The 144179-nt window shown below is 34.0% G+C and overlaps 10 protein-coding genes, 2 long non-coding RNA genes and 1 pseudogene across 22 annotated transcripts; 4 read left to right on the plus strand and 9 right to left on the minus strand.

The window, feature by feature from the left end:
* Positions 1–9184: 9184 nt before the first annotated feature.
* On the minus strand, positions 9185–11962 carry LOC114184009 (receptor-like protein EIX2; annotated as a pseudogene).
* Positions 11963–25395: 13433 nt separating this feature from the next.
* Positions 25396–28025, minus strand: LOC114184315 (receptor-like protein EIX1). Its single transcript, XM_028071616.2, has one exon. It carries the CDS (start codon positions 28023–28025, stop codon positions 25413–25415), a length of 2613 nt encoding a protein of 870 aa, XP_027927417.2. The 3' UTR covers positions 25396–25412.
* Positions 28026–34593: 6568 nt separating this feature from the next.
* LOC114183998 (receptor-like protein EIX2) lies at positions 34594–39398 on the minus strand. The gene is made up of 2 exons (XM_028071226.2): positions 37517–39398; positions 34594–35426 (listed from the first exon to the last, which is right to left on the minus strand). The coding sequence occupies exons 1-2, from the start codon at positions 39396–39398 to the stop codon at positions 34699–34701; spliced, it is 2610 nt and encodes an 869-aa protein (XP_027927027.2). The 3' UTR covers positions 34594–34698.
* On the plus strand, positions 35272–41407 carry LOC146886026 (uncharacterized). 3 transcript variants are annotated; one of them, XR_014995238.1, is made up of 5 exons: positions 35272–35409; positions 35546–35643; positions 35738–35829; positions 37233–39384; positions 40683–41407. It is a non-coding gene; the product is annotated as an uncharacterized LOC146886026 (long non-coding RNA). The 3 variants fall into 3 exon arrangements; XR_014995236.1 differs by lacking the exon at positions 35272–35409 and having other exon boundaries at positions 35410–35643; XR_014995237.1 differs by lacking the exons at positions 35272–35409; positions 37233–39384 and having other exon boundaries at positions 35410–35643.
* LOC114185434 (Leucine-rich repeat protein kinase family protein) lies at positions 40450–48238 on the minus strand. Of its 5 annotated transcripts, none has more exons than XM_028073150.2 (22): positions 48035–48238; positions 47822–47939; positions 47466–47570; positions 47017–47167; positions 46790–46861; positions 46617–46688; positions 46243–46386; positions 46079–46150; positions 45876–45947; positions 45348–45422; positions 45161–45229; positions 44990–45058; positions 44783–44851; positions 44549–44635; positions 44361–44429; positions 43629–44137; positions 42994–43146; positions 42613–42899; positions 42424–42475; positions 41647–41906; positions 41251–41385; positions 40450–41082 (listed from the first exon to the last, which is right to left on the minus strand). In XM_028073150.2, exons 3-22 carry the CDS (start codon positions 47557–47559, stop codon positions 40714–40716), a joined length of 2880 nt encoding a protein of 959 aa, XP_027928951.1. In that variant the 5' UTR covers positions 47560–47570; positions 47822–47939; positions 48035–48238; the 3' UTR covers positions 40450–40713. The 5 variants fall into 5 exon arrangements, with proteins under 5 accessions (XP_027928951.1, XP_027928952.1, XP_027928949.1 ...); XM_028073151.2 differs by having other exon boundaries at positions 47466–47581; XM_028073148.2 differs by lacking the exon at positions 47822–47939 and having other exon boundaries at positions 47466–47581.
* An 8426-nt stretch (positions 48239–56664) lies between these two features.
* NSI (nuclear shuttle interacting) lies at positions 56665–60063 on the minus strand. Its single transcript, XM_028070999.2, has 8 exons — positions 59898–60063; positions 59707–59801; positions 59557–59617; positions 59109–59292; positions 58680–58779; positions 58442–58542; positions 57645–57738; positions 56665–56995 (listed from the first exon to the last, which is right to left on the minus strand). The coding sequence occupies exons 1-8, from the start codon at positions 59930–59932 to the stop codon at positions 56916–56918; spliced, it is 750 nt and encodes a 249-aa protein (XP_027926800.1). The 5' UTR covers positions 59933–60063; the 3' UTR covers positions 56665–56915.
* Positions 60064–63637: 3574 nt separating this feature from the next.
* LOC114185852 (putative LRR receptor-like serine/threonine-protein kinase At1g06840) lies at positions 63638–77401 on the minus strand. 4 transcript variants are annotated; one of them, XM_028073792.2, is made up of 21 exons: positions 77264–77401; positions 73475–73576; positions 73089–73239; positions 72875–72946; positions 72695–72766; positions 72187–72330; positions 72022–72093; positions 71851–71922; positions 69392–69466; positions 69138–69206; positions 68954–69022; positions 68746–68814; positions 68458–68544; positions 68231–68299; positions 67309–67823; positions 66718–66870; positions 66355–66638; positions 65970–66021; positions 65144–65391; positions 64650–64784; positions 63638–64243 (listed from the first exon to the last, which is right to left on the minus strand). In XM_028073792.2, the coding sequence occupies exons 2-21, from the start codon at positions 73563–73565 to the stop codon at positions 63890–63892; spliced, it is 2853 nt and encodes a 950-aa protein (XP_027929593.1). In that variant the 5' UTR covers positions 73566–73576; positions 77264–77401; the 3' UTR covers positions 63638–63889. The 4 variants fall into 4 exon arrangements, with proteins under 4 accessions (XP_027929593.1, XP_027929591.1, XP_027929594.1 ...); XM_028073790.2 differs by having other exon boundaries at positions 77247–77392; XM_028073793.2 differs by lacking the exon at positions 68954–69022 and having other exon boundaries at positions 77247–77392.
* A 1475-nt stretch (positions 77402–78876) lies between these two features.
* On the minus strand, positions 78877–83201 carry LOC146886027 (uncharacterized). The gene is made up of 4 exons (XM_085672937.1): positions 81663–83201; positions 80231–80663; positions 79415–80138; positions 78877–79357 (listed from the first exon to the last, which is right to left on the minus strand). The coding sequence occupies exons 1-4, from the start codon at positions 83199–83201 to the stop codon at positions 78877–78879; spliced, it is 3177 nt and encodes a 1058-aa protein (XP_085529063.1).
* A 9678-nt stretch (positions 83202–92879) lies between these two features.
* Positions 92880–96841, plus strand: LOC114185642 (Phototropic-responsive NPH3 family protein). Of its 2 annotated transcripts, XM_028073498.2 has the most exons (5): positions 92881–93328; positions 93874–93940; positions 94330–95487; positions 95725–96187; positions 96301–96841. In XM_028073498.2, the coding sequence occupies exons 1-5, from the start codon at positions 93252–93254 to the stop codon at positions 96318–96320; spliced, it is 1785 nt and encodes a 594-aa protein (XP_027929299.1). In that variant the 5' UTR covers positions 92881–93251; the 3' UTR covers positions 96321–96841. The 2 variants fall into 2 exon arrangements, with proteins under 2 accessions (XP_027929296.1, XP_027929299.1); XM_028073495.2 differs by having other exon boundaries at positions 92880–93328; positions 95725–96841.
* Positions 96842–97577: 736 nt separating this feature from the next.
* PPT1 (polyprenyltransferase 1) lies at positions 97578–102948 on the minus strand. Its single transcript, XM_028070432.2, has 8 exons — positions 102372–102948; positions 101191–101326; positions 99733–99854; positions 99237–99306; positions 98978–99127; positions 98485–98620; positions 98293–98389; positions 97578–97889 (listed from the first exon to the last, which is right to left on the minus strand). The coding sequence occupies exons 1-8, from the start codon at positions 102779–102781 to the stop codon at positions 97820–97822; spliced, it is 1191 nt and encodes a 396-aa protein (XP_027926233.1). The 5' UTR covers positions 102782–102948; the 3' UTR covers positions 97578–97819.
* An 11017-nt stretch (positions 102949–113965) lies between these two features.
* LOC114185341 (serine/arginine repetitive matrix-like protein) lies at positions 113966–118376 on the plus strand. Its single transcript, XM_028073008.2, has 5 exons — positions 113966–114570; positions 114876–114981; positions 115371–115485; positions 115744–116700; positions 117565–118376. The coding sequence occupies exons 1-5, from the start codon at positions 114399–114401 to the stop codon at positions 117949–117951; spliced, it is 1737 nt and encodes a 578-aa protein (XP_027928809.1). The 5' UTR covers positions 113966–114398; the 3' UTR covers positions 117952–118376.
* Positions 118377–126059: 7683 nt separating this feature from the next.
* On the plus strand, positions 126060–132324 carry LOC114184081 (uncharacterized). Its single transcript, XR_003604545.2, has 3 exons — positions 126060–126558; positions 126623–126772; positions 131939–132324. It is a non-coding gene; the product is annotated as an uncharacterized LOC114184081 (long non-coding RNA).
* Positions 132325–134868: 2544 nt separating this feature from the next.
* On the minus strand, positions 134869–136677 carry LOC114186096 (protein RICE FLOWERING LOCUS T 1-like). The gene is made up of 4 exons (XM_028074116.2): positions 136454–136677; positions 136306–136367; positions 136107–136147; positions 134869–135537 (listed from the first exon to the last, which is right to left on the minus strand). The coding sequence occupies exons 1-4, from the start codon at positions 136646–136648 to the stop codon at positions 135317–135319; spliced, it is 519 nt and encodes a 172-aa protein (XP_027929917.1). The 5' UTR covers positions 136649–136677; the 3' UTR covers positions 134869–135316.
* Positions 136678–144179: the final 7502 nt, after the last annotated feature.

A 144179-nucleotide genomic window follows, 5' to 3' on the forward strand; every position in this document is an offset into this window, starting at 1 on the left:
ATCATCAAAACTGTTCTTCATTTATGGATGAAAGGCTCCCCTTCCAACATAAATGTCGCAACCGGAATCGCGACGGGACGACAAACCAAAAAAAGAAAAACGGGTTTAAAAAGAGATTTGGAGTCGCCACCATAGTTATTCTGGAAAACTATGGAAAACCATAAAAATAAGACAAGTATGCGAAAAACCAGATTTTGGATTCGGGAGTCGATTACGCGTAGGGAAGGTGTTAGCATCCTACAGCGCCCGCCCAAGGGCGGTACCTTTAATTAAAAATGCAAAGTTGATGTGATTTTCAAAATGTTAATTTCCCCCAAAAATAATGAAGCAATAATATTAAAAAGAAACAAAAATATTTTTACGTTTTTGGGCCCGACAAGGATTGACCTTGGTCCTACGTATTCTCATTCAAATGAGAAATCAGGGTTACGTAGTTCTTTAAAAGATAATTTTTTTAAAAAAGAGCTATTTGGAAAATGATTGAGAAAACGATTAGATTTTTTGAAGGTGAACCTGACAAGGACTGACCTTGCTCCTACGTATCTCACATGGGAGAATCAAGGATCACGTAGTTCTAAAAAAAGTTGGAAAATGTTGATATTTTGTATTTTTAAAATTTTATATATTTTTTGGTGTTTTTGAATTATTTGAAAACAAGTGTCATACGATGCGAGCGATCGGACAGACACTAAAAGGGAAAGAAAACTATTTTTGGTATTTTTGAAAATGAGCATCACACGGTGCGAGCGACCGGACAAACACAATAAAGCAAAAAGAACATTTTTCATTTTTTTGGATTTTTTTATTTTTTGTAATTTTTAATAATTTTCAAATATTTGATTTTCTAAAAAAAAATAATAATGATAAATAAATAACGAAAATAAATAAATAGTAATAATAAAAGTAAATAAACAAATAAACAAATAAATAAATAAAAGGAAATAATTTATTTAAGAAGGGTGAAAGTGGAAAACAAAGTATGAGGGTGTATGAGTGATTAGTGGGAGGTACATGAAGTAAATGAGGTTTATTTATTAAAGATGTTGGTGCGGCTAGTAAAAGCTGAAAATAGAGTAAAAAAAAAAAAAAAGAAATGCGTAAATTGTGAAAATTGGGGTGCAGACAGCGAATATAATCAGACCCAAAATCAGACCAATAAAAACATGGGGTGCGAGATCAGCAATTATGGAGGTGCACAAAGAAGTTTCCAAAACAAAGGAGGGTGAGAAAGAAAAGTTACAGGCGCGGGAAGTAAAGAAAACAAAACAAGCCCAAAAAAGACAATGAAACATGAGGAGTAAGATCAGTAAAACAGGAGGTTGCACAAAGAAGAAAACACAGCAGGCCACATAGAAAATGGAGGTGCGGAGATTGAAAATAGGGGTACGCGTGGCGGAAATGTTCAACCTAACTCCCACTCAAGCTAAACCCTTCTTGAAAATTAAAGCTTCTCCTTCTCTTACGATGGCAGCAGTCTCTTCTTCCCATCACCGCACACCACAACGTCCAGGCCGCCGCTGCACGTCCCACCGCCGTCGACGCCAGTCACCATCGGCAGTGTCGCCGACGAGAACCCAGCTGCCTGAGTTGCTTCCTCGTTTCTTTCTCCTGCGCGCGAGGCTCCTTCGTCGCACCTCCGTAGCCAACCAAGACTTGCCGCCACCGTACCGGCCACCACGATCGGAACACGCGAGCACCATGGAAGCTCAACCTCCGGCCTTCGCGACCCAGATCGTCACCGCTGCGCCCCAAGTCTTTCATTCTTCTTCTTGCGCGAGACAGATGCTCAAGCTTTGCTCCCTCTCTTCTCAGGCGTGGCTCGAACGGCCTCCGCTTCGTTCTCTCAGACCACCGCGACCGAGGCCGCCGTCGTAGCATCATCGCCGTGATCTGGAACACTAACTGGAGATACGATTTCAGCTCTCTCTTTCCTCACATCAAAGCGACCTAACCCAAGGACTAGTTTGCACACGACTCGCAGCGACGCGGTGAAGCTCCGACTCGCCGGCGGCGCTGCCGCCGGCGATGATTTTATCTCCTTCTCACTTCTCTGTTTTGGTTGAAAGTCTGTGATCAGGGAAGATTAAAACGGGGGTCTTTGGTGCTATTACGGATTTTGGTATGGTGTGATGTTGAGTCGCAGAGATGGGGTTGTAACAAAGGTAATGGGTGGTGTATATTGATGGTGAAGAATGAGTGTTAAAGAGCCCCTGGTGACATGAGAGAGAGTGCGAGAAGCATGAAAGAGAAAGCGTGAGGGAAAAGCTTTTCTTCTCCCTTGAACGAAGCAACCCTAGCAGCAGAATTTGGGGAAAATGGTTGAAAGATAAAGATGGATCAGCGTGGAAGAAAGGAAGAGAGCATAGACTGAAGGTGAGAGAAAACACTCTTTTATTCCAGTAAATCTATTTTTCATATGTATGGAATACAAACGGGATTCTATCTTATATAGATCCCGATACATAAAGCGTATAACAGAAAGGGAAAAGAAAACAACTTAACGTAATAGAATAACGGAAACCCTCAGTTGTAGGGTTTTAATATCCTCCCCTCAAGCCGGATGGTGTATATTCATCATACCGAGCTTGGGAAGAAGAGTTTTGAACGTGCGGTGAAGCGCTTTGGTGAAAATGTCAGCTGGTTGCTCGGAGGAACGAATCGGAAGCAAGTGGAACAGTTTGCTCTGAAGTTTTTCACGAACAATATGACAGTCTAGATCGATGTGTTTCGTGCGCTCGTGGAAGGTTGGATTATGGGCAATCTGTCGTGCTGATTGGCTATCGCAGTAGAGGGTGGATTGATCAGTGGTTTGAACTTGTAAATCACGAAGGAGGTAACTTAGCCATTGTAGTTCACAGGTGGTAGTGGCGAGGGCCCTATATTCGGCTTCTGAGGAAGATCTAGAGACTGTGTTTTGCTTCTTTGGTTTCCAGGAAATCAAAGATGTGCCTAGGAACACACAGCAGCCCAGTCAGAGTCACTAAAAGCCTTGATCTGGAGTTTGTTGGATGCAGCAAAGAAAAGTCCATTAGCAGGACTTGTTTTAATATATCTTAGAATATGTTGAGCTGCTTGATGATGATGGATAGTAGGGGCCTGCAAAAATTGACTAAGTGTACAGAACAACAAATGTCAGGTCTAGAATTGGTTAGGTATAGCAACTTCCCAATTAGTCTTCGGTACGAATTTGGATCCTTGATGGGATCAGCTTTCTCAAAGAGAACTTTTGTGTTGGTCATGAGAGGACTTTGGCTGGGCTTACAGTCCAGCATCCCCGTTTTGGATAAAATGTCTAGAGCATATTTTCGTTGACATAAATGTATTCCTTTGCTAGATCTAGCCACCTCGAATCCCAAGAAGTATTTCAAGGATCCTAAATCTTTAATTCTGAAAGCTTTGTGTAAGGAATTCTTCACTTTCTCAATCTCTGTTATAGAATTTCCTGCTAAAATCACATCATCCACATAGACAAGAAGAATTGTAAAGGAACTTAAGTTATTTTTAGTAAACAGAGAGTGGTCAGATTGGGACTGTATGAAACCAATAGAAGTAAGAAAAGAAGACAGTTTAGCAAACCATTGTCGACTGGCCTGTTTCAGCCCATAGAGAGATTTGGTTAACTTGCATACTTGACCTGATTTAGGGATTTGTAGCCCTGGAGGGGGATCCATGTATACCTCTTCATCAAGGCTTCCATGTAGGAAAGCATTATCGACATCAAGCTGGTGCAAATACCAATTCTTTGTGGCTGCAATGGCCAACAAAAGTCTAACAGTTGTGAGTTTAGCAACAGGGGAAAAAGTATCAATAAAGTCGATCCCTTCTAATTGAGTGTAGCCTTTGGCTACAAGTCTAGCTTTGTGTCTCTCAATGGTGCCATCAGAATTGTATTTTATCTTAAAAATCCATTTACATCCTATAGGCTTCTTTCCTTTAGGGAGATCAGTAAACTGCCAAGTCTCATTACTTTCAAGAGCTTTTATTTCTTTGTTAATAGCATCAATCCATTTGCTGTCTTTGCAAGCTTCAGTATAAGATTGTGGTTCGTGATAAGTAGAAACAGCAAGAGTGTACTTTAACTGCTCTTTAGACAGAGAATTATATGAAAGAACAGAACTAATGGGATAATTGGACTTATAAGCAGATTTGTTATTCATAAAACGTTTAGGGTTTCATGGAATTGTTCACCTGGTGTATATAATCCTTTAGATATAAAGGAGCCTTTCTCTGCCTTTCAGATCTTCGTAGATTAGTATCTCTAGATCCTTGACTATTATCACTAGGCTGGTCATTGTCTTCATTGGTGCTAGAAATATCACTAACAGAATCAGGAATAGATTCTGTTTCAATATTATCCTCAATATTTTTTCTGAGAAAAGTCTGCTGCAGATCCTTACTATTATTAGGGGAATGATCCCCTTCCTTTAATAAGAAGTCTGAGTCATGATGATCACCATTGGTCTGAATGCACTGCTCCACAGCCTTGAAAGGAAAGATATTTTCATAGAATATAACATTCCTAGTGATAAAAATTTCTCTACTTAAGGTATCAAGGAGGACATAACCTTTAATCCCAGTTTTAAAACCTAAAAACACACATTTTCTAGCTCTTGGGTCCAGTTTGGTTCGATTATTATCAAGAGTACTGGCAAAACATAAAGTTCCAAAGACTTTAAGATTGAGAAAAGTAGGAGGCTTCTTATATAAAATCTCATAAGGACATTTGTTATTTAGGACAGCAGTAGGTAATCTATTAATGATGTGAATGGCATGGGTAGCAGCATAACACCAATAAGCTTTAGGCATGTTAGATTGAAAAAGCAAGCTGCGAGTGACATTTAGAATGTGTTGATGTTTCCTCTCCACAACAGAGTTCTGTTGTGGAGTTTCTACACAACTTTTTTGATAAGTTATCCCATAGGTATCATATATATCAACACAATTGAACTCAGGTCCATTATCAGATCTAAAACACTTAATGGTTTTGTCAAACTGATTTTTAATATGGATTATGAAGTTTTGAATAAGTTTTCTGGTTTCGGACTTGGCTTGCATAAGAAAAATCCAAGTGTGCCTAGAATGATCATCTACCACAGTAAGGAAGTATTTATGGCCATGAATGGAAGGGATGCTAATGGGTCCCCATATATCAAGATGAACAAGATCAAAACAAGAATCAGAAACTGTATCACTTTTGCAGAAAGGCAATTTATGTTGTTTAGACAGATGGCAAACATCACAAACATCAGAACATTTAGATTGAACATAAGGAAAGGCTTTACAAATATGTTCTGTAATTCTACGGGCAGGGTGCCCAAGCCTATAATGCCAAGTATCAATGTCACTTTTAGCACAATTCAGCATATTACATGGAGAGAAATCAGAATTCTTAGTAATAGGGAAGCCATTAAGGTAGTATAAACCCTGGTTGAAGTCAACTTGCCCAATCATCTGAGATGTAGTATTGTCCTATATCTGACAGCACTTAGAAGAAAAAATTAGATTACAGTTCAAATCCTTGATCAAGGTTTGAACTGAAATTAGATTAAAGGAAAATTCTGGAACATATAATACGTTGAAAAGAATGAGTTGTTTAGAAAATTGTACAGTCCCTGCAAAGTTAGCAGTGACACTGCTGTTATTAGGCAATTTAATATATACAGGTTTTATTCTGTAATAGGTGGTGAAATTTTCTTTATTTTGGGCAACATGATCAGTTGCACCAGTGTCCAAAATCCAGAGATTTTTACCTTGAGGAATCTTGTCAGTGGGGTTTGTGTGTTTGTGTATTTGGTTGACGCTGTGTCCGGACTCGTCAGAGTCATTTATGAGTTTTAACAATTTCTGCATCTGCTCTGATGTCAGCCCTTTCAGAACATCATCCTTCATGTTCTGTTTGTCAACATGCTCCTCCCTCGTATTTAGATTGCAAACTTCTTGCTCTCTTTTATCTTGATTCTTGTTTTCTTGGAGAGTGTTGCTGTATTCATTTTTCTGCTTGAACCAAGGGGGATAACCATGTTTAGAATAACATTCTTCTACCGTGTGATTCATTTTATGGCAATAAGAGCACTGTTTGCCATAGTTTGGATTTCGACCTCTCCCTCTTCCATGAGACCGAGGACCAGAACTCGAACCTCTACCTTGACCTTTCCAGCCATTCTGTTCTTGAGACTTGAAATGCCTTTCAGAGGTATTAAGGAGGATCTTGCTCTCAGAACTTGTGCCAGCTGCACCATTGTTTTGCCTTTCTTGTTGCATGTTGAGAGAGTAAACTTTATTCATGTTAGGCAGGGGTTCTAACAACAGAATTTGAGTCTTGAGAGTGGTATAACTATCGTTCAAACCTTTTAGGAAACATATCACATATTCCACTTCCCTCTTCCCTTTGTTTGATGAAAATTCTTGAAAGATTGCATTCGCAAGGCCTACCACAAGTACAATTGGGAACAGGCCTTAAAAACTCTAATTCTTCCCAAATGATCTTTAGATCAGTAAAGAACTGAGTAATACTTCTTTCTCCTTGTCTAGCAGAGTGCATTTCTTGAAGAAGGTCTGAAATGCGAAAATAATCCCCTTTTGTGAATCTCTCCTTCAGGTCATCCCAAAGGTCTTTGGCAGAATCAATGTAGATAACACTTTCTGCAATTTGAGGGGAAAGAGTCCTAATGATCCAAGACAAAATCATGACATTGGCCCTTTCCCAAGCTTCATAAATGGGTTCATCTCTGGCAGGAACTCTGATACTGCCATCCACAAACTTTAATTTGTTTTTGGACATGAGAGCTCTTCTCATATTTCTGCTCCATGAACTGTAGTTAGTTTCATTGAGAGAAGGTGATACCAGAACCTGTCCTGGGTTCTCTCCAGGGTGTATGTAGTATGGGCTGGTAGGGATGAGAGATTGATCAAGATCCATTCTTTGGAGATGCTGACTTGCACTGCTAACCTCTGTTTTAATTTCTTTGCTGTTGATGGTGTCTTCCATGGTGCAAGAACCTTTCTTGCAAGTTGTTGACTATTGGGCAGGGGATCAGAGTGGGCAAACGGAAAAAGAGCAGGCTATGAACCTGCTCTGATACCATAAAGAGCCCCTGGTGACATGAGAGAGAGTGCGAGAAGCATGAAAGAGAAAGCGTGAGGGAAAAGCTTTTCTTCTCCCTTGAACGAAGCAACCCTAGCAGCAGAATTTGGGGAAAATGGTTGAAAGATAAAGATGGATCAGCGTGGAAGAAAGGAAGAGAGCATAGACTGAAGGTGAGAGAAAACACTCTTTTATTCCAGTAAATCTATTTTTCATATGTATGGAATACAAACGGGATTCTATCTTATATAGATCCCGATACATAAAGCGTATAACAGAAAGGGAAAAGAAAACAACTTAACGTAATAGAATAACGGAAACCCTCAGTTGTAGGGTTTTAATAAGTGTGGTTCTGATTTTTGCGCAGGTGGGAGACAAAGATGATGGCGAGTGAGTAAGCGGGTGAAGACGCGTTCTACAAAACCGTTTGTGAAGTGTGTTTGGGGTTCTGGTTTGGACCTCCTGCAGGTGGATGAATGAAGCACGAGCTTCTTGGTGTGTTGATGATGGGCGAGGGAGATAGAGTTTGGGTTGCCGTTTTGGTTCGATTGGTTGCGAGAAGAGAAGGATGAATTAGGGGTTAGATGATGGGTTGAGGAGCTTGTTCGTTGGCTATGGCTGGCTATGAGCTGATGAGTGGTGAGGTGGTTCTATCTTTTCAGTTATTTCGTGCAGGTTGGATGAATAGTGATGAGCAAATAGTAACGAAACGAGGACGACAACATCTCAAACCAGTAAAACATAACAAATCCAGCAGAATACAAGATTATATTCATTCAAGCAACCAACATAACACAAGATCATATTCATCCAAAGGTTCACGTTCAATTGGTGCTTACCTCTTGTAGTCTCCTTGTGTTTGTAGGGGTGTGATCAATGGAGGCTTCCCTGTTCTCGTTCTTCCTTTCAGATGATCCAAGGGTGCTCTCTTTTTTTTGTTATCTGTTATGAAATGCGAAACTGTGTATGTATTCCTCCCCGCTGCTCTTTGTGATATTGTGAAATTATATTCTTTCTCCAGGGAGTCTTTTTATTTTCAAATGGCTTTCCTCTCTTGTTATTACCATGCCAGTTTCCCCTTTCATCATACCCTGCACAACATTCTGAGATGACCAAAAGCATAAGCCAGGATGCCTCCCAGCCACCCTATCAGTGTAGCTACGTCTGCTGACCGCTGCCATGACTGTCATTGATGCAGCCGTGACACACATGCCCACAATTTCCTTTTGAGTGTCGAAACCTCAAGAGCAGAGTATCGTGTGAAGATATTTTCTTTGCATGAGAGTGGAAAGGTCAGCAGAGATGAAGCGGAGGTGGAACAACCAAAGTTGACTTCAAATTTTCACCCTTTTTTTTTAATTTAATGAATTTTTTAATACAATATTTACAAAAACACAAAAACGAAAATGATAAAAAGAAATAAAATAAGAAAAGATAAAATTAAAAAAATAAAATTAAAAATAAAAGAAAAGAAAGAAAAAGAATATAAAGTAAAATAAAAATCAATAAAATAAAAGAAAGTAAAAGGAGATAAAAGAAACGAAAACATGTGTAATAAAAATAAAAAATAAAGAGTAGAAGGAAAATGTGAATGATGTAGAAATTTAAAAAAAAAAAAAAGAAAAAAGAAGTATGACTAAAACAAAATGTAAAAGAGAAACGTTTTACAACCTTATTATTTATTATTATTATTATTTTAAATTTTGCAAATCAATTTTATGTATCCGGACAAAATTAGGTGTTGACAATAAACATGCAAAGGATTTTAAAAATATTAATTTTAAATATTTATTTAATCAAAATTGATAAAATTTATTTTTATTTTATTAAAATAATTTTATTACAATGGCCATAAACTATAAATATTATTATTAAATTTATAAAAATATAATATTATATTTTTATGAGATAATTTTACATCATATTTAAATAAAAAAGAGGTACGTATAGGTTACTAAAAGTGTATATTTTTTATTCTTTTTCTCTTAAAAATTTTTATTTAAAAATTAATTACACATTTTTTATAAATAATAAATATAATATCAGTTATATTATTTAAAAAAAAAAAACAAAAATAAAAAGACCCGTGTGTATGCACGGATTAGAGACTAGTTTTATTAAATAAAATCACTTACACGTATAATTCCAATTGCAACCAAATGTCAAACTACACTTATCATTCTAAAAGAGCATTTAACTAGATGTACATCCAAACACAAAAAATGAGTTACTTAAAAGTTGTTTTAGACATTACACCACTTTTCCAAAGGGTCTTCACTCCTCCACCCTCTGAACTCGCTCTTTAACTCATGGAACTTATTTAACTTGAGAGCTACGAACATAAAGAAAGTCTAGAATATCATCCAGGAACTGAAAATATTTGCGTCTCCATGGTCTATTGAGGAGCAAAGAATACCAAACTCCGCAAAAGCCAGCAACATATCCAACTCCAATCCCAATATAGAGCGAGTCCTTTAGAGAATCGTTTGATCCACCTTGCTGTGCCTCGTCACGATTTACTTCCTCTGAGCAGTTCTTTGGAAGAGGAGGTCCACAAAGTTTGGGATTCCCAACATAGCTCCATGAATAGAACGATTGAAGCTGCTCCCCTGATGGGATTTCTCCAGTGAAATCATTGTATGATAGGTTGAGCAGACCTAAGAAACTCACGTTAGAGATGGCTACTGGAATTTCCCCTGAAAGATGATTGTTCGAGAGATCAAGCGACTCCAAATATCCCATGCCACCAATATTGCTTGATATCTTTCCCACCAAATGATTTCTGGACAAGTTCAAAGCAATCAGGTGAGTGAGGTCAAAAAGTGCAGCTGGGATTTCTCCAGATAGGTTGTTTGCTGAAAGGTCAAGAGATCTCAACAGCCACCAAGAGATCTCAAAACTGATCTGACGATGATGTGATATTGTTCTTGGAACATCCAAGGGAGTATATTTGCATATACAAGAAGGAATAAATCCAGAAAGTGTATTTTGTGAAAGATCTAGTAGTTTTAGGGAAGGGAGAGTACATAGTTCTGCTGGAATATTGCCACTAAATTGATTGCCTCTCAATATCATCATTTGAATGCTCTTTGGAATCTTTGTTGGTATAACCCCAGAAAAATTGTTTTCTTCAAGGTCCAAGAGTTTCAATGACTCAATGTTTGCAATGTCCGGTGAATTACCAGACAAGTTGTTCTTATGTAAATCAATTACAATAAGTTCATTTAACAAACCAATTGATGGAGGAATTTCACCACCTAATTTATTGTTGCTCATCATAAGAAAAGCCAAACCTCTCCAATTCTCCCAACAATCAGGAATTGCTCCACTCAAAAGATTATTTGATACATCCAAGTAATACAATGTATTCATTTCCCTTCCCAATTTAGAGCACAGAAAATGGGAAATGGGTCCAGACAGGAAATTGTAAGATAGATCTAAACAGGAGACATTTGTAGATATAAGTGGTAGCCCTCCTGTGAAATTATTGTTGTTCATGATTATATATTCAGAATTTAGAGTGACATTTGATAAATCAGCACTAATTTTGTTGTTGGACAATGTTATTGATCTGACATTGGCTAAATGGCTCCAAAACCTGTCTGGGTTTATGGTTGAAATTCCCGAGGAAGAAACATCCAGAGTTTCTAGTGTCCTTTGTGTGTATATCCATTCTGGAAAAAATGGACCTAGAATTGTCTTTGCCAAGTCAATTTCTTTGAGCTGAAAAGGAGGAATCCAGTTGGGATCCAAATCAAACGCAAAATGTGAATTCAAGACAAGTAATTCTAAATTGGAGAGATTGCGAAAATGATTTTCAGATAGAACCCCTGAAAAGGATCCTCCGATGTATAAACTCCTCAAGTTGAATAGCTGGCCGATGCTCTTTGGAAGACTACCACTCAATGAATCAGAGCTAACACTGAATTCAGTTAAGGACGAGAGATTTCCCAGACTTGAAGGAAAGGATCCATAAAAATTGTTTCTAGAAAGATCTAGATGTTGCAGATGTTGATGCTTCCCTAACCAATCTGGAATAGGTCCCGTAAGTGCATTGTCATCCAATCTTAAAGATTTAAGCTTTCTAAGATTTAACAAAGTCTTGGGTATTTGGCCCCTCAAACCATTGGAGCTAAGGTCAATATGAGAGATGTCACTACTAACATTAAACAACCAATAAGGCAAATTGGAGTAGAAATTGTTCTGAGACAGGTCAAGAGTGAGCAGTGAAGTAAAATTCACGAACTTGACAGAAGGGTTGATATTGTTGAGATAACACATTGACAATCTCAACTCCAAAAGAGAAGGAAGCATGACCATTGTTTGAAGCCAATTTGTTTGACTTTCAAGATTAATTGCACTGAGATCGAGGCATTGCAATGAAGAAAGATGAGAAAGCCATTGAAGATTATCCAACTGGAAATCTTCATTAAAGGACAAGTCTAGGTACTTAAGACTAGAGATGTTAGCACGTGATTGGTTGAAGTTCTCTGAAAGACTAAAACCTGTAAAGCTATTGGCACTCAAGTTCAAGTAAGTCAAAAATTGAATTTGAAACAGAGATAGGTTGATTCCACCTTGCAAGTGTTGGTTGTTGAGATCAAGTCCTGTAACTCTGCCTGTCACATTATCACACTGGACTCCTTTCCATGCACAGCAATCTTCGTTGAACCAAGAGGAGAGGTAGCCGAAAGGGTCTATCACATGCTGTTTGAAGATTAACAAGGCAGATTCATCGTTTTCATTGCAACTATGCGTGCTGCAATTGCCTTTGGGCAATGCCATTGCAGATAGCATGAGTAGCAGAAGAACTGATATTTTTGATGTGAAGAGAACCATTCTTGATTGACTCTTACGTGGGTTTTTTCTAGCTATGGTGATGACCCTCACACTAGATGTGATAGTGAAGATATGTTTATCTTCATAAATAGACAATACTATACAACGACGTGTGTTGTCTTAACTGTTAATTATTCTACAATTTTTTTTTTTATTGTATTTATTCAATTTTTTTTATACCAGGTAGGTAGTGCGGAGGGAAATGTAAAATGAAAGATGGAGGTTTCAAATAAATGATAAAGAAAAATGTAACCTTTTACAGATTTTACATTTTTTATTTTTTATTTAATTATAAAAAAAATGAAAACTGTAAAATATGTAAAGAAGTGTCGTTTATAAAAACTATTTCTCTTATTTCTATCCATAATAAATATACAAGTAATTTGTAATAGCGTAATAACTTAATTTTAATTTATTTCTTTATTTATTATTTAAAGATAACAATTTTTTTTTTCTATTTTCATTAAATATGAATAAACACTTTCCATTCTATTTTAATTTATTTTTCTTTCGTCGCCGTTCCATTAATAACTTAACATAGGGGTTAAAGACCTGTCATATTCTTGGTCCGAGTTCTGTCCTTGTTAGCAATTTTCCAAGCGTAATTTACAATTCGATGTACGCGTTTTTCCAAGTCGTGACGTGAACTTTGTAATATCCCGTGAGGAATGCATAAATGGAAACAATTTCCCTCAATCATAAGCTATAAATTATTAAATACATTTTTTTTTTCTTTTTAAGAACAACGACAATCTCATTATTCAATACAATGAAATTATGTGTACGTGTTTTATTTTTTTATTTTAGTGAAAATTTATTAAATTATAAAAATAAATAATTTGTATTCATAAAATACTAAAATTTAGATTGTCGGCCATTTAAAAAGTAAAAATAGAAATGTAAAATGAAAATAAAATTATATAAAAAGAAGAATCATAATATAATATAATATATAAATATATATATATATATATATATATATATATATATATATATATATATATATATATATATTTTGGGTGTAAGGACAAAGGGTTTATCTAAATATTTTGACTTGTCTTTCTTTTTTTTCTTTGTCGCGTTCATTTTTTTTTCTTTTTCCCGTTTGGTCGTCCGAATGATCGAGTACCTGTCAATTAGGTTCCGATGCTGAAGTCAATTTGAGTTCGTTCGGAATTAACAATCAATGTTGTAATAAATGCAAAGTAAAAGTTCTTACCAACTTACCTTGAGGTCCTATTTATATTTTTTTATATGGGTCTAAGATGAATGATTAACGTCCAATTGTTTTTTAAACTTCATTATTGACCTGTATTACCTTAATTACAAATATCACTAATTCTTCTATTGCGAGCGCCCGATCGACATGGCCGTGCATGTGCAACTTGACCGGCCGTGACGTTGTGCTCTTAACAGCTGAATGAGAATGGCAAGTCATGGCCAGTGTTGCCATTAGCCACAGTGTGCAATCACGCTTGCAAGCATCCAAGAAGGGTCTCAATGTGATTTTCAGTTAGTTGTTGCCAAAGCAAATGTGACATGAGCTCACCTGGTCAACACTCGCGGCCTACGACCGCTCGGTTCTTGAGCTCTTATTATCACTCCGAAGAAATCGCCACATCAACTAATCACGACTTCATACCTTAATCATTGGATTGCTAGACAACCAACGATGTGGCTGGGGTACATAGTTTGGTGCCTATTAGCACTGTGTGAACTTCTTTGAACGCCGATAAACTATTGTAGAGAATCGAACCTATGATACAATATTTTATATATATATATATATATATATATATATATATATATATATATATATATATATATATATATATATATATATATATATATATATATATATATATATATATATATATATATATACGTAAATAAATGATGAATTAAAAAAATAGTTTAATTAAGTTCTAAATCTTTTTATAACTTCATGTTTGTTGACTTGAATTCATAATCAATTTTTATGGTTTTTATTATTCAAAAGTTATAAATTTTTAATTTTTTATTAGAAAATTTTTGAATCTTCTCTCCATATGCCTAAGTTTCTTCTATCTCTCTTTTACAATGTTTTTTTTTTAACATTCTGGTGAACTTCTCAACAAAATCTCAACTTTAGGTTATAAAACTTTCATGCAACAAGTTCAATACAGAAATACAAGGTTCCATCAAAAGATTACAAAATCCAAAGTATTTCTAGTCCAAATTTGATTGGTCCTGCTAAAATTTTATCTAATCAATTTTAATAGAAATTCAATCAAATTTCATTAAGTTGGTCATAATCAAATTTTAGTCAAATCACTTCTAATCAAAATTTGATTGAGTCAAAATTCAGTCAAATCAGTTTAAATCGAATCAATCCCGATTAAATTTTAACTAATTTGATTCTGGTCGAATTTGGTTAAATTAATCTGACCGAAAGTTGAATGACCAATTTAATTGAAAGTCGAGACAAACCGATTCAATACGAAACGAGCGAACCTAAAGTGAAAATTTAATAATATACTTGTTTCTGGTGTAGGGACCAAGAGCCTACTAAAGAACCTCTTCACGCTTACTCCATTCTTCTCTGCTATTGTAACTTCTCCAGGAAAATCCACTCCTTAGCTCGATCGGTTGGGACGACGATCGGGGTACCTGTCTAAAGGGCTCCGATGCTTAAGTCAGTAAAGGACCGATCGGAATATCAGTGTGACTGCCATAATAAATGCGAATTTAAGATCCTCACCAACCTACCTTTGGGCCCTATTTATAGTTTTCGGTGTGGGCCTGTGATTAGGGTTCCTTAATTATGGCCCAATGATCCTTTAATCAAGATTACTGACTCGTTTAACGTTAATTAACCCGATTGACTGATTGTTCGACCGTGCGACCGATGGCCACTTGACTGGATTAGTTGTGCCTTGTTTTTAACGTGAACGATTCGTGTATGGCTGATCGACCGACGGACTCATGTAAAGGACTACTCGAGTCTAAAGAGATTGGTCAACCGATGGTTGATTTACTGATTGTCCTTTGTTATGTTTAGGTGCTGCTCGTGCTTGTCCGATCGACCGATGTGCCCTTAGGGATCAGAGTAACTCGTTTAGGTGTTACCGATGGACCGATGGGCCTGAACGTGGTTGGCTTTTGACTTATTTATTTAACCGTTTAACCGATGGTCCTACAGTTTGTTCACCAGGCCGTTCGACCGATATTCTTTTAACGATGCTATATGGTTTGTTTGTAGAACCGATTGACCGATGGTCCTACGCAATTTATTTACCAGGCCGTTCGATCGATAGTCTTTTATGTACGAGTTTTTCCAACCTTGGCCGATGGGCCTGAGGATTGGCTTTGGCCGATTGACCGATGGGACATACAGTACACAAGCCCCCCCAGCCTCGAGCGATGGAAGTGAAGCGAGAAGGTTTACCAGGACCGTAGTGCCGATTGACCGCCGGCATCTCTCAACGGTTATCTTGCATCGTAGATCGTGCCTGACAGTTATGATTTGAAGCATCGCGAAGTATGGGCCGTTGATCTACGCGTGATCGTATGGTTCTGAGGCTGCCACGTGTCACTGGGTCCTCTTATAAATAGGTCTGTGTGGCTGTCGTTATTTTCACGTTTTCCTCTCTCTTTCTAGCCGAGCCTCTGATCGATTTCTTCTACTCGCAGGTAAAAAATGTCCTCCAGTGCATCGAGTTCAGATGGTTTGTCGGGTGGGACGGTCGGGGTGTCCGGGGGCGACGGGTCGATCTCCGCCTTGTTCAGCTCTTCTGATTCGGGGACTTCTTTCGGGGGAGTATCGAGCTCAACGGATTCTCCCATCCTTCTCAGCGGCAGCTCGGAAGCCGAGCAACCGGTCGCCGAGGCGGCGGATCAGGTCGTTGCTTCGGATGAGAGTGGGGACGTCATAAGCATCGACGTTCGCGATGAGGGGGAACACGCTAATCTGCCAGAGATACAGGGATATGATTGGGCCCCTTATGAGCCGCGTACGCATGCGACGAGGTTCCGATGGGGCAACGACCTTGGGGATCTGGTTGAGCGGACCAAAGTTTTTGGCGACGAGGTGGAGGATGGATTCCTTCGGGTCAAGGTGTGTGCCAGCAACGAGAGAGTCTGCCACGGAAAGGGAGCGGCGAAGCTAGAGTTCTTCTACGTCTACGCCTGTCTCTTCCATGACTTGGGTCTGACAGTGCCGTTTGCCGACTGACAGATGGCGGTCCTCCGTCAGATCCAATGTGCGCCGACCCAGATACACCCGAACGCCTGGGCGTCGATGCAGGCGTTCGACGTTCTATGCCGAGCGTCCGGTCTGACAACGACCATGCCCTTGTTTCTGCACTTCTACAAGACCTAGCCAACTGCTTCGAAAGGCTGGGTCTCTTTTCTTGGGGCGAACAAGAGCTTGTTTACCCTTTACCTCGCTTCCTACAAAGGTTTCAAGACCGGCTTTTTTAAGGTCACGATTCCCGGTCGAGGAAGGAAGTATATTTTCGATGAGGAAGGTCGGCTGAAGTTCCCCTTATACTGGACGGCTTTTCCCCCTCCTATCGATCCTTGGGCCGAAGACCGCTTGACTCCTGCCGAGCGGGCCGACCTGGCCGTCCTCAAGACCCTGCCCGACAAGATCCCCCGCGGTCGCTGATCCAATGCCTCCGCTCCCCGGATTTGCCGAGGGCGGTTTATGGTTAGTTGTTCTGATCTTCTCGGTCGTCTCAATGCTTGCAATTGATTTACTTGTTTTCTCTTGTTTCGCAAATATTATGGCTCGGACAACTGTCTCCAATGCTGAGTTTTTGGCTCGCGCCAAGACTCGTCGAAGAGAAGAGGATGCCGCTGAGGAGGTCGCCCCCCTCTAGAGCGTTCCCGCTGCCCCTTCGACAGCTCCTACTCCTGCTACCACTGCTCCGACCGGCACCTCAAACGTCGCCACCAGGCCCCGCTTCGTCGTGAAGGCCCCCGGTTCCGCCGCTGCTGGCGTTGCGGTGGACAAAGGCAAAAAGTCTAAACGTGATGACTCTCCCACCGGCCGGTCGTCCAAGAAGAGCAAGAAGGCCGAGGCTTCTGGATCACTGGCTACTGCCCTCCTCGACAATGAAGTTCGGCTCGACGAGGAGGTCTCCTTTCACTTGGGGCCTCGCGTCAAGGACATGCTAAAGGACGTGTTTGAGGAGGAGGCTCTCCGAACGGCTGGGAAACTGACCCTTAGGCTTGCTGCGATTTAGACCAAGTTTCCCCTTCCCGACCGGAGCAGGATGGAGAGCCTGGAGAAGGAGCTCGCAGCAGCGAAGGTGGAGCTCCGGGAGATGAAGGCCTCGGCGTCGGACTTAAAGGTTCAGTTCGACCGGCTGAACGACATCAAGGCTGAGCATGCCAAGTGCGCTGGTCTGCTCAAGGTCGCAAGCTTCAACGGCGCTTTGACGACTTGACGTTGGAGCATCTGGCTGCTGCCGGATCGACCACCAATTGGCAAAAGAAGGTCAAGGAGTATCAAGCGGAGCTGCGAGTCGTCGATGAGCAAGTTTTTGCTCAATATGAAGCGGGGTTTCAGAGTGTTGTTGATCAGGCTGCCTTCTACTACAACTGTTCCCCCGACCGGTTCGATGTGCACTTGTGGGTGGTAGATGGGAAGCTCGAGAAAGTCTTCGACCGGCTAGACGAGGTGAATGATACTCCCGCGGATAGTTAAATTTTAATCTTGATTGTATATTTTGACATAACCGATCGCGTTCGATTGGCCGCGTGGTCGATCGCGTTCGATCGGTTATTAGGCCATTTTTTGACAAACAATTATGTGTAAATATTAGGCGCCTTCTCCTTATTTTGTTTGTTCGCTTTTCTTTCGATCAACTGTTTTCTTTTGTTTATCGTTTCGCGCTGGCGATCGGCCATTTTTCTTTTATCGTTCCTCGCTGGCGGTCGACCATCTTTCTTTTATTGTTCCTCGTTGGCGATCGGCTGTTTTATGGTTTAACTTGTAAGTTATTTTCGTCAATTAGCTGCGCCTGATATCGGACCAGTCGGACCTTAGTTCAACTTGTTTCTGACAGTTCTCTTGATTATTTGATCCGAACGGTTGACCTTTGTTTGCGCGTTCAATTTTAATTGTTTAGATCGTAGGTGTCGTACCTCGATCGGTTTGGACAGCTCGTGTCACTTATGTACCCGTGGGGTTAATTAGATCGCTTGGATCGGTGCTAACCGAGCGGGACTTCCTCTTGAAAGTCTGCACCTTGACCGGTCAGGCTTTGTTCGGGTCCCGTAGGGAGCCCCGTCGGTCAGTCTGTTAGACGAAGTTACATGAAGCGCTCATTTTATTCACAATGTCAACTATAGTACATTTTTAGGTGTGACGCGTTCCATGTGTTCGGTATTTCTCTGCCACTCAAGTATTGTAGCCGATAGGCTCCGTTCTACAGGCTTTCGGTCACGCGGAACAGACCCTGCCAATTTGGCGCTAGCTTTCCTTGTGCTGACTTTTTGCGCGCTTCGTTAGTCTTCCTCCACACCAAGTCTCCTCGGATGAAACTTCTTGGCTTAACTTTCGCGTTATACCTCCTTGCCACCATCCTCTTGCACGCTTCAGCTCGCACGACCGCTCTCTCTCTACGCTCGGTCGTCTAGTCCAACTCCTCGCGCAGGCGTCCACAGTTTACCTCGAGATTTTGCATGTCCCGCCGAAGAGTCGGCTCCCCTACTTCAACTGGCAGCATAACATCCGTCCCGTAGGTCAGGTTGAAAGGTGACTCTCCTGTCGTCCTGTGCGGGGTGCACCGATAGGCCCAAAGGACCTGCGGAAGCTCGTCCACCCACACTCCTTTGGCTTCTACCAACCTTTTCTTCAACTCCGCCACTATGACCTTGTTCATGGCCTCAGCCTGGCTATTGGTCTGGGGATGCTCGACCGAGCTGGTCACGGGGCGTATCCCCACTTGCTTATAAAAGTCCTTCAACTTCTTGTCGATAAACTGACGGCCGTTGTCGGTAATGATTGTGTGGGGAAGGCCAAAGCGACAGATGATGTTTCGCCAGACGAAGGAATGGACCTATCGAGCGGTGATGTTGGTTAGGGCCTCTGCTTCGACCCATTTGGTGAAATAGTCCACTGCGACGAGTATGAACTTCTTCTGCGCTCGGCCGACAGGGAAAGGCCCGACAATGTCCATACCCCACTGTGCGAACGGCCAAGGGGCTGTCAGGCTATGTAGCTCGGTCGGAGCCCTCTTGACGTCGTTTCCATGGGCTTGGCAACCCTCACACTTGCGTATCATGACTTCGCAGTCTTGCTCCATGGTCGGCCAATAATAACCCGCCCGGAGTATCCTCGCTTTCATCGTCCTCTGACCTGTGTGCATACCACAAATTCCATTGTGGACTTCATTCATGACATACTCGACTTCTTCTCCCGATAGGCACTTGAGGAGCAGCAGTGCAAAGCCCCTCTTATAGAGGTCTTCTCCGATGACCACAAACCAGAGTGCTCGTCGTCTCTCCATCGGTTTCATTTCTTCTCCCGCGTCGCACCTCCTTAGGAGTTCTCGGACCTCCCCCATCCAATCTGCTGACCGATCTGCCGCCGCACATTCTCCTGCTGAGGGTCTCATCAGGGTTTGCCTGATGATTGTTTTCAGCTGACCCTTCTCTTTTCCTTCCGCCAGCTTAGATAGCCTATTGGCTCTGGTATTTTCCGCTCAGGGAATGTGGTGGATGGTAATTTCTTCGAACTCCTTCATGGCTTCGACCACTTTGTGATAATACTAAAGCAGCAGGTCGTCCTTAACCTGGTATTCCCCTTGTACATGCCCGACAACCAGCTTCGAATCGGTGTTGCACTTTAATCTTGTTGCTCCCAAGTCTTTTGCCAGCCTTAGCCCGACAATCAGCGCTTCGTATTCTTCTTGGTTGTTCGAGGCTTTAAACTTGAACTGTAAGGAATGCTCAACCGTGAAACCGCTCGGTCCTTCAATGACGATTCCTGCTTCAGCATTGCGTTTGTTCGATGATCCGTCGACGAAGAGAACCCACGTTTGCTCCGACAGGGGGATTGGTCCGTGGAGTTCGACCGCAAAGTCTGCTAAATGCTGTCCTTTGACAGATCCTTTAGGTTCGTATTTCAATCTGAACTCGGATAACTCGACTGACCAGGCGATCATCCGTCCGGCCAAGTCGGGTTTCCGGAGTATCTTGGCTATGGGGTGATTGGTTCGGACGATCACCTGATGACTCTGGAAGTATTGGCGCAATCGGCGCGCGACTGTCAATAGCGCCAAGGCTATCTTCTCAATTAACTGATACCTCAATTTTGCGCTCTGCAACACTCGACTGATGAAATATACGGGTCGTTGCTCTGGACTCTCCTATATCAAGGCCGCGCTGATCGTGTCGTCCGATACCGATAAGTACAACTGCAGAGGCAAACCCTCTATCGGTCGGCTCATGATGGGGGGACGGCTGATCATCTCCTTTATCTGCTGAAATACTGCTTCGCACCGATCATCCCACTTATCCGCGGTCTGCTTCTTCATGATCTTCAAAATCGGTTGGACCTTCTCCGTGAGTTTGGGCAAGAACCGCGCGAGAGAGGTCAATCGTCCGACCAATCGCTGGATTTCCTTTAGATTCCTGGGACTCCTCATTTCGGTGATGGCGGCGCACTTGTCAGGGTTGGCCTCGATGCCTCGGGCGGTCAGCATAAATCCCAGAAATTTTCCGGTCGGCACCCCGAAAACACACTTCTCCGGGTTGAGACGCATGTCGTACTTGCGCACTTGGTGAAAGACTTCCTTGAGGTCGCACGCGTGGTCCACGACCGTTTGCGACTTCACAACCATGTCGTCGACGTACACCTCCATGGGCCGACCGATCGGCCTCCTAAAGACCCGGTCCATCAGCCTCTGATAGGTGGCCCCTGCGTTCTTCAGCCCGAACGACATGACCTCGTAGCAGAAATTTGCCCGATCTGTGATGAACGCCGTTTTGGATCTGTCTGGACCATACATAGGGATTTGATTGTACCCTGAGTATGCATCCAGAAAGCTCAGGAAGTTGTGCCCCAAAGCTCCATCCACCAGTCGATCGATGCTGGGTAGGGGGTATGCGTCCTTCGGGAAAGCTTTGTTGAGATCGGTGAAGTTTGTACACATCCACCACTTTTCGCTCGTCTTCTTCACCATGACTACGTTAGCCAGCCACGTAGTATACTTGATTTCTCTGATGAAACCAGCTCCCTCCAGGTTCCTCACCTCCTCCTTGACCGCTCTCCTGAGCTCCTCTCCCATTTTCCTTTTCTTCTGAGCAACCGGGCGGGCTTCCCGGAAGATGGCCAACTTATGAGACATGACGTCTGGATGGACGCTTGGCATGTCGGCGATCGACCATGCGAACAGATCTTTGTTTTCTAAGATCACCGCCCCTAGGAGTTCTTCTTCTTCCGATTTCAAGGCTCCCCCAATCTTGGTGACTTGTTCTGGGTGCTTCCCGATCGGGATCTCCTTCGTTTCTCCTTCTGGCTGAATCCGATCCTCCGTGTTCGTTCGGGGGTCTAAGTCTGTCATGGCTACCTCCGAACGGTGCTGCTTTCGTGGACGGCTATAAGGAGCGATCTTCAAACCTGCAGCGTAGCATTGTCTGGCGATTTGCTGATCTGCATGCACGGTGCATATTGTCCCCTTATCCGACGGGAATTTCATGGCTAAGTGTAGAGTGGAGACGATCGCTCCGAAGGCGTTCAGACAAGGTCTTCCTAACAACACATTGTAGGAGGTGTTAGCTTCAACTAAAAGGAATCTAACCCTTACCTCTTGGCCGTCCTTCCGCGAGCCGATCATGGTACGAAGATCCAGGTAGTCCCTCGTGTCAACTCGCTCGCCCGAGAATCCGACGATCTGCTCGTTATAGGGGACGATCAGGTCCTCGGAGAGGTTCATCTTCTGGAAAGTCTTCTAGTACAAGATGTTGATGGAGCTTCCCTGGTCTACTAGCACCTTCCCGATCCCGTACTCGACCACCTCGATTGAGATGACCATCGGGTCATCATGATCAGGGTCGGGTGCCTTGAAGTCCTCGTCCGTAAACGTGATGGGGGGCATCGACCGGACCTTCTTCTCCACCAGATGAACCGATTTTAGTGCCCGAACATGCCTCTTCCGAGCAGCTGAGCTCGATCCTCCTTCGGCGAAGCCTCCGGAGATAGTATTGATATAACCCCTCAAGGGTTTATCCCGGCTCCGACTGCGGCTCCTCTTTGGGCTTCGATGAGTTCGTGACGGTCCTCTCCTTCGCCTCTCGGGCTTCGGCTCTCTCCGCTTCTCCCACCGGGCCGGGGGGCTCTTCGTGCGGGACTTTTGTTCCGCTCCGGGTTTCGCGGAGGGCGATCCTGCCGAACATACTTCTTCAAATGCCCCTGTCGGATGAGCTCCTTGATCTTGTCACGGAGCGTGTGGCACTCTTCGGTGGTGTGGCCGATCGTCCGATGGTACTGGTAGTGCTTGCTCCCATCGGCATCGAGGGGTGGGGGCTTCTTCCTGGCCGCGGGAAGTGAGTCGGCACTAAAGGCTTCTTGCAGGATCCTAGCCCGAGGGACGGCCAAGGGAGTATACGTCGTGAACCTAGGTGCTTTTCTCTCGCTGGGCCGGGTCGAGGGTTTATTCGGCCGAGGGGCGATCTTCGGGACTACGACATCCTCCTTCTCCCTCTTCTTCACCCGGAATTCCTGCATATCTTCCATCTGTATGAACTTGGCCGCTCGTTCCCTCATCTCCTCCATCGTTTTCGGCTTCTTGCGGCTTATCTTGTCCGCAAAAACACCCGGTTGGAGCCCATACGAGAAATGATGTCGGGCGATCTCGTCGCTAAGATCCTTTATCTTGACCGACATCCGGTTGTACCGATCAAGATAACTCCTCAGCGATTCCCCATCTTCCTGCCTGATGTTCACCAGGTTGTCGACCGTCAAGATGGCTGGCTTTAGGGGTGCGAACTGCGTGCTAAACCTTGCCTTCAGGGTGGCAAAAGAATCAATACTACCGGCCGGCAGTTCGGAAAACCACTCCAACGCCTCCCCAGTGAGAGAAGTCGAGAAAACACGACACCAGATAGGGTCGCTGACTGCGTGGAACATCATCTGGTGCATGAATACCCGCATGTGATTGTCAGGATTCGTCGTGCCGTCGTACTTGTCGAATATCGGCATTTTCCACTTCTCCGACAATGGCGTCTCCAGAATGTTCGGGGTGAAGGGGGAGAGCCCCGACACAGGGATCGGTTGGCGTGAAGGGCGACCTCCCTCGTTTGCTCCCGAACTCTCGGCCATCGTGTGTGACAGATTTCCCCTCGACGCTTGCGTCTTCTCAACCCGAGCAGGCTGTGATTGCTCCTGTCCCGTTGGTGGGGGCCGACTCTCCACCCGTTCGGCATCTCGATGCTGTTGCACCCGACTCAGTCTGAGCGGGTCTAGTACGGTAGGCGTCGACGGGATTCCCTCTTCCTTCCGTCGGAGGGCGGCGTTCTCCTCCCGCAAGATCTGCATCTGCACTTCATAGTTTCTCTGCATCTCATCCATCCTCTGCTGCATTGCCCTTATCATCTCCCTAGTGTTTGCCTGATCATCTGCCATCCTTCCTCCGTCCATGTTGCTATTTCGATTTCTTGTGGTCACCATAAGGGTATACTGTCTTAAAGAAGACTGCTCGGCCCCACGGTGGGCGCCAAAATGTTCGGGTGTAGGGACCAAGAGCCTACTAAAGAACCTCTTCACGCTTACTCCACTCTTCTTTGCTACTGTAACTTCTCCAGGAAAATCCACTCCTTAACTCGATCGGTTGGGACGACGATCGGGGTACCTGTCTAAAGGGCTCCGATGCTTAAGTCAGTAAAGGACCGATCGGAATATCAGTGTGACTGCCATAATAAATGCGAATTTAAGATCCTCACCAACCTACCTTTGGGCCCTATTTATAGTTTTCGGTGTGGGCCTGTGATTAGGGTTCCTTAATTACGGCTCAATGATCCTTTAATCAAGATTACTGACTCCTTTAACGTTAATTAACCCGATTGACTGGTTGTTCGACCGTGCGACCGATGGCCGCTTGACTGGATTAGTTGTGCCTTGTTTTTAACGTGAACGATTCGTGTATGGCTGATCGACCGACGAACGCATGTAAAGGACTACTTGAGTCTAAAGAGATTGGTCAACCGATGGTTGATTTACTGATTGTCCTTTGTTATGTTTAGGTACTGCTCGTGCTTGTCCGATCGACCGATGTGCCCTTAGGGATCAGAGTAACTTGTTTAGGTGTTACCGATGGACCGATGGGCCTGAATGTGGTTGGCTTTTGACTTATTTATTTAACCTTTTGACCGATGGTCCTACAGTTTGTTCACCAGACCGTTCGACCGATATTCTTTAACGATGCTATGTGGTTTGTTTGTAGAACCGATTGACCGATAGTCTTTTATGTACGAATTTTTCCAACCTTGGCCGATGAACCTAAGAATTGGCTTTGACCGATTGACCAATAGAACATACAGTACAATACTCAAATAAATAACTTTTTTATATATGTAAAGAAAACCTGTGTGTATGAAGAAAGCCATGAACCGCCTCTGATCCATAGGGTTTTCTCTGACATTTTGGATCCTGTGAATTTTTTAATGGAAGGTTTTTTGACCCGTGGATTTTTTGAGCCAAACCATCGGCGCAAGCCGTGGACCAAATTCCCAGCAAAGCAGTAAAAGGTTTTTATTTCTCTGCCAAAAAGTATAGCCATGCCATTTTTTATTGGCTAAAATCATCATAATCAAATACCTTTTATTGCTATTTGGGGATGGCTTAATTGGTTCACAACGGCATGAACGAGCAGCAGAATTTGTGATGCTCTTTAATAACTCTTCACTACAAATGAGTCTCAATGTCGGTTACCCACAGAACAATCTTTCCACAACTTCGAGGGGACATAAATAAAGGTAAGCCTTTCACCATTTTCTTTGTTGCAGAATTTTTAAGCCTTTCAAGCTTAAATGCCTAAACCTGCAATGTGGAAAGTCTAAGAGAAGAAGAAATTGCAGGAAATGAGTTCCAGTAATCAATTCATTTGTCCCTTGTTATCATCAATAAGCTCAGTATTTTGCATGTCAACTCAATATCACATAAATGTTTACCTTATGCTATAGTATGTTTAATCATTAAGCAGGTTCATTTAGAACATATCATTTTATCATGGTTCTGGACACTCATAATCTCAAATAAAACTTGTTCCAAGATCATATAGAAAAGATAACTATGTCACAATCTTCGATCAGTGAGACAAGATTTTGATGGTTTAACCTTGGTAAAAGTTCAATCTGAGTCAAAAACCAATTTTTGTTCTTACAAGGGACAACACTCATCATTTTAAAAAAGCACTTAACTAGATGTACATCCAAAAACCAAAATGAGTAATTTAGAAGTAGTTTTTTGACATTACCACTTTTCCAAAAGGTCTTCACTTCACCTTGAACTTGCTCGTAACTCACAGAACTTATTCAACTTAAGAGCTACAAACACATAAAGCCAGTCTATAATATTATCCAGGAACTGAAAATAAATGCGTCTCCATGCTCTACTGAGGAGCAAAGAATGCCAAAATCCGCAAAAGCCAGCAACATATCCAACTCCAATCCCAATATAGAACGACTCGTTTAGGGAATCGTTTGATCCATCTTGCTGTGCCTCTTCATGATTTACTTCCTCAGAGCAATTCTTTGTTAGAAGAGGAGGTCCACAAAGTTCAGGATTTCCAACATAGCTCCATGAATCGAACGATTGAAGCTGTCCCCCTAATGGGATTTCTCCAGTGAAATGGTTGTATGATAGATTGAACGAACTTAAGAAACTCAAGTTGGAGATGGATGAAGGAATTTCCCCTGAAAGATGATTGTTGGAGAGATCAAGCCACTCCAAATTTGTCATGCCACCGATATTGCTTGATATCTTTCCCACCAAATGATTTCTGGACAAGTTCAAAGCGGACAACTGAGTGAGGTTAAAAAGTTGTGGTGGGATTTCTCCAGACAAGTTGTTTGTTGAAAGGTCAAGCATTCCAAGTACCCAACCACCTTGAAACACCACCTCTCTACCTCTCAAAAATAATTCAAAACTAAATTCAAGATGATATTCTATTGTTCCAGCACCATCCAAGAGACTGTTATTGAGTATACAAGAAGGAATAGACCCAGAAAGTTTATTTTGTGAAAGATCTAGTAGTCTTAGGGAAGGTAAACTGCATAATTCTGCTGGAATATTGCCGCTAAATTCATTGCCTCTCAATATCAACCCTTGAATGCTCTTTGGAATCTTTGATGGTACAACCCCAGAAAATTTGTTTTCTGCAAGGTTCAAGTATTCCAAGGACTTAAAGTTTGAAATTTCCAGTGAATTACCAGACAAGTTGTTATTGTTTAAATCCATTCCAATACCTTCATTTAACAAATCCATTGATGAAGGAGTTTCATCACCTAATTTATTGTTGTTAATCTTTAGTAAAGCCAAAGCTCTACAATTTTCCCCACAGTCAGGAATTCCTCCAGTCAAAAGATTATGTGATACATCCAGGTAATATAATGCATTCATTTCCCTTCCCAATTTGGAGCACAATAAATGGGAAATGGGTCCAGACAGGAAATTGTAAGATAGATCTAAGTAGAAGACATTTGTAGATACGAGTGGTAGCCCTCCTGTGAAATTATTGTTGTTCATGATTATGTATTCAGAATTTAGAGTGACATTTGATAAATCAGCACTAATTTTGTTCTTGGACAATCTGATTGATCTGACATTGGCTAAAAGGACCCAAAACCTGTCTGCGTTTATGGATGATATTCCTGAGGATGAAACATCCAGAGTTTCTAGTGTTCTCTGTGTGTATAGCCATTCTGGAAAAGTTGGACCTAGAATTGTGTTTCTCAGGTCAATTTCACGGAGCTGAAAAGGAGGAATCCAGTTGGGATCCAAATCAAATGAAAAAGCTGAAAGCAAGACAAGTGATTCTAAATTGAAGAGTTTGGAAAAATGCTTTTCGGATAGAACTCCTGACAGAGATCCTCCGATGTATAAACTCCTTAAGTTAAAGAGCTGGCCGATGCTGTTTGGAAGATTACCACTCAATGAATCAGAGCTAACTCCAAATTGTGTCAAGGATGAGAGATTTCCAAGACTTGAAGGAAAGGAACCATTAAACAGATTCTCAGTTAGATTAAGATTCTGCAGATGTTGATGCTTCCCTAACCAATCTGGAATAGGTCCCGTTAGTGCATTGTCATCTAATCTTAAAGATTTAAGCTTTCTAAGATTTAACAAAGCCTTGGGTATTTGGCCCCTCAAACCATTGGAGCTAAGGTCAATATGAGAGATATCACTACTAACATTAAACAACCAATAAGGCAAATCGGAGTAGAAATTGTTCTGAGACAGGTCAAGAGTGGCTAGTGAAGTAAAATTCACGAACATGACAGAAGGGTTGATATTTTTTAGACGACACATTGACAATCTCAACTCCAAAAGAAAAGGAAGCATGGCCATGGTTTGAAGCCAGTTTGTTTGACTTTGAAGATTAATTGCACTAAGATTGAGGCATTTCAATGAAGAAAGATGAGAAAGCCATTGAAGATTATCCAACTGAAGATCTTCATTAAAGGACAAGTCCAGGTACTTGAGACTAGAGAAGTTAGCATAAGCATTAGAAGGTATGGCTAGTGATTGGTATTCTGAGTTTCTAAGACTTATAGCTGAAAACCTATTGCAACTCAAGTTCAAGTAAGTCAAGAATTCAATTTGAAGCAGAGATAGGTTGATTTCACCTTCCAAATATTGGTTGCTGAGATCAAGTGTTGTAACTCTGCCAGTCACATTACTACACCAGACTCCTTTCCATGCACAACAATGTTTTTCATCAGACCAAGAGGAGAAGTAGTTGAAAGGGTCTATCACATGATGTTTGAAGATTAACAGGGCAGATTGATCTTTTCCATTGCAACTGTGCGTGCTACACTTGCCTTTGTGCAGTACCATTGCAGATAGCAAGAGTAGCAGAAGAACTGAAATTTTCGAGGTGTAGCAATCCATTGTTGATTCATTCATTTGGGAAATGAGAACTCTAATGTGGGTTTTTTCTTTCTATGGTGATAATGACTTAACTACATACACCTATATATATATTTCAGCCCTCACAGTAAATGTTTTAGTAAGGATATGTTCAGCTTCACTATTCAATGACGTCTGTTTGTGTATTTATTCAAGCTTTTTACGTCTGGTAGTTTGAAGGGAAAATGTAAAAAGAAAGATGAAAGATGTCACGTTTTATAAAGTTTACATGTTTTATTTTCTTTTTAATTATAAAAAAATGAAAAGTGTGTGATTATGGTTCCAATTTTCTTGTACCACTACTTTGATTATGGAAATAATGAGAGTCTTTCAAGAATACAATCAACTATATGTAGTTGAGGAGTTGTAAAGCTCAGTACAGAGACAAAAACCACTATGAAGTCTAAACTCTTTCTTTTTATGATCATGTTTTTCAATTACATATAAGTCGATAAAAGAAGATCACTGGTTTATTGTATAAAAGTCAGAATTCGGTAATGAAAATTTAATTTTGATGTAGTTTTTCTTATAACAAAACCTGTTTAATAGTTATAAGTCAAGAGGACGTCATGATTTCATTTTTTGGGAATTGAAATTTACCATTTGCATAATAAAGTATGTTATTAGTTGAGAAAAAAAAAATCTTATTTTTAGGTCTCAGTTCATAGGTGACTATATATGAAACCTGGAAAGTAGTGTGAACAGAGAACATTGAGTTGTGACCAATTTCGTTAACTTCCCTTTTTGATAATAATAGACTATGTTTATGAATATGTTATTATTATTTTGTTTATTTATGACAATGTTTATAATAATTATATTATGGATTGAATATATTTTTGGTCCTTTGTCTATTTCGAAATTTTGGACTGATTTAGTCCTTCATTTTTCGAAATACGTGAATTTAATCATTTTAATCAAATTTTGTTAGGTTTATTTAATGTTTCGAACGCATTTCAGGATTGTATTTAAGTTGTTTATATTGTTTGACACGTTTTTGCTCTAATGTTAAGTCAAATACTGATATGAAACACGCTTCAAATGTCAAATAAACTTAACAAAATTTGATTAAAAGGATTAAATAGCATATTTCGAAAGATGAAGAACTAAATTGATTCAAAGTTTCGAGATGAGCTAATTCCAAAATTCAGGGACAAAAACATATTTAATCCTTATATTATTAATGTTTTATTAATATATTAATATATTATATATTAAATTAAAAAGCAATAGCTTTTCCTAACATAAAAAAATAAAAAATAAAATAAAATGATTTTTTATAAAATTATTTTTTATGATACATTATTATTTTGAAATATTTATTTATTAGAATTTGACAATAATTTTTCAATTCAAAATTTATTTTAACTCTTATTTATATTTAATATATATATATATATATATATATATATATATCAAACTAATTTTTAAACATATATAAAAATGTATTTTATTATAGTAATTACATGTATTACAAATTTAACCTTATAGTCATTATCTTTCCTTTCCTTTTTTTTTTTCTTTTTTTTTTCTGTCTCTCTTTTGATTCAAACAAATGTTAACAGGATATAATTGGATAATTATTTTTCAAATATTTATAAAAAAATTCCTAATTAATAACATGAGGTATCATTTCTTAAGTGATTTTGAAATATTGAAAAAGAAAAAGTAGAAAAATGGAAATCAATTAAAAAATAACACTAAAATTATAAGATAAAGTTGTCAAAATTTAGTAGTAAAAAAATCACTTTCCTTAATAAAAAAATAACTTACACATGAATTTTGTCTCTAGATATAAAATTTGAGATCGTGGGAACAAGTTTACATGTGTAGATTCTGAAAGAAACATGTGAAAGTTAATAAGATTATATGTTTGATTTATTGAAACAATCTTGAAAATGATCACTAACATGAAATTTTGAAAATATGACAAGTAAACATTGAGGGGACAGTTATAAGACACGTTGTTGGAATCTGTAGGAAATAATCTGAGACGTGTAGTTAATTTCAGTCTTGAGGTCACAAAAGTTGACATTGCACTTGAAATTATGTGATTGTGATGTAATCCTGAGAGAATTACGTACTAATGAAAAATAAAAAAGGTTTTATTTCTCTTGTCACCGATTTTGGATCAACTTGTTCAAATTCTTTGTATATCCTTGATAATTTACATTCTATTATTACTTGTTCTTCCATTATTGGAATCATCAAATCTTCTTAATTCAGTAGGGTTTGATTATTATTATTTTTTAACTGTTTACATATGTTGAAGTACTTAAATAGAGTATTTTGTTCTCTTTATTTTTCGAAGTTCATTGTAATTCATTTAATTTCCAATAAACTCCATTTTAGCTTTCAATTACATTATATACTTCCCTTCCCTCTAACATTAAATCAATATAATTATTCTCATAATATATATATATATATATATATATATATATATATATATATATATATAATTCTTATAATAAATTCAAATTGATATGCATATAATATGTGTAAGGTCCATTAAAAATTGTGTTGTTCCCTCTACCCTAAATTAAAGGGGTTGCTCTTGTAAGTGGGTCTAAGGCTGACCCAACAGATAAAACCCCTAAGTCTGCCCTAAACCTAATACTCATTCTCATTTTCAGAAAAGTTGTTCCTGGTCCTAAGAGTTGCAGTCGTCCTTCTATCTCTGCTAGGGTTTGGCACCACCGTGAGCACACAAGTTCGAACCAGCTCTCTTCGTCTACGTAAGTATCCTTTCATTCGTGCTCATAGTTCTGCTACTGCTACGCTGGGTAATTCACTTCCCGTTGTCTCTCATTTCATTCAGCACCTTAAGTCGCTACTTGAGTTGCCGCTTTCCGCTGTTTAGGGTCGAGGTCTCGTGCTAGCAATTTCCAGGTAGGGAAGCTATGACTTAGTCATATATTCCGTTTTCCATGTTGTTTGACTGTATTTAGAGATTATGTGGTTGGTGTGATGTTATGTTAGCTGTGAACGCATGAATCTGTTGTTTTGGACTGGTGTGGGTGGTTGTTGCAGGAAAACAGTGGCGAGACCTGATAATCTCGCCCAAGTGAGCCAGTCTCGCCTAGGCGAGATGGACAGGGACTCGCCCAGACCCTTTTTACGCGACAGGTCGCCCAGGCGACTCGCTCAATTTTCTGAGCGAGCGAACGTCTCGCCCAAGCGAGAGGGGTCTCGCCTAAGTGAGATCCCGTGTGAGCTCCTGCGTCCTTTTTTGAGCCCTCACCTAGGCGAAGGGGGCTCGCCTGAGCGAGACCCTTCAGCCTGAGCGAGGAGATGGGCGAGACAATGTGTTTGTGTGGTTGTTTCTGAAATTCTGAAATGGTTTATGCTTGCTTGGATGTTGATTATTGTGTTAAATGCATGAGACAAATAAATATGCATGAGTGATGTGATTCATGAATTGTAAATGATGGTTTTGGGCGTGAACCTTCGCATGTGAAATGAATGAGGTGGTTGGTATTAAATTGACACGACATCGACATGAGATGGAATTTCACTATGTTGGTTGAGAATGATGAACTGGTATGGATTTACTGGAAAAATGAAAGGGATGGATTATGAAGAACTAGTATGCGATATATATGTATAATTTGCATGATGAATCTTTCTTGATTGGTTGGGCATGTTTAGTCCGTGTCAGTGCATAATTTCTTGGAGTTTCTAGGTGAGACTTTCAGGGTCGCGCTTTAGTGGTCGGGACGTAATTCCATGACCCCTGTTAGTGGGTGTCTATGGTGGTGCCCCATCTGTATAACTAGGTAAGGATTCAAGGTAAGGTTGCATCTTGACACTCTAAGGAGTTAGTTAGTCTCACCTAGAGTGGACTGACTCATGTGGTGAGAGTAGCAGGAGGCCTGAAATTCATTAAGGACTAACCTTGTGGTGAGGGAAATTGATTCATTGTAACACTTGTGACACATAGCTCGGGGGTGAGCAGCTCGGGGATGAGTAGAGGTATCCACCACAAGTGCAAGCATCCGCTGAATCCGACCAAATTATATGTATCCGGATGAGTCGAGTCGTGTCTTAGTGTATTATTTGGAAATTCATAACATGCTTAGTTGATATGTGTATATGGAATTGTGAATATATATATTTGGTTGTATGGATGAAATCTTTTGTGCTCTAGCTTACCCTACTTTCGTTGTTGTGTGTTCTGCTGTGTGGTACTCTCTTTTGCGATGATCATCAACTTGTTGGTGTGAGCAGATGCGAGGAACACCCGTGGGCAACATGAAGGTGATAGTTCTGCTGCATAGCATAAACTGGACCTTATTTCTTGATAGGCTTTTCTTTAGGACTATGACCCATGTATTATTTTCTGCTTATTACTCTACTTCATCTGTTAGACTTTTCAACTGTTTTCTGTTGGCATTGTGGTGTGCCTAGTTTTATAGGGGTGACGTTAAGGACCCCAAGACTGCGTTGTTATACTATTTATGTGTAGCATTTCTTTAATTACGCTTATTAATTAAATGGGACGTTACAATATCTCAAATAATAATATTATTATCAATTAATTATATTAACTATTTACACATGCCTATAAATAAGAGGCACCCAATATACTTTGAATTTCTTATATACTCTTCGACACTTATTTTCTTATGTTCTTATTGATTAAAGTACCGGATAATATTCTACAGCGGATCTTCCTTCAATTTTATTCACAAACCAGCAATCTAATCTCTTCATGTCATCTTGGAAGACCTATTCTCTTTTTCGATAAGAATATTAGACGCTATCATGGGACCATAACTCACTTTATAACTTCTATAAATTATATTCCAAACTTTAATAATTTTAATTTGACCCATCCTCAAAAATCAAAATATTATTTATGGTATATATATATATATATATATATATATATATATATATATATATATATATATATATATGATCCAAAATACTAATAATTTAACCTATGATACTTCAAAATTGTTAAGCTTTTTATAACCACAATTCATTTACCTTTTTCAATAAAATCAATGATAAATAAAATCATTTGACAAAAACAATTATAACATCTAGAAACAAGTTGAGACTTTGAATAGCGTGTGAGAGCGTGTGGATGCTCTGATGATGGTAATATTGGTAGTATGGTGGTCGCCTGATGCGGACGATCCGATTGGTTGGGTCTCTCAATTAACCGGTGGCTCCAACAGTGAAAAAAAAAATATATGAATTATATGGAAACTTTAGCTTTGATATCATATTAAGATGTGAACTTTAAGCATAATTCAACTGTATAAAATCAGTTTGTAAGTTGAGGTTTACACTTTTTATATATTATGAATTAGATTATCTTTAGTTCATGCGAGACTTCCAACACTCCTCCTTAAGTTAATGTATATCCAACTTGGGTATAAAACTAAATATTATTGGGTGGTCCAATAGTGACCCGATAACGGGTGGAACAATAAATCCAACAAAAAACAAATTTCGCTAAAATAGACTATAGTTCATGACTCTTATACCTTTTGAATGTAATAAAAATTAGATATAGAAGTAATTTTCCTTGTGTTGAAAATACATATATTACAATACAATATACTTATAATGAAAAATATTAAAAAAATATAGACTAAGCCAAAATATTTTAACTAAGAGCAATATCTTAATAATATCAAACAATATTAACATAATTAATAAAGTTGTAGCAATCAATTCATTTGTCTCTTAATATTAATAATAAGTTCATTAATTAATTTACATCAATTCAATACTTATACGCCAAAGTTAATCAACAGACAAAACTAACATATAAGATAATGTTAAAACAAGATAGAGGACAATCATGTTTACCTATGTTGTATGTTTAATCGAACATTAGTTTTTTATTGGTGCATATTTTTAACGTCAAATAAAACTTGTTGCAAGATGATATAGAAAACCTAGGTTTCAGGTTCTCTTTATAATAATTTTCAATTAGTGAAACTAAGATTTTGTTAGTTTAACCTTGCTGTAATCTCAGTCAACAATAATTATATTCAAAGTATTATTTCCTTTAGAATTTGGAATATAGTTACAATTTTGTTTTTAAAAGACACTTTGAAAGATAAAAAAAATAAAAAGTATTCATACTGCATTTGATCATAACTCTTAAGCAATATAAAATAAAATTATTGAATGTAACTCAACTCCTACGTCAATGTTCCGAACTCAAATTCATCAACATTGATAGAGTCGATTATCATATTGCTTACTCCTACAACTTTTTGATATGTCTTCTAAAAATAAAATTATGATGAAATTTCAGTTTACATAGCAAACAATATCTTAAAAACGATAATTAATCATAGCAATATCTTGACGGAATTAGAATCGAAACAAACCTTGATAAAACTTTGATTTGAGTCAAAAACTATTTTTATTCTAGTAAGGGATCTTCTGTTAATGACCACGGATTTAATAAGATAAAATGAAACTATAGACGTTCGCGTAACCTCCTTGACCATCTTAGTTGAGATATTGTTAATATTCAAATAAAAAGCCTTACACGTATACTTTCAATTGCAAACAAATGTCGAGCAACACTTACCATTTTAAAAAATCACCTAACATTCAAAGACAAAAATGAGTAATTTAAATGTATTCTTTGACATTACCACTTTTCCAAAAGCTCTTCACTTCATCTTGAACTTGCTCTTAACTCACGAAACTTATTTAACTTGAGAGCCACAAACACATAAAGCCAGTCGAGGATATTATCCAGGAACTGAAAATATTTGTGTCTCCATGCTCTATGGAAGAGCAAAGAATACCAAACTCCGCATAAGCCAGCAAAATACCCAACTCCAATCCCAATGTAGAGTGACTCATTTAGAGAATCGTTTGATCCTTCTTCATGGTTTACCTTCTCTTCATTTACTTTCTCAGAACAGTTCTTTAGAAGAGGAGCTCCACAAAGTTTGGGATTCCCAATATAGCTCCATAAAGTTAACGTATCAAGTTGCCCCCCTGATGGGATTTCTCCACTTAAATCATTGTATGATAGATTCAGCAAACCTAGGAACATCAACTTAGATATGGCTGCCGGAATTTCCCCTGAAAGATGATTGTTGGAGAGATCAAGCCACTCCAAATTTGTCATGCCACCAATATTGCTTGGTATCTTTCCCACCAAATGATTTCTGGACAAGTTCAAACCAGCCAACCGAGTGAGGTTAAAAAGTTGTGGTGGGATTTCTCCAGACAAGTTGTTTGTTGAAAGGTCTAGAGTTCCGAGTACCCAACCACCTTCATACTCCACCCCTCTACCTCCCAAATAATACAAAAAACTGAACTTAAGATGAGATTCTATTGTTCCAGCACCATCCGAGAGACTATAATTGAGTATACTGTAAGGCCCATTAAAATCTGTTTACGTAACTCTGTCCTTAATTCTAAGGGCTGCCATGCAACAATGGACCTAAAGGCTGGCCCATGATATAAGAATCCTTAGTGTTGCCCTAATTCCACATTTCATTCACTTTCAGAAAAGAACCAGCCGTCATCCCCTTGCTCTCACGTAACGCTCTGCTAGGGTTAGGGTTCTGCCGTCTTCGAGCTAGTTCGAGGTTGTTTCCTACTCCATGTAAGTGTTGTGGCAAACCCATACTGTTTCTTTTGCTCATTCCGTTTTTTTTTCCAGCTAGGGTTCCTAGTGACCATATCGTGCTTCTGTTCAGCCATCTTTTCAGCCCTTACGTTCGCTCTTTTAGTCGCTGTGATCGTGTGTTCGGTAAAGGGTGCGTCGGGTCATTTTGCTAGCTATTCCCAGGTAAGGGAAGCTAGAACCCTCTTGTTCAGTATAAAAATGCTTGCTTGAATGTTGTTTCGTGGTTGTTTCGTGCTTATATGTGACTGTGAATGTATGGTGTGAGTTGATTTGTTGTCTGGAAATGGAACTGTGTTTATGGCAGAGTCTGATAGACTCGCCCAGGCGAACCTGTCTCGCCCAGGCGAACCTGTCTCGCCCAGGCGAGAGTTACAGGGACTCGCCTAAGTGTTTCTTCGCGAAGGGTCGCCCAGGCGACCCACTGTACGTTTTGGGCGAGCGAACGTCTCGCTTAAGCGAAGAGAGTCTCGCCTAAGCGAGAACGCGCGCAGGGTTCCCAGGCTGGAAGTCGAGCTCTCGCCTAGGCGAAGGGAGCTCGCCTGAGCGAGGGTCCTCCTCGCCTGGGCGAGACCTCTCTGCCTGAGCAAGATGCTGGGCGAGAAATGGTTTGGTCTCAATGATTCTTGGTTTTTAAAAAGTGAACAACATGCTTGTATGGGTTTTATCTTCAAATTTATGAACTGGATTGCCTATATAAGTGGTGTGGCGGGCGAGTGGTGAGTTGTGAGTTTTGATGTGACGGGCACATGATAATGGTATGAGATGTTTCATGAAATTGGAGTGACAAGTTTGGTATGAGTAACAATAAATCTTGATGGTTGGTAAATCAGGGGCATGGTTATGTTATGAGGAGAAACACTTTACTCATGATTGGGAATAACGAGTTGGTAGCGATTCAACATATGAGAATGGAATCTTGTTATGGGTGTTGGGTTGAAATCTTGTGTGCAACATATGTATAAATTATTGGTTGTTTATGTATGTTGGTCCGCGTCAGTGCATAATTCCTTGGGGTCTCTAGGTGGGACTTTCAGGATTGCGCTTCAGTGGTCGGGACGTAATTCCATGGCCCCTATTAGTGGGTGTCCATGGTGGTGCCCCATCTGTATAACTAGATAAGGATCCAAGGTAAGGTTGCATCCTGACACTCTGAGGAGCCAGTTAGTCTCACCTAGAGCGGACTGACTCCTGTGGTGAGAGTAGCAAGAGGCCTGAAATCCAGTAAGGGCTAACCTTGTGGTGAGGAAAATTTGATTCATCATAATACTTGTAACACATAGCTCGGAGATGAGCAGCTCAGGGTCGAGCAGAGGTATCCACCACAAGTGCAAGCATCCGCTGAATCCGACCAAGTTATATGTATCCGGATGAGTCGAGTCGAGTCGTAGTGTATTGATTGGGAGTCATAACATGTTTGGTTGATTATATGGATGTGAAATGATGGAAATACTTTTGACTATATGATGAATATGTTGTTGGCTCTAGCTTACCCGTTTCGTTGCATGGTTGTGTTGTATGTGGCTGTTCTTTCTTGCGATGATCATCGACTTGGTTGATGGTAGCAGATGGGCGAAGTTCTCGTGGTCAACAGGGGAATGGTGATTCCACCGCTTAGCCGTCTGGGCTGGATCTTACACTTCTCTTCGTGATGTCTTCTTTAGGGCTATGGCCCCTGTATTCGTTGTCTTTAGATTGTAAACTCTTAGTTAAACTGTTATCCTGCTTTTGTTGGCATCGTGGTGTGCCTGGTTTTGTAAGGGTGATGTTGGGAACCCCAGGACTGCGTGATTTTACTATCTTATGTGCGACGTTTCCTTTAATTGTGTTTATAAATTAAATGGGACGTTACATATACAAGAAGGAATAGATCCGGAAAGTTTATTTTGTGAAAGATCAAGTATTCTTAGGGAAGGGAGACTACATAGTTCTGCTGGAATATTGCCGCTAAATTCATTGCCTCTCAATATCAGCCCTTGAATGCTCTTTGGAATCTTTGTTGGTACAACCCCAGAAAAATTGTTTTCTGCAAGGTTCAAGTATGCCAATGACTTAAAGCTTGAAATGTCCAGTGGATTTCCAGAAAAGTTGTTCTTGTGCAAATCCATTGGTGGAGGAATTTCACCACCTAGTTTATTGTTGTTAATCTTAAGTAAAGTCAAACCTCTACAATTCTCCCCACAATCGGGAATTCCTCCCGTCAAAAGATTATGAGATATATCCAGGTAATATAATGTATTCATTTTCCTTCCCAATCTAGAGCACAACATATTGGAAATGGTTCCAGACAGGAAATTGTAAGATAGATCTAAATACAAGACATTTGATGATATAAGTGGTAGCCCTCCTGTGAAATTATTCTGATCCATAATTATATATGCAGAATTTAGAGTGACATTTGATAAATCAGCACTAATGTTGTTATTGGACAATCTAATTGATCTGACATTGGCTAAAAAGCTCCAAAACCTGTCTGCGTTTGTGGGTGATATTCCTGAGGAAGAAACATCTAGAGTTTCTAGCGTCCTCTGTGTGTATAGCCATTCTGGAAAAGTTGGACCAAGAATTGTGTTTCTCAGGTCAACTTCATGGAGCTGAAAAGGAGGAATCCAGTTGGGATCCAAATCAAATGAAAAAGCTGAAAGCAAGACAAGTGATTCTAAATTGAAGAGTTTGTAAAAATGCTTTTCAGATAGAACTCCTGACAGGGATCCTCCGATGTATAAACTCCTCAAGTTAAAGAGCTGGCCGATGCTGTTTGGAAGACTACCACTCAATGAATCAGAGCTAACTCCAAATTGTGTCAAGGATGAGAGATTTCCTAGACTTGAAGGAAAGGAACCATTAAACAGATTCTCAGTTAGATTAAGATGCTGCAGATGTTGATGTTCCCCTAACCAATCTGGAATAGGTCCTGTAAGTCCATTGTCATCCAATCTTAATGATTTAAGCTTTCTAAGATTTAACAAAGTCTTGGGTATTTGGCCCCTCAAACCATTGGAGCTAAGGTCAATATGAGAGATGTCACTACTAATATTAAACAGCCAATAAGGCAAATCGGAGTAGAAACTGTTCTGAGACAGGTCAAGAGTGAGTAGTGAAGTAAAATTCACGAACTTGACAGAAGGGCTGATGCTTTTTAGACGACACATTGACAATCTCAACTCCAAAAGAGAAGGAAGCATGGCCATGGTTTGAAGCCAATTTGTTTGACTTTCAAGATAAATCGCACTGAGATTGAGGCATTGCAATGAAGAAAGATGAGAAAGCCATTGAAGATTATCCAACTGAAGATCTTCATTAAAGGACAAGTCCAGGTACTTGAGGCTAGAGAAGTTAGCATAAGCATTAGAAGGTTTGACTAGTGATTGGTAGTTTGAGTTTGTAAGACTTAGAGCTGTAAAACTATTGCAACTCAAGTTCAAGTAAGTCAAAAATTGAATTTGAAGAAGAGATAGGTTGATTTCACCTTGCAAGTATTGGTTGTTGAGATCAAGTGTTGTAACTCTTCCTGTCACATTATCACACTGCACTCCTTTCCATGCACAACAATGTTTTTCATCAGACCAAGAGGAGAGGTAGTCTAAAGGGTCTACAACATGATGTTTGAAGATTAACAAGGCCGATTGATCGTTTTCATTGCAACTATGCGTTCTACAGTTGCCTTTGGGCAATACCACTGCAGATAGCAAGAGTAGGAGAAGAACTGAAACTTTTGAGGTGAAGCAATCCATTGTTGATTCATTCATTTGGGAAATGGGAACTCTAATGTGGGTTTTTTTTTTTTCTTTCTTTCTATAGTGATGACTTATTTACATATATTACTGTACTATATTTTATATATATATATATATATATATATATATATATATATATATATATATATATATATATATATATATATATATATATAGTTCAGCCCTCATGTTTAGTTTCATAAGTAGATAAGACTTAACTATGCAAATATTTATTTTATTAAGCTTATTAATTTAATATATGAGCTGATTTTGTTGAATTGATTTACTCTTTAATAGAGATATTATAAATATTTATTGTTATTTCTGTGTAGTAGTTAAGGATGTTATATGAAAACAATAAGAAAATAAAAGAAGATGCTAAATACTTTAGTTAAGATGTAATTTATGTTATATTAATCATGAAATCCCTTATCCCATAACTTCACCCCGAAAAAGTTATATAATAAATATAATTGAAAAAAAATAAAATCTTATAAAAATAATATAATTCCTTGGATGTGTTGTTTATTATGATTTAATTTTTTTCCAGCCGTTAATTGGAGAGTGGAATGATCAGAGCCTTTGATGGATAAAGTAAACCATATTTGTAAATCACTTCAATGTTGGTGGCTGTGAAGTCTTAAAGTCTTGATGTTACGATTTTTTCTTTTTCAAGGTGCCTAGTTTGACTTTTTATGATTTTGGAGAAATATAAAGTCTTTCTCTACTTTTATAAGTGGTTCACCTTTTGACATTCTTTTTTAAGTTTTCTCAACCTTTGTTTTTCTTTCTTTAATCATCCATTAATATTATCTCATATTCTTGTTTTTATTTTAGTTTTTATGTTGTTCTAATTGTGATATTAATTTGTTATTAGAATCTTTGACTCCAAAATACCATGAAGGTATTTTATGATTTAATCACTTTTTGAATAGATTGTAATGTTCACCAATAAGATGTGTAGAAGCATCTTGATCTGCAGTTAAGGATTATTGATAAAAAGTGTTCTCAATAAAACAAATCTGTAACAGGCCTAGGAAGAACAATATGATAAACTGGATATGTACTTGGATTTTGATTGGGTGAAATGAAACATATACATTTTTAAAAAAATAAAAAAACTGTAGTAGTTGTATCATTCTCTTCTTCTTTTCACCACCAATTGTATAGTATTCGGTTACAGTTACAAGTATGAAATTTACAAGATCCCAAATGGGAACTTCCTAGCTTTACCATCTATCAAAATCTTGGTACAAAAAATATTATAATTACATTTTTCAGAATATGAGAAAGAGGATGGCAAAGGACAGCATCAGCGAGGAACAATGGTGGGAATGACATCACTGACAAGATCACTTCCTGACACATAGGAGGACATGTGTTGCTCCTCCCTTGTTACATGCGATGCTGATGTTGATGCTGATGCTGATGATGAGGGTGGTGCTATGTTGCCAGAACTGTCTAAGCTAACATCTGAGAAAACTGTTTCAGCTTCAGGCAACATTGCAATGATATCTTCCAGTGTCCTCACCACATCTATCATTGATGGTCTCTCCTCTGGATGGTCTTGGCAGCAACTGAGGGCCAGAGTTAAGAATTTTTCCAAGCATTCAGATGTATACAACCCAATTCTGCTGTCTATGATGGAGTATACTGTGCCAGATTGACGAGCCATGTTAACCTGACATCAAATTGTGCACCATTATTCATAACTTTCTGTATGGTTTCTGAATAAATCAGATATAAGAGAATTCAAATGTGCAGGCCGTAGAATAAAATTCTTATGATTAGTTTACTATTCAATGTTTTTGATGATTTGATGATCAGATAGAGACAGAAAGAAAGGTACCTCGCGAACAATGTTTTTCCCATGAGATATTGGTTGCATGCCTGTTAAAAGCTCTAGATACACAATTCCCAGGCTATAGACATCACATTTGTCTGTCAGCTTATGAGTCAATAAATATTCTGGGTCCAGGTAACCCTGCAGCCAAATTACCAAGTAATCATTATATTCTGACTGTATTGCTTTTCAGTATGGAAAATAATTTTTTAACAACTAAATTTTGACAACTTTATCATATAACTTGAGGTGACATCTTTTAAATGGCTTTTCATTTTCTCATTTCTTTATATTCCAAAACCATTCAGAAGATGTCACGTCAGGTTATGAGAGAAAGTTGTCAAAAATTAGTTCTCAAAATATCATTGTCCAATTATTCCCTAATTCTTTTAAGAAACTTACCGGAGTTCCTCTCACAACTGTTGACACATATTTAGGAGCAGTTCCTTCTTCATCTAAGTCTGGTACAAGCCGTGAGAGTCCAAAATCGGCCACTTTAGCAGTGAACTTGGAGTCCAGAAGAATGTTACTGGCTTTAATATCTCTGTGGAATATAGGAGGGTTAGCCTCTGTATGAAGATACAGTATGCCTTTGGCTGCTCCCATTGCAATTCTCAACCTCGTACTAAAATTTAGGCTCCCCTTTGTTTTTCTACTTCTACCTGCCTCACCACAGTATCCATTAACTTATAACATGTCTTTATTACATCATTGAGAACATCAACAGTCTCATATTAAATTACTGCATTAACATTGCTTTTCCTTTTTTTCATGAAATTTTCTTCCTTTTTAATTTCTAATTTGTTCTCTACTAAAAAGGATGAAATGACAAAACAGTGAAGATGAATTATATTAGTTGCTTCCATGGTGATCATGATTTCTTTTGTTTAAGACCACAGCCTCGACAATTAGAAGTAAAAGATGAAACTTTTGCAGTGTATTTATGGAGAATGAATTTATAACTTATTGAAAGGAGATTTTCCTCAATAATTCTGCAGAAGCGTATCAACTATAAAAAAATCTGACCAAAAGCTATTAAACTTGCTATACAGATCCAAGAAGTTTACCAAGTGATATTCTAAATTGCATGAGCATATAAAATACTTTTATAACTGAAGCCCAAAACTGGAAAGCAGAAAACATGTCAGAGGAAAAAAGTTATTATGCACAATTTCATACCAGAAATCCAGTCCCTTAAGGTGCCATTGGGCATGAATTCATAAACCAGCATCTGAATCAACAAAAAGAATATATATGTGAGAATACTATTGAAATCAGTGTCGAGTGCAAAGCTAATATGGCAAAAATTATCGTATTCAGATTCATGCAGAACAAATTATTTTCTCATTTACTCTATAAGCTAGATACCTGCTCCCCTTCTTCATTACAGTATCCAATCAGCGAGACAAGATTTCGATGGTGTAACCTTGATAAAAGCTCAATCTCAGTCAAGAACTCCCTTTGTCCTTGTAAGGAACCTGCTTCTGCTCGCTTAACCGCCACAAAACTTTCATCAGATAAAATGCCTTTATAGACATTCCCATAACCTCCTTGACCAACTTTAGTTGAGATATTAAATTTGTTAGTAGCAAGAGCCAGTTCTTTGTAGGTAAATGATTTCATGCCATCTATTTTGATGGATAAATTAGTAGTAGCTGCAAAAGAAATAAGTATTTTAGACCTCTTTCTTAAAAAAAAACAATCCAAAATGAGATAGTCAGCAGAAAGCTTTAGAAAACTTGCACATACATTTCCTGGAAATCTTCTTGTGGTATTTCATCCTTCTTCTAGTAATCAGGAGAATGATTATTGCAGATATTGCTAAAGCACAAGCAGCAGCTGCTATTGCAACAGCAACTTTTATGCCAACGCTAACTTTTCCCTTCTCCGAATGAATAATTACTATAACAATAAAATTAAAGTTAAATTAGAGAAACTCAGCAGAGGGAGTAAATTTATTAACCAAATTTGAGTTGCCAAAAATTGCCATAAATGCTAATGCTAGACAGAAGCAAAGGAAACCTATTTCTCTGTTACTCCTATTTTTCTAGGATCAAGATACTTACCTTTTTTTTTTCTTTTACCAATGAAAGGATTAATATCTCAGTTAAAGAATGGTACATAAAAGAATAGAAAATTTAAACTAATATGAATATGAGAATAATATAAATAGTAATACTGTATAATCTGTTTGCAGTCTGCATATTATATTGCCAATCACTACTACCAGCAGAAAATAGTATTTCTTGTAGAATTGTTGTGCTAAACAGTACACACATTTGGTGGGAAGATGCAACGATAATAATATGGTTAAGTGATCAAGAATTTATTATGCATTCGCTTACATGATAAAAAGTTATAACATGTTGAGTTAAGAAACTTACTATTTTCATAAGGTCCGAGAAGAGTGAAGTTCAGGAGTTCATATGGTCCAAAAAAATCAGTGCGAGGAAATCGCCATGATGTGAATAGGCTGCTAATCCGACGAACCTCACTTTCGTTGAACACATTAGAACGGGAATCATTATAGGAAGGGAAGAGTTTCAAATACATTCTAAGACGAGGTCCCTCTTCCCAAGCTACTGAATCTACTGATAGTTGGTAGAGGTGTAGTTTTAAGGAGTCTGTTATGTAGTGTTCAAAACTAGATCTATAGGGAGCAAAGTAAGAAAAACTTGGACTTTTCAGCCTGTATCCAATTCTCAGAGGTGCAGCACAATAGCAAGGAACTGGGGAGTTGGGGGCGTATTCATAAAAGTCATTAAATGGACAAGATTGAACGGGACAAACAGTAGAGTTTGTCGAGTCTTGAGCTGCCTTATCTTCTTCAGGTCCACAGTATTGACCAACACTTTGTGTGTTGGAGTTCTTGCATATAGGATTACCAGAAAGCCTTCAAGGAAAAGAGAAAGAACTAATATGAAATGTATGCCACAACAAAGGCAAATCATAGCTTCGACACTGTCTTTCATAGTAAAAACGAATCATAGAATAAAAATTAAGCAGAAATATATGTATATAATATCTAGAACATGGTATGAGCCAGAGCCATAGAGAGAGAGAAAATCAGATAATGTGTTACATTCCATGTAACGAAACAAAAGTAATAAGAATACCTTAAGGTAACATTTGCCGGGGGGTTAAGATTTCCCAAAACATCCTCAAATGAGTTGTTATGGAGATCTCTGCAAGGATAAGACAAACATATAAGCTTACATTGAAAAGAACGCAGTCAATATACTAGTTTAATGCAAAATGTCCACATTCCTTGAGACTGAAGTAGTAATCTAGATAAAGAAGTTACATTATAAGTTTATCTTTCACACCGAAGGACATATTCTGCCATATGCTAGCAGGGATGGACCCTGACATTAAATTGTTCGCAAGTGACCTGTGTTTGGCAATGAAAACAAAAATTCAACCCAATGTGCAAAGAATTGAACTTGTATGAAAGTCTATCTAGATTGTAGAAGAGTTCAATATGTTGTTATGTAACAATTGTATAAATATTATGTGAAATAAAGGTTGATATTCTCACAGTTTTTGAAGATGAGGATACGAGTAGTTTCGAGGAATAGATCCGTTGAAAAGATTATTGGAAAGATCACTGCAATTGAGTGAAAATAAGCTCATCTCTCAATTTGATTATGCCTTGCATTAAGTTAAATAAATATTGTGAAATAGAAAAGGAAACCAAGAGCATTATAAATAGAAAATACATAGAAAAGTTGGGCTATTTACATACATAGTTGTCATATTGTCTGCTAGCTTATTTGATGATAAGGGTCCAGTGAACTGATTCCAGCTAAGATCTCTAGAAAACATAAACCAGTCACAAATGAATTGGTAGAAAAAATAGGAATATGATTTCACACCATTCGGCACAACATAAAGCAATAGGTATCATCAAACATACAAATAGGTAAGTTTGGGTATTGAACTGAAATCAGGAATAGCTCCTTGCAGACTGCAGTTTCTTAGACTTCTGTTAAATCAAAGAGGAAATATTAGCTAAAATAATCAGTCATTTAATATGTGTAACATCCTACATTAAGTGAAAAAAATAAAATAAAAGGACAAGTAGTAATGTTAAAAATACTTACAATTTCACGAGCCTGGTTAAGTTTGCATAGGTAGAAGGAATTCCATTCCCGCTGAAGTTGTTGTTATCAAGCTGGCTGCAAGGGAAACAAGTAAATATGAAAATCAGAAACTGTATCTTAAACTCTTTTTCTGGCCAAGGTGAGGGCATATATATGCAAGGGTCATGAACTTGTTGCAACAATAAGGAAAATCCTTTCTCCTAAACTCTTAAATCAGCCTAAGTTTTCCAGAACAAAGGACACACAATGTTATACATTTTTTCTTTTTTCATTTAATCCTCCATGGATCATCCAGAACTCTACAGTCATATTCTTATTATAACCTCCCTAGTATGTATACCTATATGTTCATGAGCCATTTGTTTAAATATCATGCGAAATCTGGCTTATCATAGCAGAGCATGATTTTATCATTTCACTAATCCTCCTCCACAATTTAAGCACAGCGTCCAAATTGCAGTAATATACAAATGTATAAAATGAAGCTGATAAATGAAACAAATCTAAAAGTTGGGAAGGAGAACATACAGTATTGCCAATCCCTTTAACATGGAGTATTCTGGTGGAAGATTTCCAGATAAGTTATTGTTGTCCACAAGCCTATAAAGTCATTTCAACAAAAATAATCAGTACAAACTTGTAAAAAGGGTCAATCCGGAGATGCACCCCAAGATGCAATGGAGGATTTGAAACACTGTAAATGTAAGAAAATAAATGAGTTCAATACTCACAAATGCATCAGATTTGATAGCTTTGAAAGTGTAGATGGAAGTTGACCACTAAATGAGTTGTTGTTCAGGTGACTGAAAATATACAATATGAGAATGATAAATTACATGTAAGAAATCAACCTCCAAGCTGAATTGATAGTTTTTTGGCTAAGAGATCCACTCACAGGTGTTTAACACTAGTCATGTTGGCTAGTGAATCTGGTAGAGAACCAGACAATTGGTTTTCGTCTACTTGGAATCTATTTAAATTTGGAAGGTTGCCAAGCTCGTCTGGTAAACTCCCAGATAACATATTGCCATTCAAGAGCCTGCATAGAAAATGCATCAGAATAACTCTTCCTGTTATAGCAGAGAAGAAAAATCATACATATGTTGGAAACAGTATTTGCTCTGTTTGTATGGTTGCATCATAAACTTTCATTAATTACACCCCTTGAAAGAAATACACCATATCAAGCAGCACAGACAAGACCACCTTAAAATAAAAACTTGATGAGGATCAACACTAATAATTCATCTTCTATGTTAAAGTTCTTACAAGAGTTTCAATGTTTTAATGTTTCCAATCTCCTTGGGTATCGTGCCTGTCAGATTGTTCCACATGAAATCCCTTCAAGCATAAAACAATCAAAATATCAGCATGCCATAAATATTGTCACTGTTTCTTCTGATACATAATTTGTTTCTGAAGAACAAAATGACGCAACTCACATTATCTCAAGATGAGATAGCTGACCAAGCTGAGGTGATAGATTTCCCGAGAGATTCATTGTCATTAAGTAGCTTCAGTAAAATTAGATCACACAAAACAATCAAAATTTAGCAACCCCTGTAATATAAACTCTGTGCTATGTGTAAATAAATAACCCTTTACTGCATCTAAGTTAAAACATTGAAATTAAGAACAAAAAGAAAACAGAAAGAGAAAAAATCCATACATCTCACGAACATGGAGATACCCATCATCTCCCGTCTTATCAAAACACCAAACCCCAGTCCAGTTTCTTGTACACGGGTCTCCTTTATTCCAGTTCTTAAGATTGTGCTTACGATCAATCAAACTTTTCTTGATGTCAATCAGCGCATTAACTACAAATAGGAAAAAATACAGGTTAATCACTAAGGTTCAAATTTTTTAATACCAAAGCAAATTACAAGTATCAGATAAAGGAAAGTGAAATGGTATACACTCAGAACACTTTCTCCCTAACCTAATCATTACAAAAAAAAAACAAATTCATTTCTATCAGAAGGGAAAAAAGGGGTAACATATTCCTCCCTATTTGGACTGAAATTTCTACTTGAGCTCTCTTGTCTAGTGTCTAAAATCACAGGCCAGAAAGAACAAAGTGAAAAAATTTGAAGGTGTAAAGTAAAGCATATTGACCTTCTGAAGGGTCTGTTCGTTGTGATGCTGCTATGAAGGTGATAAGACAAAACGAAAGAGCCAAGGCATATCCATGAATTCTCAGAGCCGGCATCACAGTATATCCTGAAAAGCAACTAAATGGAAGGGATGATGAATAAAGGGGGTATTGAAATTGGAACATTGCAAGGAATAAGATTCATTCACAACACACATTCAGAAAATAAAATGAATACTTTATTGATCTAAAATCTCATAAAACAGGATAAAGTTAGAACTTCAAAAATACTGAAAGTAGAAACCCGGTCATGTGTATGTCATTTTCCCAAGAAACATCAATGAAACGTAAAAGTAGAAAACTAAAAAAAGCATCATACAATAGCTTTGGCTGATTTCTCTGGTTTGAAAGTGGGAGGAAGATCAAAGTTGCCAAACTTGTCAGACTTAACTTTCCCAGATAATTAAAACACAAAGTTACAACATTGAAGTTTTTGGCTGTAAGAGAATCATACACCACAACAGCCAATTATTGCAATGAAATCCTTATCCAAAAATTCAGAAATGACAGAGAGAGAAAGAAAGAATCTCACTTTCGAAGGTGGGGTGGGGTGATTGAAATGTCAAAACTTGCAAAAGTGAATAACCTTGAAATCTGAAAAGTGAAGTGAAAGGCCTTCAACAATGAACGAAAATCCGAAGTCAAAAAGAGAGAGCCCGTGGGGAACTTATTAGCTAGATCATTCTGTCACCATAATGAGATAATATTAATGATAATACTTAATCATTCATTGAAAACTTATTTTTGTGCTTTCCGGTTTCATTAATCTTCTGATTAAATTAAGATGAAAAAACATCTGCATCAGTTTCTGAGATGGCACTGTCGTTGTGGTTGGTGCATCCACTCTCCAATAGTCAAACACACCAAACCGGAACACGTTAATATCATATCATATTCATATATTCATATAATAATCAAACACTTTGCATCTTTTTTTTATACCAAAATATTACGCCCGCCAACTCCTCCACCTTCTTTTCAAAAATATCACAGTAATTGTTTATATCAACAATTACTCTTCTTACTATAACATGTTGCATATGTAATATCTTTCACTTCTTTTTTAGCAGGATTTGTTCCAAATAAATTCAGTCAATAAAGGGTTAACACTGGAACAATAATACATGGTCAAAGTAAGAGATTTTATATGTTAACTAATTAAAACTTATAAATTAAATGCTTTATATAAAGTATTTATTACTAAGATTAATGATAGTACATAACAATTTATAGTTGAATGTCATTATAAAAAAACACTTATATATTCAACATATATATTTTTTTCTATCAATAATCATAGGATTGTTTTATTGAATATAAAGTCAATATTATAAAATTTAATAACTAAATATATATATATATATATATATATATATATATATATATATATATATATCATTGGAATAAATAGAATATTTAACGGTATTATGGTAGCATATATTTATATAATACATATTCTACTTTTTCCATTCTATTGACTTTTATATCTATTATGTATAATGTATTTATTGAATTCAAACTAATTATTCATGATTTAAACTATATTTATATCACGAGTGTTATTATAGAATTTAAGGATACAAAATAAATATTCAAATAAAAATTGTATTTATTAAATATTTTGTTTATATATTTATCTATTGACGTATCAATACACAATTATAACAAAATAAATATTAGAAGAAATAATCATTCAATTAAATATACAATAATTAACATCAATTCACACATTAAGCTTATTAATGATTATACATCTCATTAAAAAGATGTAAAGTATTAATTATTTTTCAAAAATGACAATTAAGTTTAGACTTTAAGTCTACTATTTATTATGGTTTGTTACACTATATAGCTAACAACTTCTTATGACATTAGTAATTTCTTACATAAATAGATAAGTACCATTGATTTTAACCATTAATTTAATATTAAAAACCTTCATCATCTGTAATATGATATATTTGTTTATCTAATTCAAATTTACTTAAAATTCAAATATCTCTTTAAATTCCTTGGTTTAATACTTACACACACATTAACAATTCCCCAGTACCTTTCTCATTAATATCTACACTGTATGTTCATCACACTAATATCTTTCTAATTATTACTTACAACATCATCATTTGTTGAATAATAAATTAATTCACCACATTATGTGATTTCATAGTATCATTCTCGATAAACATACATCATATCAAACAAAACAATCAATATTCAATTAGAAATAACTAAATATGGATAAATAATTGCTAAGTTACTAAATAATACACAAATAGAAAAATGTCACCCTAATTATCATATTGTTATTTAAATGAAAACTTATGTAACTTTAGCTCAACATAAGGATTGAGTTGGACCAAAATAGACTAATGGATTAAAACTCGATCCGTCCGTCATTTTAATATATATATATATATATATATATATATATATATATATATATATATATATATATATATATATATATATATATATAAATAAAAGTTATATTTGAATTATATATATTTTGGTATTAAAATATACCTACCCAAAACTATTACATTCAATATTAGTTGCGATTTACTTTTTTTTTATGAAGCGGCTTCCTTAATTAAAAGGACAAATTTAATTCTCAATCAATTTTTTTGGTATTTAACATTTCTGGCATTATTTTAAGATTTAATTATCCTTTCACATTGCTATTCAAGAATTTGGAGTTATATTGACCTTTCTCTAAAGCCAAATGTTTGAAATAAGGACAATATTAATTAAGTGTAATTAAATCCAATTTAAAACAAGGCAAACATAAAAATATTTAAAAAGTACGAAATATTTTCTTTTACATGAAAGTGGAAACCTTTTTCTCTTAAAGTAACATTTTCTACCCCACTCGTTTCTGTGTGTACATTTCTACCACCGACTAATTAATCACTCACTATACACCCTCTAATAATACAAAATTGTTCCTATAATTGAAATTGAAAATAAATTATCATTAAAGTCCACCTTTTCTATCAAATCATGTGAACTTTAATCAGAGATTAAGAATGGTGTGTAAGATGCGAAACACCTCACCAAGTTGCAATATATTCGTTGTCAAAAAATAGTATCGATTTTTTTTTTATTTTACTTTTTTATTTTTTTAAAGTTTAAATAACGCTAATTTTCTGTACAATTATACTTTCATTTTCAACTTAATTTTAATTAATTTACATATATGTATTTATGACACAAAAATGTAAAATGAAAAGATCCTTTAATTATTTTATTAAATCTTTCAGATTTTTTTATAAAAACGAGGGTTACTTTTTTACTATTTAAGACGCGGAGACAGGTCCTGATCAAACACCAAACCCCACAAGTTCAACGTGATGTAAATATTAATCTAATTTTTCAAATTATCTTTGAAACTTTTATGGGTGTAACACACTTTCTCAAATGTTCCAACTTTGGATAGAAATTTTGACCATAGTTTTTTTCTTTACGTAAAAGATTACAGGTCAAGAAGAACAAAGTGTGACCAATCATATGGAAGAATGAATAGAAGAAGTTTATATTGAACACATTAAAGCTAATCAAGTTCCATTCATATGATAACATCGTCATTAGTATAATTAGTGTGAAAATCGAAAAAAAAAAACAAATGGGAGAAAGAGAGTACTTTTCACTTTAGAATCTTGGTTGGTTCAAATGTGGAAACTTTATAGATAGATGAAAATTTTATTAATTTTAAATAGATTACAAACAATTACACAAAAAATCACTTATCATTTTTTTTTTATTTTATGTGGGCTTGCAAGTCGGCTCGCGCGGGCCTGCGGGCTCACTACCTGATCCGCCCCGCATTTTTTTCGTGGGCCTGCAGGCCGGTCCGACAGGCCAAGCCCTAATTGCCAACCCTAATATTGACGTCCATCATGGGACCAACAACTCCCCTTGTTCTCGATCGGGGGGGCTTGTTCCGGTACATCTAATAATTTCTACATCGCTAGGAGTTGAGGTCAAACACAGATTAAATACTCTTACCTCCTTCTATCATCTAAAACATCTTTTAAGGACAAAATTATGATGGAGTTTCACGTTACTCTAAAGCGGACAATATCTCAGAAACACGATGATTGTTTTTAACGATGACTGCTGAACGGGATTGGGTCGGATCGAAACATTGGTGCGCACCGTAAAAATAAGTTAAAAGTTAAAGAATAACTCTCATACAATAAATACTTATTTACATAAATATGATTTAACATAGTGAAAAATATTGCAATGTTTCTCTATCCTATTTATACAAAGATTTTAAGACTCAAGACATAGTGAATGTTAGCGCGTAATTTTCTTATTAAGTATAAAATTGTAAGTATGATTTTTTTTTTCTGCATTTATCTTTGTTTTTTATTTATAGTTACTAAGAGAATATGACTATTACGGAGTAATCTTCATGATGATATTTTATAAGTAATTTTGATGTTGTTTTCCTTTAATTTTGATGTGCAAAAGATGTGCCACTTTGCTTGTATCTACTTATAAAAGTTTTTTTTCTTTCTTGTTTTCATTTTTTTTTTTTAGTTTCATTTTTTTATTTTAAATAATTAAATTTATTCTTAAAGTTGAATTTATGTATTTAATTAAATAAATAATTTAAAAAATAAATCACTATTCAAATTCAAATAGTTGACAAATGGTCACATAAAAAATATGAATCCAATGCTGATATTTTTTGGAACAAAAGTATGGCATGTGTTGAAAATCCAGATATACTTAGACGAGGTTTATTATTACTTGCACTAGTCAACTTTCTTTTATTTTATTTCAATATTATTATTATTGCTATTGTAAAACCTTTAGTCAACCTATGTTAATGTTTGTATTATAAAAATTCTACATGAAGGGCGTGATTCGATATTTTGGTTTAAAATTCATTTAAACTAAACATAAAAGAGTTATATATGATTTTGTTCGATTCAGTTTAAATATACAAAAAATATTTAACAAAATCAAACAAACTTTTTTTACTATTTGGTTTCAAAAACTTTTGTGGCTTATTTATATAATTTTAATTACTATATATATATATATATATATTGTTTTATTATAATAAATAATTTTATTATATATTTACTGTAATTAATAACTTTTTTTATTGGCAAATAAACTATAATAAATAAATTGGTTTTGATATATTTCATCGTTAAATTGATTTTGATGTAATTAGTTGCTAAATTAATTTTTATATAACTCGTCATTTAATTAGTTTTTTATATATTATTTTTTACTAAATTAATTTTTAGAACAATTAAGTTAATATTTAAATTATAATTTGTATCTAATATTAGTTATCATTATTTAGTTATTTATTATTATTAAATTTTAAATTAGTTTCTAATAATTTTATCATTTTAAAATCAATAAATTAATTTTTAAAATCAAGAAAATATGTTATTAGTAACCAATTTTAGTAACAAAAAATAATTAGTTGTAGTGACCAATTTAAATACCAATATATTAACTAAAAAATAGTGATAACTAAAATAATTTCTAAATTGGTTAGTACAGAGAATTGGTATCCAGATTAGATATTAATATTAGCTTAAAAAAAAGGTGGTCTACGAAGTTTATTTTTAAAGGAGACTTTTTAACATTTCTTTAACATTTGAGTATCACTTAACAAATTTTGAGTAATTTTAAAAACATATAAGACATAAATAAATTATTTTTAGATACCTAAATGAGTTTTAATTGAAATTATTCTTATACGTTTAACAACAAGTTGTTCTTTATTTTCAAACATGACTTTGCTCTCTCTTGTTTTTTTTTCTTGTACGTTTTGATTTGAGGCATGGTGGAATTTTTAGGCAAGAATATTCCTCCACAATTTCCCTTGAATCTAGACCTCTAGATAAGTTTGCATTTTTACCGCCCATAGATCATAATTTTCACTATCAAAGAGTGGAATAACGACTTCTTATGAGATATTTCCTTCCATCGTACAAGTAGCAAGAACAATTACTATGATACCACTGTTGAAAATTTTAGGACTTCTAGAAATATGAGAGGTATGAAATATAGTAGAGATATAAAAGATATATTGTATAGAAGAACTTATTTATTATATATATATATATATATATATATATATATATATATATATAAAAGAAAATATCAAATACAATAACTAATTTTAAAATTTTAAAGATATTTCTAAAACTGGAATATTTCTTAAATGTTAATTTAAATAAAAAAATATTAACTAAATATATTCTGTTATTTCTCTTTATCATAATGTATGATAAAATTATACATATTAAATTTTCTTATCACATGCATATTCTCTAAGTTGATATAATATATTAAATAATAATAATAATAAATAAATAAATAAATAATTTCGGTTGAATTAATTAGATTTTAAAGTATTAAATGGTAAATCAAATTCAACCACTAAATTTTGAAAACGTATATCCAAATCAATCAAAATATTTTTTTTTTCGTTTAATTCGTTGTTGAACTTTTCTATCCAATTTTTTATTATGCTTTTAATTTTATTTTATTCTAAATAATCATATATAGCGTCATACTTATGAATACACTAATAGAATTATGTGATTTTTTGTAAGCAAATAAATCAGCTAAATCTTACAAAAGGTATTGAAATATATATAGTCTAAAACAATAAAATTCTCAATCACACAAATTTAATTAAATTGTCAGAAAATAGTGACACTTACAAATATGAATACATATAGTCATTGACAAAATTAACAATGGACAGGGATGTTTATTCACTTAATTATTCAAACATAGCAAACATGGGAAACTAATTTATAGTGAAAGTTTACGTGATAATTTGTTTTATTTTATATTTCTTTTCAGTGTATTGAAGGTCCACGAGTTTCACATCAGAATCCTATTTAATCTTTATAATCAGATTAGGACCTACAATGAAGAGAGTTGACAAAATAATAATAATAATAATAATAATAATAATAATAATAATAATAATAATAATAATAATAATAAATTCTTTTATTTCAAATTGAAAGTATATGTATATCTTATAGAAGATGTCTACTACTTTTTATAATATGCATATCATAAATTATGAACACTATTATCAACTTCATTTCCTTTAATAGTTAAAAGCCAAATATGGTATATTTGTTATATTAGTGGAGTGTTTTATTGCCGACAATGATAAAGGGTGTCATAATTAACAAGAACAAATAACAAATATAACTGAATTTTGCATGTGATCGTTATAAGTGTACGATAACTAATTTGTACTTTTTTCCCACTTGCAAAGTATAATATTATTAGTGGGAGAAAGCATCTTCTTGTGTTCAAACTCATAATAGTTTCCGTGTCACATTACCACATTCTTAAAAGCACAATTGTCTTAATTATAATAAGTATAGTTGTCACATAAAATAATATGATTATAAAATATTATTGTTGTTGATATATGGTTAGGAAAACCATGAAATTAATGATGTTATGAAATGATTAAAATGTTTAACTATAATTATCACAAGGAAATAAAATAATCACATTTAGATAGATGATTGACCTAATTAGTTAGACGTACTGAAAATTGAAATTTTGTGATGTTGAAATGTGGGTACTCTTTAGGTAATTTATGGTTCAAAAGCTTTCATGTTTACATGAAAAGATAATGAAGAAAGATACGGATAGATTATTTATAGAATATTTGTATTCTAGAGTACTATATTGGTAAATATCACCAATTTCAACTGTAGTTTATAAATTACAAGTTATACATCAAAACTTTAGGAACATTATTTTACTTTCATTTTGTTCTGATTTTGATTCAAGTGCATCTGACAATCCTGTTAGAAATAATTATTGTGTTTTTAAGATATTGTTCGTTTTGAAGTGTTGAACTCCACTATAATTTTATCTTTAAAAAATATTTTAAAAAATAGAAGAAGATAAAAATATTTAAATTTCACTTTACCTCAACAAAATACGTAAAAGATAGGTCCTTTTATGTTGCCACCACATATTCTTTCTCTCCTTCCGCCGCCGCCCCTCTCATCATGTCTTTTTCCGGTGGTTCCTAAGTTTTATATTTTTTATGCTTTCTCTATTATTTAGAAAAGGTCAACATATCACATTACACTATGAAAGCTTTTCTCATTCTCAACAATGACTTTTAAGTTGTAGATTTTCGAAGTGAATTTTGAATTCCACAATTTATAATTTTTCTTTTATGTAAAAATTACTTGTGGATGCGCAATCCAAAAAGGAAATTCCGAATTACATACACCTCTCAAAGATTTTTTTACAAAAATAAAATTATTTATGAACCGCATTTTGATGTAAAAAAATTAAATAAAAACCCAAAAGATAAAAATAATTTTCAAATTGTGCAACTCAAAATATTTTTTTTCATACAAAAAATAACTTTCAAATTATAAATCTGAAAGTCGTTATTTGATGAACCCAAAGGACAAAAATGAGAATTTTCATATTTATGGAAGAGCAGAAAGAAATTATGAGGGTGAAAAAAGAAATTCCTACCCATCTATCATATCCAACTAATTTTGCCACCTTAGTAAGAGGTGAGCTTTAAAGGTCACACCATTAAAGAAAGATGTGAGTTACAAAAATGACAATATTCATATCTATTTTGTCATACATAACAAAATCATAATACACAACAGAAACTTGTTATAAAATTGAAAAAAAAAATGAAGAAAAATTAGTTTAAATTGTTTTACCAGAAAGGAGAAAAACATTGAAAGAAATAGTCAGAGGAGGTTAGATGTTCGTTTTTAACTATTTTAATAAACAGAGAAGACTTTGGAGAAAATCTTCATAATATTTCTAAAGCTTCGGTGTAACTCCACTGTTTCGTAATCCATTTAACTAACCTCTCTTAATGAGACAAGACAATCATGTTATCTGATTATTTCAAACCTTAATACGTGATAAATCTGTTACCTTTTATAAAAACTACTTTAAGATATGTCATAGTACTTATGATTTTTAGCTAATTAACAGATAATTAAAAAACTAGTTAACTGAGAGAAAAATGCCATTAACAGTACCCGTGTTTATAAACTCAACATCCAAACACCATAAGAAAACTATCTTTATATGATACAATTCATCCAGAATGAACAAATATTAAAAAAAGAAAACAAAATCACAATTACTAAGTAGTGAAGGTTTTCAGCTTTTGCAAATATAAAGCAGGATATTATAATCAAAAGTAGTGAAACTTAAAAAAAAAAGAAAAAGAATAACTTGTTAACACTATCGCAATAATCAATCACAGGGTTGCCATCCAATCTTTGTACCTTAATCTTACAAGTAATAGGTAAATTTGACACTGCTTCTCTGTTATATATACTTTGTTGTTGCAAATTGCAACGTTGACATCAGAAAAAGCAAGCTTTGTGGAATTTCAATTAGTGATTGGGGTACCAAAACATGCCTTTTATGCCCTCTGGGTCAGCTTCAAAGCCTAAATTGCGATAAAATTCCACAACTGCATTCAATGGACAAAAAAGCAAATATTGAGACTCCAAGCTGCCAAACAATACCAAACTACATCCCCAATTAGAAGGAAATTAGGTACTGAGTATAAGAATAGCATTGGTCAAGACTGGAGGCAATGACACAGTAAAAGAAGAATATTGTCAAGTTAAATGGGTAAGTATGTTCCTAAATGAAGGCTCCATAGTGTAGCCCTTAAAATTTATGACATTGCTTTGTAGGCAGCTTCTTCTTGCACCTCCCTAAACTTCTTACTGCACTTCCATAAATTTCTGTATTCCGGATTGTGCAATCTAGAGTGTAAGTTTTACATTTCAGAAAGTACAATCTAGAATATAAAAATTGCATTCCGAATTGTAAAATCCAGAATATATCTGTATTCTGAATTATACAATGTGGATTACATTTTTTATTTTGTATTTCGGAATACAAAAATATATGGGAGTATAGGTTGATATTATGGAGGTGCAGGAAGAAATGGCTTGCTTTGTATTCACTTGAAAGAAACCATGGAAAGCATGACACAAGTTCACAAAATAACAAAGCACTTTTGATAGACAGAACAGCTTTGAGACTTTGCACAATCCTGTGATTAACACGAGTGATGATACTATGCATAAAGGATAACAATATTGTTGTACCTTTACTATCTGCAAACAGAGTTATATTGCCAATGTCCCTTTGCAGAAGAGCTCTAATCAGTTTCTCTATAAGAGCTTTACCAAGACCTTGGCCCTATACAATAAAAACAGCATCAATAAGCAGTATAACTAGTTTGGACTTATAACATGAGTACTTGTGTTGTTTATAGCTTTAAAATAGCTTCTGATAAGTTCATAAGCTGATTTCAGCTGATTTCAACAAGCTCTCTAGGATAGCTTATGAAAACAGTTTACATAAAATAGATTAACCAGAATTGTCCTTTGATTATGAAAACAACTTACATAATATGCAGATGTTCAAAAGACCTTAACTAAGTTGTTTATTCAAATGGAACCTATAGCCATGGTTTAAGCTTAAATTGGATCAGACAAAATTCGTTTTGGCAGAAATGCAGAATGCTCGAATGCAGTACCATGTGATTTTACAATTCTTCCAATAAAATTAGAGATTCAAGCATTAACTATCTTCATTCTATGGCTGAATATTTTGGAAATTTAGCAGGAGATAAAGTAGAGAGTGGTTTTTACTGGAGTAGTTTGAAATAGAATGGAGGGGGAAAGTACAGAATACCACTAACTTTTTTGGGAATTTTGCATCGTTAAATAAAAATGGACACAGAGTGATGCCAATTCAATATTTACCATGATTTATGCATTAGACTAAAGTATATTATACATGAATTTGAGATTTTGCATATTCCACTTTTGGTAGCAAACTTTTCAAGCAACTACACCAGAGTTTTCATTCAAAATCCAAGTTCAGTGACAGAAAATACCTGGTAACTAGGATCAACTAGAACATCCCAAATTGTGGCATTGAAGGCATGGTCAGACGTAGCACGGGCCATGCCAATTAATCTCTTCTGTTCATCCCCCTCTGTTAAATAACTTCGCCAAGTACACTAAGATGTTCATCAAATAGGTTTAGATAGGTATAAGAATAAAGAAAAAGCTTAACCATTCAACTAATTGATTTAGACAGAAGACAAAAACAAGATGCCATAGTAATTTTACCTGACCCAGGCGACTTTCTTATAGAATGAAGTGAGGCCACTATATAGCTATTTTTCAAAGCCGCAGCTAATTTTGACAGTGGTCTACGTGGCCACCCTACCTGTCAAAGTCATAACCATTCATTTTGCCAGAGGGTGAGCATGATTAAATAACAAAGTCTAAGCACTCAACTTTATTGATAAAAGTTATACACTGAATTAGTAAATTATGATGTTAAAAAAAATACTCAGTAGATGTGTATTAAGGAACATATACTAAAGGAAACTACTGTGCTGATTAGCAAGAAAGTCCTAGTGTTGACAAACTTAGTAACTTCAAAACTAACATGATTTCAGTGTATTGAAGACTGTAGAGAAGTGACTTCAAAACTGCCTTACAATAGTAATTAGAAAAATCAACACACAACTTAAAGACACATTAGAATCACACCTTGTCACAGAGGGCTTCAAGATCATATACATCAATATCTCCACCTGAAGAGAATATTATTTGTTCAATTGTTCCATCAGGTTCTGTCTTTTCCACAAGGACAAACTCTTGAGGCATAGGTTCTTCATCTTCTTCATCTATAGAGGGTGGATCAATGACTTGCATTGAGTTATCTTTCATCAACCTTGACGAGGAAACAAGTCATTAGGTGAAGGGTATTTTCAAGATAAGAGATACACTAACCATCATATAACTCCCAAAAGCAACAGGGTACACATGTTTGATAATACTTTTATACTTAGATAATCAATAGCTTGCTTTCAAAATTAAGGCACAAAGTGCCAATTTCCTTGAATGTGTATAAGATTTTGCACAATACAAGTATAGGGGCTGGTGCCCTTTTGGTTTTCCTTTTATTACCAAAATGAAGAATGAAAATTGAAGGTACCCAGATTTAATTGATTCCCAAAATCCAGCCTTGAGCTGAAAAGACTTGAACTTTCTGGTTGCTGCAGCCAAAAGGGAAACCTTTACAGTGAATAAATTATGATAAGAAATTGAGAAAAGGGAAGAACAAAGACAGTGAGAGTGTGTCCACCTGTAGTAGCAATGGAGTAATTAAAATTGGAAGGAAATAACAATTGTGTTTGAGTAGACAGAGGATAATTGGCATGAAATGGAACAATTGAGAACCTGAAACAAAAGATATACAGAAATATATAATCATAACGACAAAAGTGAATAAAAAAAACAGGTGTACGAGGTGGGAGATAAAGAAAGAGAACCGACGAAGAAGAAATAGCATTGAGATTGAGGGTTAGCATTGTGAGCTGCTGCGTTCCTTGTCGTGTCAGTCTTGTCCACCCAATTCAACACAACACAACACAACACAACACAACACTCAGATGATGCATGTATGTAGATGATGATATGATGGTGATGATGGTGTGTGTATCTTCCTTGCCAACCACATTTTCGTGCACTTCTTCTTCCCCTCTCAAATTTGGGCCTTAACATTGGGTTTCAATTACTACCATTGGGTTGTAACTACTATTTACACTCTCCAATTAATAAACACACATACTCCCTTTTTGTAAATTAGCCTAGCCAGACTACGTTTTTGTATAACAGTAGAATAAACAGTTTCTTCATTCTTCCTCAATATATTTCTTCCTGCACTCCCATATAAAAAAAAAAGAAAAACCTTTCACTTTTTCTTTTTTTATTATACAATTCGAAAGTAATAAATGATTTCCAAAATCTAAAAGTCAATAATGAATTTTGAATTGTATTGTACATCGACAAAAAATGGTTAGAAAAAAAATTCAATTTCTAAATTTCAATTAGAAAGTCATTTGACTTCTGAATTGTACAGCTCAAAAAATATTTTTAAGAAAAATATAGTTTTCAAATCCAAATTCTACGGTCCAAAATGTTATTTTTTTTTTCTGGATCCCACAATCTAGAAAGATTTTAATATACGGAGGTGTAGGAAGACAAGGCCTAAGTGATTAGTATCTATTGAAACTTAATTGACCTTCATTGTAAAAGTTCAATTCTTAATCGTTTCTTTTGCCCTTTATCATATAATTTTTTTTACCCTTCATAGTATAATTCTCTTTTTAATGACCGAGAGTTATTTTTATATATTTTCTATAAAACTGTTTTAACAAATTTATTTTTTATTCATTAATAGTTTTTTTTTCTCTATTTATTTCATTTTTTTTCTTAATAAATATAAATTTATTTCATATCTTAACTTTTTTCCTTATTTATTAAATTTTTTTAATATTATATATATTCAGAAAAATCATATACACATATGCTTGTGTTTACACTAGTCTATACAAAAGAGGATACACATTTTTGTATTTTTTTTTTCAATTTTATCCTTTTAATTAATATTTTTTAAATTTAAATCTATATAAAGAGGATACACATTTATGTGTCTTGTTTTTGTTTTTCAATTTTATCCTTTTAATTAATATTTTTAAAATTTAAATAATTATTCATAATAATTTCTTTTTTTAGTTTTATCATTTTATTAACTATTTTTTAATTCAAATAACTATCCATTATAAAATAATTATTTGTTTTTTATCATTCAGTAACTAGTTTTTCAAATTTAAATAATTACTAATAATAAAAAATTATTTACACAATATTTTTTATTTCAATAATTAAATTTATTTTATTTATAGTTATATCTATAAATATATACAATTTTTATTTTTTCAATTTTACTCTTTTAATTATTATTTTTAAAATTTAAATAATTTAAAAATATTTAAAAAATGATACACGTGCACGAAGTGCTATCATACATGCATTTATCCTAGTGTAAAAAATGAAAATATGTAAGATAAAATAACACGATTTACACAAATTTCTTACATAACATTGGAGTAAAATTTTTAAATGATAAGTTGTACATCTGGACCTATAAAATATATGTTAAGAAAATATAAGCAAAATTGTTTATGCTCTTTCCTTGACAAACTACTTGAGTGACAAACATGTGAACATAAATTTTATAAACATTAGCGCTTTAAATTTGAAAAAAAGTCACCAGCACAATTAACTTTCTTCAATCTTAAACATCTAATGTTTGTTGACCCAAATTATATATATATATATATATAAAGTAACTCTTAGATAAAAATCCTCTTTCACTAAAAATCTAAGACACAAGCCACAATTACACATATTAGTTACTAGAAATATCAATTTGGCATGGACAAGCTCTGACCCACTTTTCATGGGCCCAAAATGAGGGAGTAAAAAAATAGTCTCCGTCCCGAAGTGGGTTAGAATTAGAGTTAACATGGGTTCGACAGGCGAGACAAGTCCGGTTGATGGGCGAGCCGTGCCAACTCAGGCCGATGGGCGAGATGGGTCGAGTTGATGTTGACGGTCGAGACATGTCAGATTGAGTCGGGTCTGGTCGACAGTCGATACGAGCCAATTTGTGCCGATGTTAGAGACGAGTTGTGCCTGATATGGGCTTGGCTCGCTTGACGACAAAGACTTCTCTTCTTCGTCGGCTCGAGTTGACCCATCTCGCCTTTCGGCCAAGCCCGACCTGTCTCTACTATCTCTCAAGGTCGGCTTGACCTGACCAGGAATGTCAAAAAAATCTGTACCCACAGGTATATGCGGATAAAACCCTCAACAAGTAGGAAATAGATATTGAAAATAGATATCCTCGGGTAATGGGTATTGGTATACCTTCATGTTAACGGGGTGGGTACGGGTATCATAGTATCTGTACCTGTGGATACCCGTACCTGCTATACTCTAATTTAAATTTTAAAAAATTATTAAAACATTAACACATTTATTTTGAATGGGTTATTTTTTATCAATTGGTTTTAAAAAATCTTCATTTATTTGTAAATGCAGGTACCTATGGATATTCGTGAATATCAAAAAAATATGTTGGTATCCGCATAACAAATGCATAACGGATACCTACAAGGATATGGGTACAGGTACGAAACATATATTTATCCAGCGAGTAGGATATAAAGGAGCTACTACCCGTACCCTACCTGCCTTGTTGACATCCCTAGACCCGACCCGTCTTGGTTGTTAGCCTGGCTCGACTCGACCCGACCCGTCTATATCGTTAGCCTGACTCGGTCATTGACCAAATCCGGCCTATCTCGATCATTGGTCCGACCTTGTTTGTCTCGACTGTCGAACCAGCCCAACCCCTTCTTAACTATTGGATCGGTTCAACTTGTCTTTGGTCTGGCACGTCTTCACTATGGAGATGGGTGAGCCAAGCTTGATTGTCTAGATAGAAAAACTTAAGTCAAAAGTTTAATAAAATAATATATTTTTCTTGTTTAAGAAGAAAATATGTTTAATCCTACTCCACTTTGATTTTGTTGGGTTTTTGATCTTGTGGGTTTTTTTAATAGAGTTTTTTTTGTCCCGTGTACATTTTTGGCCTCGGTCCACGTGGATCTTGGTCAAATATTCTGGGTTGCACCAAATTAACACGTCTACCCGTTACACATACATACGCAAGCATTTATTACAACTTTCCATCACTTTTGTATGGCGTTAAAATTATAGGGAGAAATGATCACGTGTCCCAATTTTGGTGGCATAATTAAGACTGTAATACACACCAAATTATTCAACTCTGCTGATGCTTTCTAAGATTCAGAACAATTTTTCTCTGATTTTGCAAGTTTACAAAAACGTAATGGAGACCAATTACAACATAAGCTCTAGTAGTGTGCATCCAAAATCGGAAAGCTTGGAACCTCCAACCTGGTTTTTACGGCGAAAGCTTCTTGATTTTACAGAGGAACTACATTGCTTTTAGCCACTACTTGTAGACAACAAATTTACTGTGTAAATAAACTGATTCACTTATTTTGTGTTATTCATTCAATCAACGAATACAGTTTATACACTCACATATTTTTTATTGTTTTACTCAAAACATACAAAAACGACTAACACATTAATTACTAATAAGACTCTAATGGTTAATGCATTGACTACTCATAAGATTTCAACTGCTAAGGCTCCAACGTTTAATACATTTAAGTTTATTTCAAACCCAACATTATCGGACAAAGTGTTCATGCCATGTCCAGAACAATTTTGTCATGGAAACTTATAATTATGAAAACAAGAAAAAGTGCTTTCACTGTTTGACAAAACACACAAAAATTTAATAGCTTACACCCAAACTTGCCAGCACTAAACAGTATATTTACATATTTGAAGTGTGTGAAAGGCACTGATGGCATAGCACATTATCAGCGAGGAACAATGGTGGGAATGACACCACTGACAAGATTACTTCCTGACACATACGCGTACTTGTGTTGATCCTCTCTTGCTGCATTAGATCCTAAAGATGATGAGGTTGCCATTTCACCTGAGTTATCTATGGCAACATCTGGGAAACTGGCTTCATCACTTTGTGATAGCATTGCAGCAATATCTTCTAGTTCCCTCACCACGTCTAGAATTGATGGCCTCTCCTCTGGTTTATCTTCGCAACATCTGAGGGCCAGAGTTAAAAACTTGTCCAAGCAATCAGAGGGATATAACCCCATTCTTCTCTCTATGACGGAATATATCATGCCAGATCGACAAGCCGCATTAACCTGACACCAAATTATGTACCATTAATGATATTGGTAAGTTTATCTAGTACTTCTTTTTACATGGATTGGAAATAAATCAGATATATCAGAATTCATGTGACATTTTTCTACACAATGTACTACCACAAAAGTCAATTTTGAGTTTAATTCGTATGCATTATCAATATACAAATATTTATACTGTCAATCAATCCAGAATCATTGTTGGTATGACTTCTGTGAAATTTATTGCAAAAAGAAAAATCTCATCATACGTATCCATGTGTAATTAGATATCAGTATATAAATCTGTTCTTCTGCCAATGCATACATGGTTTACTTCAACTTTTCATGATAAGTTTTATGCAATAGTTTTAGTGATTAGGTGATCACATATGACAGACAGAAAAAGTAATAGAAAGAGTACCTCGGTAACAATGTGTTTCCCACGTGAGATTGGCTGCATCCCTGTCAAAAGCTCCAGAAACACAACTCCTAGGCTATAGATATCACTTTTGTCAGTAAACATATGAGTCGATACATATTCTGGGTCAAGGTAACCCTGCAGGCAAATTACAACGTAATAGTCATATTTCAGATAGTATTGATATTCAGTGTCAGGTAAGAAAGGACAGAAATTGCAGCAGCCCAAAAGTATACGATTTAATGATAAGACAAGTTTTAACTACGCTACATCTAAAATTAAATGGTAAGTGGAATTTGACTAGTATGGAGTGGCTTGTACATGAGACTATTAAATAGAAGAGAAGGATATGCCAAGCCATGGAACTCTTATAATTAAATACTCAAAATTGAATTGTATCAATTGAAATATTTATTTAAATCAGAAATTTCTCAATGTAACTTCAGGTCTTCAATATTGAAACTGAAATCATTCCAAATTTTCTTTGACAAACTTACTGGTGTTCCTTTCACAACAGTTGAAATGTATTTAGTGCCAGATCCTTCTGATGCAAGCCGTGAAAGTCCAAAATCAGCTACTTTAGCTGTAAATTTGGAGTCTAGAAGTATGTTGCTGGCTTTAATATCTCGGTGGAATATAGGAGGGTTAGCCTCTGTATGAAGATATAGTACGCCTTTGGCTGCATCCAATGCAGTTTTCAACCTCATACCAAAATCTTGTCTTTCATTGGCTTTTTCACTTTTACCTGCCACAGTTTAGTATATTAACTTTGAATTATATCTTATTAGCATTACTGAAAACAGCACCAATTCAAAATCATGGAGCTGCATTATTATACTATCCTTTGTCCTTCCTTTATGACATGTTCACTTCTATCCTTTTGTTTTCTACTTATAAAGATAGAATGACAATAAAATTATGAACTTCAGCATTGACTTATCATGATTTCCTTTGTTCAACATGGCTTCGCCAAATATTAGGAGCAAAAGATAAGTATTTTAAAAAGCATATACATTTTATTTCTAGCTGTATTGAAATATTTATTTTTCCTCAATCAACTGTAGACACGTAACAGCCCTATAAAAGATCTCATCAGTTGTGTCAATACAACAGAGGTCAGATTAGAAAAGCTTTTAAACTTATTATACAAACCCTAACATTTACTAAGAAGATATTAAAATTGCTTTAGCATATATAGTTTCCATGCAGATTAAAACTGGTGAGCAGAAAACATAAAGAAAAAGAGATAATATGCACTAACAAAACAAGGTGGTACATATTTATTTTTACTTCCAAATACAGAAAATTCCAACAATTTCATACCAGAAATCCAGTCCCTTAGGGTGCCATTGGGCATGAATTCATAAACCAGCATCTGAACCACCAGAAAGAATATATGAGAACAATAATATTATTACTAATTCTAAACAGTTAGTGATGACTTCATCTCACCTGTGAGCTTAACAGAACAGACACACCAAACCAAACCAGATAAACATAAAGAACAAGCATGCGAAATGGTCTAAACAGACTAAAGGAGACAAACGGGACGCTAATAAAATAACTGCCTCAGTAGTTAGAGGAATGCATATTATGCTATGGCATTTGTGCACGGCGATTTCTTTCTCACATTTGAATTCTTCAACAACACTTAAATCAAAGATGATGCAGACAACAAAGGTGCAGTTACTAGCTATATGATATATACCTGCTCCTCTTCTTCATTACAGTATCCAATCAGTGAGACAAGATTTCGGTGGTGTAACCTTGATAAAAGTTCAATCTCAGTCAAAAACTCCTTTTGGCCTTGTAAGGAATCTTCTGCTGCTCGTTTAATGGCCACAAGTGTTTCCCCTGACAAAATGCCTTTATGGACATCCCCATAACCTCCTTTGCCAATTATACTTGAGCTGCTAAAATTGTTCGTAGCAATAGCCAGTTCTATGAAAGTAAATTCTTTCACACTGTCTATTTTAATGTGTACACTAGGGGCTGCAAAAAGAAATAGGCATGGAATCCCATTCTTCAAGGAAATCAAAATGACGCTAGCAGAAAGACTTACAATACTTACACTTAAGTTTCCTTGAACTCCTATTCAGATATTTTGCACGTCTTCTAAAAAGCAGGAAAATGATTAGAGCAGATGTTGCTATACTAGCAACAGCTGATATTATAGCAGCAACCAATATGAGTGAATTAGATCTACCCCTCTTTGAATCAGTAGCTATAAAAGGAAAGTTAAATTAGAGAAACTCGGCAAAGGCAAATCAATTCTAATAACAGATTAACTAAAAGGAGAGATCTGTAACCAAAGTACAAAGAGGGACGCATATGGTTTGGTAGCTTGTCTTTGTGTGTGCTCCAAACGTCACAAACATAAGGTATATACCATTAGAACCAATTGGCAGTGATACTTAAAATATATAAAATTTATAGCAACATCTTTGTTACAATGCTTTATAGAGAATTTATAGCGAAATCTTCCAGTATTATGCATGTTAAAATGCCAATAACTTCTACAAGTAGCAAAAGAAATTTGTTCCATAAAAATCATAAAAAAAATATTTGATGGATTGCAATGGTAATAGTGTAATCAACACATGGCATAAATTTGCTACGCATATAAGATTCAATAATAAAATGTTGAGATTACGAAACTTACTAGCTGTATAAGGTCCAACAAGAGTGAAGCTCAGGAGTTCATATGGTCCAAAGAAATGATTGGGAGGAAATCGCCATGATGTAAATGTGGTTTTAATACGATCGACCTCACTTTCGTTGAACATATTTAAGTGGGAATCATATGAAGGGAATAGTTTTAAATACATGGTTATACGGTTTCCATCTTCCCAAGCAGATATTGATAACTGATAGTGTTCTAAGCTTAAGGAATCAGTTACATATATTACAAACATTGCAAAATAGGGAGCAAAGTAAGAAAAACTTGGACTTTTCAGCCTGTATCCAATTATCAGAGGAGCTGCACAATAGCAAGGAATTGGGAAAGAGGGTACATATAATTCATATGAATTATCTGCTTGGCAATCTTGAATTAGACACACACTTGATGCATTATTTGGGTCTTTGACTACTTCATGTTCTTCATCTCCTCCAGGTCCACAATATTGACCAATATTTTCTATGTTAGAATTGTCGCAGACTGTATTGCCATAAAGCCTTCAAGGAAAAAAGAAAGAACTGACACGAGATATTTGGAAAACACATATCCGAGTAACACGGGGACACTAGGAAATGGCAACTTCAAAAGGACAGAAACAGATATAATATAACATCTAAACTGAATTATAACTAACGCGAGACTAAAACTATTCAAAGTGTCCATGTAGCATCTGGCATTGCTACAACAAGACAAGGCATATCATATAGAAGTACTTGTGCTTCTTATTATAATTTATGAACACCAAACAAAACATCATTTCAATTTCTTTCTTATTAAATGTATAGTGGCTATAAATAATTTTGACAATTATTTTCATACTTAAAGTGAAACACTTGAACTAAAAATTAAGCATAAATGTATGAGATATTTTGAACACGATATGAACAACAAAGACTGAGCAAACCTCAAGGTAACATTTGCTGGGGGGTTCAGATTTCCCAAAACGTTGACTAGTGAGTTATTTTCGAGATTGCTGCACACATATAAGAAGAAGAAAATGAATTTACTTTGAAAATGACATAATATAACATACACTCCATCAATAGTAAATTCTTTAGCAAAGTTATTTAACTTGATGAAAAAAATTAATATTCCTTTAGATTATAGCAGTAATCTGGATTCAGAAGTTACATTTTAAGTTTGTCTTCAGTATTGAAGGCCCTGTCCTGCCATATGCTAGCAGGGATTGATCCATTTAGCAAATTGTTCTCAAGTGACCTGTGTTTAACAATGAAACAAAAACATCAACCCAATGTGCAAAGACTTTCACTTGGACGGAAGTCTCACTAAATCCAAGAAGTGATGCCAACGATGGCTTCTTCAATAGAAAGTTTTATTTAAGATATTTCAAGATATTGATATGAAATAATTGAATGAATATAACGAGAAAAACAGATTGACAGGTATATATCTTCTCACAGTTTTTGAAGATTGGGGTATATGAAGCTTAGAGGAATTGGTCCTTCGAGAAGATTATTGGATAGATCACTGCAATAGTAAGAAAATTACTGCATCAAACTCAAATATGTCATCGCTAACTGACTAGGATTCAGCAAAATTAACATTGTGATGAAAGGAAACCAACATAGATACAAAATATACAAACAAAACTTGAGTATTTATATACATAGTTGTCATATTGTCTGCAAGTTTGTTTGATGGTATAGTTCCAGTAAACTGATTCCTGCTAAGGTCTCTAAAACATGAACCAATCACATTAGTTGGTAACTAAAACATGAGTAGTAGTAGATGATTTCTTTCTCATTAAATACTATAGAGAGAACAAATCCACAAGTGATATTTTAACTTACAAATAGCTAAGGTTGGTTATTGAACTGAAATCAGGAATAGTTCCTTGCAGATTGCAGTTTCTCAGACTTCTGTTCAGTCAGACAGAAAAAAAAAAAAAACTTAAATAACAAAAATAATCACAAGTATGTTGAATTAACAGTTGAAAATAAAAACTTAAGTACTTTGTTGATAACTAAAAAAGGGTCAGTAAGTATCTGTAACATGCTATATTAAATTTAAAACAAAAAGAAGTGTCTATCCTAAAAGTACTTACAATTTCACTAGACCGGAGAAGTTTCCATAGGTAAAAGGAATTTCATTCCCATTGAAATTATTGTTATCAAGTTGGCTGCATCGAAAAAAAAGTCAATACCAAAATCATAATTGTTGGTAAAATCCCTTTTCTAGCCAATTTTTAGTACACGTGAAAGCATTCAAAGTGCTGTCCTACAGTCACATCAATGTTTAATATATAGATAATTACATTATTGTAGATTTTGATATCCTTCTCTACTTCTGGACGCTTTATTTTTGGTAAGACACTTGTTTTAAGGAAATTTATGTTTCATTGAGATTGATTATATATTTAGTAAGGATGTATCTAGGATTGTTTTTTTATCTCCGTTATACAAAACTATTGATGTGAGATCTCCACAAAATAAATAAATAAATAAATATATATATATATATATATATATATATATATATATATATATATATAGTTGGAGGATGTATCTACGAATTTTGATACCAATAAATCATAAACAAATTTATAAAAGAGATTAAGACATTATCTTTAGATAATAGGTGTGTGAGTCTTCTCCCTATATATTACTCAATTCGATTCCTAACAAGATTATAGTTAAACATCAAATACTCACTAGTCCATAAAATTACCAACTGACGTCCAAGATGTGCTATTATACACTTAAAGTCCTTCGTAGAATACGTAAAAGACTACAAACTTTTGAATTTGCAGCTGAATACTAGAAGTAAGAACCACCTTTGCAAACTAAAAGTATTTCAACTGTTCATAGGTAGAGATATCAAAAAAATCCGTACTCGCGGATATTTGTAGATAAAACCCGTAACGAGTAAATAATGAATATTGTAAATGGATACCCGCTGGTAATGGCGGGTACGGGTATAATATCCGCATGTTAACGGGGTGGATACGGATATTATAGTATCCATACCCATAAATATTCGTACCCGTTATACTCTAGTTTAAATTAAAAAAAAAAAAAACATGATTAAAATATCAGCATATTGAGTTTGAATGAGTTATTTTTTTATCAATTAGTTTTAAAAAAAAAATCATTTTTTTGTAAACTGTCATTCAACACTATTTAAATGGGTTATTTGGACTTTATTTAAAATTTATGAATGTGATGTATTGTATTTTATTTGAATTTACGATTAAAATATGTAGTTAAATATTTATTTTTATTTTGTAAATACCCGTGGGTAACCGTAGATATCTGTGGATATTAAAAATTTATACGAGTACCCGCATAACGAATACCTGACGGATATGGGTACGGGATACGGGATACGGGACAGATATTTATCTGGCGGATAGGGTACGGAAGAGCTACTACCCGTACCCTACCCACCCCGTTGATATCTTATTCACACGAGTCCTGCAGTTGACTGTTGCATAAGTTACATTACATGATAAAACATCACTAAAAATGGAAAGGAAGAATCTACAGGCTACACCTGTGAGTATTAACTCACAATCATAAAAACCTGAAACTAAAATAAAGGCATCAATGGATGATCAAGTACAACATATGTAGAGGATTGATTTATGGGAAGCATGGATTGTAAAAGACTATTCATGCTGGGCATTTTAAAAAGAAAAGAAAAACTAAATACTTCTCAATATACATACCTTTTTTATCAGTTTGCTTCTTTTATACCTATTGATGGAACCTAAGGCTCTGCTAGTGATATGTATGCTATCATATTTCCCCATCTAAAATCTTTTTGTTATTATTTTATACCCAAGACTTCTACTGCCCTTTTTATCCCCACCTTTTGGCATGGACTGCACAAAATGAATCATAAATAGCTTAAAAAAGGGAAACTCTTATTAGTCATTGGATTGAGTTTACACACAACCAAATTACCTTGGGGATTGAAAAGAGTAAGAACATGAATTGATGATACATTACAAATCGCTTTAGTTTCAAACGTGTGACAGGGCTCCATAATTCCATAAAGTTGTTGTATAAAGTCGATTATACTAATAATTCAAATCATTTTATATAGAGTTGCTTGCCTTTTGAAGTAAGAAGCAAATGAAAAGAAGGATTTCATGCTGAACATTAAGGACATATGTACCTGCATGCGTCAGCAAGTCCATGCATGCAAGACATGACTATCATTTCTCCTAAATGCTAAAAATCAGTTTACAGAGTAGGGAGTCCTTGAGAAGAAAGAATGGAATTCTATTCAGAAATTTTATGTTGCCATTTAGTTCTGTCCTGTGATGTATACACCATCGCTCTTCTATCAGGCATATCTTCAATTGTCAGAACAACCTAGACAAGGTGTATGTACTTATATGGTCATTAATGTTCTTGTTTCATCATCCTGAGAACTTTGTGTATCAGAGAATGATTTTAAACATGTCTACTTATGCTACACTAGATATTAAGCAATGCATGTCAACAGTAATACAAGTAATAAATACTACAATCTAAACAAGGTGGAAGTAGAACATACAGTATTCTTAACCGTTGCAAGACAGAGAAACCTGGTGGAAGGTTACCAGATAGGTTATTGTTGTCCACAAGCCTGAAAAGTCATTTAAAAAGGAGACAACAAAAACTTGTAAAGGTCATGCCGACATGCTTCTGAAGATGCAATGGAAAAAATTGGCTTCAAAATACTCACAAATGCACGAGATTAGACAGATTTGAAAGTGTGGAAGGAAGTTGACAACAAAACGAGTTGTTATTCATGTGGCTGCGAAGATTCAAATGAAGCAGATAATGGAACACGTAAGAAATCTAGCTCCTATATGAGATGATGGTGCATTTGGTTTATAGACCCGCTTACAGATGTTTAACTTTGGCCATGTTGCCAAATGACTCCGGAATAGGACCTGACAATTGGTTTTCATCAACTTGGAGTCTATCCAAATTCCAAAGGTTGCCAAGCTCATCTGGTAAATTACCAGATAACTTATTCCCACTTAGGAGCCTGCGTAGAAAATATACCAAAAATAACTAAGGAGCACTAGCATGATCACTACTGTTCAGTCACTAACACTGGCATTCAGAAAGCAGAACATCAGAAATTTCCCCCACATAGAAGCTTTTATTTTACCAAAAGTTTTCCAATTATACTCAGTAAATTAATTTGACTCTGATGATCTGAACAACAATCTTGTCTCAGAGAAATACAATATGCGTATTCATAGCACATCAATATCAACAGAAGTATGAATTTTATTCTGCATACACACTAAAGCAAATAAGATCCTTCTTTTAAACAACTATGTTAGCAAATAAAAACTTGATGAGGAACTGTACTAATACTTTTACTGCTTTAGCAGTGTTCTTACAAGAGTTCCAATGGCAAGACATTTCCAATTTCCTTCGGTATTGTGCCTGTCAAATTGTTCCACATGAAAGACCTTCAAGCATAAAACAATGAGGATATTAGTATGTCATATGATAATACCTTTTCTCTGATACCGTTATTCGCCTTTCCATGCAACAATTTATAGCATTACACAACTCACAGTATCTGAAGATGAGATAGCTGACCAAGCTGTGGGGCTAAACTTCCCGACAGATTCATAGTCATTAAGTAGCTTCATAAAAGTGAAATAACAGAAAATAATTAGAATGTATTAATTCCATGCACATTAACTCTTCCTTATATAATATCTAAATAAAATAAATTGAAATTGGGAAGAGTTAAAGAAAGGAGAAGGATAAATAATGTATACATACAGCTTTTGGACATGGAAGTAACCATCAGCCTCCGCCCTATCAAAACAATGAACCCCAGTCCAGTTTGCCATACATGGGTCACCCGAATTCCAGTTCCTCAGATTGTTCTTAGGATCAATCAAACTTTTCTTGATGTCAATCAGTGCATTTACTACAAATACATATCAACCACTAAGGTTAAAAGTTCTATATGCCATATGTTTGTGGCAATGCAGAATATTACACTAAAACATATCATTATCATGATTACAAATTCCTCCCGCATTTTGCAGCTTGGACAGAAATTTTAATCCAAGTTCACTAGTACAGAATCTAAAGTGACAAGCCAGAAAGGAAAAAGTGAAACGGAAAGTTTCAAAGTTTTGTAGGGCTTAACAAATTCACACCTTCTGAAGGGGCTGTTTGAGAAGCTTCTGTAAGGATGATAAAACAACACAAAATAGCAAAGGCATGTCCATGAATTCTTAGAGCCGGCATCAGAGAATATCCTGCAAAGAAAAAAAATGTAAAGGGTGAATGAAAGAAGTACTGAAGCATTGTAAGGAACGAGTTTCATTCTGGTTCTTCATTCAAAACAAAACCCTGACATTGGCATAAAATTTCTTGAAACAAAGCAGACTTAACCCCTACCAGAAAAAAAATGCATGGAAACCGTGACATCTTGTCATTTGGCCTTGTATAAAAGTATAATTTCTATAAATTATTTATGCATGGAAACTGAAATTTGAGAATAGAAAAACCAGCTGAAAGCAAGCTTCCTACAGCAACAGGTTGAAGTTTGAAACTTTAAAGTTGGCTAATTTGTATAACTTTTTGGACGTCCCACGTGGCAAAATTATAACATATAATAGTGAAATATAATAGTGAAGTAGTATGATTCTTATTTTATTTTTATTTTATAAGTTGATTTTGTAAAATGAGGTTAAATATAAATTTATTTAATAAAATTCAAGGTAAGTTAATCATAATTTTAAGAGTATTTTTCAATATTTTTCATCATAAATGTTTAAGATTTTGGCTTCCTTTAATATTATAATGTTTTTGAATAATTTGAATATTTAACTTATTTGTTTATATATATATATATATATATATATATATATATATATATATATATATATATATATATATATATATTTTTAATTTTTTTTTTCATTTTTACAATATCATTTATCATTTTATATTTATTTAGTGTAATGTTGGGTAAAATAATTATTTTATGTAACGTTGGGTGAAATAAATGAATACTTATTTCCAAAAATAGGTAGGTTAAATCAATTCATTCAATTATTTATAACATACTAAAAAGTGAGTGAAATTGACTTAAGTTTTTTTTATTTTGAGTCGTTTGTATAATTGATTTTAACACTTGTAATAAATATTAATTCTTAAAATAATTCAATAATAATGAATAATATTTAGATTTAAAATTTAGAAATAATGTTAACCTCTCTCTCTTCTCTCTATACATATATATTTATTGTTCTTATAATTTATTCCGGAGTAAAATAGAAATGAAATAATTAATACTAAAACTCGTTGCATCGTTTACTATGAAATCGTTTTAAAGATTTGAAATTATAATATTATGGAAAGGAAGAAATAAGTATGATCATACACTCTAAGTGAAAAAGATTCTGTTGATAGAACTCACAAGAAAATGGATTACAACATAAAAAAATTAAAAAAAAAAAGAAGCTTAAAACAAGATATTTGTACACAAATTTCAAATCATATTCTCCAATAATATTTGTTAGTAAATATGTTGTTTAACTTAAAACAACATTCATAGACAACCTAATATATTGCATATCTATTATAAAGTTATATGCATAGGTGGTATGGAAAGTTACCAAGTGAGAACTTTCAAATTTAGAAAAATCTTAGAATTCACAATAGGCTTAGATCTGATTAATGTAATTGTATGGCATAAACATTCAATATACATCATATTTTAATATATTTGAATTCCTATGAACTTTAGCACATGAAGCACACAAGTGTCAACACTCACCAAGAGTAGTCCTAAACCATTTATATTGTAATATTGATGTTTTTTTTTGTTTTTTGTTTGTTTTGAGTTTGCATGTAATTAATACTGATATTTTTTTAGATACATGTACATATACGAGCATCTTTATAAAATAAAAAATAAAAAATAATTTGAATATATATATATATATATATATATATATATATATATATATAAAGATAATATATTAAAACAGATATACAATTAATAATATTTAATATATAAATTAACACATATGATAAATAAAAAAAGGCTATATTCATTTTATTTTAATACTTTGTTTGAATTAGAAATTTCAAGGTGATTATCATTTTAGAGAATATAGAACCCATTGTAAAGAATAGGTTTACAAATAGAAAAAAAAAACTGAAAATAAATCTAGAAATATAAGAAAATATTTTCAAAAATTCATACAATAACTCTTTGCTCTTTTTTTTCTTTTTTTTATCTTGTCTTACCTTCGTTTCACTTTTTCTCTATCTTATCTATGTTAAGATTAATATATAAAAAGTGTCAACATTTGTATTTTTTACGACTCAATTGTTGTTTTATATATTTCAAAGTTAAATATATTTTTAATTTTTAAATTTTGATGCGAAATTGAAATTCGTCCATTTCTAAAATTTTGATATATTTTAGTTTACAAATTTTAGAAATGAATGAATATAGTTCTTTTAGTAAAAAAATATTAAATTTTTTTATTTATCAAATGCATTTGAGGTTAGCATTTGAGTTATTTACCTTTTTTAATATATTCTATTTGTAATGTAAGTTAGGAAACGCATTTGACATATTAAAAACATTGAATGAAATTGAGTTTAAAAAATTATATCCATTCATTTTTAAAATTTGATAACCAAAATGTATCAAAATTTGAAACGGTAATAAATTATAATTTTATGTGCAAGTTGAAAAACTAAAAATATATTAACAATTAAATATTTAAAATGATTTAATAAATATATTTTAAATCTAAACATTAAAATTTTAATTTCAAACAGGCTTTAATGTTCTGCATAGAGTAACTACGAGTCGTATCATCTATTCCCATAAGACTTCTAAATTTACTCATTCACTTTTAATATTTTAAAATTTGGATAATATTTCATATTTAACATTTGGTAACCTCAACTTTAATATAATATATTTTATTAAAAATTTTATATTTATTAGAGATAAGACCAGTTTAAAATATACATGTAAATGAAATCTAACCTTATAAGTTGATTATATGGAGTTGAACTAGAAAAAAAAAATCACTTCTAAATATTATATTGGAGTCATAAGTTAACTCTTATCCTAGCAAAATTTTGTGTTTATTGAGTTTATTCCATTTGTTATTGGGTCGTTATCAAATCATCTATTAATATATAGTCTTACACTTAAAATATATATGTCACAATGTAAAAATAGTGTGTTCAAAATTTCACATTGACTAAAACTAAGATTGGTTTACGTTATATATATATTATTTAAAATTGATGATGTAAAATTGAGTTAGACCTAAAATTATTTTTTATCGTATTTACGTATTGTTTTAATATATATATATATATATATATATATATATATATATATATATATATATATATATATATATATATATATATATATATCTAATTGCGAAGTTCGTTCTCGATTAGTCATGTGCGGAGGGAGAGAACGGTGCAATTGCCCCAGACCAAGTCTCATCCCCCTACCCCTACTCCAAGGGGCTTCACACTCTGGGAGTTCCTTCTACTTGACTAGCTTATTCGGATTTCAATTACCAGCCCCCTATAGGTATTGTCTTCCAATCAGTGGGTTCATGCCGCACAGAAAGCGAGACCTACTTCTTTCTATCTCAGATAACTATGAAATTTGGCCTAGTAATAAGCTTAGAGTGGAAGAGTCGGTGAGGAGGAGGGCATCTGCTCTTAGATGACATTTCGTTAACTGCCAAGAGCCTGAAAAAAGCTTATATATATATATATATATATATATATATATATATATATATATATATATTGTTTAACCTTTTTATTCATACACAATATTAACTTTTAACTTATATTATAATTTTTAATATTAAAATATGTTTAAAATAAGAGAAAAGAGATCATTAGAACTAAAGTGAAGAAAGATACCTTAGCAGAGGATTTACCTTCACTTTTGTTGTTTTGGTTTTGCTGTCTCTGTCTCTCAATCGCTTCTGTTTATCTTCTTCCAATTTCACTCACTCCATTGCCATGCCCTCACTACTCTTCTGTTTATTTTCATTTTGCAACCCCTTCTCTTTTTATATTGCATTATGCATCCTTTCAACACTTGCATTTCTCTTTCACATTCTTTCAATCCCTTATCTTGTGGAATCATCAACAACCAATAATTAAGCATCTTTCTTTCCACATGTCTTTTCATAATAAATATAATAATAATAATATTATTATTATTATTATTATGGTAATATTATAGTTTTGTGTTTTTATCTTCAGTACATGTAATGCATTTTTTTCTTTATATTGTCTGTTTAATAAATTGAAAATTTTGATGTGAGTCTTTAAAATTGGAGCATCAATCCCTATATTGTGATTAAAGGATGAAGAAACAAGGAAAATTTGTGGACCTTTGTTTGAATATGCTATTAACTTGAGTATAAAATCTTAATTCTTTTGAGTTAGTCTAGGAAAATGATCTCATACGAAAACGAGGTTGTTTTTATTTCCACACATAAAATGTTTACACGAAAAGTTAAATATCAATCATCAATCTAACAGAAAATAATGATAGGGCATCAGATAAAAACTTCTAATCTATTTATTACTCATGATAAAAAAGAAGTATTAGATCTCAAATAAGAAAATATCAATATATTAAAGACCAAAATTTTTATTACAAAATATTTCGAATCAAATAATGATTCTATAATCCATTTATAAATATAATTACGAACATAGCTACTCATAAACAAAAGCTATTCATAGTTGATTTCATTTGTCACATCACTGACTTTTGATATTTATTTATTATCGTGAACTTATATCAATTTTTGGCAGTTACATTGTTTTTTCTTTGACACAGTCGTGTGAGAAAATTTCCTAAGACCTTTTTTCCACATTGATTACTTCTCGTACACGTTTTGTGAACTTATTAATTAATTAAAGAAAAGTTTTCAACATCGAAATAGAATTTTCTTTTGTAAAGCCACTTTTATTTTTAAAGGTTGTCCCAAATTATTGGATCTAAGGACTGGCCCAAAGGGGCAATAGACCCTAAGTTTGTCTTAATGTTCCATCCCCTTTCATTTTGCAGGAACAGTCCCTCCATTCCTTCGTAGAGCAGTCGCAAAACCTCTACTAGGGTTCTGAAGTTCAGTCAGATCTGAGTTGGTTTGGCCTCGTTTTACCACGTAAGTCGTCCATGAACCCTTAACCTTCATCCCTGGTTTAGTTCTTCGTGTTTCCTATTAGGGCTCTGTGTAATTAATCTCGTGCCTCATATATGTTAGGGTTCCTCAGATCTTAAATCTGCTTTGGGAGTACTCGTACTCTTTCGCTTCAGTGTCGGAGTTGTTTGGCTAACCCTTTTGTTAGTTTATTAAAGATAACAGAGGGTAATGAGCATGGAAAGGACGTATAGCTTTCATTGATCAACTCACTCTTACAAAAGCAGAAACTTAGTTAATATAGAACTAAGTTCTGAAGAAAACGAAACAGAAAAGAAACGGTTTTAACAACCCATAACAAAAAGTCATAGACTGTACTCTAATACCCCCTCTCAAGTTGGGTGGTGAACATTGAACAACCCTAACTTGGAAATAAAGGAAGAAAAAGGTGCAGGATACAAAGATTTTGTAAAAACATCAGCAAATTGATGTTTGGAGGAGACGTGAGAAAGAACAATCAGCCCATCAACAATTTTAGCACGAATGAAATGGCAATCCACTTCAATGTGTTTGGTCCGCTCATGAAAGGATGGATTCTTTGCAAGCTGTATAGTGGATTGATTATCACAGTAGGTGGAAAAAGGCAGAGGTATGTCTAGAAATAAGGCATCAGAGACGTATTTTAACCATTGAAGTTCACAAGCAATAGTAGCAAGAGCCCTATATTCAGCTTCTGTGGAACTACGGGAAATTGTGGATTGCTTTTTGGACTTCCAGGATATTAAGCAGCTGCCATAGAATATGCAGTATCCTGTAACAGATTTTCGTGTAGTGTTGCAGGAGGCCCAATCAGAATCAGAGAAAGCTTGGAGTCTGTGAGAGTTGTGAACAGGATAAAAAAGACCCAGGCCAGGAGCATTCTTGAGTTACTTGAGAATATGAATGGCAGCTTGAAGATGAGAGGTTCTGGGTGCTGTCATGAATTGGCTGACTTGCTGCACAGCGTAGCTAATGTCAAGTTGTGTGTGAGTGAGATACAAGAATTTGCCAATGAGCCTGCGAAAGTTTGTAGGATCAGAAATAAGATCTCCATCAATATTATTCAACTTGATAGAGGGGTTGGCAGGAGAAGAAACAGGTTTACAGCCTGTTAAGCCAAATTCAGAAAGAATGTCAAGACAATACTTTCGTTGATTGAGAATTAAGCCTCTATGAGAGCGGGCAACCTCAAGCCCTAAGAAGTATTTTAAATGACCAAGTTCTTTGATGTGGAATTGATCATTGAGATAAGACTTAATGTGATGAATAGTTTGAAGATTATTCCCAGCTATGACTATGTCATCCACATAAATCAAAATAATAATAAAGGCAGTGCGGGTTTTCTGAACAAATAAGGAGTAATCAGTTGTGCTTTGAGTGAAGCCAAATTGGATTAAGGCAGAAGTGAGTTTGGCATTCCACTGACGACTGGCCTGTTTTAAACCATACAAATATTTATTAAGCTTGCAGACTAGTTGTGGAGAAGGCAGAAGCATGCCAGGAGGGGGTTTCATATATACTTCTTCATCAAGGTCACCATTGAGAAATGCATTATCAACATCTAGTTGATGCAAAAACCAGCCAAAGGAAATGGCAATGGAGAGAAGGAACCGAACTGTGGTGAGTTTGACAACAGGAGAAAAGGTTTCAAAGAAATCTACCCCCTCTGTTTGTGTGAAACCTTTAGCGACCAAACGTGCTTTATACCGTTCGATGGAACCATCAACCCTGAATTTGGTGCGGTAAACCCATCGACACCCCACAGCTTTCTTTCCTGGAGGAAGAACAACGAGAGACAAGTTTTGTTTCGATCAAGGGCTTCCAATTCAGCTTTCATAGCTCTTTTCCCACAATCAACTTGATTTGCCTCCTTGAAAGAGGTGCGCTCATATGTACCAGAAATGGACAAACAAAAAGCAGTGTGAGATGGTGAACAATTAGAATAGGAAAGATAAGATTGCAAAGGATAAGGAGTGTTATGTGTGAGATGAGATGAGGCAAGAGTGGGACAATGATAGTCAGCTAAGTAGTTTGGTGGCTTCTTTGGACGAGTAGAAACTCGTGATATACATTTAGTGGTTTGTTGTGACTCATGTGATGCAGATTCTAGACTGACAATATCATTAACAGTGGCAGATTGCTGTAATGAGAAATTAGAATTGTTATGCAGAGATGGAAAAAGATTTTCTAAGGAACTAAAGCAATCAGACTGTTCATTAGTTATGCTACTGGTATGTTGTGGTTTGTGATATGGAAAATGTGATTCATAAAAAATGACATTGCATGATATAAAGATAGATTTGTGTGTGATATCATAAAGAATATAACCTTTGGTGCCAGGTTTAAAGCCAAGAAAAATGCTTTTGATAGCACGTTTGTCAAACTTTGTCCTGCCACTAAGTATAGTAGAAGCAAAAGCTAAACAACCAAAAATACGTAAGTTTGTGAAATCTGGAGGATTGCCATGAAGTAATTCATATGGAGATTTGAGTTTTAAAAAGGGAGTGGGGAGCCTATTGATTATGTGTGTAGCATGTTTGACAGTAAAGGACCAAAAACAGGTTGGTAGATGGGCTTGAAATAACAATGCTCGACTAACATTTAACAGGTGTTGATGTTTTCTTTCAACAATGCTATTTTATTGGGGAGTTTCAACACATGTTGTTTCATGGAAAATACCTTTATTTGAAAAAAAATCATGTAAAAGGAATTCCTTTCCATTGTCAGAACGAAGACGTTGTAATTGGGTATTAAATTGATTTTCTATTTGGAGAATGAATGAGGGCAAAATGGTTTTTACATCAGATTTCAATTTTAAAAGGTGTATCCACGTAAAATGGGTGAAATCATCTACCACTGTCAAAAAATATTTGAAACCATCAATAGAAGAGATGGCAACAATGCCCCATATGTCCACATGAATTAATTCAAAGAATCTAACACTTTTGCTTGTACTATGAAAAAAAGGTAATTTCTTTTGTTTTGCAAAGTGACAGGTATCACAAGGTTGAGGACAATCAAAAAGAATTTCATTATGTATGCTCGATAAATGTTTCAGGATTTTGTTGGATGTATGCCCTAGTCTAAGATGCCATAACATGGGCTTATTTTGAGAGATAGCAGTAGCAGACTTAGGTACAATACAATCAGTATTAGAATGTGAATCACATGAATCTAAAGCACTTGGATGTTGAAGGTAAAATAAGCCACAACGTTGCTTAGCTGCACCAATCATCTGAAAAGTTGATTTCTGTATAATGGCACAAGTTTTATCACAAAAAACAACAATGTAGTCAGTATAGGAAAGAAGTTTAGGAATGGAAATAAGAGAAGCAACAAAGTCTGGTACATACAAGACATTTTTAAGGGTTAAATTGCCAATAGAAATGGTGCCAGAAAAGGAAGCAATAACAGTAGTATTATTAGGCAATTTAATATGTATTGGTGTAATAGGTGTTAAAGAATGGAAAAGATTCTTGGATGGACAGATGTGGTCAGTGGCACCACTATCCAAAATCCAGGGGGAAGAATTGGAAATGCTATCTGAGGAAGAAGTAACAGAGGTTTGGGCAGTGTTGACAGAAGCGGAACCAATGTTTGATTGTTGAAGAAGAGCTAAAAGAGCATGATATTGATCCTTGGAGAAAGTAAACTGATCAGGCGATTGTGCTTCAACCACTTGAGATTGCTGTGGGACATGATCAGGGTCAACTTTTGCCAAACTAACAGAGGAATTAGATCCGAAAGAGGTAGCACGTCCAGTCTTTTTATAACTAGTAGGAAATCCAATCCGCCAAAAACAAGTTTCGATGGTGTGATTGGTTTTCTTGCATTTTTCATAGAATTTAGCGTTTCTGGGTTTATTCGAATTCTGGGGTTTGGAATTTGCAATGGATGATTTGTTGGAAGAATTAGGTTTAGAAGTGTCATTGGATTGAAAAGAAAACGCAACCAGATCTTGAGATGATGTAGTGGCAGGGGTGTGGAGAAAATCTCGTTCATGTTGGAGAATCATGGAAAAAACCCGAACAATAGAGGGCATGGGGTCCATGATCATAACCTGAGAACGTACTTGGGAATAATCATCATTCAATCCTCTGAGAAACCGAATTACACAATCATCCTCCCTTTCTTTATTCAATTTGGAAATCAAACCACACGAACAAGGAACGGAGCAAGTGCAGAAAAGAACACACCGATGCAATTCAAGTTCTTTCCATAAAATTTTTAAACGTGTGTAATATTCAGAAACGCTAGAATCACCTTGTTTGCAGTTCAAGATTTGATCTTGAAGATCAGCCACCCGGAATTTGTCAGAATGAGAAAAGCGCTCCTTAAGATCGGTCCATATATCGAGAGCAATATCCATCCACATGACGGACTGTTTGATTGAAGCACTCATAGAGCATGTGAGCCAAGCCATGACCATGCGATTGCAGCGACGCCAGGCATCGTGGAGAGGATCACTGATAAGAGGGCATGAAAGACTGCCATTGACAAATCGTTCTTTGTTCTTGGTTTCGAGAGCCACCATCATTTCTCTTTGCCATTGATGGAAGGTATTTTCTGTGAGGGGAGATGAAACAAGAACAAGGGCTGGGTTTTCACCCGGGTGGAGATATAAAGGGTTTGCCGGATTTAGAAGATGATCCGAAGGATTTTGGCTGGGTTGAGCCATGGTCGATCAAGAAGCAGAAAGAAAGAAAGCGGAAACGAAGAAGGATATTACCAAACTGATACCATGTTTGTTTATTAAAGATAACAGAGGGTAATGAGCATGGAAAGGACGTATAGCTTTCATTGATCAACTCACTCTTACAAAAGTAGAAACTTAGTTAATATAGAACTAAGTTCTGAAGAAAACGAAACAGAAAAGAAACGATTTTAACAACCCATAACAGAAAGTCAGAGATTGTACTCTAATACCTTTCTAGGTGACCTTATTGTATTTTTGGTTGAATATGCTTATTTGATGAGTATATGATGATTGAATGGCCTGTGTGAGAATATAATCGATTGAAAATGCCTATTTGAACTATTTGGATGTGTGTGGGTGGCTGTTACTCGAGAGAACAGTGGTGAGCACTAGTCTTCTCGCCTAAGCGAGCCTGCCTCGCCTAGGCGAGATTAACAGGGGCTCGCCCAGGTTTTTCCACGCGAATGGTCGCTCAGGCGACTAGCTCTGTTTTTTTAGCGAGCGAATGTCTCGCTCAGGCGAGTAGGGTCTCGCCTAAGCGAGAATGCGCAGAAGTCATTATACCTGTATGTCAAGCCCTCGCCTAGGCAAAGGGGGCTCGCCTGAGCGAGACCCTTCAGCCTAAGCGAGGAGTCAGGCGAGGGCAGTGTGATGTTTGATTGTTTCCTTGAATCTTAAATGGTTAGTACTTACTTGGATTTAAGTATTGTGTTAAAAGCATGAGACAAATGATTATGCATGAGTGATGTGATTCATGATTTGTGAATGATGGGTTTGGTATAAACTTAGCATGTGATTTTGATGAGATGGTTGGTATTAAAGTGGCATGGTAACGAGATGAGTTGGAATTCTATATTCATGGATGGAGTATGATGAATTAGTATGGGTTGGTCTAGAACATGAAAGGGATTGATTATACAGATTGATATAATGTATATATATATATATATATATATATATATATATATATATATATATATATGTATGTATGCCTGATAGGTCTTTCTTGATTGAATGAACATGATTGGTCGATGGTCAGTGCGTAAATCCTTGAGATCTCTAGGTGGGATTTTAGGGTCGTGCTTCAGTGGTCGGGACGTAATCCCATGGTCCCTATTAGCGAGTGTCCATGGTGGTGTCCCATCTATATGGTCTGGTAAGGATTCAAGATAAGGTTGCATCCTTACACTTTAAGGAGTCAGTTAGTCTCACTTAGAGCGGACTGACTCTTGTAGTAAGAGTAGCAGGAGGAGAGGCCTGAAACTCATTAAGGACTAACCTTGTGTGTGGGGGAGTGATTCATTATAACACTTGTAACACATAGCTCAGGGGTGAGCAGCTCGAGGGTGAGCAGAGGTATCCACCACAAGTGCAAGCATCTGCTGAATCCGACCAGATTATATGTATCCAAATGAGTCGAGTCGAGTCTTAGTGTATTGGTTGGAAGTCATAACATGCTTGGGTGTTGTATGTATAGTTGACTGCGAAAGTATATCTGATTGCATGATAAAATCGTTTGGCTCTAGCTTACCCTTTGCTTGTTTGTTTGCTCTGTATGTTGTCTTCTACCCTTGTGATGATCTTCAATTTGTTAATGGGAGCAGATGTGAGAGGTACTCGTGGTCAACAGGGGAGAGATGATTCCGCCGCATAGTCTTCTTAGGCTGGACTTCATGTCCTTCTTGGGCTTTCTTTAGAGTTATGGTCAATGTATTAGTTGTCCTTTAAATTCTCAATTTTATTACTGTTGAATATTTGTATCTGGTTCAGTTTGATACAGTTACGCTTTTTGGGTATTTGTATAGAATTACTTTTAAACTCTGAGACTGCGCTACGAATTTACTTACGTTATTAATTAGATGGGGTGTTACATCTTCAACTCAAAAGAATTTTTTTTTAATATTTATACATATGAGATGAAAATAATGGGAAATAAAAATTAAACAATATATATTCAAATAATACATTATATTGACTTGAAGAAAAACTACTTCCTATAATTATACATTTCTTGAGATAAATCTAAAAGTTTGAAATAATATTGACTTTTTTTCATTCATGTGTTTTACTTAAAATATGAAAAAATATTAAACATAAATTCATCGGTTGTTTCAATTCCTTTTTATTATGGACATGTTTAGAGGAAAAATTTCCAAAAACATTGAGAAAAAAAATAGTTTTTTTTTTTTATAATTTAAGTTACTTTATATATGAGTTAAAAAATCAAATTTTGTGAAAGTTGATAAGAAATAACTTCAAAAAAATAATTCCTAGTTCATAGTTTTAGTTAGTTTACAGGAAAAAAAATCATTTATTTTTTGTAAGAGTATTTATGAAAAAAATTCTATGAATTTGTAAATTAAAATATTTTTAAAGTGTTTCGTCTATAATTATATGAAATATGATTGTTGTGCTAAATAGTATTTAATAATTTTAAATTTAATATAAATTTAGTTTCCTAATAATAATTTTAGAGATGTAATAGTACTTATATGATATTTATAAATAAAATAAGTTATGTAAGTCCTCTTTCCTTGTCTTTCTTTTCTTATTTCTTTTACTTTTCCCCTTTATATCTCATAATACTCTTTATTTCGTATCTCAATATTATTTTTTTCAAACTTTGTCTTTTCTATTTTTTTCTTAAATATTAATTTAATATTAATATTGATTTGATCCTAATTTTTATTTTGATTTTTCAATTTGATCATAATATTTTTTTAATTTAATTTTAATATTTGTTCACTTTATTTAATTTGATATTTTTGTTAATATCATTTAAATTATTAATGCAGGAAGATGAACTGTGCCTCTCAAATTTCATTTTGTTATCTTCATAAAATATGCATAAACAAACTTGTTTAAACATATCTCATAATTAAATTATAAATACACAAATAAATAATGAAGGAAAACTCTAATATGGAAAAGAAAATATCAAGTTATACCCAAACAACAAAAAAGAAATATAAACACCATTGATGATCAATAATATGATAAATAAATTGAGAAAAAAATACAGAAATTTGTACTTTTTATGACTTATAAAGACTTGCTTTTTTTTATTATTAAATTATCACCTATTACTTACACATTGCTTTGATTGATGAGTCAATTTTTCATCTATAACAATACATAAAAAGAGGATTTCCTCTTTTGTATCCACATTTTAAAATATCAATTTTGTCATTAAAATATAATTATTTATTAAATTTTTGAAAATTTACCATTATTTTTACAATTTTTTTTTCTTTATTTATCAATAATTATTCTCTTAGTTTTTTTATATGTTTCATTTTATTTTTAATAAATATAATTTTATTTTATATATTAACACCAATTTTGCCCTTTAAAATATAATTATTTATTAAATTTTTGAAAATTTACTGTTACATTTACAAATTTTTTTTCTTTATTTATCAATAATTATTCTCTTATCTTTTTTTATATATTTTATTTTATTTTTAATAAATATAATTTTATTTTATATATTAACTTAATAACATTATATTATCATCATCTATTAATATAATATCACGTATATTTAAAAAATGCGTACACACACATGCTCTTGGTATCTTTAGCTTTAATGAAAACTAATTGTTATTTTCTTTTTACTATTATTTCCTTTTATTATTATTATTATTATTATTCAAAAAATACTACTTATTTTAATTGTTACACTATTTGTTTTAAATAAAACATTTATTGAAAAGTTGGTAGAAATTTTAAATCAACAAAAACAAAAAAAAAAATCTTCGTTTTTCCCCGACATTTTACATCTCCATCACTCTACAACCCAAAGAACAAGAAAGGTTTTTCCCAGTTTTTGGGTTAGTGTCTCAATCTTCACCTGTCAAAGGCTTGTTCACACAGTTTCGTCAAAAAGTGACTTGTTTCTAATTTTTGTAATGTCTCAATCTCTTTTATGTGATAATTTGTTAGGGTTTTGGCTTTTTGGTTCACGAACAGCCATGTCACTATTGTGAAAAAAAAAAATATGAAAAATTTTGTTTTCATGTACCATAAAAAATAAAAATCAATAGAAAAAAAAGTGGGTGCTCATTTTTCTTGTTTAGCCTTTGTAACTTTTATATTTGATGAACTTTTTTGTAGATGAATTGCAAATATCTATTAAAATATACTTCTTTCAAAGTTAAATACCAGAATTTTTTTTTTTAACTAAGTCTACTTTTAATATATCTCTCGTTTAATAATTTTCTTTTTAATGTCACCGTAACAAAATTGTGTATTACCCGTAGACACAATTTGTCAGTAATAGATGATAAATTTGTTATATTAAGACTTTATTGACGATAAAAAAATTATTGGTGAAGTGAACATCCATTGATTTAAAAAATAATCCTGAAATCCACGGATAATCATTGACAACCATAAATTTGTCAATATAAGTCGATAATTATCAATAAATTAAATTTATCGTTAGAAATTGTTATTGGATCTTTTTCTTCTTTTTGTTCCTTTATTTTCTTTTGTTCTTTCTCACATGCTCGTCACATTGTCACCATCACCTTTATAACTAGTGATGAATCTTCAACAAATATTTTAGAGGTGTCAAAATTTTATATAGATATATAAAAAAAATTGAGTATAAAATATATTAAAATTATATTAAAATTAAAAAAATAGTTTAAGTTATATATTAATTTATATAAATGTAAAAATTGGAATCTTATTTAATAATATATATAAATATAAAAATATCAATTAGACAAATTAACCGCATAATTTTTGTAACTTTTAGGATATTTTTTATAACTTTCAATTAAAAGTCATCTTGTTTGTGTTTTGTGAAATCAATGTCAGACTCATCTCCATCAAAAAGTCGAATTATTTCACAAAAAGAAAAAACAATAAAGGTAGAATTAATGTACTTTTTATCTAATCCAGGTTCACCACATTGAAGGAACAACAATAAAAAAAACTTTGCACTTGCCAAATTAATCCCAAATGAATGAAAGTAAAAATATTTAATAAAAAAAATATTAATTTGCATAAATATTAAAAAAAAAATTGGGGAGCCATGATCCCCTATATCATAAAGAAGATCCTCCAACTCATCTTCTCTTCCTCTTTCTCCTTTTCCTCTTCTAACTTTGACAACCTTCACATCGATTGCACCTCCACGTTGTTGTCGAGTCACAACAATCATCCCACCTCCATTGTCGCCATCGACTTCGGCCTCCTCTACCTCCTCATTCACCTCCTTCTCCTCTTCTTTTCTCAACCATCTCACTTTAATATATTAAAAATCCCATCAAACTTAGCAAAAAATTTGTTGTTCAATTAATCGTACGAAAACTCTGTTGATAATTAGACTATAGGTTATCGACGAATTTAACAATCGAATACATTATTGACGCAAATATTCGCTAATAATACAAATTCTAATTTATTTACAAATTTTACCAATAAATTATACCAATGAATTCATGACCGACAAAAATATTCATCGATATTTAAATTCTATCATCTGACAATAATTTTTTTTTTTGTAAATTTTGATTTACCAATGAATTTATTTATATTGATAAGAATTTATCGATAATTCAAAAGTGTGTAAAATAATTCAAATGTTAAGTATGTGTTCAATAGAATTAAAAAAAAAAAAAAAACATGAACCTGACAATTTATTGTTTTCCTTATATTTAAGTACAAAATCAGTCATTTTAGTGTCTGTCTACATGAAAGTTTGTTTGTTTGATGACATTTAGCTTCTACGGCGTGGAAGCCATAATGAAAATTAATTACATTTTTAATAATTTAACTAAATTAATATCAATTCCAATAAATAAAATTTGAGGCATATATGCCACATTCATACAATAACTTAGGTAACAGTAACTTTTTTTGTGTTTAACTATCTTCGTATGACATAAATAGATAAAAAATTTGGTGTCAAATAATACTCGTATAAAATAATTATTCAGACAATTATTTTAAATTTCCGTTTGATTTATTCTATTTAATACTTTAGTGAAGGCAGGTTATGAATATCATACTTGTGATAGCCTAGGTGTTACATGCATGCACAATCGAAGATGATAGGTTATTGTTGGGGTATTTTTTCCTCACTCCACTTTTTTTCATCATGCACACTCATAAAATTTGGAATTCCCAAACTATCTGTCATTAAAATTATAATAAAAATTCATACACCTTCTCTTTTTTAAATAATTTTCAAATTAAATATTCCGAATAATATTTCCAAATCCAGGAATATATTCTGGAATACTATGTTATAAAATATATTTTAGAACAAATATTCTGAAAAGTATTTTAAGAAATGCCTTTTAGAATATACTTATTCAAGAAATTTTTATATATTGCAAAATGGTTGTTCTCGGAGGTATTTTTAAATTCTCAATATAAAAAAAAAATAGAACACTAGTGTTCTAGAAAATATCTTCAGATTTGGAAAATGCTTTATTATACCCTTATTTTGGTAATTTTATATTTCAGAATAGCTATTTTAGAAGGTATTTTTGAATCTGAAAAGACTTTTCGAAACAATCATTGTGGAATATAAAAAATAATCTGTAACAAGTTTCGAAAGATATTTTCCGGATCAAAAAATATTTTTCAAAATAATTATTTGGGATTTATTTTTTATATTTTTTCAAATTGGGTGTTTTAGAATGTACTTTTAGATTTGAAAATACCTTTTAAAATACTCAATCCGTAATATAAAAGTATTTTTTTGAAATAAGTGTTCCAAAATACATTTTTGAATGCAGAAATACCTTTCGGACCTTCCTTCCAGAAATACAAACAACTTCTTCCACCATGGTTCTTCTCCAAAATTTCCTTCTCCTTCAATCATTCACCACCCATCACACAGTTACCATCCATCTATTCTTCTTTACACCTTCATTAAAGAGAGTCAAAACAATGTTATATGATTCAGTGCAAAGAGGTTTCTCTCCAATGTATGTGCAATAGGAATGAGACAATGAGAGGAGGAGGTGCACCACGATTGGCATGGATGGCACAATGAGGGATTTTTACTTTGAGGGGTAAAGGGGAATTTTGAAATTTTGGGAATGCAGGATGAAGAAAACACGGTGCAGGAAGTAGCAGCCTATTGTTTGTTTTTGTGGTTGGCCCAATGGCCCAAGTAATGGATGGTGATATACGTCACGTGTCATGTGCAAACACTCAAATTCACTTTTTCAGTAAGAAAAAAAACTAAGATGTGAGATATAATCAAGGTAGCTTTGGAAATTTCTTTATTTCTAACTTTTTGAATTTTTAAAATTATAATTAATTTTTAGTTTAATAACTTTTAGTTTTAAAAAGTCATTTTTTTTAATTTCACAATAAATTAGTTTAAAAATTGTATTATAATCAGTTTAAAGATATTTGTGTGACAACATTAGTGAAAACTGTAAAAAAATGTGGTGATGAAAGTCTTGGTGTTAATAATAATAACAATAACAATAGTTTCCTTTGGTAAAAAAATTTACATAACTTAGATAACAAAATTAAGAGTACCTCATAGACATTTTGTTTACATATAATCTATTAAGATATTTGATAAGAATAAAATTGTGAAAGTTTAGTTGTTATTGGAATTGGAGATATGGGCCTTTGTACAGGTGACAAGATCCAAGTGGTGACTTGAATGCTCTTTTACTAACTTGATCGTTAGAGAGTATTTTGTAGGTAGACCTTCTCTTTTAAAGTAATAAGAGATTCGATCTCAGTCATGAAGAGCATTCAAGTCATCACTTAGGCTTCCAGTTCCAGAAACAACATTAGTCATGTTTAGAATTGTGATAAATTTAGGTTATTAGAATTAAAATGTCTTCCAAAAGCAAAATTGTAAGAGAAGTGAGTTTGAACTCCAAAAGAAACTTCACCTCGAATTATTTATTAACCCTAACTTAGCATAGAGATTTTATTTCGGAATATATATATATATATATATATATATATATATATTATTATAGCCTTAATCATTTTGATCCCATAATACTGGCTGCTGGTGGTTGCTTGATTTTGAAGGGACGTGCTAATGTATATATATGTCCATGTGCATGATGTGCTTTTGGTCATTGGGCTTATGTGAACTAGGGTTTCATTTTTCAAAATAACTATTAGATTACCCTTCTTTAATTTTCATGCATGGTTGATTATCAAACACAAACATATATTTTATGTAATTATGTGCAAAAAGAGACACACATCACTTGTAACAAATCTGAGCAGTTTTGGTGTCGTTATTTGACATGAAAAACATTCATAAACGTGTGTTCATTTTTAACACTAAAACAAACACACTCTTAATTTTAATTAATCTTATTAAAACATGACTTTTAAGACAGACATATAGTTTGTGATAATTGAGCCGTTAAGGTGTAAGACGCGCCACAGCATTTGTGCAAGGTTAGGATTTGGTTCGATAAAGTTATTTTTGTTGTCGGAAAATGATTATCTTTGTCATGAAGCTGCATAAAGTATGAATGGTTAAATTATAAAAGGTTATGCAGAAATGAAGGAGAACTTTGGTCTAAAAAAGAAAAAGGGTGTAAATATCTAATTATACCCGAGACAAGGAAGGAATATACCTGTGACATGATGCAGTAACCTATAGCATAATTTATGATTTTAATAACTGATATGAGTGATGAATAATATATAATGAGTTGGGAAAAGAAATAAGAATGCAGAGATGTGTAGTGGTGCTGTCTCTAATAATTGCATCTTTATTGAGTTCCGTGTCACCTCAGTGACATTGATCCATGCCACCAACACTCCATGTCAGATGTTTTAAGACCACTTTTTTTCTTTCTTGTGCCTTCTACTATCCAACATTGACCCCAAAACCTTCATCAAATCATCCCCACTGTCATCGTGATTGCTGCATGTTCATGGTGCCCTTGCCCTACGTGTCACATCTTTTGCTTTTCACCCTTTCCTATCCTATCTTGTGCAGGGATACTTCTATGGTTTGGTAAGATATCATGAAGGTAAAAGTTAAGGTTAAGGTGATACAATGCCATGCATAAAAGTGTGTGACCAATTTTCAATCATTGTTCTTATCTTGAATTCTTCATACAAATAGCACACTTTCGATTTTTTTTACCAAATTTGCATGCTGTAACTTTTATTTACTCTGATAGGAGGAAAAAATAAATTCTTGATTAGATTTTACTTGTTTTCTGGTTAAACAAGTTTAATCTAAATTGAAACTTCATGACAGTGACGGAGCATCTGAATTGGAAAAAGAAAGAAACACAATAAGAGAATTTTTGCAGTTCATTTGTAACTCCCATACAAAACTCTTTAATCAACAGTTTTTATCAGTAAAAGAATTTGAATTTCCTGTAGTGTAACTGTATGATTAAAGGGCACTATTAAAATTAGAATTGTTGTAACGTCTGGTTTTGGTGATTTCAATTCAGAATCGAAACCCAATAAAGCAAGTGGCAGAGGCAGAACCCTGTTGTTTGTTTATGCAAAAATTTACCACTGGACTCAGTCTTTTAGTTTGTAACGTAAAGTGTCAACGTCGAAGGCCAACAATGGTACTTGATTAGATAATAACATGTGAATACGAAGTCTGAACACTGTATTTGTATAGTGTATTGCAATAGTATTGTAACGCAAAAGGCAGAAACAAAAGCAGCCAAAAAGCAAAAGATGGTTCAGCAGTGGTAAGAAGACCATAGGCTGGCTACTACTACACACAGCAGCACATGTTATGAAAACGAAAAGAAAAAGCTAAGTTGGATGTATGTGATGGCATTTGTGAATAAATGAATGCTATGGAGAGTGCCTTTTGGGGCGTTTGCTCCAAAATATTCCTGAACCAGCAATCTTCCCGTACGCATCATTTGATAGTTTAATCATCAACACCCACAGCACAGGTCTCAGTTTGTGCTGCTGTTCCTGAAACATACACAGATCAGGCAGCAGCAGCAGGAGTTTCCTTTTCTCAACTCTCTTCACTCTTTCTTCTAACAGATACATAGATAGATACATAGATACAGAGATAGAGAGAGAAACATGGTTTCTGAAACCTCCCTCTCTTCTTCTAAACGCTCTCCGGCTACTCCTAAGTTTTGCAACTCATTCACTACTAGGTAACTCACAAACCTTTTGTTTCTTATTTCTCTCTTTCACTGCGTATGTGTGTCTTGTGGGAGTGTGATAACCTTGTCTGTCTATGTTTCTTTTAGTCACGATTGTGGTTGTGACAGATGGCAAGATGAATTGAAAATGTAACTTCATGAGCTTGTTTTCTAGTCTTATTTTCATGGTAGTTCTATCTTACCGGTTTTGAAATTAAAGCATTTGATACCTTGGCTTGTCCTTCTTTTGGATTTTGGGGTAAAAGGTTATGCATATTATCCGAAACGGTTTTTATGGTGGGATTTGGAGTTTTTTTTTATCTAGGTAGAGATTACCTAAGTTCTTTTGAAAATTCTAGGTGAAAAGATGCTTAAAGACAACATTCTTATTTCTTGACGTGTGCAGTTATTCTATTCTCAACTCTCATTTCTTTGGTTAGCAAGTTTTTGGGGTGAAGGGTGAAAGGACTCAGGGATGCTGTGGATTTTTGAATCATATGCATCCTTGACAGGATTTTATAACAGTTCTCATGCCATATTCTTATGTTTTGTTGCAGGATTTTTGCTGATGTAGCCGGAGACATTACAATTGTCGTTGATGGTGAATCTTTTCTGCTACATAAGGTAATTCTTTTGAGATGTTGTTGAAAACCACTTGATACTTTCATGACCTGTTCTATTTGTCATTGACTTGAGTTTTATATTCTAAACTGTAGCCATGAGTTTAATTTGGGTGTCTCTTTTACCAATTGCTATGAATTGGGATAGAGTAAGCAGTATGTCCAAAATTCATAATATGCTAACAACCAACTAAAAACCAACCACTATTTGCCAAAAGTCATGCCTACTTTATGATATCAAAGAGAAAAGTTGATGACTTCTATTTGGCTTCTTTTGAGTGCAAAATAGCTGCACCAGTCAACTCAATGATACTAAGATAATGTATTTGATTGTACAGAAATAAAAATTTATTTAAACTAATGTCGTTACTTACTTTGTTCTGGTTCATGAAGTTTCCCCTGGTGACTCTAAGTGGGAAAATCCGGAAGATGGTGGCTGAAGTCAAGGGTTCCAATGTTTCAAACTTGGAGCTGCTCAACTTTCCAGGGGGGCACCAGACATTTGAACTTGCCATGAAGTTCTGCTATGGGATGAACTTTGAGATTACAACATTCAATGTTGCACGGCTTCGTTGTGCAGCAGAGTATCTGGAAATGACAGAAGAATACAGGGAGCAAAACCTCATTTCAAGAGCAGAGATTTATCTGAATGAGATTGTCTTTCAGAGTCTTCAGAAGGCAGTGGAAGTGCTATCCACATGTGAAATGTTACCTACAAATATAGTGGATGAAATTGAAATATCAAGTGGGTGTGTGGAAGCCATTGCAATGAATGCTTGCAAGGAGCAGCTAGTTTCTGGCTTATCTAAATTAGAATGTGATGGAGAATCTAGAGAGCTAAAGGAGGATTGTGTAGCCTGGTGGGTTGAAGATCTCTCAGTACTGCGTATAGATTACTTCCAAGGAGTTATTTGTGCCATGGGAAGAATGGGGGTGAGATCAGACAGCATTATTGCATCACTGATGCATTATGCTCAATCATCTCTGAAGGGTATCGGAAAATGTCAATTCTGGAATCCATCAAGGACAAACTCGAGTCCTACCAGTGTAGAAAAGGACCAGAGGATAATTGTGGAAACTCTTGTGAGTCTCATGCCAACAGAAAAAAGCTCTTCCATTCCCTTGACATTTTTGTTTGGCATGTTAAAGATGGCTATCATGTTAGGTGCAACCATTCCCTGCAGGCTTGAGCTTGAACGAAGGATTGCATTACGGTTGGAAATGGTCTCATTAGATGATCTACTTATACCATCATTACAGAGTGGAGACTCTTTGTTTGATGTTGATACAGTTCACAGGCTACTGGTGAATTTCTTGCAAAGGGTCGAAGAGGAAGAAACTGAAGATTGTGGATATGAATCTGATGGTCTTTGTTCTGCTGGCCATGGCTCCCTGCTAAAAGTGGGGCAGCTTATTGATGCTTATTTAGCAGAAATTTCACCTGATCCGTACTTAAGTCTACAGAAATTCGTTGCTTTGATAGAGATACTTCCTGATTATGCTCGTGTTATTGATGATGGCCTTTATAGAGCCGTGGACATTTATTTGAAGGTAAATTTGCTTGAACTATATCACAGATCTATCTCATTCAAATAGTTACATCATATTCAAATAGTTAAGTGGGATCTGTAAGATATGTATTATAAAAATCAACAAACTTATATGATAGTTCATGATTAGACTACTACTACATGAACAACCTTTACACTTTTAGTGCATATACTATTCAATCTATACCTTTTGCCTTCTTGATGTTGATAACAGCAATTCTTTCTGCTCCTTGCTCAGGCACATCCAGCTCTAACAGAACAAGAATGCAAGAAGCTGTGCAAGTTGATAGACTGCCAGAAGCTATCTCAAGAAGCATGCAACCATGCAGCACAGAATGAGAGGCTTCCACTGCAGATGGTGGTGCAAGTGCTGTACTTCGAGCAGCTACGTTTGAAAAACGCTTTGTCAGGGAGTTCAGGAGATGGACTGCTATCACAGAGAATAAGCAGTGGTGTTCCAAGTGCAGCCATGTCCCCAAGGGACAACTATGCTTCTCTGAGGAGAGAGAACCGGGAACTGAAGCTGGAGATTTCAAGAATGAGGGTGAGGCTGAGTGAGTTGGAGAAGGAACAGATGTTCATGAAACAAGGCATGATTGAAAAGGGAGGAAATGGAAGAACATTCTTAACATCACTTTCAAAGGGAATTGGGAGGATTGCTATTTTTAGTGGTCAAGGAGGAGGAAAACGCCAGAAATCAGGTAGGAAGTCTCGTGGTTCAGAGGGGAAAACTGGTAGAAGTAGGAGACATTCTGTCTCATAGATATTGTTCTTCTCTACTTAGCTAAAAACTCACTCTATTATACCTTATCAGGTGCACAAACGTGTAAATGACTTGATCAACAGCTTCTCTTCATCTTGGTCTTAAGTTTTGGCAGTTGAACTTACTTGATATCCCACATTCTCCCTTCCCTGTTGTACATGATTTCAGCTGCTGAGATAAGGTCCTTGTTCAGTTGCACCAAGAGAAAGCTTCATTAAGCACAAACATTTCAATGTGTAGCATCATCATCACCACCTTGTCCTAGGGACACAGTTGAAGCACTTCCTTTCCCACTGATCAAATGTACTTATTTATGGTCAAACTTGTTCCTTGTTCGATTGCTTGAAAAGGAAAATGTAACATATGCAACCAAATACTGAAATGATTCACCTTAGATTAAAGTTTCTGTAACTTCTAATTGCAAGATAAAACTAACTTGGCTTATGGATGCCTATCAGTGCAGTGACACTAGTAATTGTCTTCATCCATTCAGACAGCAGTAATGTTTGACAAATCCGAAACATTTTGTTGGTAGATTTAAGACATGTTCATTTCTGTAATATAATAATGCACTCCCTTCTTGGTGACAAAATCGACATATGTTTTATTCTCTATTTTCTATGCAAGGAAACAGATCACAGCCACTTCCAATTAAAAAAACTTCTTCTCTTCAATTTTAGCTGTTTTATGTTTCTAAAATAATTTAATGTTTTAATTCAGTTTAAATGTAATAAAAAAGTTCAGAAAAGTGTTTTTGTTTCTTGAAAATTTTACTTATTATTTTTCATATGTTTTCCTTGAGTATTGGCATTTTTTTATGTAAATTTCTTTTTGTTTTACCTAAGTGAGATTTAATTATCTCAATTATTTTTCAGTAAACTTATCAGACAAAAATTAATTCCGATTATAATTTATTATAACAATAGCCAATTATAAACATAATTGACTATCGAAATAAAGTGATTTTATTCGTTTTTAAATAGTTTTTTTTTCTTGTAACCAAACAATATTAATGATAGTGAAAAAAGTAGTCCTATGACACTGTCAACATTTGAACGTGTTAAATTTAGAACCTCGAGTAATCATGACATCATCTCATTTTTAAGACCTCAAATATAATTTTTAAATTTTACAAGATTAAAATACTTGTTTCGATTTGGAAGGCAAAAATAAATTTAACTAAATTTTCAGAAACTAAAAACATAAAATAAGTCAGACTGTGCTTACACTTTCCAATGTATCAAACATGCAATCTCTTCCAGTTCAATATAATTACTAGTCTTCCAATTCAATCATTACCAAAATTGTTTCAATGAATACAAGTAAAATGGAGAAAACTATTTTATTTCTTGTACACAAATATCATGTCAGTACCTTAACCATTTACAGTTAGTCCAAAAAAATACCTAAAAGAACATGCAATGAATAAAGCTCCGCCATAAATTAATTGGCTCTGAAAACGTGTTATACAAAATAAATGTATTCAGCTACAAAATCCTAGGACAATCAGTTTAAGTATGGACACAATTTGTAATGTGCTGGTGTATTCTCTATAAGACAAAATATAACCCTATGATGAAAGTCTGCCAGCTAGAACTCCACCAAAGATGATAGCTCCAAACCACTTATTTGAGACAAATCTGAAGGAAAAATAAAATAGCAAACAAAAATACACCAAAGTCAGCTCATAATGTTTAATTCGTTATTTCAGAAGATTTCTAACATACTGCAATCATCATAAAAACACTTGAAAAGTAATAAAATTGAGCAATCACTGAATTTTGAAGGGGTTAGTTCTTTTGAGGTCTGAGGGTATAAATATGGCATTAAGTGTTTCTAGCAAAGGTATATGATTTAATCTTTGAAAAACTGAAAATGAAATATGAAGAAGTTTATGATAATCTCAATACTGCTTTTTCATAAAAACTTTCTGAAGCTCCAAAAAGATGTTCTAGCCAATAAAATTAAGAACTGAGATCCTTTCAGAATTTCTTTTTTCGATAACAAAATCATGAGTTCATGCAATGAATTTCCCCAACATACTTCCTGTTGCAATCAGCACGTGATGAAAGGTCAACTGTCCATATTTGCCAGCCTAAGTGTCCAGATGCAACTGCCAGAGATGCATAATACGGCCAGCCTGCTCCACACAAATGAATCAGAAAGTAGAAACATTTGATGGAATTCAAACAGTCACGAAAACAGATAGAATGGAATGGTGTAATAAACCAATACCTATTTCAGCATTAAATCCGCTAAGAGCAAGACCACCAAGGCATGCAATTCCAAACCCAGTAATCCACTCCTTTGTTGAATCACCAAAGCGCAAAGCTGTTGATTTAACTCCAACTTTCAAGTCATCTTCTTTATCCTGAATGCCAACGTTAGAAAGATTCTTAAACATTAAGAAGTTTGATTGCATTGCCTTAAACAAAAGATTCAAGTGGAGGATAACAAGTAGTCTGCTCATTTACTTTTTGTTTCATGAAAACTTAACTGTTAGAGACATGACAAATCATCTGAAAATGGTTAAATTAAAAAGTTATACTACCACTTTTACACCTTCCATCTTTTTAGCAGAGCACAATAAGCCTATTAGCAGGCAGAACTTCAGGAGTGCAAGATAACTTGTCAAGGTACACAACATATAAATGCAGATCCTGACACCGTTAAAGACAGCAGAGCAAAACCATAGAATTACATCTTACAGGAAGCAATAATATTTTACCTGATGTGCATAGATAGTATCGTACACAAGAGTCCAGAATACTCCAGAGGCATAAAGTGGCAGCACAATAGATGGGTCCAGACTTCCTTTAACTGCTGCCCATCCTAACAAAGCTCCCCAATTAAAGGTCAACCCAAGATAGGCTTGAGGCTAACCAATTTAGTTACAGGAGAGCATCATAATACAGCATAATAAGATCATGCATCAGAATAATAATAAAGAATTAAGAATACAAAAATAGAAATGAGGAAATTCTCACCCAAAATGTAAACCTCTTCATGAGGGGATAGGAGAAGACAAGCAACAAGGATGAGGCACCCAAAACACGACTGCAGAATGTACACAAGCCAAAGAAATAAATAAAAGTTGGCAAAATTCCAATGGAACTCAAGCAGAAGGATGCAAGGCACTTGCAAGCCATGAGAAGAAACTAAAGTAGGACTTGCTTACTTTCACTTAATTTCAAAAATGTCCCATAGCTTTCATTTTGTTTTTTTGTTATAAAAGATCTGTATAGGAAACAAAACAAGTTTTATTATTTTCACTGATTCCTATGCTAATATTTGAAAACAAAGAGCAAAATGCATATTTGGTGTTACCAGCTTTGCCAATTAGGACATGCGAGACAGATCATAGTTCCAGACAAGAAGGTTCTATAATTAACTGATTAAGTGTTTACAAATTTAAGTATCTAAAGTGCCAACATAACAAAGATAGACCCTGATCCATTTTGGAATTTCAAAATAAGAACTAACCTATAATTATTCAGTTGTAGAAGAATTCCAAGACCTAAAAGTAATTGAAAACCAAGAAAACAAAGTCCTTGAAATGGTGTCAAAACACCACTTGCCACAGGTCTCAACTTTGTACGTTCTACCTGCAATATACAATGACATTCAGAACATAAAATATAAGATCAGCTATAACAGTGAAAACAAAGTGAAACATTTTAGAAAAGGATAGAGGGGAGAAGTACAGCATCACACGCTTACTATATATAAAGTGTTTTAACTGAAACGAAAATCACCAAAGTAATGTTATATCAATAAAATCAAATTAAATAAGATAGGTGTTTGGATATAGAATAAAGGGAATTAAAGTTGTTAGTTACTAATTAGAGGGATGTCAAAGGCCAAACCCATCATATCTATAAATAGGAGGATACTTGGTTTAGAGGGGGCACTGGAATCTGTAAACCTGTGTGGGAATAGAGCGGTAACTTCATTGAAATAACATGGAGGAGAGAGTTCTCTCCTACTTCTTGTTCTTTTTCATCCTATTCAATAAGATCTATTTTTTCTTTCCCATTCCCAATTCTTGGTTCATAACAATAGGTGTCTGAGACTCAATTAGCTACAGGATCAGAAGGGAATGGGAGCTCAATACCTGTCTCATTGGCCCAAAGTTTGGAAGGTTTACACCGGAAGGAATGTATGATGATGACAGAGAGAAGTGATGAGCTGGAAGTAAGAGAGAAAGGGAAGGAAGGAGTTAGTAACTGAACAGTGGAATGTGTTTTTTGAATTTAGGAGCGAAGCAGAGTGAGGAGAAGATATCCATGCGTACTATTTTGCTAGCTATGGATAGAGAGCAGTTGCTCTGTATAATATGGGTAGAACTCTGACAGTAGACACCCTATTGTAATGAATTTTCTTTTATCTGAATAATGCACGGCATCTTGATTCTCCATTTTGCTATATTTCTTTAATTTTAGTTATTGATGCATTCAGTTTGTATCAATAGCATCCAAGGAGTCCGATGTTCATCTGCCAGGCTCTTTGATTCTACCTAAATCTTAGTACAATCCTCTTATCAATAAAAAGAAGTTCAATAACAAGGTGATTTAGGAAGAAAGGAGGACAAGAATCCCCCTATGGCAAGCCAAAAAGGGCAGGGTGGGGGACAAAAAAGATCAGATGGAAGTTTCGTTCACGTAAATTGATATAATTTAACCACATTGGAAACATGATAGGTACTTAGAACATGAAATTATTTTATACTAATTATAGAAAATAAAGATGACTCAGGGCATGAGAAATGTTAAAGCATTAGAGTTGCCATGACTTAGCGTTCAGTTCATTCTCCTATTAGCATCTATTATCTTAATCGAACACATCCAAATAGAAACAACCCTGCCATAATAATTTGCGACTCAATTACTATCTCATAATCCCCTATAACAATCAAAGCAACCAAAAAAACGTGACATTTACCATTGTATCAATATCCCGGTCAAGGAGATCATTAATGGTACACCCAGCACCTCTCAAAAGCAATGCCCCACATGCAAACAGAGTCATCATTTTAAAATCAGGAAGATGACCAGGGGTTGCAGCCATGGTAATTGACCTAAATGCATGAAAATTAGATACAATAAAAAAGAGAGATTTAAAGAAGTGGTGAACTTTTTAGGCTTATGTTTATACATGCGTTTAACCTGATGAAACAAGTTTTAGCTTCCATGTTCATCGCCAAATCAGCTTTACATTGACAGAATAGTCTCATGTATGAATTTAGAATTGACCAGGAGATTAATAAGAATGATATAGGCATGAAATAACAAGGTTGCAATAAATAGAGCAGCGCATCTAAGTTACAGAAAAGAAATATCCCTTTTAGCCTTTAAAAATTCCTCAATTCATTACCGATTGTTACACACAGCTCCAACTTTACAACAACACAATATCTTTGTATTTCCAAAAGTTTAATATCCATGTGCTGTCAACCGAAAGAAATCACCATTGACATAACTTTAAGCAGGTTATTGTAAAGTCAACAAATTTACTATAATTGGCAATTTGTGATTGCATGAAAGCGTAGAAATCCTTTGCAGGCATAGACAATTCAGTTTAATTTCTATACCCTGCCAATAAAAACTCATCATTGTTTGACCTTAAGGTAAGTATTGTAATTTGTAGGTGGTCCAATGGAGGCCCGAGAGCAGATGGTATGGAAGGCTCAACTAATCTTATTAGGATAAACTTTGATATCCTGTTAGGAAGCAAGTTTAAACCTAACTCATCTTTATAAAACTGTTTGTCTCACTTAAGGATTGTAATTTGGTCTTATTTCAACGTTGAGTCTAACATTGTGAAAATGTTAGCAGATTGGTATTTAGAGACTTAGAGTCTGCATGGAGAAATATTTCCATAAGCATATGCATAAATTAATTTGCAGAAACTCTCTCATAATAGTTTCTCCAAAAACACTTTTTCTTAACTTAAAAGAGGTGTTTATTTCATTTTTTTTCCTTCGTAGTTTCTTCAATTATAAGTGATAATAAGGAAGTATATTTGCACACTATTAAGTTTAATGTTTATAGACAATCACTATCTCTGTGTTTTTATGAGGGTGAAAGCATTTATCCATAAGATCAATAACTAAGAACTCTTACCAGATACAAGGCCATAGGAGCAACCACGTCCCAATTGGTTTATCAAGACGAGCAAGGCGTGCATAGGGCTGAAACTGCTTTGGCAAGTACAAATCCACCCAAGTGGCGTCCACTCCACCACCATTACTCACACTACCACTTTGGTTCTTGTTCTCCTTCGAGGGCCACGTGGACACGTGTGCAACAAGATGAAAATTTGAGAGAGACCCAACAGTTTTACGAAACTCAAAATTGTAATTTTGGAGCTGGGGTGGTTTGAATGAGGGATTTAGACTGGGGTTCCGGTTTTGGGTTGCAAATTGTTGAACGGAGCTCAAAGGGTTGAAGATGTCAAGGTGAAGCGATACTGAAGAAGAAGAAGAAGGTTTGAGAAATCTACGCGAAGCACGGAAGATCAAAGACGATGCCATGTTCTCAAATGCAAGCTTTTTTTCAAATTTGGGATTCTAAAATTGAAAAGTGATTACTCCATAAAGCTTCAACAAAGACATTTTCTTTGTAGTGGTCACTCTTACAGTGGTAGTTCATAGCAAGGTGTGATCTTCAAAGAAAATAAGGGTTAACTCATGTCGTATGGAATAACAGTAACTATAATCGTACTGATAAATTATTATTAATTAATTTTAAACTATGGAGTTAGAAAACCTTGATCCTCGATTTAAGCTTAGCTATTCATTCATATTTTCAATATGCATCTATATGCAATCTACTTTTAATTTGGGACTTACTCCCTACACCTCCACAATTACTAACGCTCCCGAATACTACTAAAAAGACTAAAATATCCTTTATTATCGCTGAAATCACCATGTTAACCAGCTCCGTTACTGCAAGCTCTTTCCTGAAAAGCTTATTTTAAACAATTCATTATAAAAAATTTGTTCGAAAAAATATTATATGTAATATAAAAAGTTTGTTACGAAAATCTTATTCTGAAAAACTTGTTCTACAATACATATTATACATTCTAAAAATGCTATTTTGAAAATTTTATTCTGAAAATCTTATTTTAGAAGTTTAAAAAAAAATTCAGAATATGTAATCCAAAAATCACTTTTACAAACAGTAAAACGTAATTTGAAAATGTAGGAGGTGCGTGAAGAAATTGTGCGGGTGCAAGGAGTAAAAGCCTGAAAATTTAAACAAGAAAAGTTTTTATTTGTACTTCACAACTTGGCATATTTTGGGCTACTCCATCTGTTTGGGCTTTTGGGCCTGCTACTATTTACACCGTACTAAATCCTAGTTTTGTTTTTTTCAAAGAACTAAATAATGAAAAGTAAATGTTTGTTGTGTGTCCAGATCAAATAAAATTATTCTCATTTCCAAACCAAACAAATAGTCTTAATGTTGCTAATATGGTTATTTGATCAATTCTAGTATCGCCAATCACCATACTATATATGGATGAAAATGGTTTTATTTTTTTTTAGGTTGGATCATTGATTCTCTTTCCACTCTTATATTGGCAAATGATTTTTGTTTTTCAAATATAAAAATTTCACATTTATAAATATAATCTAATTTTTATATAATATAACCTACAATATATTTTAATTATCTGAATGTATTATGAAAATATTTAATTTAAAATATATTTTCGAATTATATAATTAAAAAATTATAATTTAAAACACATTATCAAACGTAAAATACAGTTTCTAATTACACATTTTAAGATATCTTTAAATTTAAAAAAAAAAGTTTGAACTATACATTTTCTAATAGATTTTTTGTTTTTTAAATAATACTTTATACGTATAGACATGTTTTCATACATGTAAAAAGAAGATATTGAATAAGAAAAAATGTTATTTGACCGCATTTCACAACTTGTATAAAGATAAAATAGTTTTGATAAAACTTAACTTTTATATTTCTAGAAAAAATAAAAAATAAATAATAACAGGAAGTATTGTCAAATGATAATAAAAAGAGGGGTTAAATATGTTTTTGTTCTTTTAACTTTCAGTAAATTTTGGAATTAGTCAATTTCGAAACTTTGGACCAATTTAGTTATTCATTTTCCGAAATACGTGGATTTATTCTTTTTAATCAAATTTTGTTAAGTTTATTTGGCATTTCAATCGCGTTTCATAATAGTATTTGACTTAACATTAAAACAAAAAATGTATCAAATAGTATAAAAAACTTAAATACAGTCGAATTTGAATTCTCTGCTGGGTTTTGTTGTGTTGTTCCTCTACTGTGCTTTCATAATACACTGATTATGACTAATTTTGACGATTTAAAATATATTAAATAGATATTTAAAATACTAACACAATGTATTTTTAATGCTCAGCATAGGTCAGTACCAAACAACCAGTAGAGAATTTGGACTCAATACAATCCTAAAATATATACGAAACATCAAATAAACCTAAGAAAACTTGATTAAAATGACTAAATTTATGTATTTCGAAAAATAGAAAACTAAATTGGTCTAAAATTTTGAAATAAACTAATTTTAAAATTTATTGAAAATTAAAAGATAAAAACATATTTAACTTAAAAAAAGTGTTAAAATACCATGTCCATTCAATAATTGGCTTTGTTTAAGATTGAAAAGAGCCACGCGTGATAAGTGTGATAAAAATGACAGTTTGAGTATGACAAAAAACATTCACGGAAACGTAGAACTTGTCACACCATTATCACAGATTTTTTCCTTCTTCTTGAACACTCTTTAAAGGCATACTCCAGCAAATTAAAAGAAACTAAACGAAAGAGTCTTAATAAATTTTTTCTTTTTTCTTTTTAAAAAAATATATGACAATAATCTCGTACGACAACATGGTGATCATCTAATAAATCACCCCATCATTCTATTCATGAACAAAGGGTATTGGTGGTTTTGTCATTTTTCTAAATTTACTGTTCTTATATTCTTCTAACTCAACAAATAACAGAGTGGAAAATTATAGCATAGTTTAATTAATGGATGTGAAGTAAAGAATGATGTGTTGGTCCTGCATGTGGGTGGTACCATTATAATTGCTCTTCTTGTTTTATTGTCTTGATTCCAATTTCACATTATACATTTTCTTTATCTTAGTTGAATCCCTTCAAATACAATAATGCACAATTAGGAATCATAATAATCACATTATACATTTTCTTTATCACAGATTTTTTTAACCTGTGGGTACCGGCTAGATGCCCATGGATATTTTACACAACAAAATTAAATTTTGACTAATTAAACACTAAAATTGTTTTAGAATTAAAATAGTATTGAATAAAATACAGTTAAAATTAAAGTTTGCAAGAATTTTTGATAATATACTTACCTATCATGCTTCTTTATTATCCTAATATCAAAAACAAAAACCAAAACAAGGTCTTCTTCATTCATGGTGCACGATGAATAAAAATGTGCATAATGGGGTTATGAAACCGTGAGCACCCACAAATTGAATTTAAGCATTCAATTTAAGTGAGTAGGAAGGATTCAATTTTCAGTGTGATTTTTAATTGGTCCACTTTCTAAATTTAATTTCAAATGTTCCAATTTGCTTCATACATACAAGCAAATACTTAATTTTTTAATAATGGGTACCTGCCGGCATATATAATATAATATGATATATACTTCTAATCTATTTATAAACGATTAGTAAAATATTTGTTACGCATGATTATTTATTAATTACAGATACCAACTATTAATGGATGGACTTTATATGCATATATTCGTAAGTATAATATTTTTGTCATCTTTATACATAATATACATTCTAAAAGTAAATTATATTATTTCAATAAAAAAATTATTCACATATAAGGCATGAATTGAATTTTTCATTATCCAATTTAAATCCAATAAAATAAAAATAGATCTATAATCCAAATCTAATCAATCTACTTAAAATAAATTCGGATTAAAGTTTAATTCATTTTAAGTAGATTTATTAGTTTTGAATTTTTTTTTTCAATCCAATGGATTAAAACTATACTGAATTTAATTTGTTAAAAAATTAAATTCAGTGATGGAGTTAATATATCTTATTACTAGATTTATTTAATTTTTTCATAGTGATATGCTCATAACTTACTTAGGATTTTAACCTAAGTAAAATTTAATTTCAAGATAAACCATACATTTTGATCAACAATAACACTTTTTGTTTTTGGAAAAAACTTGAATTGATATAGAAACATGCACATATATTGATTGATTTAATTGTGGAAATGTGTATTTAGGTATTTGTGGAGGAATTTGGGAGGTGTAAAAATTGATAGAAAGAGCATTTATTGGTATTGGTGGGTTAAGTATGAAGATGGAAGCACGTGCATGGAACGCAGAAGAAGGGTCAAGATTCAACAAAGTCGGCACAAACTTCTCGATCGCAATCACTACACAACATGTAACTCTGCACACTCTGGGGGATTAGAGTTATCTTATTATGTCATTCATTCACTCATGTGTCATCAATAAATGCATAAATATAATATACTAAAATATCTCACTTAATTACATTATAAGTATTGTGGTAAAAGTTAAAATAAGTAAAAGACGAGTGTGGTTTTTTAGAGAAATTATATATAATTACTTGTTATTTTTAAGATGGACAATTTACTCTCTTTTCTTCATAGAACGGAAGGGAAATAGAATGCTTGAGGCTCTATAAGTTTTTAATGTGAGAAATTTTAGAATATGACTAATAAAAAAAATATCGTTTGTGCGTATTTTAAAGTTTATATTCATTTTAAAAAGAAAAATAACATTCTAATTTCAACACTTATTATTTTCCATCCATACAAAATGTTGCGCAGTTAAATTTAGGTCATAATGCTTTTGTCTCACTTGACTTATTTTATAAGTTTTTAAACGAGTTCGTCCACCATTTTTTATTTTTCTATTTTCAATAACTAAAATTAACATTAATAAAGTTACATTAAGTAGAAAAAAAAAATAGTTGACTAATGTGACTTTTCAATTATAATAAATACTATCGTAATTGAATAAAATAAAAATTTAATAACTTGTGCTAATATTAAAAATGTGTGATTAAGAATAAAAGTATTATCGTCGGCACATATTTACCTGTCAATTTTTAATGTCTAAATTAGGTAATTTATAAATTATTAGAAGATATATAAATGTCTAAATAATATTTACATTTAAAAAAAAAATAAACCTCTATCTTCAAGTTTAATGGATTAATTTTATACTCATCTTTTATTACTTTGAGTCAAAATAGTTTTTGCTAGCTAAAATTTGTACCAAATTATTCGATTGTTATTCTCATTACCTAACTCACACACCAAAACAATTTACAAACATTCAACATACTATTCTCATCCAAAATATACCACATCACGAAAATTATACATATCATACCAGGTTCATTAATTCCAACCAAATTTCATCCTTAATTTCAAAGAATAGCAACAGGCAACCATCAATTTTTATCAAACTCACGCACATAGACAAAAATTAGTTTTCCTTACTTAATGAAAAGCTTGACTAACTATAGTATAACACCAACACCTTTTCTAAGTCACAAGGTACTCTATCTACACATAGAAATACCACATATATTATTAGATCATACCCTCATGACCATCGATCAACAAAAAATTAAACCAAACAGAAGAATTAAGGAACACATGCAACTTTAAAGAGAGACATATGCAAGGATGATCAAAATTACACAAAAGGAATAACTGAAATCAACTTACTCAAATAGGAAAATTGATCGAATGGACTTGAAGATCTTGTCGCAAGAATCACACAAGCAGTCTCTAATCTTCAAATAAATGAACGAGAATCAAGTAATTTACACAAAGATAAAAAAGAGTTTTTTTAGAAAATATTTTAGAAAAATGAAGTGTTTTTAAGTAATAATATCCCGTTATCAAATTTATATTTATAGTTAAGTGATTTATTATTAAAATAATAGTTTTAAAATACAATCACTTTTGAAATATTATTTTTTATGTACTTATGTAATTTGTTTTCTAATAAAAAAACAAACCTTCATACATTACTCATTATGTTAGTCCTTATTTTTTGTTTATAGTATTTTTAAATATTTTATTTTTAATTTCACTTTCAATAAATATTTCATTTTTAACTTTGGTCTAAACAATATACTATGTTTTCTAGTTTTTACAAATAAAAAGCTCTTTTTTAATTACTCTAAGTAGTTTATTTCCGATTTTAGCTTCTTGTAACCTATTATGTGAACAGATCAATTTTGATGACGTTAATAATATTAAGTTCATAATTCACCATCATGTAATAACATTATTACAATATCATTTATAGTGAAAGACAAAGTTAAAAACGAAAACAAATTAAAAAGGACAGAGTCGTTATCCATGAGTTATTTTTATTATTATTATTATTATTATTATTATTACAATTATTATATACATATATATCAATCATATCACAGCATTGATATCTTGGTTTGTTCTGATATCACTATCAATCCATTTTTTGCGGATCAGGGACTCTCCTTGCCATTAATATGCACTGTTTATTCCTATAATACATGTCATTTTCTATTTCCCTCTCATTTCTATTTCACACTGATATGCTTCACTGGACTATTATGTTAATTTTAAATAAAAATCTTCACTTTTTTCGAATTATTGATTATATATAAAGATTTTACAAGTATTAAAAGAAAGGACAAAAATGTGTTAGGATTTTTCTGTTGGGTGTTTTCAGTAATTTAATCACCAATGATGCCCCTTTTGAGTTCTTTCAGTATAATAATACCTTTATGAAAGAATTTGATTAAATTTTAATATTATTATTTATTTATTTATTTTATATATATTATTTTAATACTTCTATTTTTTTTTCACAAATTTAATCTTAATGGAAATACAAAAAGTTTGAGCCCTCAAGGCTGAGCCGTAATAATACTCAAATTATTATTAACGTTTGCATTTTTTTTTTCCTTTTCATTTTCTTTGAACATATAGCAAAATAAATGTGTCGTGATATTTGGCACAACATTTTGACATGAAAAAACTTTAATTATCACATTTAGTTGGTATATTCTCTTGGAACAAATAATGAAAGTAGAAATACGTTTTTCACCAAAATCTTTCAAATAATATTGGTTGTAATTTTATATAAATGAAAACACTTTAATATTTTTATAATATTAGCGTTGAAAAATTCAAGTATTGCTTTAGGTTTTACATCTGAGTAGAGATTAAAAAGATTAATATCATGTAAGGATGAAAACTCATAAATTTATTGTCTTAATGTTTTATGTTCGAGATGATATCAATATCTTATGTGTGAGTTGACTCATGTCTCATTAGTATTATGTCGTATGTTGAAAGTCTTCTTGAGGGAAGTTTAGACAAACATGATAAACGATGATACAAGAAAGAATATTCATACCATGAAAGCTCGAGGAAAAAGTATCAATGTGAAAGGTTTTGGTGTAATATCTCTTTCATGAATCTTCCTCAAAAAATCCTTCGATTAAAATTAAATACAAATTTGAGTGATTTTGAGAATAATTACAAGATTGAATAAAATGTGTTTGGAAAGTATAATTTTATATTAAAGAATTTGTGTTTTATAAATATGATTTCAATTTTTGTCATGCAAAAGTCATGATTAAAGTACATAAGTTTGTTTTACATTGTACAACTTTAAAGTTTTATTTATTGTATGTTCCTATCATTTATTGTCTTCATTATGTCACAATTGTGTTACCTTCATTCAAAAAAAAAAAAAGAATTGTGTCATCATTATATTGTAGGTGACATTAATTGTCTTGTGGAGAGACCAAATGAGTCGAGTCACAATCAAATCCTGACGTTTAGACTATAATACTCTTAAGTAGAAATAGTTGCATCTTAACTAATAACTATAACTTTTGGTTTAGTTGTAAATGCTCGATCCAACAATTGATATCAAAGCCAAGGTCATGAGTTTGATTCTTAGTAGACTCCAAGTGGATCGAGTTACAATCAAATCATGACGTTTATATTGTTATGCTCTTAAGTAAAAAGAGTTATGTTGCTCAATCAACACATTATTGTATTGTTGTCGTTGTCATGTTGTTGTTATCATATTTATGTGAGAATAAGAGAATAACAATCATGCTTCTCCAAGGGAAAAAATAATAGTTATATTATTATTCTTGTGTTGTCGTTATCGTATGTATAGTCTCGCATGTATAAGAAGAAAAATAATTTCATTTTCTATTCCTTTGTTTCTTTTATTATCAAATTTATATTTGTATAAAATTAACTTTTTTTAATAATTTCAATGAAACACCCATGTTTATTTTTGCTAACCATTGTTATATATTAACAAAAGAAAATTATAATTATTATTATTTAATTTTCAATAATAACTAAACTTACTATGATTCTAAAATTGTTGTTATATATTGTTCCAAGTGTTTTTTCTAATTTGCATTATCACCCATTTAATACAAACTTTTACATTTAATTCCTTACGTGATATATCCTTCAAATGATAGATAGCAAAACAAACAAAAGTTAGAATTAACGAAAAATTAAGTTTGTTAAGACACCCAAAAACAAAGGACTAATTAGACTTAAAAAGATGTTTATGGTCGTTTCTATGTTCGTGTTTACCTACAAAGTTGACATGATGCTAAAAAAGGGATGAAAATCCATGATTAAGCATTGTAGTCGTTATTGAAAAATGAGCACTTGCAAAAGAGAACCTCTTCAATACAAATTCTTTCTCATTCATTTAAGTTTCCATGTGGATCTAATCATTTCTCTTATTAGGGATTATTAAAAAAAATAAAATAAAAGCAGTATATGATATAAAAAGCAAAAAGTCTAAGATTAATATTGATTTAAATACAATTACCAGATAAAATTATTATTAGAGAAAAATAATATATAATAATAAATCATAACTAAGAGGATTAACCTATATCTAAACTATGTACGAAGAGGATTTTTTTTTCCATATTTGTTTCTAAATTTTATCCTTTGAATAACTTATTCTTTTAAATTATATTTTCTGGTATATACACATTTTATGGCTCTTAGTAAATTCTCTCTTAAACTTATATAACTATTCATAATAGAAAATATTACCTACATTAGTTATAATTTTGTAGAACCTAAATAATTTTTTTCATTCTTTTAACAATTATATCAAGAAGGTACATGTTGAAATGAAAAAAAAAAAACGTCACATTAACTTTACACATCTATATTTTAACTCATTTTCACTTGTCTTCTCCCTAAGTCGTATATATATATATATATATATATATATATATATATATATATATATATATATATATATATATATATATATATATATATATATATATATATATATATATAATTTAAGAAAATTGTGATTCATTAAAATCGGAACTACTGGTTGAGTTTTGTCATAAAAGAACATAAAGGAAGATTAGGTTGGTGAGTTAGAGCTAACGGTAGTTGCAACGTCTCTTAAAAATGCACCTTAAAAATATTATATTCCATTGAAAGAATTGAAGAAAAAAGCCAAGTTTTTTATTCCATCACATTTCTTCTCACTTACTCTGTCATTTTTGAATTATCATCGTGCAACCAAAAACAACCAAAAATATTATTATCATACAATAATTGGATTGAATGTATACAATATTGAAGTGGTTGAGAGGGTTAAGAAACACTTCACCTCTTTTGTAGATGATGCCATATACGTAAGTGCATTAGCAACCTTCTTAAGCTATTAAGTTTGCATTTAATATATAATATAAAAAGTACTTTATATTGTATATGACTTTTTAATACTTTTTTTTTTTAAAGAAAGTTAGCAAATTTTTATACACGATCGTTTCTTGTTGAATGTAAATGCAATTTTAATTACTAGATTATAATTTCATAATTTTTATTTAATCTCAATTTTACATAAGTTTTTTAGATGTAACATACTCATTTAGGGTGTCACAAAAATAATTTATTGTGTTAATGATTTTATTACTATTTATTTGTACAATTGCATCTCATTATTAATAAATAGTTCAGTCTGACTATTTAATGATACAACTGTCCCTTCCTTTTTTTTAATGGATGTTATTTGATATTTGTCATGTAAATGATTTTACACTATTATAATTAACGATTTTAAATTGCCATGAAGAAATTACTATTAATTAATTATAACCATAATTAATTGTTACAGTAATTAAAATCGTTATTAATGTAGAGACCTTCATGATGTTAAAAGTAAGACGCAATTAGCTAAATTAGCTAAATTGAATGAATTTAAAAAAAGTAAGGGACAAGGCTCCAAGTCTAATTTAATGAATAAAATGAAAAAGTAATAGGAATAATAAAATTGAAGATTGAATTAAGGTTGTTGATTTTCTGAAATGAGAAATAGTATTAAGAAAAGTATAAGAATTAATTAAGATTGGGAATAAAAATCTTAAAGAAGAAAAGGCAATTTATCAAAAGAATTTACACATTTAGATGGTTGGAATTTTTTTTCTCTTAAGTTTAACCCACAAAATAATAACAACAAAATAGCATTGCAATTGAAAGTGGGTCCATTCGTTGACACCAAAACGGTTAAAAATATTAAAATAAGAACAGAGCCTTAAAAAGTATTCTGTTTTTCTTTTCTCAGCCACACAACCTTTTCAATATGGTTTAAGACTTAAGTTTCGTGAGAAAAAGGTAATAGTTATGTGCATGAATTTCACACCCTTTTGTGCATTAATTAATGATGAATTAAGTATCAACTAATTGCGTATCATATCACGCTGTTAGCGCACTCATAACACATTAAATTTTTATTAAATCAATACTTACTCCTCAACAACTTAAGTAAGCGCGTATTTTAATAAAAAATAAAAAATGAATAATTTTATAAACATTTTAAAGAATAAAAAGAGACCAATCACAATCACTTAATTTTCTAATCTTTATCCTTATTAATGGTTTTCGTCAAGTAAAATAAGAGCTAAATGATTACTTAATACAAACATAAACATTTTCAAAATCTAACTAGAATGAAAAAAAAAATACACTAATGGAATCATTCCTCATTCACAAAGTATCTTGAAAATTCCACATTAAATAAAAATAAACAAAAAAGATTGATATATAAATAAAGGTGTGTTTTCTAAAAACAATTTCATAAATGTTCATTATTTCTATTGTAAGTTTATTTTAATCATTTAGTGTATTAAATTAAGATATAAACTTTAATTTTCTGATACACACAGATAATACTTTTTACCCTATCAATTAATTAAAGTAGTTATTAGTTATTATAAAAGTTAATGATTGTATATCCTAGATAAAAATCCATGATTTATATGAGGTTATGAACTATGATCCTATTATTATAGAATGAGAATGTGCATGATAGGCTATGTAGCTATATATGTTGCAGAGGCTGACACATGGCAGTGATTTTTACATAAAACCTTAAATGGGAAGTGTCCAGAAAAAGAAGGTGAATATTTCCAAGGATGAGATGGAAGTGCAACAGTGGAACTCACGTGCAAGACAGTGTTGTGTAGTTGTAACATGAGATGTCAATGTAGCATAACAAGATTCTCCTGCATCAACCCAATCACCAATGCAACCCAATCTACAAGTAGAAATGAACAGTAAAGTGTAATTTTATTTTTTTGAAAGGTTAAGGTAAGGAAGCACGAGAAGTCCACAAAAGCAACCAGAAGGGACAAGGGAAGCTCGATCCCATGCCATGTGCGGATGGGGCATCATTTCAGTTTGTAAATAGCAAGTGTGTCTCTCAGCACAAAAAACAGGCTTAAAGATGAGATCTTTGGTGTTGGATTTTCACCAATGAAAATATTATTGTGGAGAAAGAAGGAAGAAGCCATGTGGGTGTCTTCCGTATTTTTTACTTCTCTCTTCTGACACTCCCCATCTCAACGCACAATGAGAACACGGAGAGAGACACAGAGTGTTGTGTTTTGCTGAGTCATGGAACATGAACAAAAGCACCAGTGAAGGTAGATAGATCTGAAACATGCGTGAGTGTTGTTGAGTGATGCAGTTTTAGATCTTGTTGGGTTGAACATGATGAGTGGGAGGAATGTGAGAGAGTCTCTTCTGGGATCTCTCAACAGTCACCGTAGAGGGCATAGCTTCAATGGGGTGGCCAACAACAACAACCACGATGACAACCTCGATCTTTTCTCCAACAACCGTCGCTCCCTCTCTCTTGCTTCTTCTGATGAATCTTCTGATGGTGATTGCTTCGCTTGCTTGCTCCACCCTTTTCTTAATGTCTCCTCCAACACTTTTGTTTCATGCTTCTTTGTTTCTAATAACAATGATTGGTTAGAGGGAATGACAAGGATGTCTTGTAATGGTTAACAAAAATACGATGATGATGATGATGATAATGCTGTTAAATGATTACAGATGATTGCTATTTGTGAAGGGATTACATGTTTGATGAAAGTTGTGATTGGTTTATTTTTCCAATGAATGCTATGCTCTGTGTCATTTTTTGTGTGTGTTTTTAATGTGATCTCTGTGTTGTTGATTTAGTTTCGGTGAAACTGGGGAGGCTCTCAGTTGGAACAGCAAAACCGGTTCGAAGTGGGATTGATGATCTGCTATCATCTGCAGAAGGAGGGAAGCATGATTATGACTGGTATGTTATTCAAATTTGGCATGATCTCAAGTTAGTGTATTCAATTTGGTGAATAAAACCAAGAAATCATGTTTTCGTGAGAACAGACAGAACAAATTAGGAATGTGGCAGTAAAATTTGTGGTATATTAGGAGTTTTATGTTCTTTGAGATTGATCCTAGATCCGGGATCAATTGCTGAAAATTTTTTCCTCTTCTCAACACATGCTGCTATACTTTGATTGAATTCATAACCAATCCAGTTAAATTCAGATCAGAATGTTTTAGCTGCTGGGTTAGTGTTTATACAAGTTTATTGAATTATTACGTACACATAAACAGAATAAAGTAAATTAAGATTTCTAATGGTTGCCCAATTTGTAACTATCATGACTGTTTTTGTGTTACTAGGCTTCTCACTCCCCCGGGAACCCCTGTTTTTCCATCAGAAGGAGAATCCCAATCAACCCTAGTTCCTCCAAGAAGAAGTTTGACTAGATCAACATCTACCTCTAAGGCCTCAAGGGTATGTATGTGATTTCTGCAAATTCATTTCATCTATGTTACCAATGTCCATGCTAACAGAGTTGTTAGAAAGTAGATTGATGAGATATTAATATATTATCTGTAAACTTCAAGTGAAGGAGAATTATCCTTCACAGTAGAATAATATGAATATTATTTGATTCATGGTGGTGACTGACTCTACCTAATGGACTAAGGCTTTGTGCTTGATTCAACTAGAGGCGATTAAGTTTTAACTTGTTGATCATGTTTTTTTCAGCTTGCAGTCTCACAATCAGAGAACAGCAATCCCTCTAGACCAGCAAGAAGCAGTTCTGTGACACGCTCTTCCATCTCTACTTCACACTCACAATACACCTCCTATTCTTCAAACAGAAACTCCTCTTCAATCCTCAACACAAGTTCAGCCTCAGTTTCATCTTACATAAGACCATCTTCCCCAATAGCTCGTTCTTCATCTTCATCAAGGCCTTCCACTCCCTCCTCTCGCCCCACAGCATCACGGTCCTCAACACCCTCCAAACCACGTCCAGTTTCCACCAACTCCACTGCTGAAAGGCATAGACCATCATCTCAAGGCTCAAGACCTTCCACACCTAGTTCTAGGCCTCACATTCCTGCAAACTTGCATTCTCCATCTGCCTCATCAACTCGGTCACTGTCTCGGGCTTCTACTCCCACGCGTAGGAGCTCAATGCCGTCTTTATCTCCTTCTCCTTCCTCTACACCAGGTTCTTTGTCTTCATCTACCCGTGCTTCACTGAATGGACGCAGTTCAGCACCTGCATCAAGGCCAAGCTCACCAAGCCCGCGAATTAGGCATCCACCACAGCCAATTGTTCCTCCTGATTTCCCCCTTGATACACCACCGAACCTTAGAACAACATTGCCTGATAGGCCTGTCTCTGCAGGCCGGTCGCGTCCCGGTGGTACCTCTTTGAAGGCAAATGGTTCTGAAACTCAAACCTCATCAGTTTCTAATCCAAGGAGACATTCATCTCCTGTTGTTAGCAGGGGGAGAGTGACAGAACCTTTGGCAAAAAGCCGTGGCTATGTCAATGGCCATCATGCTGATGCTCCTGAGCCTAGGAAAGTCTCACATAGTCCTGAGCTTGCTGCAAGGAAATCTGTTAAGGCCTCAACTACTGCCACTGAAAATAATGGATTTGGGAGGACTATCTCAAAGAAATCCCTGGACATGGCTATTAAGCACATGGTTTGTAAACTTTACTCTTTCTCTTCTGCAGGATTAATAATGAAAATTTACTGATTAGATCAAACCCATCATATTCAATAATTTAACGTTTTATTCATGATCATAATAGACATTAGATTGAAGCTTTATACCCTTAAGTACTTTCACTCTGTCTGAAAATCATGGTCCAAATGATACAGCAATCCTTGCATTTCATGCCATGATTCATCATTATTCACCTTGTTGTAATTTATGGATTGGACTCTTCTTTTTGTTGTCATGATAGTTCATTTATCTTTGAGCAAAGTTATGCTATTAGGCAAAAGTTCTCCTCCTCAAGCACTTAGAGAAGAAAATAAGGAGGTAAACTGCATAAGTTAAAATCAAGTTGTGAATCTTAGATTTAGTAGAAATTAAATGAGAAGGGCTATATAAAAGATAGGATAATGAGGGAAATAGAGGTAAGATAATAGGAGAAATGGCAGAAGGTGGCTGATTTGGTTGAAAAGATGTATGAAGAAAAGAGAAGAAAGTAGGGGGTGGTTCCCACCACAAACTTTCCACTAAGAAATGCATGGAAGTTGGGCATGTAGGGCAGCATAATTGATCATATTGCCCATGTGATCGATTATGCTGCTAAAATGTAGGAGATTGAAGTGTTTTTATTTCTCTTCTGTTCTTTTCTTTTCCAGACCCACCCTTTATATCTATCATTTGTAACAAATACAGCACAAAAGTAGTACTGGTGGGGAAAGTTATCCACACAAGGCCACAATCTTAAGCGTTTACTTTGTTGCTGGAGCTTTGTTTGAGTAGATGCATACTTCAGTCAAGTTTGTTATATCAACTGAAACCTGATTTTTCCATGTGTTTTCCATTTAACAGGATATAAGGAACGGGTCAGGAAATATCCGTTCATTATCAAACACCACACTCTTCCCTCAGAGTATTAGGACTTCCACTCCTAGGAGCCAGTCTCATCGAGTATCTAGTGCTCCAGCATCTGTAGACATGAACAATGGATCCAATTTTGATATGGAAAATGGTATGAGTAATAGGAGTATGATGAAAGCTAGAGAGGTAGATGAAAGACAATATTCTGCAAAAGTGAGTGAAGTAGACATCTATGAGAGTTCTCGTTATGATGCACTCTTGTTCAAAGAAGATTTGAAGAACACAAACTGGCTGCATGGTGCTGATGATAAGTGTGATCAAAGCTCCATATTTGATAATGGATTTGAGCACCTGCCAGAACCTTTTGGCCTCTTATAGCATCATATCCAAAGAGGTTGTTCTTCCTAGTGCATTTGTAACATGCTGTTTTATGTTCTAATTTATTATCTCAATTTTTTTAAAGGATGGGATGTTTCAACTTATATAGCTCAAAGGTGGAGAACAAATGAAGATGCATTCATATGTTTTCTGCAATCTGCAGAGGAATCAGTGGATTTAACTTTGATACCAAACTTATACAAACAATGCAGGAAAAAGAATTGCATGAAAGATGTTCAATTTTCTTTGGGAAAATTAGAGTTTTCAGAAATGAGGAATGCTGTCTGCATACCATGCATGTGTTAGTGAAAAGGCAAATCTAGTACTCTGAGTACATGGAGATGGAATGTGATGTTTTTATGCAAACACTATGGCTGAGTGTTATTTTCCCCTTGGCAATGAACAAAACAGTTGAGTTGCACTTATACATTTTAGTGCTTTTTTCTTTAACAAAAAAGTACATTAATTAAAAATTTTGGAACTACAATAATTATCTAAATATTTTTTACACTATAGTAAAATAAATATAATCAAAATAGTCAGTATTGCAAGCAACATGGATGAAAGAAAAATGCCTACACTCAATAAGTTAACCAAACAGGTTGAACCCTTTCTTTGCTTGAGTTGCAGTCCTTGTTATTCTCATCTCTCTTTTTCTCTTTTCAATCTCAAGTTTCTTTAAGGAAAAACCTTATTCTACCACTTTTTTTCACACTCCTCTTCCCTTCCTTTCACTAGACACTTTTTTGTAAATAATAAATATCATGGACCTTGAGTTTCTTGGCAGGCTGAAAGGGGCCAAAAGGTGGATATCAAAGAACAATTTGTCCATTTTGATCATTTCTTTCTACACTACAATAATCTTGTCTGCATCCTTTTAAATCTTAAATTTCAGATTTATCTTTATCTTGTGTTTGGACGAGGGATTTTAATAATTTTAAGAAATTGAATATCTAATAATTGAATTACTTGCAATAGATTCTCTTTATTTCTTAAATAACTAGTTTGGATGAAGTAATTGAAATATTTTAAATTTCAATTATTTTTGTTTTGGTAAAACAATTTAATTTTTATTTGACAGATAACTTAACTTTACCTTTCGGTCTAATTTAACTTGACCTTCGACTTGAATTGACTCGACTCAACCTTCGGTTTGGATTGGATCGGTTCGAATTTTGGCCCGGAACTGTCCAACTCGACTTTCGAAAAGGGATGGCGTTGGTCAACCTTTGGCCTAATTCGACTCGGCTCGACCTTCGGTTCAGGTTAGTTTGGGCCAGCCTGGCTCGACCTTCGACCTGACCTAGGTTGGCCCGAGACAACTAGGCTTAACCTTCAGCTCGGGTTGGCCTTGCTCAACTTTCTGCCAACCTTGCTCGACCTCCTGATCGATCCGGTTTGACCTTCAGCTCAGACCGAACTGCATTAACCTTCAATGGGTCGACCTGTCTCGACCTTTAGCCCCTCCAGGCCCGACTCGACCTGGCTTGACCTTTGACACAGATCGACCTAGCTCGACCTTCGGCCTAGTTCAACCTTCAACCTGGGTCGACCTTCGCGTTTTAGGTACTTAATATGATACGATTTCATTGACGTTACTATTGTACCACACGTTTTAGGTACTTAATATGAGTAATAAATAACATCCCTTTCAGTTAAATTAAGGGTTTAATTAGTCGGATGGTACCCACTTTCGATATATCAGTTTGGTACCCACTTTTAAAAATGTGTCAATTGCGTCCCAAATTTGAAAAAGTGACATAATTAGGTCCCTTTTAAAAAATATATTAACGTTGTTAACCGCATGCCACGTGTCAATATATGATTTTCTTAATTATTTTTATTTTTTAGAATTCTTTTTTATAGTTTTTTAAAAAAAATTATTTTTATTTTGAATTTTTTAGTTGTCACATGTTAGGTCCCTAGTGTGACACGTGGCACTGTCAATGCCACGTATTACCATGTGTCCATGTCATTACCAAATGTTATTATCTTGATTTCAATTTAGTCCCCATATATGTCTATTTGTTTCAATTTAATCCCCACATATGCCCTTTTGATTCAATTCAATCTCAATTTTTTTTTTCAAAATAGAGAAATATTGTTTCTCTTAAAACGAAATTTATTATTCATATAAAAGTTATATTGATATTTATATTAAAAAAATGACTTAAAAAATTAAGTATTGATATTTATATTAAAATTTAGTGGTAAAAGCCATGAATAACAAAACATAGGTTAACAATTAAAAAAATGTAATATGTTAAATTAAAAATATGAGCATTATTGCAAATGTTATACCATATATATTTTTTAGAATGACGTTATAACATATTACATTTTTTTAGTTGTTAATCCATGTTTTGTTATTCATTAATTTTACCACCAAATTTTAATATAAATATCAATAATTAATTTTGTAAGTTATTTTTAATAACAAATATCAATATAACATTTGTATAAATAATAAATTTATTCTTAAGGAAGAGAAATATTTCTCTATTTTGAAAAAAAAAATTGGGACTAAATTGAAACAAATAGACATATGTGGGGATTAAATTGAAACAAATATACATATGTGACGACTAAATTGATATCAAGACAATGGTACTTGGTAGTGACATTGACACGTGACAGCACCTTGCCACGTGGTATTGACAGTGCCACATGTCACCAGGGTCCTAACACGTGTAACAAAAAGAGTAAAAATAAAATTCAAAAAGAATAAAAAAATAAAAAAATGAAAAACACCATAGACTGACACGTGACACACCGTTAACTACATTAATAATTTTTTTTCTGAAAGGGACCTAATTGAGACACTTTTTCAAAAGTTGGGACACAATTGACATCTTTTTAAAAATGGTACCAAATTGACACATCTAAACGAAAGTGGGTACTATACAACTAAAAAAACCTAAATTAACAATAAATTGGAAAAGTTGGATAATTTTAGATTAAACAAGATGAAAAAGCTTAAGTTGCCCTTGGTTATCAAGAACAAGTAAATAAACTGGGGTAAATTAGATTGTGTAACTATAACTGAGGTAAGGGTCAATTCTTTGGAAAATGGGAAATGGAAGGAAATCCATTCCTTTTCATCGAGATCTACAAGTTAAAATAGTATCATAAGTTCCATTCAATAGTTCAAATATTAATTTAAACTCTATAAAAATAGTCTTTGATCCTGTGTATTGAGTTTCTGCAACAAAAATAACAACGAATAATACTTTTTAGATATCGTGGTTATCCTGTGTTCATAATTGGAAAAAGGATTGAGTAGTGGTTGTTAGTATTATGGTGCTTAATTTAATCCCACATTGCTTAGTATTGTGAGATGTGGTTCTCTATTTTGCTATATAAGCAACCCTATGTAAAGCTTGAGATATACACGAAAATAAAATACTTCCTAGTGTAGTTGTGAATGTAAGCGTATACATTGTATGCTAAACCACATTAAATTCTTTTGTTGTTTATCTTTCTCTCATTTATTCTTTCTTTTATTGTCTTGTTCCTAACAATTGTTATCAATAGCCACTTTTTCTTAGTATGCTCTGTGGTTGCAGCATTGTTTGATCTTCCACGTTAGAAAGAATTTTGTTTCTTTTTATTCTTAGGAATCTCAGTCTAGAGAAGTAGTGGGAGCTTTCTTTAAAAGCTGCAGAAACAATGACATTGAAAGAAGGAAAGGTGAGGATTGAGAAGTTTGATGGTAGTGACTTCGGGTTCCGGATTTTGGAAGATGCAGATAGAGGACTACCTATATTAGAAGAAGTTGTATCTACCTTTAACATGACATAAGCCAAAAGACATGGAGCAGTCAACATGGTAGTTGTTAGATCGATAAACACTCGGTGTGATTCAATTGACATTAGCAAAAAATGTTGCATTTAACACATGAACGAGAAAACAATCGTAGATTTGATGTAGGCGTTGTCAAATTTGTATGAGAAGCCATTTGTACCCAATAAACTGTATTTGATTCTTAGGCTAGTAAACCTTAAAATAGGTGAAGATAACTCGGTTACTAATCATATTAGTGAATTTAATACAATTATTGCGCAATTGACATTAGTGCAGATAATATTTGATGATGAGGTGAAAACATTAATTTTATTATCATCTCTTCCAGAAAGTTGGAGTGCAACTATTACTGCAGTTAGTAATTTTACAAGTAATTGCAAGTTGAAGCTTGATAACATCCGCGACTTGATCTTAAGCAAAGATGTTCGCAAGAAAAGTTTAGGGGAATCTTCCAGTTCTAATTATAATTCAACATTAAGTACTGAAACTAGAGGAAGAAGTAGCCAAAAATGTCATAATCAATGCCGAGGCAGATCAATGTCTAGAGGAAGATCACAAACAAAAGTCCGGAATGATATCACTTGTTGGAATTGTCAAAAAAAGGGTCACTTTACAAGTTAATGTAAGGCTCCAAGGAAGCACAATAACAAAAGAAGCAAGATGATGATGATCAATTAACAAATGCAACAATTGATGAAATTGAAGATGAACTATTATGTAGTTTAGATAGTTCTATTGACTAATGGATTATGGAATCAGGTCCCGTCATTTCATACTACACCTTCCTTAGAATTATTATCTAACTATGTTTCGGGAAAGTTTGAGAATATCTACCTTGCAAATGAAAAATCTCTTGATATTATAGGAAGAGGTGATATTAATATCAAAACCTCTAATGGAAGCATGTGGACTTTGAATAATGTCAGACATATTTCTGCCTTAAAGAGAAACTTAATATCTATAAGGCAATTGGATGATGAGGGACATCACACCAGTTTTGGAGATGGACATTGGAAGGTAATTAAAGGTAATCTTCTTGTTGCTCGTGGAAAGGAGCAATAATCTCTTTAAATGATTGTAGATGAGGATATGATATCAGTTGTGGAAGTTGACAACAGTTCCTCCTTGTGGCATCGAAGACTTGGGCATATGAGTGAGAAAGGAATGAAGCTCATGATCTCAAAATGTAAAATACCTAACTTGAAGCATGTTGATATTGGACCTTGTGAACATGTATCTTTGGAAAGCAGAAAAAGGTTAGCTTCTCCAAAATAAGTAAGACGTCTAAAGTTGAAAGACTACAACTAGTACATTCAAATGTTTGGGGTCCAGCTCCAGTGAAATCCCTTGGAGGTTCACAGTATTATGTAACCTTCATTGATGACTCCACAAGAAAGGTATGGGTCTATTTTCTTAGAAATAAATCTGATGTTTTTTCTGTGTTTAAAAGGTGAAAAAAGGAGGTTGAGACTCAAACAAGTTCAAAGGTTAAATGTTTGAAGTTTGATAATGGTGGAGAATAAGACAATAGTCAATCAAGGAGTTTTGTTCAGAAAATGGGATCAGAATGATCAAGACAGTTCCAAGAACACCAGAGCAAAATAGTGTGGCAGAAAGAATGAACAAAACCTTAAATTAGAGAGCAAGATGTATGAGAATCCAGTCAGGACTACCCAAGGTATTTTGGGCAGACACAATAAGCACAACAACCTATCTCATAAAGAGAGGACCATCAGTTCCTTTAGACTATTAGTTACCTGAAGAAGTATGGTTTGGAAATGAGGTAAATCTTTCACATCTGAAAGTTTTTTGTTGTGCTTCGTAAATTTTGTTAGACTCTAATAGTAGAGATAAATTGGATCCTATGGCAAAGTGATGTTATTTTATTGGTTATGGATTTGAAATGTATGGCTATAGGTTTTGGGATGACCAAAACAAGAAAATTATTAGATGTAGAAATGTTACTTTTAATGAAAATATGTCCTATAAAGACAAAACCGCAAAATCTGCAAATGAAAATAAACAGTCAAAGCAAGTTTCATTAGAAGAAATTTCAAAAAGTGGTGTGGTCAATAGAAGGCAAAATTTAAAAGTAGAGCCTGAGTCAGAACCTAAACAAATAGCAGAGTCAATAAATCATGAAGTCTTGATTAGAAGATCTAGTAGAACAATTGTAGCACCACAAATGTATTTTCCTTAATTAAATTACTTGTTGTTGATGTCGGTGAGCTAGAGCATTTTGTTAAGTCTATGCAGGGAGATGAATCTATTAATTGGGAGCTAGCAATGGAAGATGAAATGAAGTCTCTTCAGAAAAATAAAACATGGTGTTTAACCAAGCTACTAGAAGGAAAGAAGGTTTTGCAAAATATATGGATCTATAGGTTAAAAGAAGAACCCAATGGCAACAAAAGATATAAGGCTAGATTCGTAATGAAAGGGTTCCAACAGAAACAAGGAATTGACTTCACATATACTTTCTCAGAGTTATCTTGAGTATAGCAACTTTAGAAAATATTCATCTAGAGCAGTGTTAGATATCAAAACTGCATTCCTACATGGGGATCTTGAGGAAGAAATCTTTATGACACAACCAAAAGGTTTTGAAGTACAAGACAAAGAGAATCTTGTATGCAAGCTTCATAAAAATTTGTATGGTTTAAAACAAGCACAAAGACAATAGTACAAGAAGTTTAATGAGTTTATGAGAAACTCAAGATTTCACAGATGTAGAGATCATTGTTGTTACGTGAATAAATATGTTGACAACTATACCATTCTTGCCTTGTATGTTGACGACATGTTGATTGTTGGTGCTAATATGACATAAATTGACAAGTTGAAGAAACAAATTGGCCCAACAAGGTAAATTCTTCTGAGAATCTCTAGGAATAGATCTGAAGGTATTCTAAATTTATCTCAAGAAAAATATATAGAAAAATTGCTTAACAAATTTAATTTTGGAAATGCTAAAACCGAGAATACACTTTTGGGAACTCACTTAAGTTTTCAAAAAGACAATCTTCTTAGACAAAGGAAGAAGAAAGTCACATGTCTAAAGTGCCATATGCATCTGCAGTAGGGAGCTTGATGTATGCTATGGTTTGCACAGATCCTGACATAACACATGCAATGGGAGTTGTGAGTAAGTTTCTATCAAATTCTGGAAAGGAGCATTGGGAAGACATGAAATGGATATTGAGATATTTGAAGGGCACTTCAAAGATGCATTTGTCTTTTAGAAGAAGTAATTTCACTTTAGAGGGGTTTTCTTATGCAAACTTGAGGGGTGATTTGGATGGTAGAAAGAGCACAACATGTTACATTTTTATATTGGGTGGTACAACTATCAGTTGAAATTCTAAACTTGAAGGAAGAGTCTCCCTCTCAACCACTCAAACTGAGTATGTAGCTATCTTAGAAGAAGCGAATAAGATGATATGGTTGAAGAACCTTCTAAAAGGTTTAGGACAAGAGCAAGATGACTCTCTCCATTGTTCAGTGACAGACAAAGTGCTATTTGTCTTGCTAAAAATCTAATTCTTCATTCTAGATGCAAGCACATTGAATTGAAATATCATTTTATCATAAACTTAATAAATGATGGAGACTTGTTTTTGTTAAAGATTCCAAGTGCAGAGAATCCAGCTCATATGTTGACCAAGACTGTTACAACAAATAAGTTGAGGCTTTGCATTGTCTCAACTGGCCTTCAAGAAAATTGATGATGAAGGCACTACACTAGGTGGTGGTAATGTAAATCAAACTCCATGTGGGAGAATTGTTAGTATTATGGTACTTGATTTAGTCCATATTGCTTATAGTATTGTGATATGTGGTTTTCTAGTTTTCTATATAAAAAACCCTATGTAAAGCTTGAGATACACACAAATAAAATACTTCTTAGTATAATCATAGACTTAAATAATAACATTGTACGCTAAACCACATTAAATTCTTGTGTTATTTATTTTTTGTCTCCATTATTCTTTCTTTGTTTTGTTCCTAACGGTGATTAAACACATTATATTTATACATTACAGAAATAATTTATTCAGCAAAAAATATGGTGTTTGACTCGTCCAACTTATCATATCAAGACAAAAAAAAACAAGAGGAGAATGATTGCAAGCATTTCACAAGGTTACATGCACAAAAACTAAAATTTTTAATTCATAACTTCAACAGTACGGTGAATCATATTTAGATTAAATTATTGTATTGGTCCCCTGGTAATTAAATTGGTTTAGAGTATGTATATATACTATATTATTACCATATGTATTACCACTATACTTTGCAGATTTGGCGTAATGAGAAAGAAGGCTTGAAGTTGAAGCTGAGACTTGAACGTTGCCATATTATGAAGAGAAAAACTAAAAGTAAAATCTAAAGTTATATGTATGTTGCCATATGATAGTTATAGTATGCTGCTATAATGCTTTGAATATGCTTCTCTTTCTCTATGTATTTCTGGTTTTGTGTGTGTGGATTCTGGCGTGTTCCTGAAGCTATGCCGTTAAAGCTTGTCTTTGCTTCCTCTTGGCCGTTAGTACCACCGTTTACCAAGACCACATTGCTTTAAAATTTTCATTTTTATATAACTTAAAAAGAATTTTTCTAAAAAATAAAGTAAAATCAAATACCAATTTTACATTTGACCTTTAGTTGAAAAAACGAGTACGGAAAATCTTAAATCTGCATCCGAACGTTGCCAACTCTCTATGCACACTCCGTGACAAGGTTTTAACGCAATTGAAGATTGAAGCAGAAGATTGAAGGAGAAGGAAACGTTAGTTACAGGTATTTTTCAACACTTTTGGGTTTTGTCGTTGACGATGGTTTCATTGTTTTGGTTCTTGTTTAGGGTTTATGCGTTGACGCTCAAAGGGTTGATGAGCGAAAACGGAGATGACAAAAAAGAGTGACCAGCGGAAGATTGGGTTCAGCGGCGGCGATCGTTGGGTAACGTCGGCGGAAGATTGACGTGTGCGCCGTTTGGCTCATAGCTAATTCGGTATTCATTTCCTGATTCATTAATTATTTTTTCCTTTAACATTTTAGATTGAGCTCCTGAATGTTAGCAGAGAGAGATGCAGAGAAGAGTATAATGCATACACTGATAGAGAGTAAGAGAAATTAGAATGTATTTCTCATATCACAGAAGGTGGAAGATACAGAGTATTTATACAGAAACAGAAACGGAAACGGAAACGGAAACGCAACAGAAGCTATTAACTGCCACACTTAATGCAGTTATTACAGTTATGATATTTTGAGTTACAATAACAACACACCCCTCTTAATCCAAAATATTAATCAATTTCAAACCCAGCAGCTCTCTCAACTTTTCAAATCTGTTTTGTCTTAGAGCTTTTGTAAACACATCAGCTACTTGATCCTCTGTAGGGCAGTACACCAGCTCCAATCTGCCTTGGCTTACTTGATCTCTTAAAAAGTGGAACTTTGTTTCTATGTGTTTACTTCTTCCATGACATACGGGATTTTTTGACAAACTGATGGCAGATTTGTTGTCCACCAGAAGCTGAATTGGTTCTCTGCACTCAAGTTTCAGCTCCTTAATAAGTGCTGTAAGCCATAGACATTGGCAGGCTGTTTCAGCAGAGGCAATATATTCTGCTTCACAAGAGGACAAGGCTACAACATTCTGTTTCTTGGAGCACCACGAGATAGGTGCATGCATGTACTTGAAGAAATACCCAAATGTACTCCTTCGATCCATTCTATCCCCACACCAGTCTGAATCAGTCCAGACCTCCATATTTCCTTCAACTTGACTTGTTCTTCTTGGAAAGAAAAGTCCAAGTTCTGTTGTTCCCTTTAAGTATCTGAGTATATGTTTTGCTGCAGCTAAGTGTGATGTCCTTGGGCTGTTCATGAAGCGACTAACCAAACCAACCCCATAGCTGATATCTGGTCTGCTATTACAAACATATCTTAGAGACCCTACAACTTGTTTATAGAGGGTAGCATCAACCAGCCTTTCATCTGTTGCTTCACACAGTTTCAGATTGGCAATCACAGGTATAGGAACTGGATTGCAATCTGCCATGTGGAATTTACTTAAAACTCCACTGATATACCTCCTCTGATGCAGCAAAATTCCTTTGGAAGTGTGTTTGAACTCCAGACCAAGAAAGTAATTCAATCTCCCAAGATCAGTCATTTCAAATTCTGAATTCATCTTCTGTTTGAATAGCTCAATTTCAGCTTGTGAATCTCCTGTCACCAGTAAATCATCAACATATAGGCAAATCAGCAGCAAATTATTGGGTGAGAAGACTTTCACATATACTCCATATTCAACTGTACATTTATTGAATCCAATCTGCAGCAGAAATGCATCAATGCATTTGTTCCAGGCACGTGGGGCCTGCTTTAAGCCATATAAAGCTTTGTGCAGTCTGAACACTTTATGTTCTTCTCCCTTTCTTTCGAATCCTGGTGGCTGCCTCACATAAACCTCCTCCTCTAGAGGTCCATTTAAGAAAGCTGATTTGACATCAAGCTGACTTATTTCCCAACCTTTCCAGCTTGCAACAGCTATAACAAGCCTTACTGTTTCAAGCCTTGCAACTGGTGCAAAGACATCCGTGAAATCAATTCCTGGTTTCTGCAGAAAACCTTTTGCCACCAGTCGGGCCTTATGTTTTGCTATGTTTCCATCTGGTTTAAACTTGGTTTTGAACACCCATTTAACATCAATGGGATGTTTATGGAGAGGCAAGTCTACTAATTCCCAAGTCTTGTTCTTCTCTATGGACTTTAATTCTTCAAGCATGGCCTCCTTCCATTCTCTTATGTCAACAGCTTGCTCCCACATTAATGGTTCTGAATCAGCCAGAAATGCCAGATGCACAAGTTCTCCATCATCTCTAATTTCACAATCAGCCATAACTTCATGATCTGTTAGTCTAGTGGAAGGAAATTTCACCCTCTGTGACCTTCTGTTGGTGTTATCTCCACTGTTTGTGCTGGTTGTGGCAGCAGCTTTGTCTTCAAGCAGACACGGGATGTAGCTTTTCTCAGCAGTTACTGCCACGGGCTCCCAATTCCACTTTGCAGCTTCATCAACAATGACATCTCTACTTATCACAATTTGCTTCTTTTCTGGATTATACAATTTGTAGGCACCAGTTGAGTGGTATCCAACCAGTATAAGGTCCTCACTTCTATCTTCAAGCTTCTTACGTTTTTCTGCTGGTATGTGCATATGGCAAACTGATCCAAAAATTCTGAGGTGGTGAACAACAGGTTTTTCTCCTGTCCAAGCTTCTTCAGGGGTACAATCTGTCAAGGCTCTTGTAGGACACCTGTTTAGTACATAGGCAGCTGTAGAGATTGCCTCTCCCCAGAAATAGTGTGGTAGCCCCTTTCCTTTTATCATACATCTACACATGTCAAGTAGCATCCTGTTTCTCCTCTCAGCAACCCCATTATGTTGGGGGGTGTAAGGTGCTATCACTTCATGATGTATCCCCTTTGATTCACAAAATTCCAATACTTCTTTTGAATTAAACTCACCTCCTCCATCAGTTCGGAACACTTTTAATTTCAAACCAGATTGTCTTTCTACTGATGCACAGAACTTCACAAAATTTCCAAACACCTCTTTCTTTTCTTTCAACAAATAGAGCCATATTTTCCTGGTCCATTCATCCACAAAGATAAGAAAATACCTATTGCCCCCAAGTGAGAGTGTATCAAAAGGACCACACACATCCGAGTACACAATGTCAAGTGGCTGTTTTGATCTCTTTGGTGCACACTTCTTAAACTCCTTTCGAGTTTGTTTGCCAACGATGCAACCTTCACAAGTTTTATCAGGAACATGAATCAGTGGCAGTCCACTTACTAACTTCTTGCTGCTTAATTGACCCAAACTCTTGAAGTTTAGGTGCCCGAATCTGTAGTGCCAAAGCCATCCTTCCTCTTCAACATTCATTGATGCTAGACACTGGATAGCTGTTGCATTGAGGTTGATCTTAAAAGTTCTGTTTCGTGACAGTGGAGTTCTAAGAATCAACCTTTGTTGTCCATCATACACCTCTATGTGATTTTTCTGCATTGACATAGTATAACCCTTCTCCAGTAATTGTCCCAAACTTAACAGATTATTCTTCATGTTGGGAACATACAACACATCACTCATGTAAGCAATTTTACCATCCTTTCGAGTGATCATAACTTTGCCAACTCCTTCTGCTGTTATTGTGCTGTTGTCCGCGAATCTGACACTGCTTCTTACGCTTGGGTCAAGATCTATCAGCCACTCTCTCCTCCCTGTCATGTGGTTGGAACATCCTGTGTCCAAATACCAACAGGACTCGTCTTCTCCACTGTTTGTTGTGACCATTAACAACACATGATCAGATTCACTATCACTCTCGTCTTGGGCAAGATGTGCTTCATCACCTTTCTTGTTCTTCTTGCTTGAACTGTTGTGCCAACATTCATAGGAATAATGGCCAAACTTATCACACGTATAGCACTGTACCTTCCTTTTGTCATATGGTTTCTTGCCTCTACCTCTGCCATGTCTTCCTCCTCCTCTGGTACCATCATTTTGGCTAGTTCCAGATTCATCCACTGACTGCTCAGAATATTCTCCAAATCTGCCTCCACTCCTGCCACCCCGTGATCTCGCTCTTCCTCTTCTACCACCACGTCCTCGAAAACGTTGATTATCAACCCTAGTACTGAAGGCTTGATCAGTACTTTTCTCACTGTTCTTTCTTTCAATCAGCCGCTGCTCATGAGCTTCCAAAGAATTTTGCAATTCTTCAAGACTCATTGTCGTAAGATCCTTGCACTCTTCAATGGCGACAACGATGTGATCATACTGGGGTGTAAGTGTTCGAAGGATTTTAGCCACAACCTTACTGTTCTTCACAGGTTCATCACAGGCTCTCATGGAATTGACCAAAACTTGCAACCTTCCAAGATAGTCTGCAACTGATTCTTGATCTTTCATGCACAGTAATTCATACTGTCGCTGCAGGGACTGTAGTTTAACTGCCTTAATTTTTCCAGCATTACCATATGTGTCTTGTAAGATGTTCCATATCTCCTTGGATGTTGTGGCTTTTGAGATTTTCTGGAAAACAGTGGCAGATACACACTGGTGCAGTAACATCCGAGCTTTGCAATCCAGCCTTCGACTCTCCTTGTATGCATTTTTTGTTTCATCTGTAGCATTCTTGGCTGGTTCTTGCAGTCCTTTCTTTACGATATCATCCACCTCCTGGAAACCAAGAATGGCTTCCATCTTGACACACCAATCACCATAACTTGTGCCATCGAACACAGGTAAGTTGCCAGAAATCACGCCTCCAGCAGCCATGAAGCTAATACACGCAGCAAGCTTCTATCACACTAAGCCACACCCTCAGATCCTCCGGGGTCGGAAGGGCTCTTGATACCACTGTTAGCAGAGAGAGATGCAGAGAAGAGTATAATGCATACACTGATAGAGAGTAAGAGAAATTAGAATGTATTTCTCATATCACAGAAGGTGGAAGATACAGAGTATTTATACAGAAACAGAAACGGAAACGGAAACGGAAACGCAACAGAAGCTATTAACTGCCACACTTAATGCAGTTATTACAGTTATGATATTTTGAGTTACAATAACAACACTGAACCCCTTAGAACTGAGAAACTGGCAGGTGAAACTAAATGTTCAAATATAATTATCTATGATTAATTATATCTTCCCCCAGAGTCATTAAATAAGATATTCTATTTTGTTTTATGTTTGTTCTCTCATTTTAGGCTGAATTTCAAAATGTAATCGAGTCAATGTCTGCATTTGGAAAAGGCTACATGCCTCTCTACATCCATATCTTGAAATCTGCAAAAGGGTGAAAGCGAGGCATCAGATCTTAATTCCTCCAACGTAACTCAAATCTAGAATGTTGCCCTGTTGTGTTTTATTGATTTCAATTGTGTTATCTAAACTGTTCCCTGATATAATTATTGCATTCTAGAATTTTCTCTCCACTTGCCTGAACTGTGATAACCTTGCAATAGATGCAAGCTGTGAGCCTGTGACAATAGGGAAGAGTTCAATATTTCAACATAAAAATATGTCTTTGGCTTTTGATGTTTTTTCCCACAGGTATGGGAATTTGATGAGGTTCATAAAAAATGATTTCAGGTTGCAGAATTGGCAGTGCCTGAAGACAAGGGTGGTCAGGTTTATGTTGTTGCTGTAGCAAAAGATGGCTAAGAACACTATCAAAACAGTTTCGTAAGGTATGGTTGAGTACTGTCACGAAGGATTTATCAAGGTTGTGCAAGAGAGTAACAGAAGAGAGGTAGTGTATCTGTGTTTTTGAAGCAAACTTAACCTACTCAATCACACATTCCTAAAGGTACGGATAAATATTACGTGAAAAGAGGAGGTTCTACTGGTACGAGGAATTTTGTTGTTCTACTAGGTTTTGACTATGGTTGTCTACCACCATTGTCTTTGGGTTGTCAAAAGAAATGTGAAAGAACCTGCTCTGTTATATATTTAAATGCATATGTTAGCAACTGGTATGATTCTTTTGTTAGTTCTTTCCGTTTCCCTGCTCTAAAAACATATCAGAAAATGTTTAATTTGTATTGGAGAACCAAACTTAGTCAAAATTATAGGTGAACTAATATAAAACTAAAGTATTCACTCTCTTGTTATATCTCTTGTGTACTATTTCTTTTAGCCATCATATAAAACGTTTTAAGAAAATTGTTGTGAATATGTTTATTAAACATCTATAAAATCTCCTTCAACTGTCTAATTGGGTGTTTTCTAAAGGGTTAAATATGTTTTTTCTCTCTTAACTTTCAGTGAATTTTAAAATTAGACCATTTTGAAATTTTAGACCAGTTTAGTCCTTCATATTTCGAAATACGTGAATTTAGTCCTTTTAATCAAATGTTGGTAGGTTTATTTGATGTTTCGTATGCATTTCATGATTGTATTTGAGTTGTTTATACTATTTGACACATTTTTGCTTTAATGGTAAGTCAAATACTATTATGAAACGCGCTTGAAATGTCAAATAAACTTAATAAAATTTGATTAAAAATGACTAAATCCATGCATTTTGAAAGGATGAAGGACTAAATTAGTCCAAAATTTCAAAAATGATTAATTCCAAGATTCACTAAAAATTAAGAGATCAAAAATATATTTAATTCTTTTCTAAAAACTAATATTTAAACTCTATATTGACCAAAAGAATAAGGGACAGCTTGTAATGCTTCAAAGCTTATAAAGTTTCAAATGACATTTCTAAAGGGGCATGTTTGGTTGTGAAAAAAAAAAAAAAGAGACTAATTTCAAGATCTTTATCAGATGGCAAAGTAACCTCTAAACTTATGGTGTTCATATATCCCCATGTTTGAGCTCTACTAATTATGAGCACATTGGACATTTTAAGGAAATTTAATAAATTTTAATGTTTTAAAATTATAAACTAATATTTTAAATATATTCAGCACTTCGAATGTTATTTATTAAAAATTTTAATTATTTATAAATTAGTTCACAATTCTCTCTTTTTAAGTTAATGCAACTTATATTTCATTCACTTCTTCAAAAAAAATAAAATTACAAAATTTTCTTTTATCTCTAGAATATCTTTTTAAACATCATTTTAGCATATTTTCTTTTTATTATACTTTGAAACTACTTTTACACGTATTCTATACTTTTAACAATAACGACTATATCTATTTTTCAGTTTAAATTTCTATGAACTTCAGACCTCATTTGTTCTTCAATCTTCGCTGAGTTGAACTATCTATTAAATATTTCAAACCACTATCTCAATTTTTAATAATATACCGATAGAATAATTAACAAAAAAATAATAAAAAAATAATACCTTTTCAAAATAATTACAAATCTCTATTTTAAATATCAATACATCTCCTATCTAGGAAATGTTCACAAGATAACTTTTAACTCTTGATTAAATCATATTGTATATTTTCATAATATAAATTTATTTTCGAAGTCTTATAACATACCTTACTCTTATTGTACTGGGAAAACATTTTGATCCTGAAAGTACAAGGCAATGAATGTAACATTAGCCCTTGAAAAAACTAGATAAACTTTTAGTTATTTTCTTCAACTGTCTGAGATTAAATAATACCATTTATATGTTGTGTTTGGAAACTTGTTTAATTTTTTCATAGTTTGAATCCTTCATGGTTAAATTCGGTTTTACTTTGATTGTATATCAATGGAAATTAAATTCATATGTGTTCGTATTTTATTACATTGATAGAAGTCGATTGAAGAGAATATTGGTTTTTAATGTTTAAATTAGTTTTGCACATAATATTACAAAATTTAAGTTCTTAATCTATTCATTCGAAGAGAATTTACCTATGATGCGTATATACGATACGTGTATCGGAGACGACACATATCCGATATGTTGATATGTTTAATTTTAAAATAATAGGATACGATACGTGATATATGAATAATGAAAAATATACAATAATTCTTACAAACATAATAAATATATGATTGTTAATGTGTGAATCCAAATTTTCTAATTAGAAACAAATTATTTTAATAGTCAAAACCTTGTAGTTAATGTTAGTGACCAATTTAAAAATCAATTCATCATTGAAACTATTTTAATTATCAATTCAGAAACCGATTATAATTTTTTTGAACTATTTTAGTTGTCAATTTGGTCACTATATAGTGACTAATTATTTTTTATCGTTAAAATTGGTCACTATTTAAAGATTTTATTATAGTGTACTACTACTTTATAAATTAAATACTTCATTGATAAGTATCGTTAAAGTATCCTAAAATATCGGACACGATACGTGTCGGATACAGATACATGACCCAAGTTGAAGTATCGGTGCATCATAGGAATTTACCTATAACTATACCCAACTTAAAATTGCGTACACAGTTGTTAAATATATATTTTTTTTAAAATTAAAAAAAAAAAAAAAAAAACAAAGCAAACGTCCAAATGAGAAGATAGTTGTAAGAAACATCTTACCTGAAAATTGTATGTAGTTCGTAACAAAATAAAGATTTAGAATTTTTTTTTTTTCATACATAAGGATAACTAAAAACGAAAATATATATCATAAAATTGAAAAGTAAAATGGTAGTATAATAACATGTGTAATTTATTGAAGCAAGCCTTATTCAAAATAAATGACTGTTCATATACATTATAATATTACTGGATGAAGTCTGAGTAGGTACGAGCCATGCATCATCTTCTTCTTTTTTCCGTTTCAGCCATTGAAGTATCTGAATGACATGCTCTAGTATCGAAGATAACCTTCTGTAATTCTTTAAAAAGAAGAGAGATTTTATTTATTTAATTCTAACTTATAATAATAATAACTTGTTATTTTTCTCTCATCAACTGATACTGATAGTGGTGTGCTAACTATTGCTCTAAAACACCTATTATTTTTCTTTATTTAACATCATATATCATATTAATTACTTAACATATATATCTCTTTCTCTGATCCAAAATCCTTGTTGAAGTTAATATCTCCTTCCACCACAACCTCGCTCTCTTTGGCAGTTGACATAAGCTGCTGCAACAGGTGTGAGGTTATTGTTTTCAGCAAAGTTTCTGGAATTGAAATTATGACGCAGTTGTGGGCTGATCACAGTGTCTCTGCCCAATTGCTGGAACAACACAAACACAAGTCGATGAATCCCTGCAGAAGGTTGTGGACTCTCATAAACCACAACCTCCCTACCTGCATAATATTGCATAAGGGTAACTGTTACATGTGATTACAAGAACCTGCCATATCAGTTTTGTTTAATATTCATTTTCTTGGTAAACTTTTTAAAACGAGTCCAGATTCTCTACTGTATTTTGTGTGTTGTTTTCTGCTGAACATTAAAAATACACTGTGTTGGTATTTTAAATATCGTTTTGATATATTTTAAAACGTCAAAATTAATGATAATCGGTGTATTATGAAAACACAGTAGAGGAACAACATAAACATATCCGACAGAGAATCCAAATTCTTTTAAAACTTTGGGTTTTTTCGCTTTGCCTCAAATTAATCTAATTAATTAGAAATTAAACTTATTAAAATAAGATCAAAGAAAAAAAATTAACAGATTATATTTTTAAAAAGTTTTGAAGATATCTCTAGCAACAGGCTTTCATCCAGACGGAATTAAATTATTATAAACTAAAGTTCATGAATGGAACTGGGTTTAAAATGAATAACTTTAACTAACAACCCTAGCTAGCTTCATCATCAATTGATGAATGAAATTCAAATTGATAACTAGATCCCATTTTACTTACCAAAGCTTGCATTTGTGGTTGCTGGAATATCTGTCACCATCCTGCCATTGTTAAACAGAAAAAAAAAAATTTACAATAAGTCACAATCTTTTCTTTATAACATCAGTTGAGCATACTCTACTGATACATAAACTTTATTATTATTTTTTTTTCTTTCACTTGTTGGGTAGAAATTGGATAAAAAAGCAAAAGAACTAACCAGTGCAGGTATTCCCTCAAGACTGGGTTACTAGGGCTAGGTGCATCTGCATCTACGAGAACCTGAGAAAAGATGGAGGTAGGTGTTAATAAGATAATTAATTAAGAGTTTGTAGGGTTTAATTAGGTAGTTAATTAGCAGAACTGACCAGAGTGTAGAAGATCCTTAGGTCTTGACCACCTACAGTAACTCTAGGGCGGTTAACAAGATGAGAGGGCCTGAGTTCATAGCCATTGCTAATCGCTCTGTTGTTGATGGAAACTGTGAGAGAAACTGAGCTTGTAAAAGGGTTCAGAACATCCCCTATCACACCCCCAATAGCAAGAGGATCCTCTCGAGCCATGATTTACAAATATATGCTTCTTTTTGCTGTTCTGCTTAATATATAATGCATACATGATCATATCGCTATATATATTTTCCTCCTTAGCATCTGCTTTTGTTTCTGTCCCATCAATAGAATCTTCATCTTTTCATCACTTGTCCCCGCTCTGGATTCTCTCGTACGATGATGTTTCCTCTCATAAACTCAACAGGTGCTCTTCCAACTTTTATTTGTCTACTAACTAGCATTATAACGCTAATTTGATGACTTTCTTAATTTTAGTAATGTCTTGTTAATATAATTTTGTCATGCTCGTTTTTTAGTCGAAGAATTTGAAATTCATATTTTTCATCAGTCGAGTTCATTAGGGCAATGAAGCGTTTTGACATTAATTCTTTTCGATTTCGTATTTTATTTTCATATACGAAATATATCCAAACAAAGTAAAAAAGAGGGTAAAAAAAGGAGGGGAGGGTTGGCTTCGGTTTGGAACCAAAGCCTATACTTACCGAATAGGTTTCGATTGTCTTCAAAACCAAAACCTAATACAATTAAGAAAAGATTTAAAATTAAAGGAATAGGGTTCGTGGTTTTAACCAAGCCTTATTCTCTTTTAATTTAAAAAATAATACAAATTTAATTAAATCTAAAGAGGATAATATATTTTGATTTTGGTAGAAACAAAAGCTTATTCCACAATATGCTTCGGTTCCTTAGACAACCAAAACCTATGATTTGCAGTTGTTTAAAATAATTTAAAATTATTTAAAATGTGAATTGCATAGAAAACCACTAGAAACAACTAGACATAAACCAGATACAACAATATGTAGATAAAACTTTTGAATTAAAGCAATTTAAATAATGTATAAAATATATGCTACACATAATTATTACACATCATTGTACATTGTTACTATATATTTAGAACAGGCTTTCTTTACATATTGCATTGAACTCTCGTTCATTGATGAGGAATGTCGAATTTTGCACAAAGGATAATAATTTCAATTTGTACATAAAAAGACAAAATTGCAAAGTATTTCAATCAATTAAAAATTATTATAGTTTGTCAATCACTTATAATACGAGAACGAATAATGGTTGTTATCTATTGCATAACATAATAACCAAACTCATATGAGTCAGTTTGTTTATGACACTACAAGATATCAACACAATTATAAATAATTGAGGAAGAAAAGGAATCAAGCAATTATAATTGAACCAAAATAGCAAACCTGGAGGGACAAACATGGTAGCTTTTTAGTTATAGCAGTTGATTTGCCTAATATCATGTCCAACAAATGCATTATGAAAAGGGGAATTATTTAGGATTCACTTATATAAGAAAGAAAATTCCTCAGATTGAGGTTCTTGGGGGGAGACTTGTGGAACGAGCAAAAGCATTCATCAATGTTATCCTTGAGGGAAACTACAACCAATGACTCCTGATTTGAAAATATAATCATTGGTACACCCTAAAAGGGTGGATTATAAGTGCAATACAACAAACTACACTTACTCATGTATATATAAGGGATTAAATATATTTGTTTCCCTTGCTGAAAACAAGTAGTGATGTATGTTTGGGTGCCAACCATCTTATTGTATGTATGAATGAGTTGGGGTTCCATAAACCCATACACATAACTCAACCCCGCATTCTTACTGACTCCAAACATATACCAAACACAAAACATTTATTTACTATAAGTAACTAGATATAATAATTAAATATAAAGAATGGTTAAGGAGACTTACATCATCCAAAAACTAACTAATTGTAAAATTCAATTTTTTGTCCCTCATCGCAAGTTCTAACACATCGGTCTTGTGCAAGTACAATGGGATCTCACAGTTCTCCCAAATACATCAGAATCCCAAGGAACCATCATTGACTCCTCGCATATGATGTTAGTAACTATACGTAATGACCAATAAGATCATCCACGGGTAGAGAATGCTTCTTTGTGGATTTAGGACTTTCCTTTCGATGCAACTATGGTTACATGGAAAACAATTTAAGTCAATCTGAACTTAAAAAAAAAGGAAACCTAAAAATATAGTAGAAAGTTCGTACCAGGGGGTCAGAAATAGAAACAACCAAATATTTAGGCAAGGTGAGGAAAGATTAAAGTGCTTATGTCGTAGTATATACCTCATATGTTGGTATAGGAACTAAAGCATGTGTTATGATAACTTCCTCCTCGTGACCTTAACAATATTGGATGATAGCTGCATAACATGCAAAAATGTGGCTCCTTCAAATACCTTTCCATGGGCCACCAGTGTCCTCCTTTGACCATCCTTAACATAGAGCTAACATTTGCTTGTGGTATCAATGTCATCCCATGATAGGGTGGAACTGAACAAGTCCTTTTTCTACTTCTACCTGTCAGAGCCATTGTTAATGTTATTTTATTAAAGAACTATTATTCAATTCATAACTTAGCATAAAATGATTGTTAATATTACCTCGGAGGCACAAAAGCTTCTAGTGTAGGAAATACTTACGGACGAAGCCCATAATTGTCAAACTACTGTTGGAATTATCTCATAAGCCTCTTAGTGTCTTACTTAGTAACTTCCTATGTGATTTGCTCTTTGACCCTTTGAGTGGTTAGCTTCATCATCCTTTCCATACTCCCACTTGGTGTGCTAGAATAGTGGTGGTAAGAGCCTCCAAAATATTGGTTAATGTTGACTCTTGATCCTGCAGCACACACACGTTCAGGGTGCTCAACTCATCCAATTGTAGCTGCAAGTATGTCATGACGACCATCATCTGTGAAAGTACCTTGGGAGCTTTGCCCAACCAAGTTGTTGAGATTTCTAATTTATATAAAATCATAATATTATTTAAAGAAAAGTTATATCTTACAATTCTTTCCAATATTTCTCGTGCGATGTCAAATGTGTAGGAACTCATTGATCCTATATGAGCTAGCTTCCAATTTTCATGACGAGATGGTGGTGAAAGGCAGAATAACATTATTCTCATAGGATGGAGGCCTTGATTTCTCCTTTGCTTCATGATCTTTTCTTCAAGTTTTCTATACCCATCACGAGAGAATATATGTGGGTTTTGATTTTGAGCGTTAATCCCTTGGGCTTTTGTCAAACACCCAGTAACGTATAAAATCTATTTTTTGAATTAATTCAACTTACACATAATTATTAATTAGGAAAGAAATGATTTAAAGTAAACTAACCTATCATCCTTGAGATAAACAAATCTCATCAAACTAACGCTATATTTTCTTCGTCAATTACCTTGTATTTGGCATAAGGATTTTCATCATTTTTAAGTCCAAACACAGTATTTAGACATCAATTTTGTCTTAAACTGACCAAGTTTGAGGCCGGTCGAAGAAAGACAATTATTGTTTTAGCATTGCTACATTTGAAATATCAAACATTATCTATAATAAAAAAAGGTGCACATTACTTTTATTTAGGAAAAATCAATATAATCAAACTATAACAATAATAACATTAATTAAGTTACCAATAAATATTGTCAAATCATGTTTCAATCAACCTTAAATACATGATCCTAGGATGGAGTAATGTCACGTGCCAATACTCCTAAGTAGCTATTGAACACATCCGCATATGGATTTGAAGCCACATCAGTGTTAAAGCCAATATCCATAGGTATCTTCTCACCACTAGCTCGTCTAATTAAGAGTTGTCTTAATTTGGTGGCTCCTTTGGTAAGTCTCCTAGAAGATCCTTCATCCCCTGGTGAATTTTGATTATCAGTCATATATCTGTGAAAAGAAAAAAGCGAAAAAAATTAATAACAAACATAGAAAATAACATATTATTTAACAAAATGCTTAAATTTATATAGCAATATGAAATTCATGCACAATTTATGCATTGGTCAAATGTATATTCCCTCGATTTGATCTTCTTGAATTTCATGTGCATTGTCAATTAAAGGGTCTTCATCAAAATTCATCATTGTTTTAAATTGATGGATGTCAGTAATATGAAGATTACCCAAATTCTCTTCATTAACATCAATTTTTTTTTTTGTCATGAAAGACAACAGACCAATGTTCAAACGCAAGATATTTTACATATAAAATCTGAAATGCTTGTTGTGCCATAATAAAGGGTTTGTCTCAATATCCCACCTTCCGGAAATCAACTAGAATCATACCTGATTAATCCATTCTAATGTCACTCTTATTGTTAACTCACTTACATTTGAACACTAGAAATATAGTATAATCAACCTCCCAAATCTCTTTTATTATGCCATACTACGTCATTGATCCAAATATGAGATTTTGATGTTTGGATGTGGAAAATTGTAGTGACTTACTATCAAGACTGACTACACTATTTTGTATTGTATTTTTATCATCCAAAGACTTTGTATAGAATGTGCAATTGTTAATTTCATAACTTGTACAACATAGTACATCAAGCCTCAATCCATTTGCTAGCCACATCAAAGTCTCAAAAGATTTTGAATCGTAAAACACCTTAGCTTTAAACCAAGGCATGAATGTTCTGTTATGCTCCATCAACAATCATTTCTCTTATTGTCTTAAGTTAGTATCCTTCACAATGACTTCGTGTTCAGATAATTAAGGGATCACTTCATTTATATTGTTCAGTATGTATACATGTGCTTGCAACACTTCTTTGCGAGATTTGGTTACCACTTTATATCTCAGGTGCATTTACTTATAGAACAATAGTTCAACCATGATTTGGGTCAAACTCCTATGAAATTTTCTTTGCTCATGTACTCTGAACAAAACTCAATACTTTCTTCAACAATATACCTTTTAATCATTGAAGCTTCTGAATGATATTGATTTTTCAAGTAGTCTTTCAAAATTTTCATATAATGTTCAATAGGATACATCCAGCTTAGGTATACTAGTCCACCAAACTTGATTTCTCTTACCAAATGATCAAGTAAATGACCGTGATATTAAAAAAGGATGGAGGAAAAAACATCTCCAACTTACACAAGATGATAACAATCTTGCCTTGAAATTCATCGAACTTAACATGATCAATGACTTTACTACAAATCGAAGAGAAAAACGAACACATATGAGTTATAGTTTGTCTAACATTTTTGGGTAAAATTCCATGAATAGACACTAACAACAATTGTTGCATTAACATGTGCCAGTCGTAAGACTTCAAGCCAACAAGCTTAAGTCTTGCATCAACACTAAGCTCTTAATATTTGAAGAGTATCCTTGTGGTACATTAACACTCTTTAGACATTAGCAAAAACATATATTCTCTTGTCTGGACATAGTGTAACATGCGGGGGGCAAAAATGTATGCTTACCACCCTCCCTTGGCACTTTCTTTTGTTTTTTCCTTAATGTTAAGAAGTGTACCAATTAAGCTATCACACATTCTTCTCTACATGCATTACATCTATGCAATGTCTAAAATCTAACTTCAACCAATATGGTAGATTAGAGAAGATTGATTTTTCTTCCAAGGGCTTGTTATAGATGACTTATTTGACGTTTTCCCAAAGACATGATGTAACTTATTAACCTTTTCATAAATTTAAAGGTCAGTCAATGAAATAGGTGCATCGTCACTCTCTTGATATCCATTAAATGTTTTTTAACCTTCAATAAGGTTGATTAGATTATAAAAATCTACAATGGTGCAAATATATTGTCTTCCTTCCGTGTTTTAATTGATGAGTTGCAATATTTTCTTCACATATAGGACATGCTTTATGACTCTTAACATTGAACCCTGACAAATTATTGTAAACTGGGAAGTCATTGATGGTGCAAAATAATAGCATGCATCATGAAAGTTTCAGAAGTAAAAATATCAAATATTTCAACTCCTCAACCCACAACTACTTCAAGACTTCAACTAGTGGAATATAAACATCTATATCATTTCCAAACTATCTTGAACCAGATATCATCATAAACAAGATCATGTACTTTCTCTTCATGAATAGTTCAGGAGATAAGTTATAAATGAAAAATATAATGGGTCAAAAATTGTGGTTGGTACTTAAATTACCAAATGGATTCAGTCCATTGGTAGCTAAATCAAACCGAAGATTTATAAATCAAGTCAAAAACTATGGTTGGTACTAAATTATCAAATAGTACAGACAACTCAAATGCTAACATGAAACATGTTTGACACCGATGCCGAAGCTTATACTCATCAGGTCAAAGTATAGACTTCAATTCTAACCGAAGCCTATAGTTGTATAAATATTTTCAAAAATGTCATTGCGTTTTTATAGATTTCATTTTCTGTTTTAACCGAAACTTATTAGACGAAGTTAAATAATCTTTTTGCACGAGTGGTTCAAATAAAATTTGGATTATTTTAACTTTGAAACAAATATGTCTTCAAGTTAATGTGTTGAAAAAATAAAAACATCTCTTTTTTAGAGAATGAAAACATTCCAATTTTGTGGGAGATTACATTAACAACACTCCATCTCAAGATATTCCAGTTCTAAATTGTAAAAAAGAATATCATTTTGGACCTGACTCATATATTAAGGTATAGAAAATTCTAGCCATATATTTTTTATTTTAATTAAAAATTATTGTGGTCTTCATTGGATTGTTCGAAAAGTATTGCTTTATTCAGAAAACAAAAACTGCTTCTGTGTGGTCATTTTACAACGAGCAATCAAATGTTGATATTTCCATTTGATAATCTTTTATACTCACCTATCACATTTATGCTAAATAGAACAAAGTCTTATTCAGCTCGAATGTGTTAGGGATATGACTTTTCACAACTTGGGTACGAAGTATCAATCAAGAAATGATGCAAGCAAAAAAATAGAAGATATACAATAAAGAGTAGAGAGAAGGAGAAGAAAGATGTGGCTAATAGTTCCTGAAAGAAATAATTAAAACCAAACAGAGAAAAATGTTCCTCTTAAAACATTGACTCCAATATTCCACAGAAAAGAAAGAATTTATGAACTTTTTCATTTTTCTTCCTCCTATAGAATACCTTTTCAAATGTGAATTGAGCTGCAAATCGCCATTGGATGGAATCTCATTCTCCTCTTTATGCTTAAGCAAACATTCTAATCCTTAAATGTAAGCTGTATTTGGTGGTATATACATTAATATCCTTCAAAATGTGGCCCATACGATTGATATTGAATATCTGAAGTTAATGAACCATTATGTAAAGTGGAAGAAAAGGTGGGAATTTCCTGAAAATGAATATTTATAATATGCCCACTCATATATAATGCCCTAGCTTTATTATATACTAGAAGATATGTGCGATTTTATGTGAAGGGAAACTCATGTAGCTTAAACGCTCAAGACGATCAGTTTGTTGCTATTCTCTTATTACATGTCGCAATTTTGATCGTGATGGGTATATATATTTATATCTGATAAGTTATATATATTTCTCATATACGGTTATGGGCATGGTTATGGCATATGGTTATTGGGAGATTATGGTTCTATATGGTTATATGACATTAGTCTTACACATATAAGACCTTAGACACCACTTTAACCCCAAAACCTTAAGGCAA

Source organism: Vigna unguiculata, chromosome 5 (assembly GCF_037176805.1).
Source record: "Vigna unguiculata cultivar grain cowpea cultivar isolate G323 ecotype 2 chromosome 5, ASM3717680v1, whole genome shotgun sequence".
NCBI lineage: Eukaryota > Viridiplantae > Streptophyta > Magnoliopsida > Fabales > Fabaceae > Vigna > Vigna unguiculata.

Bases quoted from the DNA above. Each gene is read 5' to 3' on its own strand.
- LOC114185341 (XM_028073008.2), top strand. From the start codon at position 114,399: ATGATGAGTGGGAGGAATGTGAGAGAGTCTCTTCTGGGATCTCTCAAC. The intron at 114,571-114,875 runs GTGATTGCTTCG...TTGTTGATTTAG, and splicing joins TTCTGATGAATCTTCTGATG to TTTCGGTGAAACTGGGGAGG. The intron at 115,486-115,743 runs GTATGTATGTGA...TGTTTTTTTCAG, and splicing joins CTACCTCTAAGGCCTCAAGG to CTTGCAGTCTCACAATCAGA.
- LOC114185434 (XM_028073148.2), bottom strand. From the start codon at position 47,559: ATGCCGGCTCTGAGAATTCATGGATATGCCTTGGCTCTTTCGTTTTGT. The intron at 45,059-45,160 runs GTATGTTTGATG...TATGTTTTCTAG, and splicing joins ATACCCAAACTTACCTATTT to AGATCTTAGCTGGAATCAGT. The intron at 41,083-41,250 runs GTACCTTTCTTT...ATTTGATGTCAG, and splicing joins GGAAAAACATTGTTCGCGAG to GTTAACATGGCTCGTCAATC.
- NSI (XM_028070999.2), bottom strand. From the start codon at position 59,932: ATGCTAACCCTCAATCTCAATGCTATTTCTTCTTC. The intron at 59,618-59,706 runs GTGGACACACTC...TTTTGGCTGCAG, and splicing joins TTACTCCATTGCTACTACAG to CAACCAGAAAGTTCAAGTCT. The intron at 59,293-59,556 runs GTACCTTCAATT...TTCCTCGTCAAG, and splicing joins TGGGAATCAATTAAATCTGG to GTTGATGAAAGATAACTCAA.
- LOC114185642 (XM_028073495.2), top strand. From the start codon at position 93,252: ATGGTTTCTGAAACCTCCCTCTCTTCTTCTAAACGCTCTCCGGCTACT. The intron at 93,329-93,873 runs GTAACTCACAAA...GTTTTGTTGCAG, and splicing joins TGCAACTCATTCACTACTAG to GATTTTTGCTGATGTAGCCG. The intron at 93,941-94,329 runs GTAATTCTTTTG...TGGTTCATGAAG, and splicing joins AATCTTTTCTGCTACATAAG to TTTCCCCTGGTGACTCTAAG.
- LOC114184315 (XM_028071616.2), bottom strand. From the start codon at position 28,025: ATGGATTGCTACACCTCGAAAATTTCAGTTCTTCTGCTACTCTTGCTA.
- LOC114186096 (XM_028074116.2), bottom strand. From the start codon at position 136,648: ATGGCTCGAGAGGATCCTCTTGCTATTGGGGGTGTGATAGGGGATGTT. The intron at 136,368-136,453 runs GTCAGTTCTGCT...ATCTTTTCTCAG, and splicing joins TAAGGATCTTCTACACTCTG to GTTCTCGTAGATGCAGATGC. The intron at 136,148-136,305 runs GTTAGTTCTTTT...TAACAATGGCAG, and splicing joins TTGAGGGAATACCTGCACTG to GATGGTGACAGATATTCCAG.
- PPT1 (XM_028070432.2), bottom strand. From the start codon at position 102,781: ATGGCATCGTCTTTGATCTTCCGTGCTTCGCGTAGATTTCTCAAACCT. The intron at 99,307-99,732 runs GTTAGTTCTTAT...TACATTCTGCAG, and splicing joins CTACAACTGAATAATTATAG to TCGTGTTTTGGGTGCCTCAT. The intron at 99,128-99,236 runs GTGAGAATTTCC...TAAATTGGTTAG, and splicing joins TGAAGAGGTTTACATTTTGG to CCTCAAGCCTATCTTGGGTT.
- LOC146886027 (XM_085672937.1), bottom strand. From the start codon at position 83,201: ATGGCTCAACCCAGCCAAAATCCTTCGGATCATCTTCTAAATCCGGCA. The intron at 80,664-81,662 runs GTACCTAAGTCT...TTCTCATTACAG, and splicing joins ATTCTAATACTGATTGTATT to CAATCTGCCACTGTTAATGA. The intron at 80,139-80,230 runs GTATAAAGCACG...AACTCACCACAG, and splicing joins GTTGATGGTTCCATCGAACG to TTCGGTTCCTTCTCTCCATT.
- LOC114185852 (XM_028073792.2), bottom strand. From the start codon at position 73,565: ATGCCGGCTCTAAGAATTCATGGACATGCCTTTGCTATTTTGTGTTGT. The intron at 73,240-73,474 runs GTGTGAATTTGT...ATGTATTTGTAG, and splicing joins TCAAACAGCCCCTTCAGAAG to TAAATGCACTGATTGACATC. The intron at 68,545-68,745 runs GTGAGAAGATAT...TGTTAAACACAG, and splicing joins TACCCCAATCTTCAAAAACT to GTCACTTGAGAACAATTTGC.
- LOC114183998 (XM_028071226.2), bottom strand. From the start codon at position 39,398: ATGGATTGCTTCACCTCAAAAGTTTCAGTTCTTCTCCTACTCTTGCTA. The intron at 35,427-37,516 runs GTAACGTCCCAT...TTACGTAAACAG, and splicing joins ATCTATTCCTTCTTGTATAT to ATTTTAATGGGCCTTACAGT.